The sequence below is a fragment of the Salvelinus fontinalis genome, unplaced genomic scaffold (genome assembly GCF_029448725.1).
Source record: "Salvelinus fontinalis isolate EN_2023a unplaced genomic scaffold, ASM2944872v1 scaffold_0171, whole genome shotgun sequence".
NCBI classification, from domain to species: Eukaryota; Metazoa; Chordata; class Actinopteri; order Salmoniformes; family Salmonidae; genus Salvelinus; species Salvelinus fontinalis.
The window spans coordinates 165993-309862 of record NW_026600380.1 but is presented as its reverse complement, the minus strand read 5'-3'; the positions used below and the strand labels follow the sequence as shown (position 1 = coordinate 309862).

Below are 143870 nucleotides of genomic sequence, written 5' to 3'. Positions count from 1 at the left end.
ATCCGTCTGGCCCTGCAGCCTTGTGAATGTTAACCTGTTTAAAGGTCTTACTCACATCGGCTACAGAGAGTGTGATCACACAGTCCGGAACAGCTGGTACACTCATGCATAGTTCAGTGTTGCTTGCCTCGAAGCGAGCATAGTTAGCTAGTCTGGTAGGCTTGCGTCACTGGGTTTCGTACTAGGATTCAAACTTATCCCGACCAGAAGCCATGGATTACAGTCAACATCTGCACTGAGCTAAAGGCTAGAGCTGCCGCTTTCAAGGAGCGGGACACTAATCATGACGCTTATAAGAAATCCCGCTACGCCATCCGATGAACCATCAAACAGGCAAGGCGTCAAAACAGGACTATGTACTTACGGTCACTGTGGGGAAAATGTTGTCGATGCACTCATTAATGAAGCCGGTGACTGATGTGGTAAACTCCTCAATGCCATCAAATGAATCTCGGGACATAATTCAGTATGTGCTAGCGAAACAGTCCTCTAGCTTAAACTGTCATCACCAGCGATTTGGGATACTACTGTGTCACTGCTCGTCTGCACAATGTCATGAGTTCAACTCAGCCTGGCTGGCAGAATGGCTGGATTTATGACTACTGAAGTCATCCCTTTTGCAAGACATTTTCCATTCAGTCCAGATAATATGGTTATGATAGTAGTTGACGATTGGGGATTTCTCTTCACATAAAATTCTATACACCTTGCATCTGTGGTGTGCATAAAGCGATTAGAAAATTCCCCACAGAGCCCAGTAGAGCCACAGAGGCCAGTAGAGCCACAGAGGCCAGTAGAGTCACAGAGGCCAGTAGAGTCACAGAGCCCAGTAGAGCCACAGAGCCCAGTAGAGCCACATAGCCCAGTAGAGCCACAGAGCCCAGTAGAGCCACAGAGCCCAGTAGAGCCACAGAGCCCAGTAGAGCCACATAGCCCAGTAGAGCCACAGAGGCCAGTAGAGTCACAGAGCCCAGTAGAGCCACATAGCCCAGTAGAGCCACAGAGCCCAGTAGAGCCACAGAGGCCAGTAGAGTCACAGAGGCCAGTAGAGCCACAGAGCCCAGTAGAGTCACAGAGCCCAGTAGAGCCACATAGCCCAGTAGAGTCACAGAGGCCAGTAGAGTCACAGAGCCCAGTAGAGTCACAAAGGACAGTAGAGTCACAGAGCCCAGTAGAGCCACATAGCCCAGTAGAGTCACAGAGCCCAGTAGAGTCACAGAGGCCAGTAGAGCCACAGAGCCCAGTAGAGTCACAGAGCCCAGTAGAGCCACATAGCCCAGTAGAGCCACAGAGCCCAGTAGAGCCATATAGCCCAGTAGAGCAAGAGAGCCTCGCCGGATTCAAGGGGTGTTTCTCAAAATGCATACTGCCATGCTCTGAGAACGTAAACTGGAGCACAGGAGGGTCGGCGTATGAGTCCAAATCCAAGTATGCGAAACGAAGCACAGAGGTCAATTCTCGAATACGTACTCTGTTTGTTCATCATTTGAAGTATGCATCGATGCAAGCTTCAATACAAAGTATGCACAGAAATATGATGCAACCACGTAAAAAATTATGCAACATTTCTTGAAATCAATGGCGGCCGTTATTTGAGCTATAAACGTGAACATTTTGTAATTATTTCATGGAGTAATTTTGGCCCAAATATATTTTGGCTGGTAGAAAAATTTGAGTGGCTGGTAGATTTTTCCATCTACGCCTGACCCTTTCCTACCACACCGACTGGACTTTCATGGCCGGCAGTGGCACATACAGGGCCTTCAGAAAGTATTCACAATCCTTGACTTTTTCCGCATTTTGTTGTGTTACAGCCTGAATTTAAAATGGATGGAATTGAGATTTTGTGTCACTGGCCTACACACAATACCCCATAATGTCAGAGTGGAATCATGTTCTTTGAAATTTTTAACAATTACTTAAAAATGAAAAGCTGAAATGTCTTGAGTCAATAAGTATTAAACCCCTTTGTTATGGCAAGCTTAAATAAGTTCAGGAGTAAAAATGTGCTTAACAAGTCACATAATAAGTTGCATGGACTCACTCTGTGTGCAAAAATAGTGTTTAACATGATTTTTGAATGATTACCTCATCTCTATACCCCACACACACAATTATCTCTAAGGTCCCTCAGTCGAGCAGTGAATTTCAAACATTGATTCAACCACAAGACCAGGGAGGTTTTACAATGCCTCGCAAAGAAGGGCAGCTATTGGTAGATGGGGAGAAAAAAAAGCAGACATTGAATAACCCTTTGAGCATGGTGAAGTTATTAATTACACTTTTGATGGTGTGTCAATACACACAGTCACTACATAGATACAGGCGTCCTTCCTAACTTAGTTGCTGAGAGGAAGAAAACCGCTCAGGGATTTCACCATGGGGCAAATGGTGATTTAAAAAAAGTTACAGAGTTTAATGGCTGTGACAGGTGTAAGCTGAGGATGGATCAACAACATTGTAGTTACTCTACAATACTAACCTAAATGACAGAGTGAAAAGAAGAAAGCCTGTACAGAATAAAAATATAACAAAACATGTATCCTTTTTGAAATAAGGCACTAAAGTAAAACTGCAAAGAAATTGGCAAAGAAATCAACTTTATGCCCTGAATACAAATAATTAGGTTTGGGACAAATCCAACACAACACATAACTGAGTAGCACTCTTCACATTTTCAAGCATGGTGGTGGCTGCATTATGTTATGGGAATGCTTGTCATCGGCAAGGACTAGGGAGTTCTGAAACGGAATAGAGTCCTCACGTGAACCATTTTAACTTTGAGCCTTTGAACCTAGGTATTTGGTTGGATGACAAGTTGTCCTTTCAAGTTCATGTGGATAATCTTGTGACAAAGCTTAAAATGAAATTGTGTTTTTATTTTCGTAAAAAATTGCTTCCCGCTTATGGCTAGAAAGAAGCTTGTTCACGCCACTTTTCTCTCTGTAATTGATTATGGTGACTTGTTGTATATGCATGCAACCTCCTCCGTCTTACAGAGACTGGCCCCTGTTATCATGCATCCTTGCGCTTTATTACAAATCCCAAGTCACTCATCCACCATTGCACATTGTACCAAATGCTTTTATTAAGCTGGATCATGTTGTATTGTATTGTTGTATGTTTTAATTCTGTAATGTATTGAATGTTGCTGCCTTCTTGGCCAGGTCTCCCTTGAAAAAGAGACTCTGGGTCTCAATGGGCTTTTCCTGGTTAAATAAAGGTTAAATAAAATTGAAAAAAGAGCTAAGCACAGGCAGAATCCTAAAGGAAAACCTGGTTCAGGTAAATTCACCTTTCAGATGGACAATAACCTAAAACACAAAGCCAAAAATACACTGGAGTTGCTTATTAAGACAACATTGAATGTTTGTGAGTGGCTTAGTTACAGTTTTGACTTAAATCGGCTTGAAAATCTATAGCAAATATTGTACAATCCAGGTGTGTAAAGCTCTTAGAGACTTACCCAGAAAGACTCACAGCTATAATCGCTGCCAAAGGTGATTCTAACATGCATTGATTCAGGGGTGTGTTTTTACTTTGTCATTATGGGGTATTGTATGTAGATATGTGAGAGAAAATAATCAATTTAATCTATTTTGAATTCAGGCTGTAACACAACAAAATAAGTCAAGGGGTATGAATACTTTCTGAAGGCACTGTAGGTGATAGTGCACTTGTGTAACGTCCGTCAGAAAAAGTGGACCAAGGCGCAGCGTGGAACGTGTTCATGATTCTTTATTTTCTCAGAACACCAAACAAAATAACAAAAGAATAACGACGATAGACAGCTGTCCCTGATTGAGAACCATACCCGGCCAAAACATAGAAATAAAGAACATAGAGTTTCCTACCGGAGTCACACCCTGACCAACCAAACATAGAGAATAAAAGGTCTCTACGGTCAGGGCGTAACAGTACCCCCCCCCCCAAAGGTGCGGACTCCGGCCACAAACCTGACACAATAGGGGAGGGTCCGGGTTGGCATCTATCCTGGTGGCGGCTCCGGTGCGGGACGCAGACCCCGCTCCACCTCTGGCTCCCCCCACTTTGGTGGCGCCTCTGGTGCGGGGACCCTCATCGCTGACCCCGGACTGGGGACCCTCTCCGCAGGCCCTGGACTGGGGACCGTCGCTGGAGGCTCCGGACTGGGGACCGTCGCTGGAGGCTCCGGACTGGAGACCGTCGCTGCAGGCTCCGGACTGACCCATGAAGCAGGCACAGGTCGAACCGGGCTGTGGGGGAGCACTGGAGATCTGGTGCTTAACACTTGCACCTCTCCTCTTGGCTGAATGCCCACTTTAGCCCGGCACGTGCGGAGTGTAGGCACAGGATGCACTGAACTGTCACAGCGCACCGGATACACAGTGCGCAGGGCCGGTGCAGGATACCCTGGGCCGAAACGGCGCACCGGAGACCAAGAGCGCTGAGCTGGCACAATCTGCCCTGGCTGGATGCCCACTCTAGCGTGGCACTTGCGGAGAGCTGGCGCTGAGCGTACCGGGCTGTGCACGTGCACTGGAGACGCCGTGCGCTTTACCGCATAACACGGTGCCTGTACAGTACCACGCTCCTTGCCGTGAGCACGAGGAGTTAGCTCCCCATGTGCCCCTTCCAAAAAATTGGGAGTGGCTTCTCGGGCTTCCGTCGATGACTTGCCTCCTCATATCGCCGCCGCTCCTCCTTCGCTGCCTTTATCTCCTCCTTTGGACGGCGATATTCTCCAGCCTGCCTCCAGGGTCCCTTAGCGTCCAGGATCTCCTTCCATGTCCATGAGTCCCTTTCTCCATGCTGCTTGGTCCTTTGGTGGTGGGATGTTCTGTAACGCCCATCGGAAAAAGTGGACCAAGGTGCAGCGTCCTACGTGTTCATGATTCTTTATTTTCTCAGAATACCAAACAAAACAACAAAAGAATAACGAACGTCACGTTCTGTAGGTTTCACAGAGCTAACAAAAAACAACATCCCACAAAACTAAGGTGGCAAAACGGGCTGCCTAAGTATGATTCCCAATCAGAGACACAGATAGCACACTTATATCTAATCAGTCATTTAGGTTGCATGAAGGAAATTAGCTAAGCAGATCACTCCACCACAGTCAGTAGTTTAGTTTAGCATCACTCCTTTCACATAGCATCATCCCTCCCCAGCCATGCAGCAGATTAGTTTAGCTTTATCTCCACACTCAAATAGTAGGCTAGTTTAGCTAAGCATCATCACCCACAGCTGTGCTTGTCCTTCAAATCTCCTCTGGGAGTTTTCAGACACCACAGGCAATATCCCTCTAGACCAGAATGTATTTGTCTGGGAATGCTTAAATAGACTTGCTCTGATTATATTTGTGTCATGGAGGGGGCCAATTCAAAGGCATACTTAAAGTTATACTTGTCATGTGTTATACAGACAGCTTCCATCAGCTACACTTAGAGTTACAATTCAAGCATTTATACCTAACAGAAAGTTGAAATGGTGAGGATAAGTGGCAGGATAAGTAGGATATTCTCATTTGAATTTCATGAGAATATGCAAATCCTCCCCGCTATCTCATTAACAATGTCGAGGATTTTGTGGATTCTTTAACTGCTTATTCATCGTGGATGTATTCATTAAAAATACAAGACGGACAAACTCAGAAAGAACCCCTTGATAGGCTTAGACAAGATTCTGAAAACGTTGCTGCCAAGATTGAGCAAATCCCTCCTTTCCGTGTGATGTATGTGTGTGTGTGTGTGTGTGTGTGTGTGTGTGTGTGTGTGTGTGTGTGTGTGTGTGTGTGTGTGTGTGTGTGTGTGTGTGTTGTAACGGTTTTGACTTGAGGTTATTTCTAGGGGTGCCAGGTAGGTTGAGCCTACCAGAGAAAGCATTGGTTTCTCCTTTTAGTTTGAGAGGGAATGAGTCCCATCTGGTCCGTCAAGTCACACCAATACAAAGGACTTATTAAAAGTAAGGATGGAAATATACTTTTCATAAACCCCTTAAAACATTGGAAAGAACTTCAAACAAGTGTATTCTTTTGCGTGGTTGTATTAACAACATAAATGATCACACACACCCACACTCAACAATATAACAAATCAATGCACTTATGATCATTTAGAAATGTCCTGTACCTCGGGCATAAAAAGAGTCCAGCCCGGTAAATAAGTTCAGTGACTCAAGTGACCTTAGTCACGCAACGTTTGTCTGTAGTGTAGAACCAGTATATTCATACACTCAAAATCACACTTATTTTGCAACACAAATATAAAGCGTATCAAAGATGAACCAAAGAATAATACGTCCTCACAACTACATAAATCACAGTATACATCACCCAAACAAATGAAATACCGTGTACAAAAAGTTGTAGTCAGTCGGTCAGTCAGACAATCCGCCAACAGATCTCCAGCGGAGAAAAGGCCACGAAAACCAACGGAGAGTGGTAGTCCACAGACGCACAGAGTGGATCCAATCCTGGGTAAACTCGCTTTAAGGCTACAAAACACACTGTAAGGCAACAAAACAAACGTAATGGCGAAGCTTCATGAACTGAAGGTAGTACACATCCTCATTCATGTCTCAATCACAACTTTACCTTTGCGCAGCTGATGCTGGCTATTTAATGGGAATTAAAGGGGAAGCGCCCTATTAGAAGAAGGAGAAGCACTGAGACGGTTCAGAAATATTCAGGGCCGTCACACACCCCCTCCCCTGGAAAAAGCCGACCATTGCCCGGGAAGGCACCTCTTGGTCGGGGAAACCGAGAAAGGTCTCCTCATCACTTTCCTCTACAAAAATATTCATTACTTTTTGGCGCTCACGCTCCTCAACTGAGGGGTCACAGGCATTAAGGCGTGAGACTTCTGGGTCTGGGAATCCGAGAAAAGTCTCCTCACTTTCCTCTTCAAAGATATCCAGGACCTTGCGGCACTCAATCTCCTCCAATTCCTCAGCCGAGGGGTAACAGGCCTTAAGGCGTGAGACATGGACAACGCGCATATCTTCACCTGTGTCCTCTTTCACCACTCGGTAGTTCAAAGGGCCCATCTGCTCCACAATCCTATATGGTCCTTGCCATTTAGGAGCGAGCTTGGCCGAGAAGAATTGTTCAGCTTTCGAGTAAGGATGAGAGCGAAGCCACACCCGATCACGAAGCTGGAACTGCATGTCCCGTCTGTTCTTATCATAATTTCTCTTCTGCTTGAGTCGAGCCTGGATCATGTTCTTCGAGACAAGAGCTCTCAAGTCGTGGAGATGGACTACCTGGTCATAGCAAGCAGCGTCTGGAGTAAGCTGCTGGGGCTGTAGCACCATATCCAAGGGTCCTCGGAGGGGACGACTTAGGTTCAGCTCGGCAGGTGTGACTCCAGTGGATTCTTGCACAGCAGAATTCAGGGCAAATCGAAACTCGTGAAGGTGCTTGTCCCAGTGTTTGTGCTGGGTCCCTACATAGGAAGCAACCATTGTCTTCAAGGTTCGATTTACTCTCTCAGTGAGGTTGGTCTGTGGGTGATAGGCCGTGGTCAACTTCTGTCTCAGGTTCCATCTTTGGCAGGTCTCCTCAAAGAGATCAGAGACAAATTGGGAACCTCGATCAGACAGGATGTAATCAGGCACTCCCCAGCGAGTCAGGATCTCTTTCGTAAGGATGTTAGAGACTGTCCTTGCTGTGGCCTGACGCAGGGCAAAGAGCTCCACCCACTTGGAATAGTAATCAACAAAAACAAGCATGTACACATTCTGATTGGAGCTTCTAGGAAATGGACCCATCAAGTCCACTCCTAACATTTCCCAAGGTCGGGTAACCACCGTTTGCTGCAACTTGCCAGCAGGTTTTCTACCTTCTGGTTTGTACATTTGACAAACCTGGCAGTTTCGGATATGTGACTTCACATCCATGCTCAAATGTGGCCAGTACAGTAATGCTTGCAAACGTTTGTAGGTTTTGAACCTGCCCAAATGACCAGCTAATGGGTCTTCATGGAAATGTTGAAGCAGTTGAAGGCGTAGAGTTTCAGGTATGTACAATTGGTAGAGTGTTCTGTGAGGTAGTTGTACAACTCGGTAGACTTTGTCTTCAATGATGGTCAGCTTTGTGGTAGGGTTGACCATCTTTTCTCCATCTTCCATGATAGTCTGGTACAAAGCCTGTACTTCTGGATCATCCTGTTGGGCTTTCCAAATGACCTCATCAGAGATGGGAAAGTCAGTTTTGGGTGAGTCTCGACTGCTAGACAGGACAGTAGCACATGTAAGATGAGGGCCACCATTACCACAAGCAGGAGCTCTGGATAAGGCATCTGGAACAGTGTTGTATTTTCCTTTCCTGTATTCTACTGCAAAGGTGAACTCTTGCAACCGTAGAGCCCATCTGATGAGCCTGGTGCTTGGTTTGTTGGTCTTGAACACCCACACAAGGGAGGAATGGTCAGTGACCACAGTGAAGTGTCTTCCCTCCAGGTAGTACCTCCACTTTTCCAAAGCCCAGACAACTGCAAGGCACTCTTGCTCGGTTGTTGAGTAGTTCCGTTCTGCTCCATTCAATGTCCGACTGGCGAACGCTAGCACTTCTTCAGTACCAAGTCCAGTCTGTTGGACTAGGACAGCACCAAGTCCAACATCACTTGCATCAGTGTAAACAACAAAAGGGCAATCAAAGTTGGGATGACCCAAAATGGGAGGTGTGACGAGGTGTCGTTTCAGGGTTTCAAAGGAGTTCTGGCACTCTGCCGTCCATCGGAATTTCGCTCCTTTTCGCTTCAACGCGTTGAGGGGTTCTGCCACCTGGGAGAAGTTCCACACAAACCGATGGTACCATCCAGCCATCCCAAGGAACCGTTGAAGGGCCTTGAGTGTGGTTGGCACAGGGAAGTCTTGTACAGCCTTGGTCTTTTCAGGATCCACATGAATGCCGTCAAAAGACACAATATGGCCAAGGAACTTCAGGGAGGTTTGGCAGAAGTTGCTCTTCTTCATATTCAATGTCAGACCAGCTTCTCTTAGCTTGTCCAACACTGCTTGAAGATCTTGAAAGTGTTGCTCTCTGTTCTGGGAGTAGATAATTATATCGTCCAGGTAGACGAAACAGATCTTCCCTTTGAGCTCCCCTAACACAATCTCCATGAGTCTTTGGAAAGTGGCAGGTGCATTCTTTAATCCAAAAGGCATCACCTTAAAGGAAAACAAGCCCTCAGCACAGACAAAAGCAGTCTTGTCCTTGCTTTCCTGGTCCATCTCAACCTGCCAATAGCCACTATTGAGGTCAAGGGTAGTGAACACAACAGCACCAGACAATGACTCCAGGATCTCGTGGATGGTGGGAAGAGGATAGGCATCAGTCTGGGAAACATTGTTGGTCTTCCTATAGTCCACACAAAATCTAAGACCACCGGTCTTTTTTGGAATGAGGACAACAGGAGCAGCCCAGGGAGAGGAGGAACGTTCTATTATATCTTGTGTCAACATATCATTAATGAGTCCCTTTTGGATTATTAGCGTCGCTGGGGACAAACGATATGGCTTTTGCTTGATCGGCATTTCCTGTGTAAGGAATATTTTGTGCTTCAGGAGTCCGGTGCGTCCTAGCTTTGAAGTACACACATCAGCATTATTCTGCAGCTGTTCCAACAGCCTTAACTCCTCTGGCTGTTCCAGCTGAGCTCTTCTTACAGCCTGTAAAAGGAGATCATCAGAAGGATTACCCAGGGTTAGTGGTACCGGAGCAACGGCAGAGAAGACTGCCACACATCTTTCCAGATCCATTAGCGGATCAGGACTGTCATCCTTTTTCCCAAAGGTGGGAAATTGCAATTTAATGGGCATCGCTCCCACATGACGTCTACTCAAATCACCATGAACAAAAGAGCTAGGAGGGATTGAGGAAGTAGAGGGTGAGGGAGTTATCGGACCATGAAAATGAACACCAGGATGCATGGTGGATTGCATCCTGCAAGGGGTGGCTGCATCATGGCCTTGTCTTGGCTGTTCTGAGGTGCCCGCTTGGCCCTCAGTGGTCTGAACAGAAGTGGACACAAGAGAAGCTCTGTGCAAGGAGTTGTGCCTAATGGAGGCCATGTCAACAGACACATCATCCAACATTTTAACACAATTAGAGAGCGCTGTCTGCAAGTGGTCTACAGTGTTAACCAGGGGAGAAAATACAGAATTGACGTCCTTGAGGACCTCAGTGTGATGATGTTGCAGGCGCCACTGGAGAGTGGCAGTGAGTTGGCTTTGTTGGTAGTCAAACTGCCTGTCCATGGCACCAGTAATTTCCTGTCTTCTGTTCTCACTGAGCTCTGTCAGAGTGTGGGTTAGACTACTCAGGGAGTTTCTGAATTCCATGGTGCTCTGTTGTTGCTCTTCACTCAGACATTTGAATTTATGGTGGATTAGAGTTTGGAGATGTTGTTGAGTCTGACGAATATCAAGGATGTCACCTTGAAGTTGTAAGACTACAACCTCTGGAGATAAACCAGACAATGGAGGAAGGTTTGGCGTCAGAGGGAGGGCTAGCTCAGTACTTCCACACAGATCCATGTCAATAAGTGAGTTACTAGTTAGACCTGTGGCCTGTGGTCCAGACCGAGCATTCAGATTCCCAGGGCTCTGGCCCAAATCAACTCCTTTATTTCCATTCACATTATGATTTGTATTGTTGGCTTGGTAGTCAGAATGACCCTGTGTATTCCCATTGACAGGTATGATATGGATGAGCACATTTTCTTGGAGTGAATCCATTGTTTTAATTACACACAAAAGATTTGCTTTGGTTAGTTCTCAATGTTGAGGTCCCATCTGGGGTGCCATTTTTTATGTAACGGTTTTGACTTGAGGTTATTTCTAGGGGTGCCAGGTAGGTTGAGCCTACCAGAGAAAGCATTGGTTTCTCCTTTTAGTTTGAGAGGGAATGAGTCCCATCTGGTCCGTCAAGTCACACCAATACAAAGGACTTATTAAAAGTAAGGATGGAAATATACTTTTCATAAACCCCTTAAAACATTGGAAAGAACTTCAAACAAGTGTATTCTTTTGCGTGGTTGTATTAACAACATAAATGATCACACACACCCACACTCAACAATATAACAAATCAATGCACTTATGATCATTTAGAAATGTCCTGTACCTCGGGCATAAAAAGAGTCCAGCCCGGTAAATAAGTTCAGTGACTCAAGTGACCTTAGTCACGCAACGTTTGTCTGTAGTGTAGAACCAGTATATTCATACACTCAAAATCACACTTATTTTGCAACACAAATATAAAGCGTATCAAAGATGAACCAAAGAATAATACGTCCTCACAACTACATAAATCACAGTATACATCACCCAAACAAATGAAATACCGTGTACAAAAAGTTGTAGTCAGTCGGTCAGTCAGACAATCCGCCAACAGATCTCCAGCGGAGAAAAGGCCACGAAAACCAACGGAGAGTGGTAGTCCACAGACGCACAGAGTGGATCCAATCCTGGGTAAACTCGCTTTAACGCTACAAAACACACTGTAAGGCAACAAAACAAACGTAATGGCGAAGCTTCATGAACTGAAGGTAGTACACATCCTCATTCATGTCTCAATCACAACTTTACCTTTGCGCAGCTGATGCTGGCTATTTAATGGGAATTAAAGGGGAAGCGCCCTATTAGAAGAAGGAGAAGCACTGAGACGGTTCAGAAATATTCAGGGCCGTCACAGTGTGTGTGTGTGTGTGTGTGTGTGTGTGTGTGTGTGTGTGTGTGTGTGTGTGTGTGTGTGTGTATTGGTCAAGTGCATTGGTTCAGGTCAGATTCCAGTAGCATGTGATTGTTACTGAAGATTAACTGGACACTGGGCACAGGAGTGAAGCGGATTATGGCGAGGTCAGAGTAGGGGTTCTCTCACTCTCGCTCTCTTGCTCTCTCTCTATACTATTCTCTCGCTCTTTCTCACTCTTGTTCTCACTCTATTTTCTCTTTCTCTCTCTCTCTTTCTTCCTTTCTTCCTCTCCTTGTTTGAGGAAGCACTAGAGAGGATGAATATAGAACAGTTCTGCTGATTGTTTTATGTTTGCAGGTTATGACCTTTGTTGTAATTTCTCACGCACTCCTTCCTGCTTCTTCCCTTCACTCCCTCCATTTACCTCTCACCCCCTCAAACTATCACCTTACCCTAAATCTCACCCCTGGCCCCAATCCACCCCACACCTTTTCACCTTGTCACATCCCCCTCAACCTCTCTCTCACCCCCTGTCCCCTGCACTGTTTGACCCTTCACCCCCTCCCTATCTGCTATTTTTACCCCTCCTCTCACCTCAATCCTACTCCTGCAGATAGTGCGTGAGAGTGACACCAACCATGATGGCTTGCTGGACTTTGAGGAGTTCTCTCAGTACCTGTGGGCCCACGAGAAGGAACTGCGGCTCATGTTCCACACACTGGACCACAACCATGACGGTCGGCATGGCCACCTCACTCACACACGCACATGCATACACATTTACATTTGACATTTTAGTCATTTAGCAGACATTCTTATCCAGAGCGACTTACAGTTAATGCATTCACACACACAGAAAATAAGTATTTAAATTACATTATTAACTGGGTGGTTCCGGGGCCTGAATGCTGATTGGCTGACAGCCGTGGTATATCAGACTGTATACCACGGGTATGACAAAACATATATTGTTACTGCTCTAATTAAGTTGGTAACCAGTTTAAAATAGCAGTAAGGCACCTCAGGGGTTTGTGGTATATGGCCAATATACCACGGCTAAGGGCTGTATCCAGGCACTCCACGTTGTGTTGTGAATAAGAACAGCCCTTAGCCGTGGTATGTTGGCTATATACCACACTTCCTTGGGCCTTATTGCTTAGATAATCATGTATTTGAACCCAAGTCTGATCTAAACACACATAAGTAGACACGTAGGAGGGCCATTTGGATACAATGTCACACACATCACTGTGCTCTAACTGTACTGTATGCCTGTAGGCACATATTACATATTGTGGGCACTGATGGGATTCACTGTTTATGCAGGGCGCATTGATGTCGGGGAGATTCAACAATCGCTGCACAACCTGGGACTGGAGGTGTCCACAGAACACGCCATCAAAATACTACAGAGGTGTCTGTGTGTGTGTGTGTGTGTGTGTGTGTGTGTGTGTGTGTGTGTGTGTGTGTGTGTGTGTGTGTGTGTGTGTGTGTGTGTGTGTGTGTGTGTGTGTGTGTGTGTGTGTGTGTGTGTGTGAGTGTGTGTTGACACTGCTCTGTGTGTTCTCTCAGTATGGACAGGGACGGCACCATGACTATCAACTGGAATGAGTGGCGAGATCACTTCCTGTTTAACCCTCTTCACAACATGGAGGGCATCGCTCACTACTGGAAACACTCTCTGGTCAGTTAGTACTGCCTATCTATGCCTTCTATCTCTACACTCTGGTTTAGATCTTTGCTTGACATGAAGTAGCACAGATAGCATTACATGGAATTTTCAAATATTGATGTAATAAAATGTAATTACATAGTAACTATAGAAACAAATAATTTAGCCAGTATCCTTTCATTACAACTGTGGCCATTTTCTCAATCTATGTTTCTATAGTTACTCTGTAAATACATTTTATGTTGTAGTTTACATAGTTTACATTGTTTCTGATGCTTTATCCAGGAATTTTAGTTTAGAAACCTTAGAGAAGGGATCATGTAATTTACATTTGGTGAATACAGATAGTTCTGGATGCCAATCAAGTTTATTTCACTGACCAGTGTTTCTCTGTGATTTCTCAGATGTTTGACATCGGAGAGCACATGACAATCCCGCCAGAGTTTTCCCAACAAGAGCGCCAGTCAGGGGTAGTGTGGAGGCAGCTGGTTGCCGGGGCGATGGCAGGGGCGGTGTCACGTACAGGAACCGCCCCCCTCGACCGTCTCAAGGTCTTCCTACAGGTGAAGGGTTACTGTTGTGTTTACTACAGGCTCAGAGTTTAGAGGTCAGTGCAGTGATGATTAGTAGAATTAGGTGTGCTAGAGCAAGGCTGGAACAAAAGCCTGCACATCCAGTAGCTCTCCAGGAGGAGGGTTAGCCACCCCTGATGTACAGAATGTTATTAGAGTAACTGAGCCTGCTGTCTCTCTAGGTGCATGGCTCCAGCTCTAGGGGGATCAAGCTGTGGACGAGGCTGAGGGGGATGGTCCAGGAGGGGGGTGTACGAGCCCTCTGGAGGGGCAATGGCATCAACGTCCTCAAAATAGCCCCAGAGTCTGCCATCAAGTTCATGGCCTACGAACAGGTGAGGGAAGAGGACTGTACACACCTGTATACAAATGTGGGTGTAAGAGGCCCCAGAGGTTGATTTGGATTTATTATGGACCAATGTAAGGAGAACACTGATACACACATCTGTAAATAAGTTCTGGTGTATGGGGTAGTCATTAGTGAAGCATAGGAATGAAGGAGTCACACACCCACACTGAGGTGTGAAATGTTGCTCACACACACACTCTGTTTCTCACCCTGTCAGACACACCCTGTGTCTCTACGTGTTGTGTCTCTGACTCTCCTCCTCCACCCCAGTGTGACTCACGTATTCCCCCCTCACCCCCATCTTCCCCAATCTATACCTCCTCCTCACTTTGTATCCCTGCCTCTCCCACCTCCCACAATCTATCCTCTCATGCCTTAATCCCTGTATATCCCTGCCTCTCTTCCACCTGCCTGTCTCTCCTCTCCCCCCTGTCTCCCCTGACTCCTCCATCTTAGATCAAGTGGTTGATCCGGGGCAGAAATGAAGCGGGTACTCTGCGGGTGCAGGAGAGGTTCATCGCTGGCTCTCTGGCTGGAGCCACCGCACAGACCATCATCTACCCTATGGAGGTGAGTGAGGGGAGACAGGCCGACAGAAAGATAGACAGACTTTTTATTGAACATAGAAACATAGGACTTTTCTCTCATTTTCCTTCTCTTCCTTGCACACCCACTCTCTTTCCCCTTTCTCCTCCCTCTCTCGCTCCCCAGGTGCTGAAGACTCGTCTTACCCTGAGGAAGACTGGCCAGTACTCTGGCATTGTAGACTGTGCCCATCAGATCCTGAGGAAGGAGGGGATGCGAGCCTTCTACAGGGGCTACCTGCCCAACACACTTGGCATCATACCGTATGCTGGCATAGACCTGGCCGTCTATGAGGTGTGTGTGAGAAAGTGTGTGTGTGTGAGAGAGAGAGAGAGTAGGGCTGTCCCTGAAAAAAAAAAAAATCTTGGTTGATCGTCGTCGAAATGTATAAACGTATATTTTTCCATATATAGACACACCTTTATAAGTTTTAATAAAATCAACTATATGCACTGAGCTTGTCTGATGCTTTAAGCGCACTGCTTGATGAAATAATTAAGACACACAAATGACTCAAGAGGGAGCCAGAGACCAAGATAACCAGAAGAAAATAATCTGTTCTCGACCCTCCTCCTCCCTCTGCTGCTAGCCTTAGTAGAATATGCCGGAACGCTCCTGAAGTTGCCGGGAATAGGATAGAGTGATGGACTGTGCCATCCCCATGACCTCCGCAATGTTTTAGTCCACTGAGGCAGGCACGAGTCAGACAAGTGTCTCGTCTGCCATAAAAAAATAAATGTTGACCAACAGCCTATCGACCAAGCAATCGACCAGTCAACTAAATGGGGTCAGCCCTGTGTGTGTGTGTGTGTCTACCTGCCAGCTGTGTTTGATGTTTTCTGGGAAAGCTAAATCTCATCACTGGCCCTGTCCCTTGTACTCAAGGAAATGCCAGTCAGTATGTATGCTGCTGTTACTTTTGCCCAGCTCTCTCGTAAAAATGACTTTTATGTGTTTAAGTGAACTTTGATTTTTACTTTTACTAGCAGTCAATGAGCTGTGGTTCTCTATACTATGTTCTCATTTTTTTAACACAATAACATATCTGTCAAATTAACAATGTAGCCTATCTATCCCTTCTCTCCTCTTTCTCCTCTCTCTTTTCTCTCTGTTTATTTTTTCCTTCTCTTTTCTTTCCCCTCCTCTTCTCTCTTCCCCTCCCCCTTTCTATCTCAGACTCTGAAGAATGCCTGGCTCCAGCGGTACAGTAAGGGCTCTGCTGACCCGGGGGTGTTGGTACTGCTGGGCTGTGGTACTGTGTCTAGTACCTGTGGACAACTGGCCTCCTACCCCCTGGCTCTCATTAGAACACGTATGCAGGCCCAGGGTGAGACTGGTGTACAACTGAACTGCAATTCTACCTTCTACCTTACTACATAACATAGATGATATTACATAGATAATATAGATTCTACTACATTCTATAACATAATCTATAATAAATGAATTACTACCTACTATGTCAACCTATTACCCTATATCTACAGTGCCTTCGGAAAGTATTCAGACCCCTTGACTTTATCCACATTTTGTTACGTTACAGCCTTATTCTAAAATGGATTTAATAAAAGATTATCTTCAGAAATCTACACACAGTACCCCATAATGACAAAACAAAAACAGGTTGTTAGACATTTTAGCACATTTATTAAAAATTTAAAACAGAAATACCTTATTGACATAAGTATTCAGGCCCTTTGCTATGAGAATCGATGTTGAGCTCAGGGGCATCATGTTTCCATTGATCATCCTTGAGATGTTTCTACAACTTGATTGGTCCACCTGTGGTAATTTCAATTGATTGGTCATGATTTGGAAAGGAACACACCTGTCTGTATAAGATCCAACAGTTGACAGTGCATGTCTGTGTAAAAACCAAGCCATGAGGTTGAAGAAATTGTACATAGAGCTCCGAGACAGGATTGTGTTGAGGCACAGATCTGGGGAAGGGTGCCTAAACATTCCTGCAGCATTGAAGGTCCCCAAGAACACAGTGGCCTCCATCATTCTTAAATGGAAGAAGTTTGGAACTACCAAGACGTTCCTAGAGCTGGCCGCCCGGCCAAACTGAGCAATCGGGGGAGAAGGGCCTTGGTCAGGGAGGTGATCAAGAATTCGATAGTCACTATGACAGAGCTCCAGAGTTCCTTTGTGGAGATGGGAGAACCTTTCAGAAGGACAACCATCTCTACAGCACTCCACAAATCAGGCCTTTATGGTAGATTGGCCAGATGGAAGCTACTCCTCAGTAAAAGGCACATGACAGCCCACTTGGAGTTTTCCAAAAGGCACCCAAAGACTCTCAGACCATAAGAAACAAGATTCTCTAGTCTGATGAAACCAAGATTGAACTCTTTGGCCTGAATGCCAAGCGTCATGTCTGGAGGAAACCTGGCACCATCTCTACGGTGAAGCATGGTGGTGGCAGCATCATGCTGTGGGGATGTTTTTCAGCAGCAGGGACAGGGAGACTAGTCAGGATTGAGGAAAAGATTAACAGAGCCACATACCGAGAGATCCTTGATGAAAACCTGCTGCAGAGCACTCAGGACCTCAGACTGCGACAAAGGTTTACCTTCTAACAGGACAACGACCCTAAGCACACAGCCAAGACAATGCAGGAGTGGCTTCGGGACAAGTCTCTGAATGTCCTTGAGTGGCCCAGCCAGAGCCCGGACTTGAACCCGATCTAACATCTCTGGAGATACCTGAAAATAGCTGTTTAGCAAAGCTCCCCATCCAGCCTGACAGAGCTTGAGAGCATCTGCAGAGAAGAATGAGAGAAACTCCCCAAATACAGGTTTACCAAACTTGTAGCGTCATACCCAAGAAGACATAATACTGTAATCACTGCCAAAGGTGCTTCAACAAAGTACTGAGTAAAGGGTCTGAATACTTATGTAAATGTGATATTTCAGGGGGGTTTTGTATAAATTGGCAACAATTTCTAAAAACCTGTTTTTGCTTTGTCATTATGGGGTATTGATGAGGGGGAAAACTATTGAATCAATTTGAGAATAAGGCTGTAACGTAACAAATGTGGAAAAAGTCAAGGGGTCTGAATACTTTCCGAAGGCACTGTATTACTGTTCGGGCTATCCAAACAAAGTTGAATGCATTCAGTTGTACAACTTACTAGGTATCCCCCTTTCCCCTATCTATTAATAGCTATCTAACAGATATAACTGAACTGAACAACAGACGTTTTCGCCCTCTTTCCCTCTTTCCACCAGCCTCCACTGAGGGGGGGCCCAAGCTGTCCATGGTCGGTCAGTTCAAGCACATCATATCACATGACGGGGTACCTGGGCTCTACCGCGGCATCGCCCCCAACTTCCTGAAGGTCATTCCTGCTGTCAGCATCTCGTACGTGGTATACGAACACATGAAGAAGGCTCTGGGTGTGAAATCGTAGAGAGAGGAAGTGAGAGACAGAAAAAAGAGAGGGATATAGAGTGCAGCTCTTGGATTTCAAGATGGAGAGGAAGACAGCAGAGGATTGAGGGATAGAAGACAGATAGTCCACCCTTTTCATACACATTCAGTAAGCTTCCCGTTTACACCTAGCTAGACAGATATACTCACTGTTTGAATCTCTCAGCCCCTCAATGACGCTGTACCGTCATTAAGAAAGACGGAAGAGTCTGCTATCAGGCTGAGCTGAAGTCTGTAAGAAACTGCTGTGTGTGAGACAGATTAGGAGGAGGAGGTGTGAGGGGAAGGAATGAGAGAGAGAGAGAGAGAGAGAGAGAGAGAGAGAGAGAGAGAGAGAGAGAGAGAGAGAGAGAGAGAGAGAGAGAGTCTCGACAGAATCTAGGCCATTCTTCCTCTTTGTTTATGAGCTGTAACCACCATTATAGTCACATCTCCACAATAAGTCTGTATGTTGCCCTCCAACCAAACACAGTGAAGCACATAGTACAGTTTGTATACCTATATGTAGGCACTTATCTAAGGTCTGTTTCATGGTTTGTGAATATAAAGTGATCTTCCTCCAATGACCTTGACATGTACTGTATATTCACTCTTTACTACACAGCAGAAAATGTGGGGTTGTTCCACAGTGTGCTGTTGCTAGAACACTACCAAGCCAAAGTACCCTACTCTTTATTTCAATATCTCAAAAGAGATTAGAATTGGATTACATGCACTGTGTTTGTCTTCAGTTGCTATTCTCAAAAAAGTACATTCTAATGGGGGAGTTTCTAAAGTTCTTAAACGAGGAAACTTTTTTGACGTTTACATGTTGTACTGCATATTGTTGCAGTATGTATTTTGTAAGGGAAAGATTCTGAACACATTTGCAAGAGATACTTATACAGGGTCTTATTCAGAGCTGTTCCTCCGACCTAGTCCATGAAGGGCTTTGCACTTTTCTCCCCTATTTGTTTAGGGGAATGTTTTTCCCCTATTTCAAGTGTCTCTTATATACATACAGTCAGGTCCAAAATTATTGGCACCCTTGATAAAGATGAGCACAAAATACTAAATATTACACATTTTGAGCTATATTGTCTGCTTCAAAGAAATTGAACATGATATCATTTTATACTAAGACAATTACTCAGAGAAAGAGATTTTGTTTAAATCTAGAAATCTTAAATAACAAAGCGGTCAACCAAACACTTTTTTGGTAAAAATCTGAGGGAAGGGCCTGGAGAAATGTAACCACTCTCAAATTCATAGACAGAGCTACGGATGCAAGAACTGACCATCAATGAGATGAAAATGATAGTTTTAACCATGTTTTGAGGCTCTACATTGACATTGTCTACAAACATTGGAGTAAAACAAGGTTATATTTTGGGTTCTGATGGGGTACGACAGTTGAACTAAGTGTAACAGTATAACTTTACGTCGTCCCCTCGCCCCGACACGGGCGCGAACCAGGGAACCTCTGCACACATCAACAACGGTTGCCCACGAAGCATCGTTACCCATCGCTCCACAAAGGCCGCGGCCCTTGCAGAGCAAGGGGCAACCCTACTTAAAGTCTCAGAGCAAGTGACGTAACTGATTGAAATGCTACTAGCGCGTACCCGCTAACTAGCTAGCCATTTCACATCCGTTACATAAGCTCTTGAGGCATTTATAAGTTATATTCTTCAATAATCAATGGGTATATATCATTCCTTTATGAGTCCAAAAATGGATGTAGCAACTAAGGATTCTTGCTTTAACAAGTAAAAAAAACATATTTTAAAAAGGGGTTAAATTTACTGCCACCCCTGTTTTCATTACCTTTCAATACCAAACCTTGTGAGGATAACGGCACTGAGCCTTTTTCTCAAATGTTTTATGTGATTGGAGAACACATTGGGAGGCATCTTAGACCATTCCTCCATACCACTGGTTTTCAAGTGGATTCATGTCTGGAGACTGAGATGGCCATTGCAATGTTTATTTTGTGGTCAATTAACCATTTCTGTAGCTTTTGATGTGTGCTTGGGGTTATCGTCTTGCTGGAAGATCCACTTGCAGCTAGGTTTCGGCCTCCTGGCAGAGGCAACCAGGTTTTTGACTAAAATGTCCTGGTACCGGGTAGAATTCATGATGTCGTTGACCTTAACAAGGGCCCCAGGACCATTGTTAGCAACATTTCCCCATAACATGAAATATCCACCACCATATTTTACAGTAGGTATGGGGTTATTTTCTGCATATGCATTCTTTCTTTCCACGCAAAATCCAGCACTGGTGTGCATGGCTAAAGAGTTATATTTTCATGTCGTCCAACAAATGGAAACTACTGGAGTTTTTTAACAGCTTTGGCACTTGGATTTGAATCAGTGCTATGGTCAGATGACGTGAAAATAAAGATCTTTGGCCACGCACACCAGTGGTGGGTTTTGCATTGAAATAAATATGCATATGCAGAAAATAACCCCATACCTACTTTAAAATGTGGTAGTGGGTCTTTCATGTTATGGGGCTATTTTGCTTCCGCTGGTCCTGGGGGATTCACACTTCCTGGCCTCAAAATCAGCATTATTGCCAGTTGTCTTGTCCTGGTAGTTAATAGATCAATTAATGTCAGTAATTGTCCAGAGAGCTCACTCCCCTGGTTTCCTAGGTCTGAATCAGTCCCTGATTAGCAGTGGTGGAAAAAGTACCCAATTTTCATACTTGAGTAAAAGTAAAGTGAAAGTCACCCAGTAAAATACTACTTGAGTAGTATTTGGTTTGAAATATACTTAAGTATCAAAAGTAAATGTAATTGCTAAATAATACTTAAGTATCAAAATTAAAGTATCAATAATTTTAAATTCCTTATATAAAGCAAATCAGACGACGTCATTTTCCTTTTTTTTATGGACAGCCAGGGGCATGCTCCAACACTCAGACATCATTTCCAAACAAAGCATGTGTTTAGTGAGTCCACCAGATCAGAGGCAGTAGGGATATTCTCTTGATAAGTGTGTAAATTAGACAATTTTCCTGTCCTGCTTCTGTGTTTCAGGGAAAATGTATGGAGTAAAAGTACATAATTTTCTTTAGGAATGTTGTGAAGTAAAATTAAAAGTTGTAAAAAATATAAATTGTAAAGTAAAGATACCCAAAAACACTACTTAAGTAGTATTTTCAAGTATTTTTACTTAATTACTTTACACCACTGCTGATTAGAAGGAAAGTTACCCATCTATGATGGGCTCCCGTGTGGGGCAGTGGTCTAAGGCACTGCATCTTAGTGCTAGAGGTGTTACTACAGACCATGGTTCGATTGGGCGGCGCACAATTGGCCCAGCGTCATCCGGGTTTGGCCGGGGTAGGCCGTCATTGTAAATAAGAATTTGTTCTTAACTGTCTTGCCTAGTTAAATAAATCAATGTGTGTCATAATCAGGAATTCCATGCTCTTGGTGGAAGGGAATGTGCTGTAGGTTATCTCCCAGTCTGGAGTGCATACTTAGTCCATGTTCTGTGTGTAATGGCTCCTGCATCATGTGAGGTAGTTAGATAAAGATCAGACCTGAAAGGATGGGCTCAGTTTGAGGCTTGGCCAAACCATTTTGTTGCAGATATTAAGAGACTATGTTTGTCCTCCATGACACCATTGTGTTGTGTATCTATTTAGTAGGTTTAGCACTACAGTACAGTTTGTTTCCTAACTAACTAACTAACTCCTCACTATAGTGTGGACCTCATAATAGCGTATACTGAAAGCAGCAGGATGAATCGTCCAGGAGGTATCTGACAGTGCCGCAAACCTTTCCATGACACCCTAATGCAAACATTGGGGAAACCAATTACTGTATAGGCTGGATGAATGCTCCACAGAGATCTTAAATCGGTTCTAGAATTATATGAATAGTAACCAATTTTATGGGATTCTACATGTAATTCTACGAAATGTACATCATCATCATTATAATTTCATAGCCCAGGCACAATTAACTTTTACTGTAGTTTAATTTAGGTTTAGAATGAGAAAGTAGTTACCTTTAATTCTATGATGTTATGTGATTAATATAATTGTTCTACCCATACTCTGCCCTCGTTGTATTGGGATACAGTAATGGTCTCTCTGATGGATGTCAATAGGTTTAAATTAAAGCAGTAAATTGAATAAGCTGCTTAGGTGTTGTTACATACTGATGAGCAAAGACCATAACATAGATTTTATCAAACATTGCTGCTGACATAGATTCATATTGATTCATATGTGATTCATATGTGATTCATATTGATTCATATTCATATGCGTGTTATTTGTAATTTGGAAGCCAATGACTTGCTTTCCCTGATGAGATTTCCACCATCATGTCCATCATGACTATTGAAAGCCATCTATTTGCCTAATTAACTTGTGATTCAATTTTAAATATCTTTCCTAATCCTTTATATCTTTGCTGGCTCTTTGGCCAGACTTGTATCACTTTTTAACAGGATGGGAAATACGTGAAAGGGAGGAGTTTTAGATAGTAGTTCCTTGAAATGAAATAGAAAGGGGAAAGGGGAATGAAAAGGGTAGATGAAAGAGAAGTTATTAAGAGATAACTGTAGACAGATGAGTGATGCATTTACTTGAAAAATACTGAAAGCAACTCCTGTACTAGTACTCCTGTACTCCTGTACTAGTAAACAATAATATTGTAAAAAAATATATACATTGTTAACATTGCAAGCTATGGTTGTGAATGCTTGCTTCATGGAGTATTTTAAGATCATATTTTCTTTCAAAATACTTTGAATGCTTGCTTGATTGCTTCTTAGTGTTGGGATGCCTTGAATTTGCAGAATATGTCATCGTAGAGCATGACTAGTGCATGCTAGTATATTTAAAAAAAACATTAGACTCAAACTGTATTTTATGTCTTTAGACTGCTCTGTCTTTCAGATTAATTATACTTATTAACACCCTTTATAAAACTGTGCAGTCTAACCCTCTTCTTTATAATATGATAATATATGCCATTTATAAAGGCTACTGGTGGAAAACCCTTTCCATTCACTGACTCGTCGACAGTCATTCGTGTTCAGTAACATCCATTTGTTCTCTCTCTGCACTTTATAAACAGCCATTAAGTAAAATTAGCCTTCACTCTGTTTTTATTGCATGAGTTGTAATTGCTTAATGACAGATAGTCTGTCATTGTTAATGTTCTCTGGAGCTCTTGCAGTGATTAAAACTGCTGCTCCGTCCACAAGTTTTGTGTTTACTTATCTTCCTAAATCTATATTATATTTACTTCATTTACAAACATATAAAATATTTGCTGGATATATGTTTTGAATATAGCTGCTACCACCCCCTACCTGCCTTTTTATTCTAAGTTATAATATTCACTATCTATTCGTCGTCTTCATAACAGACATCAATGCGGGCGTAGATTGTATCAAGAAGTAAAATATGGGAGACTAGAATGCACATTTTATTATTTTCATTGCTTGATATTTTGGAGCTACTGTATTGTATAGAATTCAGGGGGTTGTTGGTTCTGTCTGGTATGAAACCAGAAACTCCCATGCTGGGTATGTACACTACTGTAGCTGCAGTGCCAATAGGACTAGCCCTCTTGGCAGTGGCCGTAGTATGTGTATCACAGGGTTGCTACAATATGTTTATTGAACTCTGCGTTACATATACTCTGCAAGTATTATGATCAGTTTCTAAAATGATCTATTGTGTATGTGTAGAAAATGATACAGAACTGTAGTTATTGTCTATAGAAATGCATTGCCATGGCATGGTTGCTCGTATGGCACTTTTATTTTCAAGGAAATTGCTATTTACCTTGTCTGGTGAATGTGGTGGATTGGGTTGGCCCAAATTGGTAGATCTAAAAATAAATACAACATTTCAGGATTTTATTGCATGAGGTGATGCTTGTGCATCTCTGACTGTATATCTGCATTATATGTCAATAAGATGTACATACTCTTATAGGTACAGATTCTGAAATTGCTACAAATAAAGCTATTTTCAAGTCATTTTTCTTTGCAGTTTTCATTTTCCATTCACTGTCTGTCAAACCTTTCCCACGTATAGGCCTGTATTCTATTGACGTAATGAGAATGTTTAAACCTGCTGTATGAGTTCAGCCACTGGGCAAACCACTTAATTTTTTTATTTCACCTTTTGTAAGGAATGCGTGCTGGTGGCAGGGAAGTCAGGCGCAGGAGATCGAACTTGGTATAAACGGAGCAGTTTAATAAGTGCTCAAAAACTCTGAAAACCAAAATATACAAAATAATACAAGTGGGTACAATACCCGTCGCACACCGGAACATATCTTGCATATAGCTTACAAACAAACAATCACCGACAAGGACAATGAGGGGGAACAGAGGGTTAAATACACAACATGCAATGAATGGGATTGGAACCAGGTGTGATACAAGACAAGACAAAACCAAAGGAAAATGAAAAGAGGATCAGCGATGGCTAGAAGGTCGGCGACTTCGACCGCAGAACGCCGCCCGAACAAGGAGAGGAACCGACTTCGGCGGAAGTCGTGACACCTTTATTTAACCAGGTAGGCTAGTTGAGAACAAGTTGTCATTTACAACTGCGACCTGGCCAAGATAAAGCAAAGCAGTGTGACACAAACAACAACACAGAGTCATTTCAACGTGGAAAATGTGGGTCATTTTTGGATGAGATGTTGATAAGAGATATTTCTACCTTTATTGACCCACTCAAAAAGAGAGACAGAAGTTTGTTGAATTCCCAATGTGTTATCACTATGCATTCAACCATATTAAAGCACAACCAAATTCCAATGGAAAGAAAATGTTGGATTTTTTGTTTAGTTGTCATCTAAATGTGTTATCATTGCACTTTCAACCATTTAAAGGGACAACAAAGTTGAAATGGAAATACAATGTCAGATATTTTGTATTTATACAGCAATGTGATATCACTGTCCTTCATCTAATAGCACAACCAAATGACCTGAATTGCAGTTGAGGTTACATTAAAAGTACATAATGCAAGTGATCAATGCTGTTTGAGATTCTGTGCAGATATTTATATTGTGGATCTCCACCTCCGACCTTTGCCTGCCATCTTGAAATTCTATGATTACATAATAAGACTTTTATAGTTATAGTTCCCTCAAAATGTGGCCATGGATGAGTTACTCATTTTAAGGTTGTATTAAAACTGTTACATTAGTCTGTATTACAAAAGTCATATCGAATTGTGTTAGGTTGACAACGCACCCTAAATATCAACATTTAAAGGAGATGTATCTAATGCTTGGTCAGTTACATACTGTATGAGCCACTGCCGTAATTCTAGTCTTTAACTTACATTTTTTGTTAAGTTGGAGACGTGAGTCCAACATAATTTGTTAACTTATTGACAAGTTAATAGGCTATTTACTGTATTGAAAAAGTTATATTGCATTGTGTTTGGTTATCAACACAACCGAATATCAACATTTGAAGGAGAGGTATATTTTGTGCCACTGACTTAGTCTGACTTTAATTCCGTTTTGTCTAAAACTTTGTAATTGATATGTTGGATTCACGTCTCCATCTCAACCAAAGTTAAAGAATAGGACTAAATCAAATCAAACTTTAAATGTCCTATTATTTAACTTAGATATTTGGTAGAAATGGAGATGTGAATCCAACATATTCATTATTAACTTGAAGATTAAATTTGACATCAACCAAAGCATGAAACACATGTATTGTCTATTTTTTATTATAACCTGTATATAACTCTGGTTTGAATTGAAACAATAGCTGTTGATGACTTCACAAATTCTATATAGGCCTAAATAGTATCATTGATGACTTATAGAGTATGGTTATATTTCATTTGCGCTATTAAACCTACCCTTTGGATTGACATCAATAGCAACGGTGAATCTATTTAGTTATTAAGATATATCTCTGTAATCATTCTGATGATAGCACATTGGTAGTAGTCCATGACAAAGCTAAGCAGGGTTGAACTTGGTTAAAACCCTGGATGGGAGATCAAATTGATAGCTGTAGATAGATCAACTCTCCAGTAGGAGGTTGTGGATATAACATTGAAGATCTGACGCGTTTCAAAGGTACAAATCTAACATATGTTATGCCAGGTTTGTCTATGTTTAACATTGGTTACCATTAGGACAATTCTGTGGTTGAAATTTCATCCTCAAAACAAGTTTACATTGATGACTTTTTGTAAAAAAAAATATTTTCCACATAGATTCCACATCACAATATGTTGACAAATGACGCTGAAACAATGTTGATTGAACCAGTTTGTGACCAGTGGGCAGAATCAATACCTGATACATGTGAGGTTGAGAAAATGCTATACAATACAGCTTTATTGCCCATATGTTACAGCAAACAACAGAAATGTGTCTTCTGCTCTGTACAAGTATGTGTACATCACCACACAAACAATTGAGATGAGCACAGGGTAAAGCTGCAGTGCAGCATCCCTGGATGGAGAGTGGGGTTAAGGACCTTGCTCAAGGGCTCAACAGTATCTGAATAGCTTGAGGATGTGAACCCAGCAACCCTCCAGTTGCCGGATCAATTCTTCCCTTCTTCCAGCACCCGGCCCGGGACACCAACTGAACACTTTTCGGCTACAGGTCCAACTCCCACTGGGCTACCTATAACAGTTGAATGAACTTGCATGTTTTAACGGTGCAGCTATATACACTCCCCTACATATTATTTGGACAGTGAAGCTAAAACATTTAAATTTAGCTCTATCCTCTATACATTTTGGATTACGGATGAAATATCCTTTTATATGAGGGTATTTTCAAACATATGTGTTTTACGGTTTAGAAATGAATGCACTTTATGTATCTAGTCCTCTACATTTGAAGGTGTATTTGGACAAATTCACTTATATTGTAATCAATTTACTCACAAGTTTAATATTTGGTCCCATATTCCTAGGACGCAATGACTACATCAAACTTCTGACTCTACCAACTTGTTCGATGGATTTGTAATTTGTTTTGGTTGTGTTTCAGATTATGTTGTGCCCAATAGAAATGAATGGTAAATAATGTATTGTGTCATGTTGGAGTCACTTGTATTGTAAATAAGAATATTATATGTTTCTGAACACTTCTACATTAATGTGGATGCTGCCATGATTACAGATAATCGTGAACATTGCACACTCACTGGACACTACCCACACACTCACACATACTTCCACTGACACTCCAACACACATACACACACTAAATACACTCAAAGACACAAACCCCACACACACATGCATATTGACGCCCCATATACACACACTGCACATACACTGCTTCTACTCTGTTATTATCTATCTTGATTGCCTAGTCACTTTTACCCCAACCTAAATGTACATACACTATACAGTGCATTCAGAAAGTATTCAGACCCCTTGACTTTTTCCACATTTTGCTACGTTACAGCCTTATTCTAAAATAGACGTTTAAAACAAGTTTACCTCCTCAATCTACACACAATACTCCATAATGACAAAGCAAAAACAGTTTAGAATTTTTTGCAAATGTCTTACAAATAAAAAATTTAAATATCATATTTACATATGTATTCAGACCCTTTACTCAGTACTTTGTTGAAACACTTTTGGCAGCGATTTCAGCCTTAGAGATGGTTGTCCTTCTGGAAGGTTCTCCCATCTCCACAGAAGAACTCTGGAGCTCTGTCAGAGGGACCATCGGGTTCTTGGTCACCTCCCTGACCAAGGCCCTTCTCCCACGATTGCTCAGTTTTTCCGGGTGGCCAGCTCTAGGAACAGTCTTGGTGGTTCCAAACTTCTTCCGTTTAAGAATGATGGAGGCCACTGTGTTCTTTGGGACCTTCACTTCAATGCTTCATACATTTTTTGGTACCCTTCACCAGATCTGTGCCTCAACACAATCCTCTCTCGGAGCTCTACCTTCAACCTCATGGCTTGGTTTTTGCTCTGACATGCACTGTCAACTGTGGGATCTTATATAAATAGGTGTGTGCCTTTCTAAATCAAGTCCAATCAATTAAATTTACCACAGGTGTACTCCAATCAGGTTGTAGAAACATCTCAAGGATGATTAATGGAAACGCACCTGAGCTCAATTTCGAGTCTCATAGCAAAAGGTCTGAATACTTCTGTAAATAACGTATCTGTTTTTTATATGTAATACATTTTCTAACATTTCAAAAAATCTGTCATTATGGGGTATTGTGTGTAGATTCATGAAGAAAAAAATATTTGATCCGTTTTAGAATAAGGCTGTAACGTAGCAAAATGTGGAAAAAGGGAAGGGGTCTGAATACTTTCCGAATGCACTGTATATACAAATATATGTGGATGCTCCATCAAATTAGTGGATTTGGCTTTTTCAGCCACACAGCCACGCAATCTCCATAGACAATCATTGGCAGTAGAATGGCCTTACTGGTCAGTGACTTTCAACATGGCACAGTCATAAGATGCCACCTTTCCAACAAGTAAGTTCGTCAAATTTCTTCCCTGCTAGAGCTGCTAAGGTCAACTGTAAGAGCTGTTATTGTGAAGTGGAAACGTCTAGGAGCAACAACAGGTCAGCCGTGAAATGGTAGTCCACACAAGCTCACAGAACGGGACTGCCGAGTGCTGAAGCGCGTAGTGCATAAAAATCATCTGTCCTAAGTTGCAATGCTCACTACCAAGTTCCAAACTGCCTATGGAAGCAATGTCAGCACAATAACTGTTCGTCAGGAACTTCATGAACTGGGTTTCCATGGCCGACCAGCCACACACAAGCCTAAGATCACCATGTGCAATGCCAAGCGTTGGCTGGAATGGTGTAAAGCTCGCCACCATTGTACACTTGAGCAGTGGAGACGCGTTCTCTGGAGTGATGAATCACGCTTCACCATCTGGCAGTCCAACGGAAGAATCTGGGTTTGGCGGATGCCAGGAGAAGGCTACCCGCCCGGATGCATAGTGCCAACTGTAAGGTTTGGTGGAGGAGGAACAATGGTCAGGGGCTATTTTTCATGGTTCGGGCTACGCCCCTTAGTTCCAGTGAAGGGAAATCTTACCGCTACAGCATACAATGACATTCTAGACGATTCTGTGCTTCCAACTTTGTGACAACAGTTTGGGGAAGGCCCTTTCCTGTTTCAGCATGACAATGCCCCCATGCAGAAAGCGAGGTCCATACAGAAATGGTTTGTCGAGATCGGTGTGGAAGAACTTGACTGGCCTGCACAGAGCCCTGACCTCAACCCCATCGAACATCTTTGGGATGAATTGGAACGCCAACTGCGAGCCAGGCCTAATCGCCCAACATCAGTGCCCGACCTCACTAATGCTCTTGTGGCTGAATGGAAGCAAGTCCCCGCAGCAATGTTCCAACATCTAGTGGAAAGCCTTCCCAGAAGAATGGAGGCTGTTCTTCTGGGAAGCAGCAAAGGGGGGACCAACTCCATATTAATACCCATGATTTTGGAATGAAATGTTCAGCGAGCAGCTGTCCACATACTGTTGGTCATGTAGTGTACTTCTGGCACCTTCAAATGGGGGCACTTGATTCACAGTCCTTTCATTTCTAAACGGTAAAACAGATATTTATGAAAAAAAATCAAATAAATGATGACATTCTGTACTGTCTCATGTTCATTTGTTTCTCAAATTCAAAATGCTGCAGTATAGAGCCAAATTAAAAGTTTCAGCATTACTGTCCAAATAGTTACGTAGTAATATAATTACATACACACATCCATATTCATTATTAGTCATTGTCATCTATTCTAGGGTACTACCCCTGAGGTATAATAATAAGAACGTGTACTGCACTCTGGGAGAATCTCAATTGCATTTCTTTGATTCTTCACTTCCGCTCCCCTTTGACCTCATCCAATTGGGAGTGGTTTCCACTAGATAACACAAAGCTGCTTTTTGGTCTTAATTTAAGATTAGGCATAAGGTTTTCTGTGTGGTTTTTTAAATTATTTTTTAATTTAACTAGGCAAGTCAGTTAAGAACAAGTTCTTATTTACAATGACGGCCTACCAGGGAACAGTGGGTTAACCGGCTTGTTCAGGGCAGAACGACAGATTTTTGCCTTGTATCGAATCCCCGAGCTGACAACAATTTTTAAGTTATGGCCCAACACACTAGGCTACCTGCCATGTTTAAGGTTAGGTTTAAAATCAGATTTCAAGAAGATAAATGGTAAAATATATCAAATTTCGACTTTTTGGTTATTTTATTCTCCCTCTGTTTGAATACATCCTACCTTCACTGAAATAATCACTTATCTGTCTATGATGGACTGGTGCATTATGCACTAGAAGCCCTGCTCATCCAAATAGATCATTACTTCAATGAATGGAGGAATTAAACTAGGCTATTTCAAAGTAATACAGGGGCGCAATTTAAAAACCCTGCACTCCACTGCCTGCTAGTCAGCTAAACACCTATCAGCCAATCAAGATACACACAGCACCACATTGGTGGTGTAGCAAACGTAGCGATACGTCAGCTCTGCCAGCGTGGAATACGGAGCGCCAGTCCAGGAAGTTAACATTTACAGGTGTTAGCAGGATAACGAAGCTGTTCAGCCGTCAATATTATACTATTCCCCACGTCCATACAGAGTGGACAGGCGGCGTATCCTTTTCTCAAGCTTTCCAACTGTCTGAAGCCACCGCGTCACAAGGTAAGCACAAACGAGCTGTCAATCTTGGTGTGGTCCAAGCGGTAACGCTAGGCAAACTATGGCTAGCAATGCTAGTTAGGCTAGCAGCACCAACAGCGGTAAGCCAGCTGTCATTGCTAAGAATTACGCGGAACTAGCTTTATTTCCTTTATTCACGCAATGCAATGTGGCATTTAACCCTTGCATGTCCTTGTTTTTTCATGGCTTATGTCGTCAATTAAGAAGCTGCCACCTTCCATTCATAAAACAGCTTATCATCGTGATGACGATGCTGCTAATTTGTTATGGATGGTCACGGATAACAGACTGACTAGCGCAGGTGCCGCGTTCAAAACAACTGGGAACTCTGAAATCTCCGACTTCAGCGTCCCCAAGACAACTGAGAACGCGGGGGGGACGACGACGACGAGCTCTGACTGGGAAAATCGTTTTGAACTACATTTAAGTCATTTAGCAGACGCTCTTATCCAGAGCGACTTACAAATTGGAAAGTTCATACATATTCACCCTTCATCCGTGGGAATTGAACCCACAACCCTGGCGTTGCAAGCGCCATGCTCTACCAACTTAGCCACACGGGACCACAATTCTACAATTCCGATGCTGTGTTTTAACATTTAGAAAGGTCAATAATCACCCCTTTCAAACCGGTTTTCGAAACATGCTGATATGTCCCTTTTCATATCAGTAATAAATAAAATAAAAATATACACTTACTTTAGCAGTTTTGCACATAACCACAAGATGTGTGTGCTTCCAGTCGACGAACTACACTTTCCACAGTTACGATTACACACAGATATTTGGAGCATGCTAGATGGCTATTTAGCATAGGTGGCCACCTATGTCTTCCGTAAACAAGTAATGCAACTTGGAGATATGGCTGTGTATTATTTTAATTTGATATGGAAGATACGTTCCTTATGTTTCCAAAACCGTACGGCAAGCAATGCGTGTTATAGAGCAAGCGTCAGGGCTCTTAAACTCCTCTGGTCAGAACATACTTCAGTAGACAGCCAGAGTCATCATGATCAAGGATGTTATTTGTTGCTTAACAGACATTTTACTGAAAGACAAATATTTAGGCAGATCATAAATATATTGAGTGGCATGTTGTAGAAGCAGAAAATCCGGTTTGATGAAATCAGCCAGGTAATCCAACTCTATCACATAACAGGTGTATCCATAACCACACCCATTATCATTTCAGACAGAAATTAGGGCCTTGGCACCACAGGTAATGAATAGAAGTTATAATCAGACTGTATTTACTTTCAACTGCTTCTCCAGTCGCCTGGAATTGGCAATAACATGAGCTAGACTATGGTAGAGTCTGTTACATCATGCCAATGTCAATATTTGACTAATGTTAACAATTAGATTGACCTCTGTCTACTATACCTCTGATCCACCTCGATGTGCAGTCCAATAGGTGACAGAGGAGGGTAGATGGAGGATTAGTGTTAAATATAAATCTTTAGGGGGAGAGAGAACTGAAAGATGTGTTTTTAGCTAGCCTCTGGCAATGGCTCTGTCTAACCCTGAGATTGAATGAGGTATCCATCTGCTTAAGTGTCTTCTTGCTCAGTCTCTGACTTCTGACCGTAGATGATGGTCGACCCCACACTCGCTGAGATGGGCAAGAACCTCAATGAGGCCATGAAGATCTTGGAGGATGGCCGAAAGTAAGCTTTTATGAATTGGTGTTTGTTCATAAAGATGTATTGGCGAGTATTACACTGGCTGTTAATGACACACATCTCTTCACACATAATGTATGTTAACACAAGTCAGATGCACACACCTGAAGGACTATCTGACTTGTTGGTTTTGTTGTTTGTTTCTCTCCAGGGCATCAGATCTGGATGCAGATGGACGACAGTTCAGCAGGAGTAGTATCCCTGGACCCCTACAGGGAGAGTGAGTACAGCAGATACCCCTGTTTCTCACTTTCAATCTAGTATCTTTCTCTGTCTCTCTCTCTCTCTCACACACATACAAATGTGGATGGTATTTCACAGAAGCAATGAGTTCCCTCAAGCAACGCGTTGTGTGTTTTGTTCCAAACTTTTAGTGGGCAGGATGTGGCCAGTATACTCCAGCTGGTCCAGAATCTCATGCATGAAGATGAGGAGGAAGATAAGCCAAGCCATCGGTAGGTCTGACATTAAAACACCACTACTGAGAGCACTGTCAGTTGGAAGGCCGTCTTAGAATTTTCTTATCAGTATAATAAGAATTTCCAAGTGAAAAAAAATAAGTTGTTGATAATATCAATAAAAAATCTATCCGGTTTATTAAAGTTGCAACAGGGAGACGCCTCCAGATCACAGGCAGAGAAAATGTCTATCTGGCCTCTTGGAGACAGGCCCTTTATATTCTAATCAGACAGTACCAAGTGTTCTGTAAAAAACTGCCCAAGAGGCTTGTAGGAAGTCAAAACAAATTGCAGTGACATTGTCAGCTGCTACAGAATCACAACATGTTTCACAGAATACAGTAATAATCAGTGTCCTTGTACCTCCAGTCTGGCGTCAATCACTATCAACAGAACCTTGCACAAACAGAACGTGAAAACAAATAAATATGCTAAGCATTGTGTTAATCACTCTTCACTGTATATGAACTTTATTATTCCTAAATATTCCCAATACAATCAGTATAATGCAGTTTATCAACATCATGTCTTTGTGACCTCACTTCCTGTGCATGTCTTGTCCCCCCCCAGCAGGATGCAGAATGTCGGAGAGCAGGGTCACATGGCGTTGCTAGGACACAGCCTAGCAGCCTACATCTCAGTGCTGGACAGGGAGAGACTTAGGAAGCTGATCACACGCATCGCGTCTGACACAACACTCTGGCTCTGCAGACTCTTCAGGTGTGTGGGTCTGTCTGTCGAGTGCATGTGTGTGCTTGTTCCTGGTGCATTGCTAAGTGGATTTTGATGTCCTGCCAGGTATGAGAGTGGCTCAGCATACTACCATGAAGATGACAGAGAGGGCCTGCTGAAGGTGTGTCGCCTGGTCATCAACACCCGCTATGAGGACTACTCCACAGAGGGCTACACCGTGCTCAACTCCACACAGCCTGTCATTTACCAGAGCGCCACCTGCAGGCCTGGCCTGGGACAGCACCTTTGCAGCCAAGTAGGCGTAGAAGCAGGCATAGAAACGCATTGCGTGTTGTTACATGAAGACACAGACAGACCTTTTTGATGTTACTTTAGTATTATAAGAGCAGATATTTCAGAAGTTATTCAATGTAGATTGACTTTAACAGAAATCCTCTCTTCCTCAGCTGGGTCTGCCTCTGTCCAGCCTGTGCACCGTCCCCTGTAACACCATGTTTGGATCCCAGCACCAAATGGTAGATCAGCCTCATTTAGATAGGGCTCATACAATGTGCACTACCAAAGTATGTGGACACCTCATTACAAAATGATGGGCATTAATATGAAGTTGGTCCCCCCACTTTGCTACTATAACAGCCTCCACTCTTCTGGGAAGGCTTTCCATTAGATATTGGAACTTTGCTGTGGGGACTTGCTTCCATTCAGCCACAAGCGCATTAGTGAGGTTGGACTCTGATGTTGGGCGATTGTTGGAAAGGTGGCATCCCATGACGGTGCCACGTTGAATGTCACTGAGCTCGATTTTATACACCTGCCAGCAAAAATAGCCGAATCCACTAATTTTAAGGGGTGTCCACATTCTTTGTGTATGTATATATGTGTGTATATATATATATATATATATATATATATGACGTGTGTGTGTTTATTTTCAGCAAACTTAACATGTGTAAGTATTTGTATGAATATAACAAGATTCAACAACTGAGACATAAACTGAACAAGTTCCACAGACATGTGCCTAATAGAAATGGAATAATGTGTCCCTGAACAAAGGGGGGGTCAAAATCAAAAGTAACAGTCAGTATCTGGTGTGGCCACCAGCACCGCAGTACTTAATGCAGCATCTCCTCCTCGTGGACTGCACCAGATTTGCCAGTACTTGCTGTGAGATGTTACCCCACTCTTCAACCAAGGCACCTGCAAGTTCCGGGACATTTCTGGGGGGAATGGCCCCAGCCCTCACCCTCCGATCCAACAGGTTCCAGACTTGCTCAATAGGATTGAGATCCGGGCTCTTTGCTGGCCATGGCAGAACACTGACATTCCTTTCTTGCAGGAAATCACGCACAGAATGAGCAGTATGGCTGGTGGCATTGTCATGCTGGAGCGTCATGTCAGGATGAGCCTGCAGGAAGGGTAACACATGAGGGAGGAGGATGTCTTCCATGTAACGCACAGCTTTGAGTTTGCCTGCTATGACAACAAGCTCAGTCCGATGATAATGTGACACACCGCCTCAGACCATGACGGACCCTCCACCTTCAAATCGGTCCTGCTCCTGAGTACAGGCCTCGGTGTAACACTCATTCCTTTGACAATAAATACAAATCCGACCATCACCTCTGGTGAGACAAAACCGCGACTTGTCAGTCAGTGAAGAGCACTTTTTTCCAGTCCTGTCTGGTGCAACGACGGTGGGTTTGTGACCATAGCTGACGGTGATGTCTGGTGAGGACCTGCCTTACAACAGGCCTACAAGCCTTCAGTCCAGCCTCAGCCTATTGCGGACAGTCTGACCACCGATGGAGGTGTTGTGTATTCCTGGTGTAACTCGGGCAGTTGTTGTTGCCATCCTGTACCTGTCCCGCAGGTGTGATGTTTGGATGTACCGATCCTGTGCAGGTCTTGTTACATGTGGTCTGCCACTGCGAGAACAATCAGCTGTCCGTCCTGTCTTCTTGTAGCGCTGTCTTAGGCGTCTCACAGTACGGACAATTTATTTCCCTGGCCACATCTGCAGTCCTCATGCCTCCTTGCAGCATCCCTAAGGCACGTTCACGCAGATGAGCAGGGACCCTGGGCATCTTTCTTTTGGTGTTTTTCAGAGTCCGTAGAAAGGCCTCTTTAGTGTAATAAGTTTTCATAACTGTGACCTTAATTGCCTACCGTCTGTAAGCTGTTAGTGTCTTAATAACGACTGTTCCACAGGTGCATGTTCATTAATTGTTTACGGTTCATTGAACAAGCATGGGAAACAGTGTTTAAACCCTTTACAATGATCTGTGAAGTTATTTGGATTTTTATGATTTATCTTTGAAAGACAGGGTCCCAAAAAACGGACGTTTCTTTTTCTGCAGAGTTTATGTATTTAGGATACTGGGGTGCCTGTATGCGTACTACCTACCATACTACCCTGATTTTTAAATGGAAAACGTCTCCCTGGGTGTTTTGCTGATTGCAGGACATAGCGTTGCTGGACAAGCTGATTAGAGAGGATGTGGAGACTGGGAAGCTTCCATTGCTGCTGATTGCCAATGCTGGTCAGTGGGGAATTTTATCACCTTTTTAATACAAGAAATGGCTAAGAACACACTTCTACTCTTTAAAAGTGTTTTATTTTCTCCAAGGTTGTGTGCTTATTGAAAAACCTAGCATGGTGACAGTTTTTTTTATTTAAACTTGATTTAACTAGTCAAGTCAGTTAAGAACAAATGTGTTATCTACAATGACGGCCTACCAAAGGCCTCCTGCTGGGACGGGGGCTGGGATAAAAAAAAAAGTATGTGTGTGTACACACATCGCAACAATGACAACGCAACCCGGTGACCTAAGACAACACAGCATGACAACAACATGGTAGCAACACACATAGTATTACACTCTAAAGTGAAACAATGTTTACCCCTTCACCAACCAGGATGTTATTGTATGACTTACCTGGTCAAATAAAGGTTAAATCAACATGTCTATCACTGACTTATTGACCAAGACGTACAGCAGAGTGACTCCGAGCGTACTCACTGCCTGTCTTCCCAGGCACCCCTGGGGCGGGACACACAGACAAGCTGGGCCGTCTAAAGGAGCTGTGTGAACAGTATGGCATGTGGCTCCACATAGAAGGGTGAGTAACAACATTACACATACTTGTTATACTTCAAATATGTCTTTAAACAACCATATTGGAGGGGTTTGTAAATGCTTTATAACTGCTTGGTCTTTTCTGTCTCTCAGGGTCAACTTGGCCACCCTGGCTCTGGGGGAGGTCTCGTCCGCCGTGACGGTACGTATAGGATATGCTCTCCCATTCTGTGACCCTCAGAACTCTAAATGTATACACTAAGATGCCTGTATAGTACGGTAATGTAATATGTCTACTATGTGTCTTTGCCCCCTCCCCTGTCCCCAGGCGGCCACCAGGAGTGACAGTATGACCCTGACCCTGGGTCCGTGGCTGGGCCTGCCTGCTGTCCCAGCTGTCACCCTCTACAGACACGAGGACCCAGCCCTGGTATGCTTTCTCCTTCCTGTTCTCTCTTCTTTGGTATGCCCGTTTAACTCTCTCCTTGTCTGTAGCTGTAGGGCCTTTAAACTTGCATCCTTCCTTCCTTCCTGCCTCCCTTGAAGTTACTAGAGATCTGATATGACTGTATTGGTGAAAGCTATGTGGTAGAATCTTTGCTTTCACCTATCCACCTATTCACCTATCCACCTATCTCTCTATCTTAGTCTCTGGCAGCTGGGTTGACCTCCAGTCAGCCAGTAGAGAAGCTGCGTGCCCTGCCTCTCTGGCTCTCCCTGCAGTACCTGGGCCACGATGGGATAGTGGAGAAGATTAGACACGCTGTAGAGCTCGTAAGTACTTTGGAGTTAGTAATTACCATGTGGGTTAGCGATCTGTATTAATTTCTATCACCTTACTGCTAACAAACTGACCTGTGTTGTATCTCTTTTTGTCTGTAGAGCCAACAGCTTCTGGAGAAACTGAAGACTCTGGCTTCCATAAAGACTTCAGTAGGTCCACAACTTTCTGTTAAACTATCTACTACTATTAATGTGTGTGGAAAGCATTTATGCATTGAGGCTGTTCTAAGCAGTCATAAGCTGTTTATTGTATTTAGTAATGCACTATAAAGCCATTACACATAGGTGGGTCATATGATGAAGGCCCCCAATATATAAGCTTTTGCTTGAGTTTTAAGATACGATAACTTAAGAAAACAATCATAAGATCACACTTAACTCTAACACATAACATTTATAAGGATTCTGACGTCTGTTATGTCATCATCAGGATGAGCTTGACTCTAAGATCTCTTTCATCGATGCTTTGACTATGGTAAAGAAACAGCACTGAGCCTCGCTAACAGAGACCTCCATCATACTGTTGCAAAACAAAAACCTTGTTCACATGCATCAGCTCTGAGCAGATAGTGACCTTTATATAATCTGAAACTGAGTGTGAATATGATTTACACATGTAGACGATATAGAGATCATTGGAATGGTGCAGTAACTGCTGAAGCTGATCTGGTGAACAAGCAGAGTGTGTGGGTCTGGTTACTGTGTTGATGGTGGCTTTGAGTACCGTTTGTTGTAGTGAGTGTCGTGTGTAGGAAGTGTGTGTATACTGTAGATAGTGAGCTATTGGGTTGCCTTGGTTACAGGGTGTGGTGTCTCTCTCTCGGATCCCGCCGATCTCAGGGGGCTCTCTACGGGACTTGCTGGGCTCTCTCATTCTGTCTATTGTAGGTGGGACCAACCCTCTTTCCCCTGCCTGCTCCCACCTTTCTTTCTCTGTTTCACTCTGTACCTGACCATGTTTTTCCACCTGAATGCACTGAAAGGCACTGTATTTGAGACACCGCTCAAATCGAGGGCACTCATTTGCTAAAACTGCAATCAGTCCTCTTCCTGGTTCCTGTCCAATCATCACAACAGGCATGTTTTAGGCACAGCAGACAATGTCCTGTCCCCCCCACCACCACGTCTTCACAGAATCCTGATGACTCTAAAGTTGAACTTTGGCCCAGGCGTCATCAGATGGACCTCACTGTGTTTTGATAACTACCCTGTTAGGGTACAACAGTAACAATCCAACATGTCACTTCAACCAGTCAATCCTGCTATGGGTACTGGGTAGATGTACAAAGTATACACAGTACAAACAGTATAATGGTCAGTTGTGGATTTGTCGTAGGTTATAAGAGTTAGTCATGTATATAAAGTCCATGGAAAACACAGACATGTCCATTGAATGGAAGTCATAGGCATTGATTTTATTTTTAATTTTTTTTAAAAATATTTTTTATATCCCCTTTTCTCCCCAATTTTCGTGGTATCCAATCGCTAGTAATTACTATCTTGTCTCATCGCTACAACTCCCGTACGGGCTCGGGAGAGACGAAGGTCGAAAGCCACGCGTCCTCCGAAGCACAACCCAACCAAGCCGCACTGCTTCTTTAACACAGCGCGCCTCCAACCCGGAAGCCAGCCGCACCAATGTGTCGGAGGAAACACCGTGCACCCGCCCCCCTTGGTTAAAACGCACTGCGCCCGGCCTGCCACAGGAGTCGCTGGAGCTCGATGAGACAAGGATATCCCTACCGGCCAAACCCTCCCTAACCCGGACGACGCTAGCCCAATTGTGCGTCGCCCCACGGACCTCCCGGTCGCGGCCGGCTGCGACAGAGCCTTGGCGCGAACCCAGAGACTCTGGTGGCGCAGCTAGCACTGCGATGCAGTGCCCTAGACCACTGCGCCACCCGGGAGGCCTCAGGCATTGACATTTATGCCCAAACATTTACCTTTTTTTAAAGCTGCATGATTTAACAATCTCCATGCAGACCAGTTTGACTGCTCAAACAGAGGATGTGTGTCACAAACCCAGGCATCTCCATAGCATCACATCACACAGCTTCTCCGGCCCATTCTCACACATTACACCTGTTTGCATGTTAATGACAACAGAGTTTTTTAAAGATCAAAGGTTATGATCCTGGATGTGTGGAACCTCACCTGTGTGTCTCTCACTCTTCCTGTGCTGCAGGTGGAGGATGAGCTCAACTCTCCAGTAGTAGTGTTCAGGTTCTCCCAGGAGACCAGTGCAGGTGAGTGGTTAACACTACTCTTCCTGTTCTAACACATTTTCCTCAACTAACCAGGAACTCTTACTCAGCTGCATCCAACTTACTTTAGATGCAATGTGGGCATTCAAATGATGTAATAATGCATTCAAATGAGTATCATGTAAATGTACTATGTGTTTGAATTTGGCATGTTATATGTAATAGGTCATAATGCTATGCTCTCTTCCCTCTACTCAGAATCCAGTGGTGGTTCTGTGGAGGGCTACTTTGCTGGAGAGAGAGACGTGCTAGATTCCCTCAACAGATGGGTGAGCATTTGTTTACATGTGTAATGGGTGAGACAATGTTGGTTGCTTGGTTGGTTGGTTGATTGATTGTGTCTGCCTGTAGCTGTGTGAGCGGTTGGCACAGCTGGTGCCCGCCAGCGGGGTAGACATAGTGGAGTTGGAGGACGAGGGCACCTGTGTCCGCTTCACCCCTCTTATGACCGCCGCAGGTAACACTCACCTGTAGGACAGACACGCATCATAAAGAAAGGCACACATTCACCTATAAAATAAACATTCACATGTAAGACACACACTCACCTGTTAGACATACCATCCTTTGTATTACACACACTCACCTGTACAGTTAATGAAGAACACCTGATCATCATCAGTCAGGCACAACTCTCCTTTTGTTGACCCTGTAGCTGTTGACCTCTGAACTCTGCCCTCTGACCTGTTCCCTCCCAGCCCTGGGGACCCAGAGGTGTGACGTGGATCTGCTGGTGGAGCGGTTGACTGAGCTGGTTCCTGTGCTGAACTGTACGCTGCGTCTCAGACTGGACTTCAGAGAGGAGGTGTACCGCCACTCTGCCCTCAGTTACATAGAGGACCTCAGCTGGCCTGGCCTGGGAGCCGTCAGGTTGGAATATAATGTTATTCATTCCGTATTTGTATCATTAGTAGCTGTGTAATTACCATTTTACCATGCCATTTCATAGTAAAAACGTGGTCATTTCTGTACAGTAAAATAAAGTGTGTAATTTCTGTAAAGCAATGTGACTTGTCCACAAAATGATTGTGTGTATCCACTCAGGTATGAGCCGAGGATTGAGGAGCTGAACGACAGTAAGAGACAGTTGGAGGTGGAGAAGATCAACAGTGAGCTGCTGGTGAAACTAGGGGATCTGGATGCAGACCTCATCTTCTCCACCGGTCAGTACTGTGCCTATCCACAGCACAGAGCTTCTTTTATCACATCTGAAACTCAAGGTTTCATTCTTCCCCTCAATTCAAGGAATGATTCAGACCTGGTTCTGATTCTACCTGCTTTACCTCTTAACTTCTCTCCCTCAATCCTCAGGCCTGGAGTTCGGACCCGAGAAGGACTGCATATTTATTGGCATGGCAACGGAGGACCTAGACGTTGCAGAGCTAGTGGATACGATAGCCGCCCTCGGGAGGGACATAGAGGAAAACGGCAGGGTAACGCTATCTCTTTCTAATCTATTTACCTACAGTCTGTCACTTCCTCCAACATGGCTTGTACTTCCAGATTATATCGATTTTTGATGATAAAATGTAATAAAGAATCTATGCAATACTACAATCCTATTGCATTGATTGAGTTGTAAATGACTATTTTCTTCTGTCCCATCTTGTCACTAGCTATTAGAGAACATGACAGAGGTGGTGAGGAAAGGCATCCAGGAGGCAGAGCTCCAGCTCCAGAAAGACAACCAGGACAAACTCATGGAGGAGGTGTGTGCCTGTTTTTGTATGTGTATGACATTAATTTGTATACATGTACATTTTATGGACTGATTTGTATTTAAAAATTGCTCCATCTCTCTCTCTCTCTCTCTCTCTCTCTCAGGGTGTGTTGAGACAGATTCCTCTCGTCGGCTCCGTGTTGAACTGGTTCTCTCCGTTCCAGAGCACTGTGAAGGGCAGAACCTTTAACCTGGCTGCAGGTACACAACTGTGTGTGTGTGTGCCTGCTCCTAGGTTGCTCCTGTACATCTGCATTCCGATGGTATATTAAGTGACTGTTTCCCATAGGTTCCCTGGACTCCACAGAGCCCATCTACTCCATGAAGGCCCAGACAGGTGGGCTGGCGTCGCCAGAAACCCCTACCTCCTCTGCCAAGAGACTGCCAGGTATGGTCTCACAGAATCTATAGATGGGATATTCTTGTTCTTTCGCAGTCATTCTCTTTTAAAATCAAGGGACATTTTATTTATTAAAAATACTGGAAATCTTAGACTACTATTCTCTGATTCCTCCTCCACGTGCAGGACAGAGGCTGTTCCGGCGCGAGTGTGCAGGGGGCTCTGACTCCCACAGTGAGACAAGCTCCGTGGGCCAGGCTGAGGATCTCTCCAGGGAGAGGATCCCACAACCCACCACACCCAACCCACCTTCCCCTGTCCCAGACGAGACGGTTTCCATGGTCACTGGGAGTCCAGAGACCCCCCAGGTGCTGGCTGAACCCGAGCCCACGCAGGATAACGGCGAGGTGGGTACACAGGAAGGGGAAAAGGAGGAGAGATGGCCTGAGGGCCAGGAGGCACCAGTGGAGGAGACGGGCAGATAGGACAGCCCCCAAGGCAGGGTTATTTGAAACCAGCTCTGAAAGGTTCCAGGCCAGTCCAGCAGGTGTTGCAGAGCAGGGATTTATTCCATTCTCAAATAATTCTCCCTTGCATCTTTTCTTGACAACTGTCTCCTTATAGATCTAAAGGGACTGGAAACTGTGATGAGAGATAATTAGACAGCAAAGGCTTCACTTAGCCTACCAGAAGGGTAGGGAGTGCTTTTTTCATTTTATCTCTACTTTATTCTTTCTTTCCAGTCCCTTGATGACTGGGAGAGGTCAAGGACAACGGGAAGGAACCAGGATTTCGGAATGGAATCCAGCCTTAGTCTCTAGGGTTGTGTCTGAGGACTCAATCATTGTGGGTTAATAAATAACTATGTAGGAGTAGGACCTAAAAACTCTGGTCAAGCAGGAACTACACCTGAGGCAGGGAGTCAACGGTGAAGGGTTGTCTGAGGACTTCCTGGTTCATGGCCTCCACTCTACTTCAGTCGGTCTCGTCATGGCCCGGAGGTAAAACAGCTTATATGCAAGCCAAGTAACGTGTGACTAACACTGGAAATAAAACAATTTTAGTTTGTATGTAATGTATGCACACCTATTTCTATCCACTCAATCACCATCATGATCAGTAAAACCAGATCTATATAGAGGGAAATGTAGTAGAAAAATGAAAGCATACTGTGATATGAATTGAACGAGAGAATACTGACATCCACCCGCTTCTGATCTTTAAACACACCCACAGTATATGTGCACTACCCCAATAGACCGTCCATGGTTTGTCAAACACCCTCCTGTTAATTTTTGCACATACTTGGGTCTGATTAGTGTATTTTTTTTTTTTTTTTTACAATATAAATGTCTGTTTTTAATAATCTGACCAATGGGGCTAACATTTCCTTACAAGCAAAGTCTTGCTTAACATGCATTCTGAGGAAATTTCCTTTGCCAAAAAATATAGTGGCTGTAAGTTATGTTGATGTTTCCTGTGAGAAAGACATACTGTAGCCTAGTAGCTATTATAATGCCTAGACTGATGATAGCATATTTGCAGGTTAAAGGATTTGGTTTCGATGCAGGGTTGTTTAAAAAAATATATATATATATTCCATTTGTTCTGTCCATTATTACTGCACTACCTTATTTAATGTTGCACATAGTCATTTTATTTTTTTCATTCTCAAAATAAGTCTATAATTTGTTGCAATAACTACTTTGATGAATTATGATTCCGGACTTGAAATGACACAATAATATTTCTGTCCTGCTTCCAATACAATCTCTTTGATTTCACATACCTTTTCTCTCAGCCCTTTGTCAAGGATCCAGTTTTATGTTCCTTCCATACCATTAACTTCTCTCTCTTGAAGACTAGAGAATCTAGAGAATTTAACTATTCTTGACCTACAGCTCTAAGGGGGTTTACGACATGTTTTGTACACAGTTGTAATTATTGAAATGATAGGTGTTATATTCTCGTTGTCCAATCATATTTCTGCTATGTAGTCATAAAATTTGGGAGAACTTTAATGACCTAGGGTGTCAGTAGACTACTGACATTCCAATGACTTTCAAATGTGATGAATCATTTGCTTATAAAACTGCTTTTGTATCCACTGTGCCGTTAGACATTTTTATATCCAAAGCAGACAGAATGGAATGAGCTTATACTTTAAAGTTTTTCTTAACTTAGGATGTGCACTTAACTTGAAAATACAACTGTAATTGTTGTCTTCTGAATTGATACTATAAAGATGATCTTGGTTCACTGTACTCTGATATAATTTCCATTTGTTGTATATCTGTTTGTCGTAAGGCTTTGTTATTATGTCTTTATCACCTTACTTTATTGAGGACATAGTTTTCATATTCATTAAACATGTATGTACATGTTACTTTTTATTCTGCTCCTAATCAGCAATTCTGGTGCAATAATCTACTCACAGCATAGGAGAAAAATAACTGATATTTAATGTTGAACTGGGAGCATTATTTTTGATACACCATTAATTTAGTTTTCTGAAGTGAAAATATTTAATAGATTAATGTTTTAAGGACATAGGTGGTTGAAGTACATACTGCACTAATCTCATTGAAGTTAAATGCCTGTTTCTCAAAGATGTCTGAAAAAACACTGGTCAAATGTAATTTCATGGGATGGAAAGAGGGATGTATTGAAGAATCAAATCAGCTTTATTAAAACATGATATAAAACACTTTTGTGTCATCAATCATTTGCAGGGACTCTTAAATGTACAAGTCAAAGGTGTTAATCAAATTGTTAGTTAGCAAGTTGTTAGTTACCAAGTTATCAGTAATTCCACAGTCAACATCATTGAAATCCTGATTTAGTACCGGAATCGAGTTTCCCGTCAACCGGGGCCTCAACATCATCCTCTTGTTCCCAGGAATCAGGGGCAGCGTCTCTCGCGTCCATCGTGGGTCTTTGCTAGACATTTTGCTAGACATTGTCTCTCCCTAGTGGCAAAATTAGTACTTTGCACCAAGGCCTCAGCTGAACCTCAGCATTGTCCATACAGAACAAAATTATAAACGCAACATGTAGTGTTGGTCCCATGTTTCATGAGCTGAAATAAAATATTCCACAAATTATCCATATGCACAAAAAGCTTAACTCTCAAATTTTGTGCAAAATATTTATTTACATCCCTGTTAGTGTGCATTACTCATTTGCCAAGATAATCCAGTCACTTGACAGGTGTGGCATATCAAGAAGTAGGAGTATTTCTGTCTGTAATAAAGCCCTTTGTGAGGAAAAACTCATTCTGGTTGGCTGGGCCTGGCTCCCCAGTCACGTTAAATCCATATATTAGGGCCTAACGAATGTATTTCAATTGACTGATTTCCTTCTATGAACAGTAACTCAGTAAACACGTTGAAATTGTTGCATGTTGCGTTTATTTCAATGGGAATGAAAATGAACTAAACTTGCATATGTTTACTTATGTGAAATGGACTGCAATGCCATTAGATACCCACTGTCTGTCAATAGAGAAGGCCTATACTGTGGAAAGAACTCAAACTCACAGACAGGCCTATACAAAAACATCCAGTGATAGTTTGTTGCAGATGCAGTTCCTAGATTTTTCTGCGAGATGTTAATTTGAGGTAATGGAATTGAAGTTTAAACGGGATACGTGTGTTCTGTAAATAATTATTTTCACTGTTCAGACTGGCCTTTGAGCGTCTCATGCAACGTTTGCCGAATCGGAACCCAAAAATGTTGAACCTGCAAGATGGGTCAGCAACGTTGACGTAAAACGTGTGCTTTCCGTGTGTATGGAAATGTAGTTTTCTAACTTCCTCCACTACGTTCTACCGAATAACGGCGACACTTGCAATGCACAGCATCTCCCAGTATGCAACTGGTTGTCGCTCCCATCGGTTGGGGAGAGTCAGCAGCACACGAGGACTTGCTGGGAGTGCTGAGTCGAATCTTGCTTTCGCGTATCCCTTTACCGAGAGAAACCGGCTATTTTATTGCAAGTAAATCGAACACATATTAGACATTAGACAGGGGAAGTTTGATTAATTTTATCGGGTGACCTCAACAACTTGTTAATAATAGGGGCGAACACTAGCCATTTCAGCAACTGCGTAACGCAAGTATTTATCCACAGTAGTGAACATCTAGCAAAGACCCACGATGGACCCGAGAGACGCTGCCCCTGATTCCTGGGAACAAGAGGATGATGTTGAGGCCCCGGTTGACGGGAAACTCGATTCCGAATTCGCCGCCCTCAACGTGAATGCCAAACCGTTTGTCCCCAACATAAATGCCGTCGAATTTGTCCCGTCCTTCTTTCAGAAAGGCCCCTCGGAAGATCCTGATTCCGGTGGTAAGTTCGTGGTCACTCACGTTTGCGTTTGGCTAGATGGTTAGCTAGCTTGTTAGCAAGTTAACTTAGTTTGCTAGCTAACAAACTCCACAACACACATGCGTCTACACTTCAGAGACCGCATAAAGTAGCTAGTTAACGTTAAAGGCAAGCATTAGTTACCAAATTAACGGTATTTAGCTAGGCTAGTTAGTTAGCATCCGAACGTTAGTTTGTTAGTTAGCTAAGTTACTGTAACGTTAGCTGTATTCGGTTGTTAATGGCTTGTTTGTAGCTAATATTTTCGGTAGGTTTTAGCTAACTATAGTAACGTTATGTTTCTAACCACTATTTACTAGCTAGTTGCCGGTTAGCTAACTTAGCTTGCTTTTAGCCAACTGTCGCCGACAGTGTCTATAGTTACATACGTTAGCTAATATTAACCATATGTGAGGTTTTGGACATTCGAGGTTTTAGTTAACTAGGTAAAGTAGCAAACCTTATTTTACCAAATGTTAGTTACTGGAATAACCAAGTTTAACGTTAGTTAGCCTATCCTATGTCAGTCGTGTGACAATTGTGTACCTAACGTTGGTAAGACAAACGGTCCCACATTTTTTTTACTGTCTACGTGGGCTGTGTAGTCAGAAATGGCTAGCTAAGACAATTGTACTTTTTTTGTTGTCTATAATACCCTTCCCACAATGTAAGTTAGGAGTTCAAGATATGTACCCAACTAGCTACTGTAGATAAATAACTAGTAATTATTTGAACGGATACAACCTTGCCCCTTATAAAGGGCAAGACATGATAACTTTAGGAACTGGTAACTAGTGTTGACATTATTGGTGTGACGTGGACGATCTTGCTTTACATATGGTCCATAAGTGGAAGACAAACTTGTGAACAAAGTGTCCCATTTGAGCAGACCAAGAAAACCGAAATAACTAGTCAGAGCCATTCATAGAGGTTTCTCTCTTACTTTTTGATGTAATGAAAATGAGCAGAGGCATGTTTTGGTCAGTTATGGAGGGGAATATGTAAGGTGCTTCGTCTTGAAACATAAATTACCATCCTTTCTAGAAAAGCTCTTAGGTTGTGGTAGTTATGCATTCTCTATTAGGCAATACTAACTTGTAAGTCACGAGGGGATTCAAATCTAGCTATTTTCCCAGTCTGATATTTTTGACCTACGGCCGTTTTCTTATCCTTTAACATCAGCTTACCTGTTAACCTGCCGAACACGCCTGTACAGGCTTTCTGCTGTTGATGGACATCACCAATGTGTGTTTATACTAAAGATATTCAACTGCTCTTGACGAAAATGGCAGCCCAGTAAAAGTATACTAAACATCAAGCTGTTGGTGGGTTGTTGCGTATAGATGGGTTAGCTGACAATGTCTCAAGTGGTTGACGCTTCAATGGGGCAGAAGTCGGATGTTGTGATTCTAGATGGCCAGATGGCTACCAACAATGACAAGAAACTGCCATGTGGGGAATTGTGACTACTGTCATCCAGTTTCATCTTGTTCTTAAGACCATGTCTTGTGTTTAGGTGTTTTAACTGATTCCATGTTAACTGAAATTTTCTAGCTAACCAAGAACTGTAACAATGTATTTGAGATCACAGGTGCTGATTTTGCAAAAAATGTTTCAATGAAAGTTGAAGAAATATAGTTTACATGTTGTCAACAATCTAAGCCAACCCGTATGTTTTGCCCCATAGTTGCGCAGGCTTTGGTTGTTGCTAAACAACCAACCTGTCTATAGTACATATTGCGAACCAGTTAACTGGGGGAACTGGTGTTGCAGTTTGTTGGCCTCATAAGAAGTGTATTAGTTGTGACCATTGTGGTAGACTGGAAGTGCGCTGGTCGGTAGATTTCACACCAATCCCACCTTAAATTTTATTTGATGAAAGTGTCTGATGGAAGAAGTGTTAATGTGAATACGCTCTACCTCTTTTTTTATAGCGGACGTTGAACCAGTTGTTGCCACCATGGAGGTCGCAGAAACTGCAGGTATGTATTAGAGGTCGACCGATTATGATTTTTCAATACCGATACAGATTATTGGAGGACAAAAAAGCCGATACCGATTAATCGGCCGGTTTATATATTTAAAAAAATATATATAATAACATTGTATATATATATATCATACACACACACAAACACATTTTTGTAATAATGACAACTGCAACAATACTGAATGAACAATGAACACTTTTATTTTTGTAATTGGATAAGAGCGTCTGCTAAATGACTTAAATGTAATGTAAATGTACTTAATATAATACGTAAATACACACACACACACACACACAGCTCTGAAGTGACAATGATACTGAATAGTCTGCTTAGGAGACAAATACTCTCAACTGTTTGAATAAAAATAGAGATTAAGTTACCTGTGATGAATGTTGAAAACAAAAACTGTCATTTCTATATGCAGGAAATCCTATTTTAATAATGGGCATGGTAAGAATTGACGACCAAAGTGCGAGTCATAATTCCCATGACACCTTCTAGCAAAATCTGAAACGCGGTTCCTTCATTTATTCCATAGGATATTTTTAGATTCACTTAAAATAAGGTCTGTTTCGTGTAGGCTTACACCACCTTGCCAATTTTATAACTGTGTAGATATCCATAGGACAAGGTAACTCTGATCAATATTGGCTAAATATAAGCGAAGATCATTTTTTTTGTAGAGTGGATTTATGAAAATATGTTGATAAACGTTACCTTATCCTAGTGAGATTTACACGGGTATCAAAACGTAGAGGCGGTTTAAGCCTGCACAAAACACAGACCTTATTTGAAGTAGATCAAGACATTCTCTATGGAAGACATGAACGGTAAAATAACGAAGGAACCCCTGTCAAGTTCAGCCGCATGTTATTACAGGAATTACAACGCGTCGACTATTTCTCTCTAAACCATATACTTTTGACTAATCCGGAAACTATCACCTCAAACAAAACGTTTATTCCATTCCGTATTTTATCTAACGGGTGGCATCCATGAGTCTAAATATTCCTGTTACATTGCACAACCTTCAATGTTGTCATAATTACGTAAAATTCTGGCAAATTAGTTCGCAAAGAGCCAGCGGCCAAAGCTGTTGCATATACCCAGACTCTGCGTGCAATGAACGCAAGAGAAATGACACAATTTCACCTGGTTAATATTGCCTGCTAACCTGGGTTTCTTTTAGCTAAATATGCAGGTTTAAAAATACACTGCTCACAAAAATAAAGGGAACGCTTAAACAACACAATGTAACTCCAAGTCAATCACACTTCTGTGCAATCAAACTGTCCACTTAGGAAGTAACACTGATTGACAATACATTTCACATGCTGTTGTGCAAATGGAATAGACAAAGGGTGGAAATTATAGGCAATTAGCAAGACACACCCCAATGAAGTAGTGGTTCTGCAGGTGGTGAACACAGACCACTTCTCAGTTCCTATGCTTCCTGGCTGATGTTTTGGTCACTTTTGAATGCTGGCGGTGCTCTCACTCTAGTGGTAGCATGAGATGGAGTCTACAACCCACACAAGTGGCTCAGGTAGTGCAGCTCATCCAGGATGGCACATGAATGCGAGCTGTGGCAAGAAAGTTTGCTGTGTCTGTCAGCGTAGTGTCCAGAGCATGGAGGCGCTACCAGGAGACAGGCCAGTACATCAGGAGATGTGGAGGAGGCCGTAGGAGGGCAACAACCCAGCAGCAGGACCGCTACTTCCGGCTTTGTGCAAGGAGGAGCACTGCCAGAGCCCTGCAAAATGACTTCCAGCAGGCCACAAATGTGCATGTGTCAGCATATGGTCTCACAAGGGGTCTGAGGATCTCATCTCGGTACCTAATGGCAGTCAGGCTACCTCTGGCGAGCACATGGAGGGCTGTGCGGCCCCACAAAGAAATGCCACCCCACACCATGACTGACCCACCGCCAAACCGGTCATGCTGGAGGATGTTGCAGGCAGCAGAACGTTCTCCACGGCGTCTCCAGACTCTGTCACGTCTGTCACATGTGCTCAGTGTGAACCTGCTTTCATCTGTGAAGAGCACATGGCGCCAGTGGAGAATTTGCCAATCTTGGTGTTCTCTGGCAAATGCCAAACGTCCTGCACGGTGTTGGGCTGTAAGCACAACCCCCACCTGTGGACGTCGGGCCCTCATACCACCCTCATGGAGTCTGTTTCTGGCCGTTTGAGCAGACACATGCACATTTGTGGCCTGCTGGAGGTCATTTTGCGGGGCTCTGGCAGTGCTCCTCCTTGCACAAAGGCGGAGATAGCGGTCCTGTTGCTGGGTTGTTGCCCTGCTACGGCCTCCCCCATGTCTGCTGATGTACCGGCCTGTCTCCTGGTAGCGCCTCCATGCTCTTGACACTGCGCTGACAGACACAGCAAACCTTCTTGCCACAGCTCGCATTGATGTGCCATCCTGGATGAGCTGCACTACACTACCTGAGCCACTTGTGAGGGTTGTCTCATGCTAACACTAGAGTGAAAGCACACCCAGCATTCAAAAGTGACCAAAACATCAGCCAGGAAGCATAGGAACTGAGAAGTGGTCTGTGTTCACCACCTGCAGAACCACTACTTCATTGGGGTGTGTCTTGCTATTTGCCTATAATTTCCACCCTTTGTCTATTCCATTTGCACAACAGCATGTGAAATGTATTGTCAATCAGTGTTGCTTCCTAAGTGGACAGTTTGATTTCACAGAAGTGTGATTGACTTGGAGTTACATTGTGTTGTTTAAGTGTTCCCTTTATTTTTTTGAGCAGTGTATATACTTGTGTATTGATTTTAAGAAAGGCATTGATGTTTATGGTTAAGTACATATTGGAGCAATGACAGTCATTGATCGATTGTTTTTTATAAGATAAGTTTAATGCTAGCTAGCAATTTACCTTAGCTTACTGCATTCGCGGCACAGGCAGGCTCCTCGTGGAGTGCAATGTTATCAGTGTTAGAGCATTGGACTAGTTAACTGTAAGGTTGCAAGATTGGATCCCCCGCGCTGACATGGTAAAAAATCCGTCGTGGCCGTCATTGAAAATAAGAATGTGTTCTTAACTGACTTGCCTAGTTAAATAAAGATGAAATAAATCTGTAAAAAAGACAATGGCGCCCAAAAATACCGATTTCCGATTGTTATGAAAACTTGAAATCGGCCATTCCGATTAATCGGTCGACCTCTAGTATGTATACGTGTGTGTTTTACACCTGTGGTCATTTTGCTCTGTTCAGCATTATCCATGAATAGCTTAGCTAGCCTCACAATCTATGGCCCAGCCTCTGGCCTCTAACAAAGTCCTCCGTAAATCCAGTCAATCCACTGTTCAACGTCCACCAAAGCAACTGTCACTGGTATGAATCACTAATTGATGCTTGTGGGTCTCAGTCTTCTCAATTAGCAGTCACAAAGTTCTAACATGTATCTAGTACAGCTTCTAGAATACATTTTTTGTGCACATTCATTGTTGCCATGGAAGCGTTCTGTATGTCAGCTATTTTTGACCGCTGTGTGTCCCTTCTAGTCTATGTGTAGATGACTGCCAATTGACTAGCTAATGTCTTGTTACATTATATTTAGACAAGAACCCAACCTCTCTATTATAAGTACAAATTAAGGTGTGTTGTAATGCCAGTGAATTCTGTGAGGGTGCTGTACTGTGTCATAATAAACAGATTGATGCTGGCTCGTTTTGGTGCAGACAAAGACCAAACTTGATGTCTGGTGTGGCAACTTGGTGCCTTATTCCATTTAGTGGCTGCAGTTCCTAATTTTCTGCGAAACTGAAGTTTTGGACTAAAGAGAGATTTCTGCGCATGTGCAGGATACTCTGGGTGCTTTCCCCTCCGAGTCCTTTGAGCTACTGCTCAGTGCTTGCTCACTCCGTGACTCCGCTGCCACTTGTTCGAAGAAACACTGTTCTTTGTCTGTTGTAACAGTAATCAAAGCGAACATAAGCACGACGCAACGGGCAATTTCTTTTTCATGGGGGGGTTGTTATTTAGGCAAGCTGTATGTATACAGCCTATCAACAAAGCAAGACTCAGACAGGCAGTCAATAATACGGGTGTAACGGTACAAACATTCGTACTGAGCCGTTTGGTACAGGGACCTTGGTTCATTCCGCACTGTGAACCTGAATGAATACATAAATACTCAAATCAAAATGCTAGGCCTGCGCTGCGTTGTATGCCTCAAGTAAGTCAAAGTTGGGAAGGAAAAAATTGGGCTATCCCGTTAGCGTCCCACATATCCTAGAGAAGTTAACGTCCAACTTGGCCAAAATCCAGAAAAAAAGTAGCGCGCCAAATTCAAATGTATTACTATAAAAATAAATTTTTCATGAAAGACACCAAATTAAAGCTACACATGTTGTGAATCCTGCCAACATGTCTGTTTTCAAAAAGGATTTACGGGGAAAGCACACCAAACGATTGTTAGCTCAGTACATAGCCACAGAAAAACACAGCCATTTTCCCTGCAGAAGATTGTAGTCACACATAGCAGAAATAGAGATAATATTACTCACTAACCTTTGATAATCTTCATCGGATGACACTCGTAGGACATCATGTTATACAATACATTTATGTTTTTGTTTGATAATGTGTGTATATATATCCACAAATCTGGGGTTTACATTGGCGCCATGTTCAGAAATGCCTCCAAAATATCCGGAGTAATTGCAGAGAGCCATGTCAAATAACAGAAATACTCATAAACTGTGATGAAAGATACATGTTTTACACAGAATTAAAGATACACTTGTTCTTAATGCAACTGCTGTGTCAGATTTAAAATGTAAAAAAAACTTTACGTAAAAAGCACACCATGCAATAATCTGAGACGGCGCTCAGATTTAACAACATTTCTCCGCCATGTTGGAGTCAACAGAAATACGAAATTACATCATAAATATTCCCGTACCTTTGATTATCTTCATCAGAATGCAGTGCCAGGAATCCTAGTTCCACAATAAATCGTTGTTTTGTTCGATAATGTCCATTACTTATGTCCAATTAGCTACTTTTGCTAGCATGTGTAGTACACGTGTCCAAACGCTCGCGCAGATGCAGGCAAACGTCGGACGTAAACCTCAAAGTTATATTACAAGTCGAATAAACTGGTCAAACTTAGTAGAGAATCAATCTTCACTATGTTATCATTTATATCCAATAACGTTCCAACCGGAGCATTTCTTCATGTCTGTATAAGTAATGAAACGCATGGCGATATCATGAGGAATGCGCGTGACCAACAACTGGCAATCTGCCAGACCACTGACTCAAACACCTCCCATCTGGTCCCACAGCATAAGCTTCATTCCACGTTCTACAGACTGTTGACATCTAGTGGAAGGCGTATGAAGTGCAAACAGATCCATATATTACAGGGAATTGAATAGGCGATGACTTTAACAATGACCAGTCTCAGAATTCTCAGTTCCTGTTTGGATTTTTCTCATGTTTTTGCCTGCCATATGAGTTCTGTTATACTCAGACATCATTCAAACAGTTTTAGAAACTTCAGAGTGTTTTCTATCCAATACTAATAATAATATGCATATATTAGCATCTGGGACAGAGTAGGAGGCAGTTCACTAAGGGCACGCAATTCATCCAAAAGTGAAAATGCTGCCCCATATATCAAAGAAGTTAACAACTGGAGCTTATGCGCACATTGTAATCAAAACTCAAATCTTATTTGGCGCATTTCAATCTGTTCTTTTGTGAGGCGCAGCCGGGAACTAGTTCTGTAGAGTGGGGGTGGTGTGTTTGAAAAACCAGGACGATTCTCCGTTGTTTAAATCTCCAGTTTGGAAACCTTTTCGCTTCCCAGAAGATTACACCGGCAATGAACAGAGTATGTCACCACTGATCAACAAAAATGCATTTTCAACTGCCAACGCCTCGAACATGACACATTTAAGCCGACTTCACCTCAGTGGCGCAAGATGGAAATGCAATACAATAACTGTCTCCCCTCTGCATTCAAGCAACCCTTTCCAGCTGATTCTGCCACAGAAATTACAAGAGCGATAGCTATGTTTTATAGCTGCAGATATTTGCGCCCATTCTCGTTTGTTGAGAAGAATAGGGGGTTTCATCACCTCGAAAGTGCTCAAGCCACGTTATGAACTTTGCCCTCTCGCACCTGTTTCAGCAAACAGGTGTTAGTCCCCCCTCTATGCAAGCAAGCTAAAGAGGAAATTGTCAATTAATTGACCAATGCACCCTGTGTTGCACTTACTACAGATGGATGGACCACCAGGGCTACAGAGCTACTTCACTGTGACAGCCCATCACTTTACCCTGGAGTAGGTAATGAGAACTATTGTGCTACAGATGCGCCTCACTCGAGTCACACGTGTGCATATTTTTCTTTGTAAGAAAACATTATAGCATAGGCCTACACAATGTCTGAGTCATGTTTACATATTGATTTTACACACATATTGCACTTTTATTTTATTGTTGTTGATGGGTAATCGTATGTTTTCATTTAAGAAAATACAGTGTTGGTATTCCTGATTGTGCTCTCATCAGGTATTATGACTCATGATCATAAATGGAATTGGTAACTGTTGGCATTTCATTTTCCGCTTTACCGAACCATGACACAAAAACTGCCATACCCACCTAAATGGGTTTGGTGAACCGTTAGAACCCTTGTCAACAGCGTTGGCTACTGGGAGGCAGAGTTCTTTATCAGTAAATATGTCGGCATAAATCAAAAGATTTCATCACAAAACTAATTGTTTTTTGCCAATGCAAAATGCAGACTTACATCTTGCTTGTGCTACAGCAATATCTGTTAGAACAGACAGAGCCTTCATATATATTTTTTGAATGTTCGTTTCAATCAGCTTTCCAGAACTGAGGCAGCTAGACGGGCTACATGTCAATCAAATTGGTTGAGGGTTCAGTAAAGTGTGAGTAAAGCATAGTTTGTTTCACTTTTGTATATTATCCACTTCACTTGCTTTGGCAATGTAAACATGTTTCCCATGCCAATAAAGCCCATTGAATTGAGTAAAGAGAGACTTGTGTGTGTGAAATAACATGCGCAGAACATGATTCGTCTCATTCGTTTTGAGAAGTTAGCGGCGGGGCTGGAAACTCTGTATTTGTAGCCTCTGCCTATTCCATTTTCCACTTTACCCCAAAGTGTGCACTCAACCTCATGGTGAAGTATAATTAAAGTTTTACAGATGAAACGTCTGCATATACCAACCATTGGATCTCAATCAGTTTCATGGGGATTTTCATTTAGATCTTGAGTTCTACAGTTTGGAAGTAGCCTGCAGTTGTCTAAAATGATGAGCAGTAACCAGGTTTTCATCCATTTTTTTATGGGAGTAAAGTACGTTGGATAAAACATTGTGACAGGCCATGATGGGAGTGAAATGTGGGGAACTTTCAAAATGTCGACAAAACTAACTACGCTAGACAATATGGGATCTTTTTGTTGGTTTAACTGAATTATATTAAAGGTCTTGATATAATAACCATCATAAACTTGGAATCAGTCGATGGCATGTTTGGTCCTCCCACTACGACTCGTTGTGAAAGCATGCGGTTTAGGCCTATTAGGCTACAGATGAAATAAGTTGATGAACTTCACAGGGTGGTGAAAGTTCAAGGTGATGAGCTTGACGCTCCTTTCCTATAAATATTGAGGTTGAGGGTCTTATTCTGGTGACATGATGATCGATGCTTGGATGCCGTTTTGACACATTTAAAATGATCTCGCTTTTTTGTCTAAAATAATCATAATATCAGGTAGGTTATATGTGCTCTTTAGTCAAAATTATGCAGATAGCGCTGTTGGCTAGAGCGCGTGTGCCAATTCCAGAGTTGGCACACACTATATAACGCACATTTTTTGTGAGAAACCCATCAGTTGAAAATGTGCAGGAAACCCATTTAACTTGACACGCAAGGGGTATTTTTATGTGCACTGTCATCACGCACAGCCTTATATCTGCAACGGGTACCTTTGATGGAAACACATCTCTGGTGGGGAAATGCGCATGTTGGTTTTTATACAGATTTGAGAATGTTAGCGTGAACCTGTGGTCAATTGGATGGTAACCGAGCCAGTGAGTGAAGTTTAGAGCAGATGGTGTTAAGAAGCTGTAGCATAGCCTACCTGTGTGTTTAGTTTAAATCAAAGCACTTATTTTGAGTTTTGGACAAGAGTAACTAGGAACATTATACTAGTTATTATATTATGTAGAAGACTATCATTATGTGATCTAGCAGACATTGATTCAGCTTTGATCTAACTTTATTGAATGAGCACCATTCGTCTGAGTAGAGCAGAGACTGTGGGTAAAGTAGAGAATCCGACATGTGCAGAAGCTTTGGAACCTTTCGCTGTTGGGAAGAGGGGTCCAGAATGATCCCCGGCCACTCCATTCAATTAGTCTGACTTTTCCTGTGACTGGCAAAATGACTTCAGCCTTCCTTACTGTTGAGGTCTTACATAATTTACATTAGGCTAAAAGTTATGAATGTGCAGGATGGAAGAAAGGCTTGAAGTCCAGCCAAACGGGTCCGGGCCCAGGCTGCCTTGGAGCACTCACTGACCTCTAACCCATATTCTGCTGCAAGTGTTTCCTGGTCCTGGGGAACCAAAGGGGTAGACATGCTAGTTTTTCCCCCTAGCATTGCACACCTGATTTTGCTAATCAACTAATTTAACCTTTGATTAAGTGGAATCAGGTGTGTAGTACTAAGTTAACTAAATGTGCACCGCTTTGGGTCCTCAGGACCAGGATTAAACACTACGGATTTCACTGTCTCATAGTTGGAATGATGAGCCATGCTCTCCAAGTGTCCGCATGGTCTGTCTTCACTACTACGGTCTTTAAAGCCTATAGGGTGCTGAATGGTTACACTATTTCAGGTGTTAAATGGCCTTTTCTAGAAATCAGAAGGGAAATTGTATCAATGTTATTGGAATGAACTCTGACCTTAAGCTCTAATGTTCTGTAGATTTGGCATTCTGTAGCTTTAGCTGTAAAATCTTATGCCAGAAGTTTAGCTGTAGTAACCATTAACAAGCTTCGTAGAACAATACCCTCATGGCTAATTAATATGCTCTAACTGTACTGTATCAGTACTCTGCATCATTGCCAGCCTGTAGTGTAGCCCTAGTTAGGTTTTCCCCTTTGAATATTAAATATTATGGCAAACTAATTACATGTGTTTTATCTATCTAAACTAAAACATTTGTAGAGAAACTTAATTTACCAAATTCTTAGCTACGGTGGTAGGCTTTTTCACATCAAACCTGAGACCAGACGAATCTATTTTCAAACTTAAATCATGATTACTTATTCCACACCACTAATGCTCTGTTCGGTTTGTCACTGGTCAGCCCCGGTGGAGAACGGCGACTCTGAAATGACCACAGAGGAGACATGGGACCTGAAAGGGGTGGAGCCCAATGAGGAAGAACCAGGAGGAGGGCCTGGTGGCGACGGGGGACCAATAGTTGTTGAGGAGATTCTGGAGGAGGAAGTCCTAGAGGAGGAGGAAGACTTGCCAATCATGCCTAAAGTGGTCGCCCTCCCACCAGACGCGCCCAAGAAGGAACATGTGAACGTGGTGTTCATCGGTCATGTTGGTGAGTGGGGGCACATCTGTTTCTTTCTTCCTCTTTTTCATGGCTATTGCAGTGGTTTCACCTACTATCACTTAGGTGTGTGGGTCATCTCGGCGTTGCTCTGTTATTTCATGGGGTTTCATTTGATCCAATAAAACATGTTTATTGGCAGCCCTATAAAACATCCATGGTGTATAGTTGTCACTGTCACACCTGGATTGCTGATTGGGGGATCTGTCAAAGAAACAAATCTAGGGGAAACGATGCTATTGGCTTAATAGGAAACAGTGGAAAACCAGGCAATGTTTTGTATTTATTTTTCATTTAATCGGCCCTGTTACAAGGCTAGACAGCACAGGCCATTTTTATCTGCTCTCACCACTCCCTGTTGTCCCTCATCTCTCCCTAGATGCTGGCAAGTCTACCATCGGAGGTCAAATCATGTGAGTATCTCTCTTTCTGTTGTGGTTATGATTCATTCAGTCCAATGGGGCTTTTAACACCTGTTGCATTTCTCACCACCCCTCCACTCTTTGCTCCTTCCCCCTCTCTCTTCATCACGCCCTCTGGTTATCCCCTTCCTCACTGATAGGTATTTAACAGGCATGGTGGAGAAGAGAACTCTGGAGAAGTACGAAAGAGAAGCCAAGGAGAAGAACAGGGAAACCTGGTGAGTTAAACTCTGCTTTTTACCAGGGTCTACTGCAAAAGGTATATGGTATATGACTAAAGCCTTTCAGTATAACAAGGGTTTAACCCCCTCCCTTCCTCTGTCTGCCAGGTACCTTTCCTGGGCTCTGGACACTAACCAGGAGGAGCGAGACAAGGGGAAGACTGTGGAGGTGGGCAGAGCGTACTTTGAAACTGAGAAAAAGCACTTTACCATCCTGGATGCGCCAGGCCACAAAAGCTTTGTGCCCAATATGATCGGAGGAGCGTCGCAAGCTGACCTGGCTGTGCTGGTGAGTCCATAGTGTCATGCTGTTTTTCAAGGTGTGTATGTGGGTGGGGGGGCTGAAATAACTTGTGGCTGCAAATACCAAAATATCCAGTTGCGAGACAAAGATCTCTTGAAATGGTAAATATAAAGATTATAAAAATAACGATTTGAAATTAAGAAGGGACCATGATAAATATTTGTTTACCTGATCGTAAAATACATTATTTTGAAATCTACACACTAATGTCATGGTTCCTTGAATGATTTTCAATGTGTATTTCTCCTGCCTAGGTGATCTCAGCCAGGAAGGGAGAGTTTGAGACGGGCTTTGAGAAGGGTGGACAGACACGGGAGCACGCCATGTTGGCCAAAACGGCGGGGGTGAAGCATCTGATCATCCTCGTCAACAAAATGGACGACCCCACAGTGAACTGGAGCCTAGAGAGGTGCGCAGTTACCACTTAGAGCACAGAAATCACATCAGGCTACAGGAAACTGGTAGTCATGAGTGCTTGCTCCAGTTTCCATAAACATGATAACACCCATTACAGACAAGATGATATAGGGATGGTCAAAGCCTAGGGTGGAATCCTTTGTTGATGTAGTGTCTTTGTAGAACCTTAACGGAAATCATGCATACATTGACATCATTTCAAAATTTGCTCGAGAGTTTAACATTTATTCTCATGCATCTGAAATCCAGCTCAACCCACTTTTTTTTTTTTTTTTACCTGAAACCTCAGGTACGAAGAATGCAAGGAAAAACTAGTGCCATTTTTGAAGAAGGTTGGCTTCAACCCCAAGAAAGACATTCACTTCATGCCCTGCTCCGGCCTCACAGGAGCCAACCTCAAGGAGCCTGTTGAGTCGTGCACTTGGTATACGTGAGTATCACCAGCTTTTACACTGCTGTTCCTGGGCTGTGTTCACTAGGTACGAAACGGAAGAAAACAATCCAAAATGGAGAGGTACTATCTGTTTTTGTCCAGTAAGAAACGCTTCTTCCTTCTCTGTTAACGAAGCCACGCCAAAGGTACTATAACGTTCCAGTGTGAATGTATTGAATATTCTCCTGCCGCTACTGTCCTGACCTGTTTATCTCCTCTCTGTCTGTCTTCCAGGGGGTTACCATTCATTCCACATCTGGACAGTTTGCCAAACTTAAACAGAGTGAGCGACGGACCAGTCAGATTACCCATCGTAGACAAATACAAGGTGAAGACGACCACATTATGAAACCTTCATATTTTTATTCTATTGCCATAAATATGGCTACCAACTAATTTAAGTGTTTATTTAGGTATGGTTGTCCTTTACATGACAGTATTTTGATGGTTAACAACTGTAGTGAGCCATGTCATTCGTACTGCCCACATCAGCAGCTACACTGTACATGTAACATCCTATTTCCTGGTAATAAAAAGCCTATTAAACCACACTAGTTTTTAAGCCTCTCACACAACTGTAGAAGACCTTCTTCTGACTTGGGTTACTTAATCTGGCCTCTTTCTACTGTTGTTCCCCACCCTATAGGACATGGGTACTGTCATCCTGGGGAAACTGGAGTCAGGGTCCATCAGTAAAGCACAGCAGCTTGTCATGATGCCAAACAGGGTAAGACATTCTCCAGCAGCCTTCCATGGAACATCCAACGCCCATCAGAGCATTAGAGCTATAGCTAATCCTAGCTAATGTGGTGGCAAGTATCTTAAGCCAGAGTTGTTTAGTCATAGGTCTTTTCTTCTCCTATTTTCCATTTCACTCTGTGCCACACGGTATCTCCCTCTGTTGTTGTTTTTTACCATAAAGGTGTTCGCTCCATCTCTTATTATGAAAGTGTGTTAATGGCTGCGTATCCCTTCCATCCCTCCCTGTAGCACACAGTGGAGGTGTTGAGCCTGCTGAGTGATGATGTGGAGACAGACGATGCTTCTCCTGGAGAGAACCTGAAGCTAAGACTGAAGGGCATCGAGGAGGAGGAGATCCTGCCAGGCTTCATCCTCTGTAACGCTGAGAACCTCTGCCACTCTGGACGCACCTTTGACGCCCAGGTATGCCAGTCACCACAGATACTAAGGTGGTTGGAGTTGGACCGTAGTCCTGTCTGAATGTCGCCCTAATGGCAAACATATTGGATTTATTGGTGTTTGATTTTACTCAGTATTGTGTTGTGTGTTCTCACAGATTGTCATCATTGAACACAAGTCCATTATCTGCCCTGGTTACAATGCTGTCCTCCACATCCACACCTGCATCGAAGAAGTGCAAATTACGGTAAAGATACTGTCATAATGCCATAACCTACAGAAGGAACCATCTTCATTTTGAATCTGCAATGTATTCCCTTTGATCTGCACCTGACAAATAGTGTTTTAAAGACATGCCAGTATAGTTATTGTGATGGTTCCGCTCCATATCTAGGCCTTAATCTGTCTGGTAGACAAGAAGTCGGGAGAGAAAAGTAAGACGCGACCGCGCTTTGTGAAACAGGACCAGGTGTGCATTGCCCGTCTGCGCACCGCCGGAACCATCTGCCTTGAAACCTTCAAAGACTTCCCCCAGATGGGACGGTTCACCCTACGGGATGAAGGTACGGGCCTCTGCCATCACTGGGACTGTTAGTAGGCAGCAGGTAGCCTAGCATTGAGCCAGTAAAGGAAAGGTCTCTCGGTCGAATCCCCAAGCTGACTACTTGAAAAATGGCGATTTGCCCTTGAGCAAGGCACTTAACCCTGATTACTTATGTAAGTCGCTCTGGATAAGAGCGTCTGTTGAATGATGAAAGTGTATGTAAAATGTTAGTAGTCCCTAAATGGCCATGCTGGAAGGAACAATGGTTTAAATGTAGTCCAAACTGAAACCAAGGTTAAAGTAGGGCTGGGTGATATACTGTATTTTATGATATACTGGTATTGATGCAGGGATCAACCGGTTTGGGTTTTTACTTTACCTTCTATACCGGTATTTGAATGTTTGGTTTGTTAAATGTGATACGCCATGTGTAATGTCAATTTTTCTAGGTTACTTCGCTACTTGAGTCATCTCTCTCCGCTCTTTCTCTTCGTGCCACTTTCCACACAGACCTATCCACGCCCCCTGTCACTCAATGAGTGCATTTAATGTTCCTCAACCAGGAGACACTTGCGTTGAGTCTGCATGGTCAATGCAGCACATGTAACAATGTTGATGACAACAATGCTGTTTTCACTTTGCTTCTTAATATAAATCCACTATTAGTGTGTTTCTTACTTCAGCAAACGGCTAGTTTGACTTTTCTTAGCAAGTTGTCCTAAATATTGTGAGACGCTAATTGTTAGCCACTAATGCTAATAGCTAGCTAGCTAATAAATGTACTGAGTAAGAGCAAACATAGCTAGCTAATACAGCCTGATAATACCAGTGGTGGTGTAGACTTAAATCAGCATGTTTGTGCAACAGTATCTTCTAAATATGCACTATTGTAAAGTGGCTGTTCCACTGGATATCATAAGGTGAATGCACCAATTTGTAAGTCGCTCTGGATAAGAGCGTCTGCTAAATGACTTAAATGTAAATGTAAATGTAAATAAAAGAGGAATATGCAAAGCAAGAATGTTAGCTACATGAAGTAGTTACGAGAGAACATGCAATGTAGCCAAAGCTTATAGGGTTCCCGAGGAAACACGTATCAACACTTTAGTTCTTTCCCTGTCACAATAACTCCTCCCTGGTATTTTAATTCGTTGTCATCTCAAACACTATATTCAAAGTGCCCACTATTATATTCTAACTATAGAATTAGAATAGTCATTTTTCCATGATTCAAACAGTTTTACTCTAATTCGCAGGTCATTGCAACATTTGGTTAAAAATAAGTCCTTGATTATTTTCCCATATCGTGCAGCCCTACATGGCAGTATGGAAATTCTCAATTGAGCAGTGGTTAAAAATACTTTCACATACTACTTAACTAAAAAATACTTTCAAGTACTACTTAACAAAAAATACTTTCAAGTACTATTTAACTAAAAATACTTTCACGTACTACTTAACTAAAAATACTTTCATGTACTACTTAACTAAAAATACTTTCACGTGCTACTTAACTAAAAATACTTTCACGTGCTACTTAACTAAAAATACTTTCACGTGCTACTTAACTAAAAATACTTTCACGTGCTACTTAACTAAAAATACTTTCACGTGCTACTTAACTAAAAATACTTTCACGTGCTACTTAACTAAAAATACTTTCACGTGCTACTTAACTAAAAATACTTTCACGTGCTACTTAACTAAAAATACTTTCACGTGCTACTTAACTAAAAATACTTTCACGTGCTACTTAACTAAAAATACTTTCACGTGCTACTTAACTAAAAATACTTTCACGTGCTACTTAACTAAAAATACTTTCACGTGCTACTTAACTAAAAATACTTTCACGTGCTACTTAACTAAAAATACTTTCACGTGCTACTTAACTAAAAATACTTTCACGTGCTACTTAACTAAAAATACTTTCACGTGCTACTTAACTAAAAATACTTTCACGTGCTACTTAACTAAAAATACTTTCACGTGCTACTTAACTAAAAATACTTTCACGTGCTACTTAACTAAAAATACTTTCACGCGCTACTTAACTAAAAAACTTTCACGCGCTACTTAACTAAAAAACTTTCACGTGCTACTTAACTAAAAAAACTTTCACGTGCTACTTAACTAAAAATACTTTCACGTGCTACTTAACTAAAAATACTTTCACGTGCTACTTAACTAAAAATACTTTCACGTGCTACTTAACTAAAAATACTTTCACGTGCTACTTAACTAAAAATACTTTCACGTGCTACTTAACTAAAAATACTTTCACGCGCTACTTAACTAAAAAACTTTCACGTGCTACTTAACTAAAAATACTTTCACGTGCTACTTAACTAAAAATACTTTCACGTGCTACTTAACTAAAAATACTTTCACGTGCTACTTAACTAAAAATACTTTCACGTGCTACTTAACTAAAAATACTTTCACGTGCTACTTAACTAAAAATACTTTCACGTGCTACTTAACTAAAAATACTTTCACGTGCTACTTAACTAAAAATACTTTCACGTGCTACTTAACTAAAAATACTTTCACGTGCTACTTAACTAAAAATACTTTCACGTGCTACTTAACTAAAAATACTTTCACGTGCTACTTAACTAAAAATACTTTCACGTGCTACTTAACTAAAAATACTTTCACGTGCTACTTAACTAAAAATACTTTCACGCGCTACTTAACTAAAAAACTTTCACGCGCTACTTAACTAAAAAAACTTTCACGTGCTACTTAACTAAAAATACTTTCACGTGCTACTTAACTAAAAATACTTTCACGTGCTACTTAACTAAAAATACTTTCACGTGCTACTTAACTAAAAATACTTTCACGTGCTACTTAACTAAAAATACTTTCACGTGCTACTTAACTAAAAATACTTTCACGCGCTACTTAACTAAAAAACTTTCACGTGCTACTTAACTAAAAATACTTTCACGTGCTACTTAACTAAAAATACTTTCACGTGCTACTTAACTAAAAATACTTTCACGTGCTACTTAACTAAAAATACTTTCACGTGCTACTTAAGTTTTTTTGTTTTTTTTTGTATCTGTACTTTACTAATTTTTTTGACAATTTTACCTCACTACATTCCTAAAGAAAATAATTTACTTTTTACTCCATACATTTTCCCTGACACGTTAAAGTACTCGTTACATTTTGAATGCTTAGCAGGACAGGACAATGGTCCAATTCACGCACTTGTCAAGAGAACATCCCTGGTCATGTACTGCCTCTGACCTGGAGGACTCACTAAACACAAATGCTTTGTTTGTAAATTATTGGTGATTTGTTGGAGTGTGCCCCTGGCTATCCGTAAGCAAGAAAATGGTGCCGTCTGATTTGCTTAAAATAAGGAATTTTAAATTATTTTTTACTTTTTATACTTACGTACATTTAAGCAATTACATTTACTTTTTATACTTAAGTATATTTAAAACCAAATACTTTTACTCCAGTATTTTACTGGGTGATTTTCACTTTTGAGTAATTTTCTATTAACCTTTCTAGGGTATGTGGGACGGTAGCGTCCCACCTCGTCAACAGCCAGTGAAACTGCAGGGCGCCAAATTCAAAACAGAAATCCCATTTAAATTCCTCAAGCATACAAGTATTTTACACCATTTTAAAGCTACACTTGTTGTAAATCCAGCCAAAGTGTCCGATTTCAAAAAGGTTTTACGACGAAAGCACACCAAACGATTATATTAGGTATGAGCCAAGTCACAGAAAACGACAGCCATTTTTCCAGATAAAGAGAGCAGTAACAAAAAGCAGAAATAGAGAAAATTAATCACTACCTTTTGATAATCCTCATCAGATGACACTCATAGGACTTCATGTTACGCAATACATGTATTTTTTGTACAGGAAAGTTCATATTTATATCCAAAAATCTGAGTTTAGGCAAGACGCTACTGTATCACTTGGCAAAAAGCCTGAGAAAATGCAGAGCGCTAAATTACTATAAAATCTAACTTTCATTAAATCACACATGAAAGATACCAAATTAAACTACACTGGTTGTGAATCCAGCCAACGAGTCAGAATTCAAATAGGCTTTTCGGCGAAAGCATACGATGCTTTTATCTGAGGATAGCACAATAGTAAACAGAGGGAGAAGCATATTTCAAGCCTGTAGGCACGATACAAAACGCAGAAATAAAAATATAATTCATGCCTTTGACGCGCTTCAGTTGTTGGCACTCATATATGTCCCATAAACATAAGAAATTGTCCTTTTGTTCAATTAATTCCGTCGATATATATCCAAAATGTTCATTTATTTGGCGCGTTTGATCCAGTAAAACACAGGTTACAACTTGCTCAAACGTGATGACAAAATATTTCAAAGGTTACCTGTAAACTTTGCCCAAAAATTTCAAACTACTTTTGTAATATAACTTTAGGTATTTTTTTAACGTTAATAATCAATCAAATTGAAGGCGGGATGATCTGTGTTCAATACAGGATTAAAATGAAATGTAGCATGCCTTTTGCACATGCACTTCAATCAAACACGACACCTGGAGTGACTCGACTTCAAGATGGCCGTATTTCTTCATTACACAAAGGAATAACCTCAACCTATTTCTCAAGACTGTTGACATCCAGTGGAAGCCATAGGAACTGCAAGAAATTTGCTTAGAAATCTGGTTTTCCAATAAACTCATTGAAAAGACAGTGACCTAAAAACAGTTTTAGAAACTTCAGTGTTGTCTATCCAAATTTACTAATACTATGCATATCTTATCTACTGGGGATGAGTAGCTGGCAGTTGAATTTGGGTATGCTTTTCATCCAAATGTGAAAATGCTGCCCCCTACCCTAGAGAAGTTAACGTATCTTTACTTTTGCTCAAGTTTGACAATTGGGTAATTTTTCCCACCACTGCAATTGAGTGCAGGAGATGCAGAAATGATAACGGCTAACATTTGTTTTGGTTGAATCGAACAGTATAAAACAATCAGAATGGGGAAAGATTCATTGAAATCACTTAGAATGTATGCGTTGCCACCCTAGGATCACTCATTACTCATAAAGCAAATGTACAAATGTTATTATTCAAAGACTAAAAAGTCATAACATCATTTATTTTATTTTCTTCTCCGTGATAGAATATTTTGGTCATATTGCCCAGCCCTAGATTAAAGTCTGTTAGTGGTTGAGTTGCATTCGTGGTGAAAAAGTACTGTTGGTTGGGGAGTGGGGTAGAGGGGATGGGACCCAAAAGAGGAGAAAGTCTGTAGGAGGGGGTCGGAGAGTGGAGGGGCTCCACTTATGACGTTTTGATTTTCATTTAAAACTAGCCCATTTGGACATGAGTAGACAGGGGCTTTGCTGTTAACCTACATCTCTGTGTCCTCTCCCCAGGTAAGACCATTGCCATTGGTAAGGTGCTGAAGCTCGTTGCTGAGAGGGACTGAAGCGGTTGCATGGGAGTCCCCGGTCACAGTCCGGCACCATGGTGGGGTGGTGGTGAAGAGGTGGGGTCAGGGGTCATTGATGGGAACACAGGCGGCGGTGACGGCAACTCTGCTCGCGGCCCTCTCTTCTCTCCCCCCTTGACCTGTCGATGATCAGCTTAAAAAACTTCTCTGAAAAAGAAACCTGTTTTTAAGCAAATGAAAAACGAGATCAAGTACACACGAGTCAGCTTTCTCATATTGAGAGCTCAGCTATGCCATATTTGGGTTGGGCCCTGCCCCCAAACCATTCCCTCACACCCCTACTCTGGTCAACTCATGACCATAAAACACAATTGTTTTCTCTTCCAGTTTTTTTTATTTTCATTTTTTCTTCCATTGAAAATGTAAAATGGCAGCAGTTATATCTGTAACCAGACGAGGACCAGGATTTGTTTGTAATACATAAAAATATATTATTTACAAAAAAAGATGTTTGAGAATTTAACAAGTTGAAACCAAACTGTTATTATCTTGGTTGTACAAAGGGTTGCAAATATCCACTAACTTCACAAAATTCACAATCAAGGGGGAATAGGCAGGGAATCCGGAATCCTCCAGCCAGGATTTCTGGAAAACCTGGGAATTTTGTGAAAATTAACGGATTTTTGCAACCCTACTTGTACATGTCTCCCATTGCTTTTACCCACTTTTGGTTTCTCTTATATGGCGTTCTGGCGGTGTGCTTGAGCGCCTTCACATGTTATTAAAGCAAACTACTATGACAATAAAATATAAAAATTGGAGAAGTGCTCGTTCTTTATTTGGGCTGTTTCACAGAAGTGTTTAACGTTAGAGGAAAAATATAATTAAGTTGACATGACATTTGTCATTTAATCTTTATCATGCATACCAAAAAAATGTGTCTTTACCCTGTGAGAAAGATGGAATTTAGTAGAGCTGTTTCATGGCACAAGTGTGTTCAGGCAGTCCTTTTCTCTAAGCCTAAAATACTTTTTCAACCCATACAGAATGTGCCCTACAGCTGATATTTGCCTGTGTGTAATGATGACCACTTGTGTACCTTTTATACTCTACTAAATTACATGACCAGCAGGTGGCGCCTCTTCTCTCCCTTTCAAGTTTTACTCTAATGGATATTGTTTTAATCACAGATCAATTTAATAAATCAAACATGACTTGTATTTACGCTAACCTAATTATCCATACACAACTGACATCTGGACCCAATTAGAATGTCTATAATACTCTCCCATACCATAAATTACGCATTCTCCATAAGCATCATGCCTTTTCAAACTTAAATTATATCAATTTGTAGCATTCAAATGTACAATATTCAATTGATATTATTTGTAGAATTTGGCCATCCGGCCCCATCAAAAACAGTCATGGTGGCCATAGCCCTTCCAACTGACATCTTCGAAAGAATAATGTACTGTTCCATTTTCCCATAATACATAGCCTAAAATGCCATGTGGGGAGAATATACTGTATGTCAACTGGAGCAAAGCAGAGATTGTCATGACATGGAGGGACACAGAGCGGGATAGGGAACTACAGGGTGGGGTCACTGTTCTGTGTGGGCGTGGCTTTGGCCATAGTAGTGGTTTTGACAGTAGTCATCAGAGGAGCAGCCAGCCAGCCTCTGACCAACACTGGGCAAAGAGCGAGGCAACACAGGCGAAACGCCTAATGGTAAGTGAGGACATCGTTTTTTTTTAATGGTTTTGAATTAAATTGGAGACTACAGGATTTGATTGAATGTAAAAATGGGATGGAATTTCTTTTTACATGTAGTTTTATTGCAATTTTATTAAGTCAAATAAGATCTGAAATGGTGAGCTCTGCAATGACAGATTGGTTGATAAAATAGTAAACCGTACATCTCTGAATGTATATCTGTGAAGTATCAGTGATTGAAAAAGTCCTATACTTTTAAGTGGTGTCTGTTCTGATTTGTTATCCCTTCCTCAGCACAACCCAAGGATGCAATCCACAGTGGTCAGGGTGTCAGACATGGATCGTAAAACCAGCCGCACCAACCATGAGACCCAGGACTCTGAAGCAACGACCCCACTGAACCATGTCCCTGACGGGGTCACCCTGGGCACTGACGTCCCCTGCTGGTACTACTTCACCAGGCCCATCCTGGCCATCCTTATCGGCGGAGTGCTGTTCGGCTTGGGCACGGCCCTCTCCCTGCTCTACTTCACCCAGGTGGGGAACGTGCCCTACCTGCTGGGTCCTGTGTTCCTTTCTGTGGGGCTCATGTTCCTGGTCACGGGGCTGGTGTGGGTGCCCGTGGTGAAACAGAGACTAGAGCACAAGGCTCTGACCAAGGTCAATGGCAAGGCGCTTCAGGTGCACGAACAGCACTGAAGAGCCATGGACTCTTCAAGCTAAAACTATGTTCTGTTTTGTAGAGTAGATCAACCGTGTTAGTGGGGTTTTCTCCCAACATAATTCTGAAAAGCACACTTCCTAAAAGATGTATAAATGTGTGAGGCAGGTATAACATAGATGGATTTGTATTTATTAAACCTTTATTTATGCAGGTTAGTCTTCATATAGATTCCATTTTGCAAGAGAGACCTCTGTGAAATGCACTGTTTATCTGCTGTATGTAGCTGTCCTCTATCTAGGCCCTAATACAAATATGGGATTGAATGACTTCGTCCTGTAAAAGGGAACATCATGTGAGTGCTCTGTTGGAGGGTTTTAACATGATCAGAACATGGCCATGCTGCTGCGTCCCAGGCTATCCCATCTGTCTGTCTGATTGTGATCTGTAATAGTTGTTGTTTTTCCACCATAAGCTGCTGTTTTCCTTGTAGCTGCTGTTGTAGTGGATTGCTAAATCCTTTAGAAACAGGATTACAGAGTCAGAAAATTATACCGGACATTATTATAGCTGATTGTTGAACTCATGATGGACAGTTGGACACTGATTGGTAGTGGGTGCACCCTCCCTCTGTCCCTCAATACTGCTGCTGGATTAAATAATCTAACCTTTTATGTTTCTGGGTCAAAAAGGCTGTGTCCATCTGGTCAAAAGCAAAAAAATGTTTAAAGGAGGTGGGGCCAGTGGGATTTGAATTCGGTCTAAGTTAGCCAAAATGTTTACATTTTTACCTAAACTTGAGATGTTAGTTTTACATTGCATTGTGCATTTGTTCATTCAATCATTCATGTAGGCTACTCTGATTCCATGTAATATCCAACATTGTGAGAGCAGCAAGTCTTCAGGTACCCTTTATCTTCTTTCTAAATGTGTAATTTTATTTATGAACATAATGCAGCAATTGTGTAATGAATAATAAATTATATTTGATATATTAGTCTTTTATTTTCAATGGACAGTAATAAATTGTATGGGGGCACATGTTTTTCTGTACAAAAGACCACAAGGTGGCAATAGGCCTACATGCCATTATTTAGCAGTCAGGTGAGAGGTTGGGTGTATAACATTATACTAAGGCTGCAGACAGGCAGTCCAAATCATATTTTTTCCCACTAATTGGCCAATCAGATCAGCTCTGATAAGGATCTGTGAAAAGATCTGCTGGGATTGGTCAAACGAGAAATTAGTGGGAAAAATATCAGAATATGGCTGCCTGTGTAAACACAGCCTTAGAGGCTTTTGTGTCTGTCATTACTGTTTTAATTTATAGAAACAATCTGGCTGTGAATAGATTTCTGCCATTATGTTCTTTAGAAATGAGGGAGAGAAACACGTAATGAGTCAAATGTTGTCCAGAATGTCATTCCACAGGTGAAAGGAATATCATGATGCTTGTGAACAGACCTTAGTGTGCCATGTTCGGGGTCTCTGCATATTGGACTGATGACCAATATCTAGAAAATCAGAACCATCATGGCTCCTTTCTAAAATGTATGTCTCATATGTCCTACCTCCTTTACAGTATTAATATGGCTGGTGTCATGCCAGTATCCCGTCTACCCAGCCCTCCCTCACCTGTCTACGGCTACCACGCCCCACCTCTCTCTGTGCTGTGCCCTGTGCTGTGACACAGGAAAACCTGAATAGGGGCGAGCTTCCTCACCTGTCTCACCTTACCTGTTCAAACAAACGGCTCCGTTTGAAACTCTACCCCAACCGAATTCACCGAATTCCACCAGGAAACCAACCGCAAATGATAGTTAGAAAAGGTGGTCTAAACAAAGTATTTGTTGGGCCTATCTCCAAGCCAATTTAGAGACATGGAGCCGACGTACCGCGGTCTAGGGCGCTGTTCCTGCGCCTTTTGGTTGGCAGTGTCCTTCGACATATTCGGACTGCTCGTTCTTTTGATCGGTGTTTTTGCGGATATATTCTTCTATGACTTTTTAATCTACGCCGGGGCCATCATCATCTTCCTCAGCCTCGTCTGGTGGGTGTTCTGGTACACGGGCAACATCGAGGTCCCCCCGGAGGAGCTGGAGGATGACGTCGGGCTCTTGAAGAAGGAGCGGGGCATCGCAGGTGCGGTGAGGCGGTTATCCAGCCGTCTCTCCAACAGTGTCAGGAACTCTCTGCGGCGGAATGGAGCCCCCCCCCGCGGGGTCGCGAGAAGGGCAGGGACCGGGCTGTCTACGACGCACATGAGGGATGCCCAACAGCAACCGAAGCCCTCGCCTGTCGTATTGACGATGGGGCCGCTTTATGAGGACATGCACACGGTGTCTGCATCCGTGGACACTGTCATACCTGTCCCGCACACAGCTACAGAGACCTCGGCCATATGATGCGCAATGCGCACAAGGTTAGCCTAATATTTCCAATCGGTCATTAAGCCATTTAGGCTATAGCCTAGGGATACATTTTGTTATTGGATAGGCCTAATTTTCATTAAACATGTGCATAGTTTATAGGTTTTATAGGCCAACTTCATTCTAGGCTATTGTTTTTGCTTGATAATAGCCCACAACTTTGATCCACAATTCAGTAGGCTATAATGTTCCTTATAATACAATTAAATGACAATGTGTTTCAGTGAAAGAAACTGTGTGATCTAATGGAAACAGACTTCCTTTATCTTTCTGTTAACCATTAACGTCATTGAATGGCAGTGCACGCCTAAAGACAAGCCCTGTTCAAACAATAAAACTGTTTCTGAGAGGGCGAAATAGAGCTGCTGCTACATGAAACAATGAAACGTAGGTTGACCAGGAATTGTCTATCTTAGGAGTTAGGACACATTTTTGACATCGATCTAAACTGATGTAAGCTACAGTATGACTGTAGGAGCGGGGCATGTTGCAACTATGTTGCAACTATGACATGAGGTGACCATATATTTTGTCCAACAGAAGTTAGAGGCTTGGCAGCACTGAACCCCATAAGGACATTTCACTTGTCCATCTCACAATGTTTACAAGCACATTTCGTTTTTAATATTGTCCTATGGGATTTTTTCTTTGAAACATTTTGTTTTTAAACTCAAATTATGCTCCTCAGTGAGGACTTTTTGTTTGTTTTATGTTAATTTTGTGAATACTTTGTGGATAATTGATGCAATACTTTGATAATACAGAGATTTTTTCTAGCAAATATGTCAGATTTTCATTTTTAGGTCTAAGTGCTACTGAGAAGGTGCTTGTGAACTTGACCTGGCACCTGTATTCTACATCCCCATCCACAGTGGTGATAAGCAATATAGCACATTAACGACCTTTGTACCCTATGGATTTCCCTACCTTTATTTATACAGACATTACTTTTATATGTCCATATGGCTGCCTCATCATGCTTTATGATTCCGAAGGTGAAAACAAAACCTTTTACCTGTTTGTATTTCCAACTGACAATTCTCAGATTTTTGCCAAACACAGTACCTACACATTGGCTAGAATAACATACAGTGGGGCAAAAAAGTATTTAGTCAGCCACCAATTGTGCAAGTTCTCCCACTTAAAAAGAGTTTCATCATAGGTACACTTCAACTATGACAGACAAAATTAGAAAAAAAAATCCAGAAAATCACATTGTAGGATTTTTAATGAATTTATTTGCAAATTATGGTAGAAAATAAGTATTTGGTCAATAACAAAAGTTTATCTCAATACTTTGTTATATACCCTTTGTTGGCAATGACAGAGGTCAAACGTTTTCTGTAAGTCTTCACAAGGTTTTCAATTGGTGGCTGACTAAATACTTTTTGCCCCACTGTATGAGTGTTACTGTGTGGAATGACAACACTTTGATTATCTACAATAGGCTAGCTTAGACCTTGACACCTTGTTACTCCACACAATAAAGTATGGGAGCGGTGTACTGTACTATGTTTTTGAGCTTCAGTCAGGGTCCTTTTATCACATTGACAGTGATTATATGAGGAACTGCAAAGTTTTTTTTAATGGCTGAGCAATACTACAGATGTAGGATCTTAATTTGATCACCTGGTTGCAGGAGAACCTTCCTGGTTTAAGAAGGCTTCTGAAGTTTGTAATTTCCACTTCCACTAATGAAACTTGTCCATTAATTATAATCCACATAACAATTCACATTTCTTGTTGCTGCAGGATTATTTTCCTGCTGTAGCAAATTGGCTCAAAAATCAAAAAGATCCTACATCTGTAGGCTACCCTGCCAAATTTCAGGTGACTGAAATTTTGGACATTTTACATATACTACATGATAGACTTTTGTATGAAGAAATAATCCCACAGATCTCAAATCAGTAGTCACCAAACAAATGATCAATCACAAACAAACGCTTTGTCAGTCAGCAACAGTGGCGACCTGTCGTTCAGGGCAGGTGGTGCTTTTGAGCCCCACATTTATAGCAAAAAAAAGCCGTTTTTTGGGGGGGTTGCCTATTTTGGTATTAATACGTGTCACATATCAGTTTGCAAACAATGTAAAAATATAAATAAAAAAAAATCATAATAATCATTTAGTTAATAAAGCTGCATACAAACATGGTCTAGTTTTTGCTCTCTTGAGTAATGCAGCTCCAAAATGCAGGTGTTTCAGCCTAGCTCAGTGCTTTCTGTGGTGGTGGTGCAGCCAGCGGAAAATACGGAGCATAGGGGTTGGCAGTGTTCTCAAGTTGCGCCTTAATTTGCTCAGTTTTCTGTCACTCATGGGGACACTACGTCACCGCCAACTCTAAGCCCCATGGGTGCTGCCATAGAGTTACATTAGAAGTGCCCATCAAAGAAGGCTCAAGGCCATTGGCCACAGATAAAATGTCAAATCACGTTATATCTACAGTAGCTTTGAATGGACTGATCATGTCAATGTCATACTTTCAAAATCTTAGCTAGCAGTCATCATCATTAATCAAGTCGACAATCTACAGGGAAATCCTTTTTAATCCTTGTCATATGAAGATAAATAATAGATAAAAACGTATCGGTACTCATCGGCCATTGGACATAAACACTACACAAATTGCAAATTCAACAATGGTTTGGAAGTGGTTTGGAAGGAATCAGTGGCTAACTGCAAGCATTGCAAAGCAATCACTAGCCTGCTCTTCAGTGGAGTGGCTGTGTGGTCCCAAGTCTGGGTTTAAGGTTCTATTTTCCAAGCTTAAAATGATAAACATTCAACATTGGCCATGCTGTCAATCCAGCATGATTTCTGCCGCGCTCAAAACAACTGTTAACTCGGAACTGAGAAATCTGACTTCAGTGAGTTCAAGACAACTGGAAACTCGGGGAAAAAACAAGCTCCGACTGGGAAAATGCGTTTTGAACGGTCATCCAACTCAGAATTGTTAGTCGGGAACTTGGGCCTCTTTCTAGAGCTACGACCTGAAGATCCCTGACGCGTTCATGATTCAACCTTGTTTTTTTCTGAGTTCCCAGTTGTCTTGAGAGCACCATAAATCCAGAGAATGCCAGACTTTGATGACAAAATTTGCCCACAAATGACCACTGCGCCTCCTTCCTGTTCAAGTGAGCACAGCACAATAACGTGAGTCCAAAAATGTCTTGTATGCTGCTGCATAAATTATGTAATATGACAGGGAGATATGTATACTGTTGCTAAGAAAGTAATACTAAGTGTATGTTGTGCAGTAAGCTGTTAGTAACACATGTGCCTCACCCTAATAACTTGGTCCATTTTCCCCTCTTAATTTTGCCTACTGTTCTGACTTGGTGGTACACATGTAGCCCATAACCTGTTTTAGAGAAATGTAATCATCGAATATTGGAAGAGCTTTCATTGTCTGCTTATATGCCCCCTTTATTTATTCTATGGTTCTGACTTGTTGTACAGGGAGAACACTGTAAGAACAGCCCATGTTCGGAATTCTGACACTGTACATTTCAAAAGTTATCAACAAATAGTTATATTGACTTCGTCTGTCCTAGCTCGCTCATTAATGTCTTAATCGAAATTACGGATTGCCTCTTATCCGCTTGTCGTCCCCTTATGCTATAGTTTGTACATCTCAATTGTCAATAGAAACCACATTTGTTTAAGCAAGTCAGCCATATCAGCTATGTTTTTTTAAAAGGCAGTAAATGAGGCTGAATTAAATGTTTAGCTGCCAGACAAGGCTCCGCTGATAGCCAGGTGTAGCAGTGGTAAGGTGTTGGGACTGCTGTTGGGACAGATTTATGTAGATCCTAACAGTTTGTGGGCTCAACAAGATGCAATGGGTTCAACAAGAGGCAATTATGCTAAGCTTTGGTATGGAATTCCCCTTCCTGTAACTATATCTGGCCTGCCGGTCATGTACATACCGTACATACAGTGTCTTCGGAAAGTATTCAGACCCCTTGACTTTTTCCCCATTTTGTTGCGTTACAGCCTTATTCTAAAATTGATTGAATAGTTTTTTTCCCTCATCAATCTACACAAAATACCTCATAATGACAAAGCAAAAACAGGTTTTTAGAAATTGTTGCACATTTATATTGTCAGGCGTGTGCGTACTTGTGCTGAAGTCAGGTGCAGGAGAGCAGAGAATTGTGAACAGGCGCACACTTTACTTCAGCAGGAGAGATATACAGACTGACGCAACCTCGTCCAAAAAACCTCCAGCCAACAAGGCAAAGTGTATAATGCGCAAAACAGTCACAACACATCAAATGTATATAAAACAGGCTTTGTGAAAATAACACGGGAAAACACACACAAGCCTAGTGCGTTCAAAAACACATAACAAACAAACAATCTTCCACAAAGACATGAGAGGGAACAGAGGAATAAATACACATAGTGTAATTGGGGAATGAAAACCAGGTGTGCAAGGAACAAGACAAACAAATGGATACATGAAAAATGGAGCGGTGATGGCTAGAAAGCCGGTGACCTCGACCACCAAACGCCGCCCGAACAAGTAGAGGAGCCGACTTCGGTGGAAGTCGTGACATATACAATGCTCAAAAAAATAAAGGGAACACTTAAACAACACAATGTAACTCCAAGTCAATCACACTTCTGTGAAATCAAACTGTCCACTTAGGAAGCAACACTGATTGACAATACATTTCACATGCTGTTGTGCAAATGGAATAGACAAAAGGTGGAAATTATAGGCAATTAGCAAGACACCCCCAATAAAGGAGTGGTTCGGCAGGTGGTGACCACAGACCACTTCTCAGTTCCTATGCTTCCTGGCTGATGTTTTGGTCACTTTTGAATGCCGGCGGTGCTTTCACTCTAGTGGTAGCATGAGACGGAGTCTACAAGCCACACAAGTGGCTCAGGTAGTGCAGCTCATCCAGGATGGCACATCAATGTGAGCTCTGGCAAGAAGGTTTGCTGTGTCTGTCAGCGTAGTGTCCAGAGCATGGAGGTGCTACCAGGAGACAGGCCAGTACATCAGAAGACGTGGAGGAGGCCGTAGGAGGGCAACAACCCAGCAGCAGGACCGCTACCTCTGCCTTTGTGCAAGGAGGAGCACTGCCAGAGCCCTGCAAAATGACCTCCAGCAGGCCACAAATGTGCATGTGTCAGCATATGGTCTCACAAGGGGTCTGAGGATCTCATCTCGGTACCTAATGGCAGTCAGGCTACCTCTGGCGAGCACATGGAGGGCTGTGCGGCCCCACAAAGAAATGCCACCCCACACCATGACTGAACCACCGCCAAACCGGTCATGCTGGAGGATGTTGCAGGCAGCAGAACGTTCTCCACGGCGTCTCCAGACTCTGTCACGTCTGTCACATGTGCTCATGTGCTCAGTGTGAACCTGCTTTCATCTGTGAAGAGCACAGGGCGCCAGTGGCGAATTTGCCAATCTTGGTGTTCTCTGGCAAATGCCAAACGTCCTGCACGGTGTTGGGCTGTAAGCGCAACCCCCACCTGTGGACGCCGGGCCCTCATACCACCCTCATGGAGTCTGTTTCTGACCGTTTGAGCAGACACATGCACATTTGTGGCCTGCTGGAGGTCATTTTGCAGGGCTCTGGCAGTGCACCTCCTTGCACAAAGGCGGAGGTAGCGGTCCTGCTGCTGGGTTGTTGCCCTCCTACGGCCTCCTCCACGTCTCCTGATGTACTGGCCTGTCTCCTGGTAGCGCCTCCATGCTCTGGACACTACGCTGACAGACACAGCAAACCTTCTTGCCACAGCTCACATTGATGTGCCATCCTGGATGAACTGCACTACCTGAGCCACTTGTGTGGGTTGTAGACTCCGTCTCATGCTACCACTAGAGTGAAAGCACCACCAGCATTCAAAAGTGACCAAAACATCAGCCAGGAAGCATAGGAACTGAGAAGTGGTCTGTGGTCACCACCTGCAGAACCACTCCTTTATTGGGGGGTGTCTTGCTAATTGCCTATAATTTCCACCTTTTGTCTATTCCATTTGCACAACAGCATGTGAAATTTATTGTCAATCAGTGTTGCTTCCTAAGTGGACAGTTTGATTTCACAGAAGTGTGATTGACTTGGAGTTACATTGTGTTGTTTAAGTGTTCCCTTTATTTTTTTGAGCAGTGTATATATATATTGTGGAAGGACCACCAGAGGGCAGGCTGGACTCACGGATAGTAGCCCAACTAGGCATGTGAGTCAAGGGGACCTGAGTCAATTAAGCACAGCTGATGGTACTAATGACCTATTATCTTTTCCCTACAAGAGAGAGGAGGGAACCAGCAAGAGGGAGGAAAAACCTATCTCTGGAAGGTGGCTACCAAGAGAGAAAAGCTAACCACGAAGAACCATTAAGACGGTGACAAACCCGTGACTTTTGTTGTAGTTTAAAGGTAATTGTGTTCCTGTTTCATCTGAAGAAGATGTATGTTTTTCCTTGGGAGATTTTCATTGATTATGTTGGAGTGTTTGTATTGACCAAAATCCCTCAGTAGAGAACTGTGTTCAATCAAGAAACCAACTCCTGACTCGTTTATTCCACCTTTCCGCTTTAGAGTGACGCATATTACATTTACATAAGTATTCAGACCCTTTACTCAGTACTTTGTTGAAGCACCTTTGGCAGCGATTACAGCCTTGAGTCTTCTGTATTTGGGGAGTTTCTCCCATTCTTCTCTGCAGATCCTCTCAAGCTCTGTCAGGTTGGATGGGGAGCGTCACTGCATAGCTATTTTCAGGTCTCTCCAGAGATGTTCGATCGGGTTCAAGTCTGGGCTCTGGCCTGGCCACTCAAGGACATTCAGAGACTTGTCCCGAAGCCACTCCTGCGTTGTCTTGGCTGTGTGGTTAGGGTCGTTGTCCTGTTGGAAGGTAAACCTTCGCCCCAGTCTGAGGTCCTGAGTGCTCTGGAGCAGGTTTTCATCAAGGATCTCTGTGCTTTGCTCCGTTCATCTTTCCCTCGATCCTGACTAGTCTCCCAGTTCCTGCCGCTGAAAAACATTCCCACAGCATGATGCTGCCACCATCATGCTTCACCGTAGGGATGGTGCCAGGTTTCGTCCAGACATTACGCTTGGCATTCAGGCCAGAGTGTTCAATCTGTTTTGTCTGATGAAACCAAATCTCGTTTCTCATTGTCTGAGAGTCTTTTGCTGCCTTTTGGCAAACTCCAAGTGGGCTGTCATGTGCCTTTTACTGAGAAGTGGCTTCCGTCTGGCCACTCTACCATAAAGTCCTGATTATTGGAGTGCTGCAGAGATGGTTGTCCTTCTGGAAGGTTCTCCCATCTCCACAGAGGCACTCTGGAGCTCTGTCAGAGTAACCATTGGGTTCTTGGTCACCTCGCTGACCAAGGCCCTTCTCCAATTGATCAGTTTGGCCAGGCAGTCAGCTCTAGGAAGAGTCTTGGTGGTTCCAAACTTCTTCCGTTTAAGAGTGATGGAGGCCACTGTTCTTGGGAACCTTCAATGCTGCAGAAATTGTTTGGTACCCTTCCCCAGATCTGTGCCTCGACAAAATCCTGTCTCGGAGCTCTACGGACAATTCCTTTGACCTCATGGTTTGGTTTTTGCTCTGACATGCACTTTCAAGGGTGGGACCCTATATAGACATGTGTGTACCTTACCAAATCATGTCCAATCAATTGAATTTACCACAGGTGGACTCCAATCAAGTTGTAAAAACATCTCAATGATGATCAATGGAAACAGGATGCACCTGTTCTTCTGTAAATAAGGTATTTCAGTTTTTTATTTGTGTTATGAGAATTATGTTCTCAATGTTCATAAACTGAACTTCAATTAAACTACTCGGTCTGTTACCAAGAATTTGTAAGGTTCTTGTTAAAATGAAACAGAGGCCAGTCTACAACAGTCAGCAACGTTTATTTATGAGAGCTCTCCTTATCTATTCCTGTACATTGGTTTATATACCTCTCATTTCGTCATAAATGTCCCTCCTCCTCTCAGACAATATAGTTCACAAGTCTTCTCCTACTCATATATTGCCTGCCACCTGTTATACAATCTACTATAAGGCCAAGGTTTCTCCCCTCCCTGGGTGGGGAGACTTCCTTCCCTGTTATCAGTTCCACAGTGGTCACAAGATGTCTGCCACAGTTCCTCTTCTCTTATGGACAAACATTCTCCATCATTATACAGAGACAGGGTAGAATTCTGTTAGTTATAGTTCTACGTTAAATGTATACATCATTTAGTCATTATTCATAAAATTCATAACAATTTGTAATAGATTTGCAAACTTTTCTGAACTATTTAATCCATTTTAGCTGTAACGTAACAAAAAGTAACAAAAAGTGGAAAAAGTCAAGGGTTTTGAATACTTTCCCGAATGCACGGTACAGCTGCAATATCAGTGTCTGTAGTTTCTGCAAACCCTGTCTGGAGGAGTTCTGGGAGCAGCATGGCTCTGAAAAAGGTCCTTCCCACTTTAAAAAAATACTATACTACACACTGTAGTATCCCTTGATCATGTGTAGGACTTTGTATATAATTTTGTAGTATACTGTAGTAAATACTACAGAAATAGTAAATACTACAATATTTCATTTGTATAGACCCTGCACATTCCCCTCACCCATATCCCAATATGTGGAACCCGTAAGTGAAAAGCCTACATGCCAAGTATAGACTTTCTATCTATCCTTTCGTTATGGAAAATTTGCTCTTTTAGTGTTCCTCAAGGAGAAGCCTCCACTTCTGTGTCAAAGATAATAAAACAAACACTTTAGCACTACTATCACACCCTGATCTGTTTCACCTGTCCTTGTGCTTGTCTCCACCCCCCTCCAGGTGTCCCCCATCTTCCCCATTATCCCCTGTGTATTTATACCTGTGTTTTCTGTCTGTCTGTGCCAGTTTGTCTTGTTTGCCAAGTCAACCAGTGTTTTTCTCCTAGTGCCTGGTTTTTCCCTCATCCTCCTGGTTCTGATCCTTGTCTGTCCTGACTCTGAGCCTGCCTGCCTGACCATTCTGCCTGCCCCTGACCTCCAGCCTGCCTGACCATTCTGCCTGCCCCTGACCTCCAGCCTGCCTGACCATTCTGCCTGCCCCTGACCTCGAGCCTGCCTGCCTCCCTGTACCGTTTTGGACTGACCTGGTTATGAACTCTTGTCTGTCCCCGACCTGCCTTTTGCCTACTCCTTGGACTATAAAAGATATCAGGGCTCAAACCATCTGCCTCCTGTGCCTGCATCTGGGTCTCGCCTTGTATCGTTATAACTACAGTAAATAATATAGTATATACTCTTTTTTTACTACAGAATTTATACTATCATAAACTGTAAATACTACATGAAAGTCTGCAAAAACACTACAGTGAATAATATAGTATTCCTAACATAGTATATACTGTAGTATTTTTTTCAGGCAAAGTGTGCTGTATTTTACTACTTAATGTAGATGTCTGAAAGAATTCTATGGGCTAGGAGAAAGTGTAATCTATGGTTTGGTTTTCTTTAAATAGACACCTCAAACAAGCCTCTGCTAGCTAAAAATCAATGGGACTGATACGGGCAACCATGCAATTTTCTAAAATGTATGGCTTAATCAAGTGAAATCAACTCAATTATTTTGTTTGACATTAGTTAGGGGATTTGTCAATAATACAAAAATAATGTTGCATGGTTGCCCCTATCACTTCCATAGATTTTTAGCTAGCTGTGGTGGATAATGTTAGCTGAAGTTTAAAGAAAACCTAATCATGAATTGCCGTTTCTTCTGCCCCATAGACTACTTTAACAATACATATTTTTTGGCAAGTATCATACCAAAACAAGCAACCTACTGTACAACGGTCTCTTTCTTTGTTGGTGGCCCACTCTTTGATGGTATGCACGTCTTACAGAGTGTGACTTTAAAGTTGGTCTCTTCAGTCAGCTATATTGTGGTTTGGGTGAACAGCCATAAGTTGGGTCAGTTGAATGTCTGTTATTGGATGGCTGTGTGTGTGTGTGTGGGGGGTGGGGGGTCTGTGTGTAGGTCTGTCTGTGTGTGAGAGAGATCTAGAGATATGGAGAGAGAGCTGGAGAGAGAGAATCAGTATCTGGGAATCAGTACCTGGGAATCAGAAGGGATGTGCATGCTACTCTTCAGAGGGGTCATCCTATGTAAAATTGTTCTCAGTTGATTTATACTTTTTCTGTGAAGTGAAAATGTTCTGTTCATGTGTAGATAAAAAAATTGTTGCGCAAATTAACTGTTCACTTGTGGATTCCCCCTTCTCCCATTCAATGCTACATTCAATAACACTGGATTTACAAATATTTGGAGAAAAATGTGTCAGAAGGGCGAAACCTTACCTTACAGGTTCAGGTCACTGTAACCATGTCTGACGCAACTGCAGCCTGTTATAGACACATGCATCCAGTAAAGAGCTGTACATTCAACTCCAGCTCTGAGGTAGAATGGAGGCTAAAACTCTCCAGGAACACGTGTTCTCCTGCTGTGCTGTATGTACTGAGGTCTTCACTGTCCCATTGGACCTCAGCTGCCAGACCTGTGGCTGTAGCTTCTGCATACCCTGTCTGGATGAGTTCTGGGAGCAGCAGGGCTTTGAAGTATGTCCTATGTGCAATATCGACTACCCTGGAGGTCCTCAGAGAACGTGTGAGGAACACGGGGACAAACTGAAGATCTTCTGTGTCACAGACCTGCAGCCTATCTGTGATTATCATTGGTCAGTTGACCATAAGGATCACAAAGTGTACCCAATAGCTGAGGCAGTGGTGGACTGCAAGGTAAGCTGCGACAGCAAATCTATTTAGTGTTTAAATCTATTCCCAGTGCAGGAGTTAATCCTTGTGGGCTAACTCCCACTACCCAAACTATTAGGTTACTATAATAATAGTTTCGGCAACCAGAATGCACATTCAGCTAAATGCCACTAAACTTTAATGACTTCGTCCCCAATAAATAGTCCCTAAGTGCGCCCAAAAGTGTTGCTGTTTTGATGTTCCTCTTATAAAACCCATGATTCTGATTTGAATGAGAGCATCAGGCACCGGAAAGCTGGACAGAACAACAAAATGAATACATTAAAGGGATAGTTAGCTTTTTTTTAAGTTTGGCTTATTTTCAACTTCCCTAGGGTGTTGTTTCCACCAAACCGTTTTTAAATGAGCTTGCTGGTTATTTAGTAACATCCAGAAACAACAACACCCTAGGTTGAAAATGAGCTAAACTTTTTAAAAAGCAAACTATCCTTTTAAGACATTATATGTCTTACAAATGCATTACAACCACATCATAATGCATTATACCTGTAGGCTTCGGGTAAACTGTTACCAACAAATGCAGGATAGTAATTTACAGTGACTTAAATGGACTTTCTTGGGTCAAAATAGAAAAAAAGAGTAGATTATGGCCCGTTTGTACAACAATTTAGTTTTTTAAGACATCTTGGACCTTGGGCTGTTTTTAGGACAGGGATTTGTCAAATGTTAGACCCAGCACTTAGTCAAGGCTAAGTTGGACTGTGGAAAACTTTGCAGGTGTCAGTGGAGGGGTATTTTCTTACCCTCCTCCCTCCCACCTTAGACATTCTCTCCGTCTATTAATACTCACCGTCTTCCCATTATTTCTTGGTTATTGTGTTTCTTTCCAGATGGACCGTATCATTCTTATGGAATACACTGGCCCCACCAGTCTTGTGACTTATTAAATGATTATTGCATCACCCTCATCAAAATGTTTTTGGCTGTATAAGGCAGACCCCCTTGCATCATCACTCTGACGTGCCAATCTCCCCCCTTTCCAACAGCACTGATCTCAGAATACTGCATCAATTAAATGGGACTATCACTCGCTCTCTGGTCTTCCTTCAAAGATATCTGGTGGATAGCTGTGATTTATCATGCAGTGGGAGGTGTTTATTTGCATATCCACTACTCAAGCAGATGGAAGCCCTATGGACGTATTCATTTCCTTTAAGCATTCAAGTTTAATTGAGGTAGACCCCAGAGAACCCCGGCAACAGCTGTGGGAGGAGCATAGTAACCTTATCTGACCCTGCTGCTTCTCCAGCCCTGTTTTAAAAACCTGACAGGCAGAATGGCATCCAGGCACTGCGAAGAAAATCTCTCCTGCCCCCTCTGTGGAATTATCTTCAACCAGCCCGTTGTGCTCTCCTGCCCACTCTGTGGAATTATCTTCAACCAGCCCGTTGTGCTCTCCTGCCCACTCTGTGGAATTATCTTCAACCAGCCCGTTGTGCTCTCCTGCCCACTCTGTGGAATTATCTTCAACCAGCCCGTTGTGCTGGAGACGTTCCTCCATGAATGAGATTGTGGTAAACAACCATTCTGGAGAAGACCTGCGAGTCCTTCAGGAAGGAGATGAGCAGCAGGAATAACCCTATGGGGTGTAAGGAACACGGAGAGACACTCTCACTCTTCTGTCTGGACGATCTGCAGCCCATCTGTGCTGCGTGCCAGACGTTGGCGGTACATAAGGGGCACAGGCTCTACCCCATTGGGGAAGGTGCACACGACTGTAAGGTAGGCGAACACAACCTTGGTTGTCTTCACTGTGCCATCAGTGTCACTGTCACTGAATGTGTCTCATCAGCCATACCCTCGCTCTTAACTTTGCTTGTCAGAGGGAAACTAACTTTCATCTGTACGTTCAGTCTCTTCTAACCTCCGGCTGCCATCCTTTACCGCCCGCATTGTCAAATAACTTGCCCAAAACTTTCACAAGTCGCTAAACCAGCAGCACTTCTTTCATCATGAACAGGAATATATTACTTTTTAAGTTTTTAGTTTGACACTTTTGTTTTGTAAAAACGTGTGTGTTATAGAAACCATATTTGACACAGTGGGATGGTTAACAGGGGGGTTTGGAAAAGTTGATCATTCTATTAATAGATTCATATGTTGGGTTGGTCGATGCTTGGGCCCCTGGGAGGAATGAAACCAGATCCCAGGTCTCTCAAGTGTACCCATCTACATTCCCCTCCTCTCCTGGCCCACCAGCTGTCTTTGACCCTGTTCTAGGAACAAGAAACATTTTAACGTTAGAATTTAATACTCAGACAACATCAACAGAGCATGGATCATGAGCTTGAGTGTGCCTCAATGCAGAAAACTCAATGTCCAAACTTTCCACATTGCTTTGGCACGTTGACTTTCTGAATCTGTGTGTAGTCTCTTGTTTCATCATCGTCTCCACCCTCTCTGTCACTCAGTCACATGATCCAGACTCTATTAATGTTGCAGTGGCATTAGCTAGGTCCAGCTATCAATTGATCTGGATCTTCCAGTTAAGGGGGTATTGGGAACTTTTACACATGCAGCTGAATGCTGTGATGGTGCTGCGATGCAGCAGTACCTGACAGATGAAACCAACACATTGTGCTGTTGACATTCTGGCTTATGGCCAGCCTGACCCTGTAGTATGTGTTAAAGTGTAAATATCTTGCCATTACATTCCAGGAGGAACTCAAGACTGCATTGACCCCATTGAAGGAGAAGCTGCAGCTGTTCAAGAAGGCCATGGTTGTCTGTGATCAAACGGCAGAGCACATCAAGGTGGGGTATTGCATTTCTAGCACTTTAAACAGATTTTGATGGCGTCCTTTCTGGATCAATACATCTTCTAACGCTCATGGAACCCATCATCAGTAATGTAACCTGGGTTCATTGAGTGTTTCAGGTCTTTCATGTCTAAACATGTCTAATTCCAGAACCAGGTTGAACATACTGAAAGGCAGATAAAGGATGAGTTTGAAACCCTTCGCCAGTTCCTGAGAGATGAGGAGGCAGCCAGATTGAATGTTCTGAAGGCAGAGGAGGATCAGAAGAGTCTGCTTCTAAAGGAGAAGATTGAGGAGATGTCCAACGAACTGACGTCCCTCTCAAACACCATCAGAACCGTAGAGCAAGAGATGAGGTCGCAGGACATCCCATTCTTACAGGTATACATAGTATGAAGTTAAACCCTACTTACAGTACAAAGGGAATTCCCAAAGCAAAATAAAGACAAAAAATATAGAAACATAACATGCATGTGGAATATTGTAGCTGTCCATCTAAAAGTGATACATTTACTTGCTTTTCAGAACTACAAGGATATCATCAAGAGGTAAGTGGAGTCAGGAATAGCCATTCGTTTGACTGTGAATGTGGCAGACACATCTAAGGCTAATGTGTGTTTCCAGATTCAATTATTATCTTGACTTAGGCCTAGAATCAATCAGATCAATCTTTAACCAGCGATAGCCAACACCTGCATTGCTGATGTTTTGGCGGTGTCGAAGGTGTAACTGTGTTGGAGCTGTCAACTGATTGAATAGAGCCTTTAAAGGTAGACTCAGCGATATGACGCAGGTGCACAAAGTAAACAGCATACAACAACTAAGAGCGTTGAAGCGCGAGGCTATACTTCTTAGCTGTTTTGGCCCCTACCATGCTCTAACAGCATGAAGCGAACTCATGCACACATAGATACTGTGTATGACTGTGTGAAAGTCTTGCATCTCACTTATCGCAATATCTGCGGTGCTGCTCATGGCAATGTCATTTCACTGAGTCTACCTTTAACAAAAACAGATCATCCTGTTAAAATGAACTTTACTTTGACACAAAATAGCAATAAATATGATACAATCCATCATACATCAATTTCATGGTAAAAGAAGATATATTTCCGCTGGAATAATAGACAGGATATGACTCATCACTGAATGTCGTCATTCCAGAACCTGGCATATGCCGCTGGATCCAAAGATGATTCCTGGAACTCTGATTGATGTGGCAAAGCACCTGGGTTCTGTAAAGTTCAACATCTGGGACAAGATGAAGAGCATCATTCAATATAGTGAGTATTAATCAAACATGAGTGGGTAGAAGTGACTGTGTCACAATGGCGTGTATAAGTGGCAGAGGAAGTCAGGCGCAGGAGAGTCAAAATAGAGTGTAGCATGGAGTACTTTAATAAAAGTTCCAGTAATAAGCTCCATAACACTCACTAAAAAATATAATACAAAATCTGGGTATGAAGACCCATCGCACACTTATACACAAAACACACAACACTTGACAACGAACAATCTCTGACAAACACATGAAGGGAAACAGAGGGTTAAATACACAACAGGTAATGAAATGGGATTGACAACAGGTGTGTGGGAAGACAAGACAAAACCAATGGAAAATGAAAAATGGATCGATGATGACTAGAAGACCGGTGAAGTCGACCGCCGAACACCGCCCGGACAAGGAGAGGCAACGACTTCGGCAGAAGTCGTGACATTACCCCCCCCTGACGCGCGGCTCCAGCAGCGCGTCGACACCGGCCTCGGGGACGACCCGGAGGGCGAGGTGCAGGGCGATCCGGATGGAGGCGGTGGAATTCTTTTAACATAGAAGGATCTAAAACGTCCTCCACCGGAACCCAGCATCTCTCCTCCGGCCCGTACCCCTCCCAGTCCACGAGGTACTGAAGGCCCCTCGCCCGACGTCTCGAATCCAAAATGGATCGAATAGCGTACGCCGGGGCCCCCTCGATGTCTAGAGGAGGCGGAGGAACTTCACGCACTTCAGCCTCCTGGAGCGGGCCAGCCACCACCGGCCTGAGGAGAGACACATGGAACGAGGGGTTAATACGGTAATTAATGGGCAGTTGTAATCTATAACATACCTCGTTCACTCTCCTCAGGACTTTAAACGGCCCCACAAACCGCGGACACAGCTTCCGGCAGAGCAGGCGGAGGGGCAGGTTTCGGGTCGAGAGCCAGACCCTGTCCCCTGGTACAAACACCGGGGCCTCACTGCGGCGACGGTCTGCGCCAATTTTCTGGCGCCTTATGGCACGCTGAAGGTGGACGTGGGCTGCCTCCCAAGTTTCCTCAGCGTGCCGAAACCAATTGTCCACCGCAGGAGCTTCGGTCTGACTCTGATGCCAAGGAGCCAGAACCGGCTGATACCCTAATACACATTGAAAAGGGGTAAGGTTAGTAGAGGAGTGACGTAGCGAGTTCTGGGCTATCTCTGCCCAGGGCACGAACTTCGCCCACTCCCCTGGCCGGTCCTGGCAATAGGACCGCAGAAACCTGCCCACATCCTGGTTAACTCTCTCCACCTGCCCATTACTCTCGGGGTGAAAACCTGAGGTAAGACTAACCGAGATCCCCAGACGTTCCATGAACGCCTTCCAGACCCTTGACGTGAACTGGGGACCCCGATCAGACACTATATCCTCAGGCACCCCATAATGCCGGAAAACATGTGTAAACAGAGCCTCCGCAGTTTGTAAGGCCGTAGGGAGACCGGGCAAAGGGAGAAGACGACAGGACTTAGAAAACCGATCCACAACGACCAGGATCGTGGTGTAACCCTGTGAAGGTGGAAGATCAGTCACAAAATCCACTGACAGGTGCGACCACGGCCGTTGAGGAACGGGTAAAGGTAAAAGCTTACCTCTAGGCAGGTGTCTAGGAGCCTTGCACTGGGCGCACACCGAACAGGAGGAAACATAAATCCTCACGTCCTTAGCTAAAGTGGGCCACCAGTACCTCCCATCAAGACAGCGCATCGTCCGACCTATCCCAGGATGACCAGAGGAGGGTGATGTGTGAGCCCAATAGATCAATCGGTCGCGGACAGCAGACGGAACGTACAAACGACCAGCTGGACATTCAGGAGGAGAGGGCTCTGCACGTGACGCCCGCTCAATGTCCGCGTCCAGCTCCCACACTACTGGCGCCACCAAACACGACTCTGGGAGTATGGGAGTGGGATCCATGGGTCGCTCCTCTGTGTCATACAGCCGAGACAATGCGTCTGCCTTGACGTTCTGGGAGCCTGGTCTGTAAGTAAGCGTAAACACAAAACGAGTGAAAAACATGGCCCACCTTGCCTGGCGAGGATTTAGTCTCTTCGCCTGCCGGATGTACTCCAGATTGCGGTGGTCAGTCCAGATGAGAAAAGGGTGATTAGCCCCCTCAAGCCAATGCCTCCACACCTTCAAGGCTTTTACGACAGCTAACAGCTCTCGGTCCCCCACATCATAGTTACGCTCCGCCGGGCTGAGCTTCTTCGAAAAGAAAGCACAGGGGCGAAGCTTCGGTGGCACACCCGAACGCTGAGAGAGCACTGCTCCTATCCCAGCTTCGGATGCGTCCACCTCTACTATGAATGGCAAAGAGGGATCCGGATGAGCCAACACAGGCGCCGAGGTAAACAGAGCCTTCAGTTTACCAAAAGCCCTATTCGCCTCGGCCGACCACTGCAAGCGCACCGGTCCCCCCTTTAGCAGTGAGGTAATGGGAGCTGCAACCTGACCAAAACCCCGGATAAATCTCCGGTAGTAATTGGCAAACCCTAAAAAACGCTGCACCTCCTTTACCGTGGTTGGAGTCGGCCAATTACGCACGGCTGTAATGCGGTCGCTCTCCATTTCCACTCCTGAAGTGGAAATCTGATGCCCTAGGAAGGAGATGGATTGTTGGAAGAACAAGCATTTCTCAGCCTTGACATATAAATCATGCTCCAACAGGCGACCAAGCACCCTGCGCACCAAGGACACATGCTCAGCGCGTGTAGCAGAGTATATCAAAATATCATCGATATACACCACTACACCCTGCCCGTTCAGGTCCCTGAAGATCTCATCTACAAACGATTGGAAGACTGATGGAGCATTCATCAACCCATATGGCATGACCAGGTACTCATAATGACCTGAGGTGGTGCTAAATGCCGTCTTCCACTCATCACCCCTCCTAATACGCACCAGATTGTACGCACTCCTGAGATCCAATTTTGTGAAGAAGCGGGCCCCGCGCATTGACTCCATTACTGTATTAATCAAAGGTAGCGGGTAACTATATTTTACCGTGATTTTATTAAGGTCTCGATAATCAATGCACGGGCGTAAACCGCCATCCTTCTTCTTCACAAAAAAGAAACTCGAAGAGGCGGGTGAAATGGATGGCTGAATGAACCCCTGACGCAGGGATTCAGAGATATAATTATCCATAGCCACTGTCTCCGCTTGCGACAGAGGATACACGTGACTCCTGGGATATGCAGCGTCTACCAGGAGATCTATCGCACAATCCCCCTGTCGATGGGGTGGTAATTGAGTCGTCTTCTTTTTACAGAAGGCGAGTGCCAAATCGGCATATTCTGGGGGAATGCGCACGGTGGAAACCTGGTCTGGACTTTCCACCGTAGTAGCACCAACGGAAACCCCTACACACCTACCTGAGCACTCTCGCGACCACCCCGTGAGAGCCCTCTGTGGCCAAGAAACAGTGGGGTTATGAGTAGTTAGCCAGGGTAGGCCTAACACCACAGAATACGCAGGGGAATCAATAAGGAAAAGACTAATCTTCTCCTTGTGACCCTCCTGCGTTATCATAGACAAAGGTGCGGTGACCTCCCTGATAAACCCTGACCCTATTGGTCGACTATCTAAGGCATGAATAGGGAAAGGCATATCCACAGAAACAATAGGAATCCCTAAACTATAAGCTAAATTTTTATTAATGAAATTCCCAGCCGCGCCTGAATCTACTAGCGCCTTATACTGGGAATGCAGGGAAAAATCCGGAAAGGTGACAGAGACAAACATAAGTGCAGCAGAGGGCTCTGGATGAGTATGGTGCCTACTCACCTGGGGTGATGCCAGAGTGCCCTGCCTGCCTTCTCTATTCCCAGAGGAACCAACCCGGCACCGATCAGCAGTGTGATCTCTGCGATCATAGATGGTGCTCGAGCGGGTACCCCCTCCAGTCTCCCTGCGCACCATCCCTCCCAAATCCATAGGTTCGGGAGAGAGAGTGCGAGAGGATGGAACAACCAGACCCCGATCTAGACGTCCCCGAGTAGCCAGCATGTTGTCCAGCCTGATGGACATATCCACCAGTTGGTCGAAGTTGAGGGTGGTGTCTCTACAGGCCAGCTCCCGACGGACGTCCTCGCGTAGACTACAACGGTAGTGGTCGATCAGGGCCCTGTCGCTCCATCCAGCGCCGGCAGCCAAAGTCCTAAACTCCAACGCGAACTCCTGAGCACTCCTCTTCCCCTGCCTCAGATGATAGAGGAGCTCACCTGCTGCTCTGCCTTCGGATAGGTGGTCGAATACCTTCCGGAAATGGCAGATGAGCTCCTCAAAATGGTCCAACGCCTTATCCTCTCCACACACAGCGTTGGCCCACTCCAGGGCTTTCCCGGTAAGGCAGGAGATGAGGGCGAAGCTTTTCTCACGGTCTGTTGGTACTGGAGAGACCGTGGCCAGATACAAGTTCAGTTTTAGGAGAAAACCCTGGCAGCTGGCAGTATCTCCATTGTATCCCGTGGGTAGGGACAACTGGATCCTGTTCTGTTCCGGCGGGGAAAAAACGTTCGAAGGAATTCCAGGGGGTGGTGGAGGTACTGGACACGCTCCCTGTCTCTCCCAGCGGTCCATACTCTGGACAATGCGATCCATGACAGCGCACAGACTGTCAATCTCCGCCGCGTGTTCCAGGACGCGTTCCTCAACCTCCATTAGTGAAGTGCCTCCTCCTGCTGACTTCATTTTTTTAGGGTCAGAGATTCTGTCACAATGGCGTGTATAAGTGGCAGAGGAAGTCAGGCGCAGGAGAGTCAAAATAGAGTGTAGCATGGAGTACTTTAATAAAAGTTCCAGTAATAAGCTCCATAACACTCACTAAAAAATATAATACAAAATCTGGGTATGAAGACCCATCGCACACTTATACACAAAACACACAACACTTGACAACGAACAATCTCTGACAAACACATGAAGGGAAACAGAGGGTTAAATACACAACAGGTAATGAAATGGGATTGACAACAGGTGTGTGGGAAGACAAGACAAAACCAATGGAAAATGAAAAATGGATCGATGATGACTAGAAGACCGGTGAAGTCGACCGCCGAACACCGCCCGGACAAGGAGAGGCAACGACTTCGGCAGAAGTCGTGACAGACTGTACTTTTTCCTCACAGGAAATAAAGTTATTCTATATATTTAATTTAATCTCAGTTCTGCCCTTTCTATCATCTGTCTTCCATTTGAGGCTTATCTCTTCTCCTCTCCCCCCAGCTCCTGTGACTCTGGACCCCAACACAGCCGCTAGCTGCTTCATCCTGTCTGAGGATCTGACCGTGGTCCAGTGCTGCTCCCAGGTCTTCAAGCTCCCAAACAACCCCGAGAGGTTTGACATCAGTGCTGAGTTACTGGGCTCTGAGGGGTTCTGCTCTGGCCGCCACAGCTGGGAGGTAGAGGTAAAGGCTAACACATACTGGGTGGTAGGCGTGGCCAGCGAGTCCATCAACAGGAAGGGCAAGCACGTGCTGACGCCAGCCGAGGGCTTCTGGACTATACGCTTCCGCAACGGCGAGCACAAGGCGTGCACGGCACCGTGGGCGCCCTTGACCATGATGAGGAAGGAGCCCCAAGTCATCAGGGTAGTGTTGGATATGGACAGGGGCAAGGTGACCTTCTTTGACCCCCGGGAGAGGACGCCCCTCTATACGTTTACAGACCTCATCTCACCCCGGGTGTTTCCTTACTTCTGCACTGCCTGTAAGGAACACCCTCTGAGACTGCTGCCTGTCAGGCTGTCTGCTGCTGTGGTGCTCTAGAGGGCTCCATGGGGGTTCATTACTAACAAGCAGCGGAGGCTCAGTTACTTGCAGATAGATCCAGTTGAGTTTACCACCTAGTCCTAGATGATGAAGGCTGATCACTTGGAAAAGACAGTCTGGAATAAAGCATGTAATGGTCTTATGTTTGTGAGTATTGTGTCTACAGATGATATACACCGAGTATAACAAACATTAGGAACAACTTCCTAATATTGAGTTGCACCCCTTTTGTCCTCAGAACAGCCTCAATTTGTCAGGGCATGGACTCTACAAAGTGTAGAAAGCATTCCACAGGGATGTTGGCTCATGTTGACTCCAATGCTTCCCACAGCTGTCAGGTTGGCTGGATATCCTTTGGGTGATGGATTGAGGATCATTCTTTATATACACAGGAAACTGTTGAGTGTGAAACACCCAGCAGCGTTGCAGTTCTCAACACACTCAAATCGGTGCCACTGGCACCTACTACCATTTATCTGGCCCATTCACTCTCTGAATAGCACATATACACATTTGTCTGAAGGCATAAAAGTATTTCTTTAACCTGTCTCCTCCCCTTCATCTACACTGATTGAAGTGGATTTAACAAGTGATATAACTAAGGCATCATAGCTTTCACCTGGTCAGTCTGTGTCATGGAAAGAGTAGGTGTTCCTAATGTTTTGGTCAGTGTACATGTTGACTTGAAAAGTAGCAAGTATTGAAATAGGTAGACCTGAAACGAGTTAGCAGCCCTAAAAAGATACAAGTTTGTCCTAGAATGTCAGAGCCCTTATAACTCTGTTCTGAATCAAAGTAAAACAACACTGGTGTCTTTTACAAACCTTTATTTTGAGTTACACCTAAACAAATGTATGAAAATGGAGAGCTAGAATAATGTTCCCAATCAATTCTATCTACAATATTACTCTGAGAAATTGCTTTATTACATAATAATAGGGCAACCATGATCGCTGACTAATTGACAGATTTTCAAGATATTGTTTAAATAATGTTCTTTCTTATGTATTGGAGTTCCTTAGTCAGGTTAAGCATAAACCCCCAATAGTTCCAGGACACACAGGGTTCCCACAAGGGTTCCACAGGGTTCCACAGGGTTCCCACAAGGCACATAATATCAATGTGTGTGAACCTGAGTGGTCAGTCAGTGCATATCATCCATTACTTCAAACATGTTACGTAATCAGGTTTAGTTTTACATATAAAAAAAATAAAATAAATAATAATCTTGCAATCAAAACTCCTACAGTTAGTGTTTGGAATAAGAGGCATGTTCAGCTGTGACATGTTCTATCATACTACTAGCACACAGGTAGCAACACCTCATCCAACATGGACACGCAACTATTGCTAAAAACCTGTTCACTATTCTGTTCTTTACATGGTGGCACACTACTATTACAAGGTTGGGAGCAAATAGCCTGGAACACCATCTTCTTCCAGAGACTGGTATCTCAACGACTGTGGTATATTCAGTCCCAGCTCTCATCTCTTTTACACCCTCATTGTAACAAACAGACAAATGCTGTCATTGTAACAGACATCCTGGTTTCATGTAAAAACTTGCTCTACTCTATGTGCATTGTAGTGTTGAATGCTGGAACGTTTTAATTTGGCTAAACTAAGAAACAAGACATAAAGGGGGAAAAAGCCCTCATCCAACCTTGTCCTTGGACGTTATTGATAAAACATGGTTTTGTAACAGTTCTAAGGTTTCCCTATTGATTGATCAGTAGCCCTTCGGGCCCCTGATCTAGACTAGATCCAGGGGGCTGGTGTAGGGAGAAACACTAATACATGGAGACTTCAGCAATAACACAACTTAAAGCCTGCAGGTGTAATGCTTTATAACGTGTTCTAAGCACAGATTAGCCTTTATAATACTATGTTATTTTCCACAACGTATGAAAATATCAACTGACAAAATTGCCGGATGTTTAGACAGGATCATTATGAGTTGATAAGACATCATAAGGGGTCATGCATGCTTATGACAAGTCTTACAATGTATTATAACGGCATGATAAGGCTTCTCCACTCCAGCATATCACAGTCTCCAGTATCTGACACCTCGACAGTCACTTTCCTAAAGTCGGGTGTGCACTACATGACTTTCAAGATCATAACATGGCTGAGCCTCTTGCACTAAACCACCGTCTTCCCTGTAGTATTTTGTTGTCTTGCCAACGTAGTGGTGCCATCCTAACAATGTGGCACAGACAGGGGTCACACACACTACAAGATTCCTCACTTGGTCGTGAGGATTGTCCATACCACCGTGTCTCGCGAAAACAGTTATGTGATTAGATTTAACGTAGCTACAACAAGCTGTGGCTCAAAGCAGCCTCATAAACGTGTTGTGTAAACCCAGCTTAAAGTAGTCCATCTCATAGAGCCATTCTACCCTCCACTATAGCACTGTGTAGCTCCTCATTCACAGCCTCATAACGCCCTGCTCTGGAGTTCAAAAAGTAGATCTGGTCGGTTGATAAGCGCGGATCGTATCCCTCCCTCTGCAACCGGATCTTCTGGATTTTAAAGGTACCTAGGAGGAGGGAAACAAAGAAAATAGGTCATTAATGTATTTTATTATTTCTTGGAATGAGCATTAGACACTTCATGCAAGGCATTATAAAAAATACAATTGATCGATATTTCACATTAGAATTAGCCTTGTGTCCAGTCCACTCACCTGTGGTGTCTACTTGTGGGGAGATGCGTAGGAACACGGGGCGGGCGTAAGGAGGCAGGGCCTGTTGGACCTCTCGCAGGAACGCATCACAGTCAAATGTCCCTGTTGGGTCTGCGATGGCAGCCATCCCTGCCTTCCCTTCCACATCTACGGGGAGACAAACATACACGTCAGGCTTTTCACAACACCATGCTGCAAAGGGCCAAAGACAAGTCTTCCTAATCACTCAACCTCACTGTTGACTGGCCGATTTTAACATTTAACAGGAACAATGCTGTCAAATCAACATTTAAAAGGCCCAATTCAGCTGTTTTTACATCAATATCAAATAATTTCTGGGTAACAATTAAGTACAATAGTGATATTTTTCCATTAAAATTAAAAATAAACAAATTGCTTTTTTTTTTTAGCAAAAAACTATTTCTCAAGCAAGAATTTTGCCTGGGAGTGGTTTGATTGGAGAGGAGACAACTGGAAACTAGCTGTTACTGGCAGAGAGGTTTGGAACTCTTATTGGTTGATTAATTAACTATAATTACCACCTGGTGATGTCACCAGGCATGCCGAAACTCCACCCATGCAAAACCTGCTGATTAGAAGTTCCTGTGTAGATTATATTTTCAACCAGCAACTATCAGGAAATAGCACTGGTCAATTTTGTTAACACTTTTACAGTTTGTTTCATCAGCTGTACAATGATACAAAACACGGGAAAACAGAATTTTAACTGCACTGGGCCTTTAAGTGGAGAGTACCTCCTGGTTTCACCTCCTGGTTTCACCTCCTGTCACTATCATACATGTAACATGTTGCACATAATGTGAACGTCATCTCACCTGGTACAGCTACCCCATACACAGCCACATCGGCCTGGCCCAGCAGACCACTCAGTGTTCCCTCCACCTCGGTGGTGGAGACGTTCTCTCCTCTCCAGCGGAACGTGTCCCCACTGCGGTCCCGGAAGTACATGTAGCCCAGCTCATCCATCACCAACACATCCCCTGGGAGGAGGTAGAGAAAGGTGAGTAATGACACATTACATTGTGGTAAAGATAAGGACTGATGTAATAGCATTAATTCCAAGTATGATAATCAAAGTAAACAATAATTATGGAGTTAATGTTTAATCACACTAAGGTCCTGTGGGTTTACCTGACAGATATGCCGAGTCATTTCTCTTGAAGACGTTGTTGGCGATCTTCTTCCTGGTGGCGTCCTGGTTGGCGTAGCCATCAAACCTCCTTAGCGGGTCCTGTTGGTTGATCTTTCCCACCAGCAGCCCTGGCTCCCCTGAAGAGAGGAGTCGTACATGGAGAGGTCAATCTATCCAAGTGTAGTTATGAATCCCTTTTTACATACATTTTTCACAACATGCTTTACAGTTACCCAGGTTAACATTCACACAGTTGGTTTTGTAAAAGTCCTTTATTTATCGATATCGTGTCTAAAAATTTAGATTTTCGATATCGGTGCCCATTTACTTACCAGGAAGGCAGGGCACACACAAGCCGTGCCTGTCCCTCACCAGCTCCGTGGTCTCCTCATCCACTTTCATGAGGCGGATTGGGTACACATTGGGCAGGATGCGGCTGTTGAACCCACAAGCTCCCACCTTGTCAGTGGAGAAGACATAAAAAGTATTTTATACCACAGGAAGATCCTTTTATGTTAATAAGAAATAATAATGGCCCAAGAATAGGTCCTTGAGGTATACCACATTGTATTGTGGCTCTATAAAAGTTTCAGTCATTAGCAAAAATATATTGCTCTCTATTATTTACATACTTGTTGATTGAGGCAGTTGACAACATTGCCCATGACCCCTACCTTGCCGTCCATGTTGGCGATGCTACAGTTGCATTCGGTGGCTCCGTAGAACTCCCCAACCTGGGCCACCCCAAAGCGCTCGGTGAAGGCCTCCCAGACGCTAGGGCGCAGCCCATTCCCCACCGCCAGGCGAACCCGGTGACCCTTCTCAGATGGCCGCACCGGCTGGGACAGCAGGTAGCGACAGATCTCCCCTATGTACTGCACCACCTAGTGGACGGATGGGGAACAGCATAGACATCAGATTTAAATTCAATGCGGGTTTCAATCAAATCTTATAGCTGCACATCAACCACTCAAGAGTCAGGATGTTCTTCCTATGCTCATAGAAAAGGATACATAAGCTTTTTTCTACTTACAGTGCAGTTGTGCTTGATGCAATCTTCCCAGAAGCGACTGGCAGAGAATTTCTTCTTCACCACCACAGTGAGTCCATTGATGAGGCACTGGCCTACACCCATGATATTACCTGTAAAGGAGAGGAACATTGGACAGCCAGTGAGGGTGTAGGGTGGGGAGGAGAATCAGGACCACACTGTCAGAACAAACGACTCCTGAAAGATGGTGGAAGGTGATGAGACAGAAGCAAAAGACAGAGAGATGGATGATGAGAAGACACACACACCTGCAGAGTGGTAGAGGGGAAGGCAGTCGTAGATGATGTCATCCTGGCGCATGCGGAAAGCATGGTAGCCAAAAGCAGCGATACGGTAATACCTGAAGGTAGAACAACACAAAAAGGATTCAATAATCAAATACATGAATGCAGTGGGTGCTAAGCTATGCTATAGCATTGGGAATTAACATACGCAGAAACACACCAGACAAGTGTATCGCTGCTGGATATTAGGATGCTGAGACTGAGAGACTCACCGACTGTGCACCACTATGGCAGCTTTAGGGAGTCCTGTGGTGCCTGAGGTGTATATATAGAACAGACGATCTGTTGGGGTTGGTGGTTGTGGGGGATGATGGAGAGAGGAGAGAGAGTTAAGGGTAAAGAGAAGGAGAGGGTGAAGAGAAGGACGGGGGGGGAAATGGGAGGGTGGAGGAAGGATAAAAGGAAGGGAGGGAAGAGGGAAGCAGGGGAGGATGGAGAGAGGAAGGGAAGGTTAAATAACATGACTGAAACACATTCTATTTACAACAGTGAGACTGACACTCACAACTAGAGGTCGACCGATTATGATTTTTCAACGCCGATACCAATACCGATTATTGAAGGACCAAAAAAAGCCGATACCGATTAAATCGGCCGACTTTTTTTATTTATTTGTAATAATAACAATTACAACAATACTGAATGAACACTTATTTTAATATAATACATCAATAAATCAATTTAGCCTCAAATAAATAATGAAACATGTTCAATTTGGTTTAAATAATGCAAAAACAAAGTGTTGGAGAAGAAAGTAAAAGTGCAATATGTGCCATGTAAAAAAGCTAACGTTTAAGTTCGTTGCTCAGAACATATGAAAGCTGGTGGTTCCTTTTATCTTGGAATATTGAAGTCTCATGTTAAGAGGTTTTAGGTTGTAGTTAATATAGTATTCATAGGACTATTTCTCTCTATACCATTTGTATTCCATATACCTTTGACTATTGGATGTTCTTATAGGCACTTTAGTATTGCCAGTGTAACAGTATAGCTTCCTTCCCTCTCCTCGCTCCTACCTAGGCTCGAACACATCGACAACAGCCACCCTCGAAGCAGCGTTACCCACGCAGAGCAAGGGGAACAACTACTCCAAGTCTCAGAGCGAGTGACGTTTGAAACGCTATTAGCGCGCACCCCGCTAACTAGCTAGCCATTTCACATTGGTTACACCAGCCTAATCTCGGGAGTTGATAGGCTTGAAGCATTGAGAAGAGCTGCTGGCAAAACGCACGAAAGTGCTGTTTGAATGAATGCATACGAGCCTGCTGCTGCCTACCATCGCTCAGTCAGACTGCTCTATCAAAATCATAGACTTAATTATAACATAACACACAGAAATACGAGCCTTTGGTCATTAATATGGTCAAATCCGGAAACTATAATTTCGAAAACAAAACGTTTATCATTATCGCATATACCCTGACTCTGCGTGCAATGAACGCAAGAGAAGTGACACAATTTCACCTGGTTAATATTGCCTGCTAACCTGGATTTCTATTAGCTAAATATACAGGTTTAAAAATAGATACTTCTGTGTATTGATTTTAATAAAGGCATGGATGTTTATGGTTAGGTACACGTTGGAGCAACGACAGTCCTTTTACCGCGAATGCGCACTGCATCCATTATATGCAACGCAGGACACGCTAGATAAACTAGTAATATCATCAACCATGTGTAGTTAACTAGTGATTATGATTGATTGTTTTTTATAAAATAAGTTTAATGCTAGCTAGCAACTTACCGTGGCTTCTTACTGCATTCGCGTAACAGGCAGGCTCCTCGTGGAGTGCAATGAGAGGCAGGTGGTTAGAGCGTTGGACTAGTTAACCGTAAGGTTGCAAGATTGAATCCCCGAGCAGACAAGGTAAAAATCTGTCGTTCTGCCCAAGAAACAAGGCAGTTAACCCACCGTTCCTAGGCCGTCATTGAAAATAAGAATGTGTTCTTAACTGACTTGCCTAGTTAAATGAAGGTGTAAAAAAATATGGAAAAAAATTGGCCAAATCGGTTTCCAAAAATACCGATTTCCGATTGTTATGAAAACTTGAAATCGGCCCCCATTCCGATGAAATCGGTCGACCTCTACTCACAACCACAGAGAGACAAGTGGTAACTGGTACCCACGCAAACCAAGATCCGGACACCCACTCACACTGTCCTAAATGAGAGCACAGAGACCCCAGATAGCCCATTTAGCAAAACCCCATCATCTCCATAATACTCTCCGGGATGGCCAGTTGACTGACTGGGCTGCCCACTGATACGTTAGAGACTGACTAAGCAATACCCCAGAGAAAGTTTCCCAAACCTCTCCTCAAGTACTCCCAGCCTGTTCCACTTATCAATCTATTCCCATTCTAGTACATCTGATAAAAATAAATAAATATATACAGTTGAAGTCGGAAGTTTACATACACTTAGGTTGGAGTCATTAAAACTCGTTTTTCAACCACTCCACAAATGTCTTGTTAACAAACTATAGTTTTGGAAAGTCAGGACATTTACTTTGTGCATTACAAGTTATTTTTCCAAGAATTGTTTACAGACAGATTATTTCACTGTATCACAATTCCAGTGGGTCAGAAGTTTACATACTGTGACTGTGCCTTTAAACAGCTTGGAAAATTCCAGAAAGTGATGTCATGGCTTTAGAAGCTTCTGACAGGCTTATTGACATACCGTAATTTCCGGACTATAAGCCGCTACTTTTTTCCCACGCTATGAACCTCGCGGTTTATACAATGACGCGGCTAATTTATGTTTTTTTTTTGTGTTTGTTTCACAAGATTCCTGCCGCCAAAAAACTGAGCACCGTCACATGTGACGTAAATCGAGCGCGCTCAAACTTGCCATCATTCTGAATGCATATGATGCAGCTTTCAAGTTGAAGGCGATCGATCTGGCTGTTGGAAAAGGAAATAGAGCTGCTGCACGGGAGCTTGGCCTTAATGAGTCGATGATAAGACGTTGGAACTGTGCAGATCCGACTGAAAGCCATAACAATCGCCACCGCAATGAAGTTTGACTTTCTTGGTAGGCTACTGTTTACTGCTATTTATTTTTTGACTTTTGTTACAAGCCGTGTTTCGTTAAAGCCTATTTATTTTCGTTACAAGCCGTGTTTCGTTTAAAAGCCTATTTATTTTTGTTACAAGCCATGTTTCGTTTAAAAGCCTATTTATTTTTGTTACAAGCCATGTTTCGTTTAAAAGCTGTGTAAAGTTAATTTGTTTCAATGTACCGGTAGGCACTTGCGGCTTATAGACATGTGCGGTTTATTTATGTACAAAATACATATTTGGAAAAAATTCAGTGGGTACGGCTTATATTCAGGTGCGCTTAATAGTCTAGCAATTACGGTAATTTGAGTCAATTGGAGGTGTACCTGTGGGTGTATTTCAAGGCCTACCTTCAAACTCAGTGCCTGTTTGCTTGACATCATGGGAAAATCAAAAGAAATCAGCCAAGATATCAGAAAAAAAATTGTAGACCTCCACAAGTCTGGTTCATCCTTGGGAGCAATTTCCAAACGCCTGAAGGTACCACGTTCATCTGTACAAACAATAGTACGCAAGTATAAACATCATGGGACCACGCAGCCGTCATACTGCTCAGGAAAAAGACGCGTTCTGTCTCCTAGAGATGAATGTAATTTGGTGCGAAAAGTGCAAATCAATCCCAGAACAACAGCAAAGGACCTTGTGAAGATGCTGGAGGAAACAGGTACAAAAGTATCTATATCCACTGTAAAACGAGTCCTATATCAACATAACCTGAAAGGCCGCTCAGCAAGGAAGAAGCTACTGCTCCAAAACCGCCATAAAAAAAGCCTCTGGTCTGTCCTCTGGTCTGATGAAACAAAAGTATAACTTTTTATCCATAATGACCATCGTTATGTTTGGAGGAAAAAGCGGGACTCTTGCAAGCCGAAGAACACCATCCCAACCGTGAAGCACGGGGGTGGCAGCATCATGTTGTGTTGGTGCTTTGCTGCAGGAGGGACTAGTGCACTTCACAAAATAGATGGCATCATGCGGTAGGAAAATTATGTGGATATATTGAAGACATCAGTCAGGAAGTTAAAGCTTGGTCGCAAATGGGTCTTCCAAATGGACAATGACCGCAAGCATACTTCCTAAGTTGTGGCAAACTGGCTTAAGGACAACAAAGTCAAGGTATTGGAGTGGCCATCACAAAGCCCTGACCCCAATCCTATAGAAGATTTGTGGGCAGAACTGAAAAAGCATGTGCAAGCAAGGAGGCCTACAAACCTGACTCAGTTACACCAGCTAAGTCAGGAGAAATGGGACAAAATTCAGTCCCTTAGACAGCTGCGCCACTCAGGAGGCCTGATACATCTAATCAAGGGCTTGATGTTTAGTTGACAGGTTAAATCAGGTACGCTAGTACTGGAATAAATAAAATACATGGAATTGGCTGAGGGTATGTGAGGAGAAGTTAATTTGCCCTGGAGATAAGTTTATACTAAAAACACATTATTTACTCAAAGCTCAGCTGACACCTGGAGCTGTCAATCAAAGCCACATCTGCCCTAAATTGAATCTGTGACATGCATACCAAAAAATAACCAGGACTGAGTAGAATACAAAATCACCAGGAAATTGGGATGGATCAATCATCTTAGGGAAAGAGCTTACAATTTAGTCTTGGTAATTACAGCTCTTTGTCTGAGCGAGACAGTGAGTGACAAGGAAAAGTGACTGAACTGTTTTATTTCACTTGAAAAAGTTAGGATGACAGTGGAATATTCACATGGAAAACACTCCATGCATACAGATCCATATTTTTTCATGTGGGCTCATTTTACCCGTCAGCTCTGACCTACTAAGCTGTCAATGTGAGATGGGTATTAGCAGATAGTTGTGGACTCTAGCTAAACTGTTTTACATATGGCGAGATACATTTTATCTTGTTGGAGACTGGCCAGAGATTGTGAGATATATGTTACCTTGGCAGCAAGAGAGCATAGTAGTGTGTAGTATTATGATGTTATACACAATATTACATTCTGAAATGCTTCAAAATAAGTGTCCAGCCACAGGTAAGTTATAGGGGACTGGATGAACAATAAGATGTGAGGGAAAGGAGGACACTCACCATTGAAGCTCTTGGGTGGGATGCAGGGAGGAGGGGGCAGTGTAGGGGCCGAGGCCAGGATATAGTCCAGATTCTGGGCAGCCAGGGAGGCCAGACAGTCTACACTGAGCTCTCCTGTACAAAACCGCACCATCGACGGGCTCAGGGATGAGCTCACCTCCAACATGGCTGAGGAGGACAAAGAGATAGAGGAGTGTGAGAAATAGAGGCAGAGATGAGGCAGAGAGAAAGGGGGAGAAAGAGAATAGGAAGAGGGATAGGGAGAGTAGAGAGAGAGTAGAGGGATAGAAGAGGGATAGAAGAGTTGAGGGAGAGAAGACAGAGAAGGATAGAAGACGGAGAAGGATAGAAGAGGCAGAATAGAGGAGTGAGCCACAGGATATTTCAGTAGAGGACTTTCACTGGGAGAGAGAACACAGAATTGAAAGGTAGTTATCGATTAACTACCTGGTCAAGAGAAGAGACAAATCATAATTACAAGAAAGATAGTGTACTGATGCATTATGCATAAAATGTTGACAATAAAAGTGCAACAAAACAAATGAGCAGACAGAACATCACTGTTGACCCAGACATGACCCAGACAGAATACTGACATAAGCAGACGGAACACTGCTGCCAGACAGAATGTCGACCCACCCAGACAGAATCAACAGACAGAATTCTGAGATGGAATATTGCAACAGACCATCAGGAAAAAATTGTTGGAACGCTTTATAATGATAGTTAGATATCTGAAATAAGCAGACGTAAGACTGTTGCCAGACAGTTGACCCACCCAGATGTACAGAGACAGAATTCTGAGATGGAATATTGCAACAGGCCATCAGAACATTGGAAATTATCTTTGGAATGCTTGCAATAAGAAGCCTGCATTGACTGATTTAGGACCCGTTTTGCCTTTTAAATCATAATGAATAAGAGGGGTGACCCAATCCTTGATCAGCACTCGTACTCTGAGACACTTTGTGAATACAGACCCCAAACCCCACATTTCCCCATCTCTGAATCCCACCTACCACCAGCCAGCTCGGCTCCGAATACGATCCCTCTGGACGCAGACACTCCAACACAGTGCAGGAGAGCGTCCCTCTGCAGGTTGAAGTTGATGAGTGCTGCCTCCACCCCCACCTTGGCCAGGCCTAGCCAGAGGGCCACCTGCAAGGGCCGGCTCTCCATGAAGAGGGCCACCACATTCCCCGGGGTCCAGCCCTGGGCCAGAGCCCATTGGGCCACAGCGTTAGACAGCAGGTCCAGCTGGGTGAAGGTCCACGTCTCTCCTGTGGCATCGTAGATGAGGGCGGGTTTATTTGGGTGCTGCTTAACCGTCTGGGCAAAGATGGAGGGGATATTGCTGTTGCGCCGTAGGTGGTGCCACAAGGCTATCTTGACTCGTAACAACACGTAAAGGCCACTGGAAGGAGTACAGAGGGGAAGATTAGGGAGGGAATGTTACTATTTTACCATTACCTATAGTGATGATGACTAACTAGTAAAATGTACATTTCCTGAAGAAAATGTGTGTGCCTGCTTCAGCAGTCTAAATGTGTTTTTTATGGTAGTAGAAGTTGACGCAAGCACACTACATATTCTTAAGAAATTAAAGGCACTCACTTTAGGTCTCTTTTGGCAGTACGGACTACGATGTAGAGGTACTTCCAACCACCTGTGCCCAGAAAGACCCCGAAGCCTGCTGCTAAGCTCCAGGACCAGGGGACCCCGAAGAGACGCAGCAGACCCAGCGATCCCAGACACAAAGAGGCACTCACCGCATTGCGCATCCTAGCAGTGGAGGAGAGGAGTTTCAAAGGGTTATAAGGGTGGGATAAGTGAGCGACAGGCCTACAGCATGGTGTTAAAATGTAATGGCAGAGGGGTAAGGATAGAGGGTGTACAACACGTGGCAGTGGATGACAGAGAGGTAAGAGTGCTTTTGGACCAGTCTCTCTTATAAAAATGACTAACCAAAATGTACATTTCCTGAAGAAAATGTGTGTGCCTGTAAATGACTACCTAACATGACTAATTTCAACAGTGAAATGCGAGGTAGCCTCGACCTTATAGCGTGGCTTATATGATTACATACTGTATAGTTGGTGTTAGAACCGTGATTTATTTGTTGTTTTAGGCGGGCTAGTTAAAATGCACCGTGCAAAAATGTTATCATATAATGCAGCGCTGCCTACAGAGCGTAGGCCTAGTCTCTTACCTATGATCATACACGACCCGACAACGAACTATTTGAGAGCGATGTCCCTAACCTTTCACCTAGTAAGTTAACCGAGTATTCTACAAAACGTTCAATAGCGCTTTAGCCACTACCAGGCTTGTATACAAATTATAATCGCCACCACACGCTGTTGAGTTCGTTGCAAGGATAACATTTATCATTTGAAATATTGCTACATTAATACATATCTAAATGTTACAACAGTTTAACTGTCAACGCACAAAATTGCTATCAGAACAACGCCTCTCATGTAACAATGCATCAAATACATAGCCTACGCGCTCTAAAGAATTCCGAAACAGATTCACTAAATGATGGAATGACTAGACAGTTAATGGATACTTATCTATTTGTAGTAGCCGAAATATAAGAATCACAGTACTATGTACACCATATTGAATGTTATTGCATTGCGACGACCACCAACAGCACCGCCCAAATAGTATCGTCCTTTCTCTGTGAACTCAGCCATTGGCTCCTCATCGAATTACCGACTCAATCCCATTGGCCGATGTTATGATGACGAAGGGGAATCCGCCTCTTGACACGCCTGTTTCAGGTTCACTTCATCCAGTTGACCAATGATTGCAGGTGCTGCTACAAATTGAGAATATTAAATCACATTCAGACAAATACTGTGTACTGTATACAGATATCCTACTGAAACGATATATGTGTGTGATGAAAAAAATCCCTGATCTTTTTCTCTACTTTGTCATACAGAGGCACTCAGGTAGGCTATACTTTCCTTATGAGTCAAATAGTTTTGACCTATACAGTAGCCTAATTCGTTCTACAAATGTTGAAATGAAACTTTGTGAAGGAGCACCTGTTTATTTTGAATCACAGTGAAGCAATTCCATGCGGACATTTAAAGTAAACATAAACATTACAGTCTGGTGGGTTACAACAAAGATGATCCATTATATTGACAAGATAGTCAAGTGGCCGATCTAACAATGGAAATACATGTCCTCAAAGATGGAAAGCAGGTGTGGGAGGCGAGATCAGGTGGGACCATTCTAGCCAATGAGAGGGCAGAAAAAGCATGTGAACTCTGATTTAAATTACTTTTTTTCAAAGTTGCCGAAATGCCACGTGTAATAACCTAACCATTACAAAACGTATATTCGATCAAATAAGCCTCACTTAGCAAATTAGCAATAAAAAAATTGTTGACCAAATTTGACACTCTCTCATTGACCATTCAAAAGTTCCTCGCTTCGTGGTCTTATTTTCATGGAAAGATTTTGGGTGGAGTAAACCCTCTCGCTTCGCCTCTTCTTCTCTGTTTACAAGCTTTTCAACACAAATACAGTAGTACAAATTAGAGACTGAAAAGCTTGCAGGTGTTTACAGGTCACCAAACTAAGTGAAACATCTCTAATGTGTTTATGAGTTGACTATCCCATGATTGCCAACTGCTCTTCTGCTATGAGTATATGTCCACATTCTTGTACTGTAGGCCTATGCATCGATGTGCAGCATCTCAAACCTGTTTCACATGGTGTTTATTAGTTCTCTCTTCACTCAGTTCATCACAGAGAGTGTATCCACAAATGGGAATATCTTTACACACATTCATGGGTCAGTGTAGTCCGATCCCCTGTCTGCGTGAGGCTGTAGTGCAGGAGCTGCTCTGTGTCAGGGTGGACCTGGAGTCTGGTTGGAGGACACGGAAGACCCTGCGTAGCACAGCCCGTCTGAGCAGGATGTAGACCCAGGGGTCCAGGATCTGGTTCCAGGTGGCCATGCGGAGGCCCAACAGAACCAGCTTCTCTGACTGACGTACCGTGTGGCTGGAGCCTCGCCTGCCGCGACAGAACTGACCCACCAGCAGAGAGATGGAGATCTGGTGATGGTGGACAGAAAAGCCACTATGTTAGGGACATAAAAGCCACTGTGGGTCACTGAAAGGCACACTGTATATGAGGTGGGCCTGAATCCATGAGGTGAATATGTTGTAATCTACTATTCATTTTAGAAACACTTATGTGTCTGTGTTTAAACAAGCAAAAGCCTTGTCTACGATAAGCAAGCTACCAAGGTTAAACCATCTACAGTATAAACAAGGTCAAATGTTAGTGGAGGCGCTAGCTACTCACTAGAAAGGGGCTCCAGCACACACAGGACACCATCGTGATCACTGTCAACTGGGCCATCATCTCTACATCCAGCGAGCGTAGGGGAGAGGAGGAGGTTCTTCCATATCGTCCTGGTGCTGCTGTAGTGTTTGTCCTGATGCCCTGGGAGCTGAGCCTGGCCTGCAGCAGAGCCAGCCCGCTCAGGGTGTTACAAATCAGGGAGAGGCTGAGCGCCGTGAGCCCCAGGCCGGAGAAGGTGAGGGCCAGGCTGGCGTCAGCCGTGGAGAGCGGCCCGTGGACTGTCAGAAAGCACCAGGTACCAGGGAATTGGGTTGTGTAACTACCCACGTCCACCAGCGGGAGCCCGGCCAGCAGCAGGGCCAGGGAGGACAGCAGGAGGACAGCCAGACGCATGTGGGCCACCGTGATCAGGGCAGAGTGGAGAAGGGGCTGGGTAATGCCCATACAACGCTCCACGGCCATGGCACTGCCCAGTAATAGAGGACACAGGCCGAAGAACACCAAGCTGGCACCGAACAGTTGGCAGAACATCCCGGCAGGCTCGGTGGTGTCACGCATTCCTGCAGCCACCCTGTGCCTCCGACTCTTACCCAGGTGCAGATGGAGGGCAAAGGCACCAGGGATCAAATTACCAGCCAGGTCGGTTAGCAGTAGAGCCCCCACTAACAGCAGGAACGGAGCTTTGGCCCGATGTCTGAAGCGTACATAGGACTTGGCCAGGATGCCCAGGGCGCTTAGGTTGGAGAGGCCACCCAGGGTCATGGTGAAACAGGACAATCCAAAGGAGGGAGGGTTGATGGGGGGTGGCAGGGTGGTGGCATTCAGGGTCTGGATGGATGGACAGGGGCAGGAGGAGAAGTTGAGATCAAGGAGGTGGTGGAGGACAGAGGGAGAGGAGGGGGCAGAGACTGTAGCCATGATGTCATAGAGGAGCAAGGAGTATTCAGCTTCAATGCCATCTGCAAAGAATGAGAGATATTAAGTTGAAGACTGGTTCAAACGTTTGTAAGCAAACAGTACTTGCGTATTAGATCTATGTAATCCAGCCTGGTCTCATAGACTAGACGAAACATAGTACATTTAAATCCAGGGCACACAAATTTGTATCATACGTTACGTTTGGTATGGGTACATAAGACAGATGATTACTTAAGTTGGGGTGGATGGGTGCGTGTATAACGCAAATGTCTAGCAACCCAAAGGTTGCTAGTTTGAATCTCATCACGGACAACTTTAGCATTTTAGCTAATTAGTAACTTTTCAACGACTTACTACTTTTTAGCTACTTTGCAACTACTTAGCATGCCCCTAACCATAGCCCCTTTAGCTAACCCTTCCCCTAACCCTAACCTTAACCCTTTAACCTAACTCCTAAACTTAACCCTACCCCTAACCCCTAACCTAGGTAACGTTAGCCATCTAGCTAGAATTCATAACATATCATACTTTTAGCAAATTCATAACATATTGTATGTTTTGCACATTTGTAACATTGTCCTTTTTGCAAATTTGTGACATAATACGAATTGTAATTCGTAACATATCATACGAAATGGGTGATGGACATCAACAAATGAATGCATACCATACGAAACTAAACATATACTAAATGGAGTGTCATGGATTTACGTGCAGAATTATTCGACATGCTCTGAGACCAGATTGTGTAATCAGTTGTAATAGGACAGGGATGAATACTGGCGTGACTTTAATAGAGACAATTTGAGAATCTGAGAGTCATACTTACATAAGGCCATTGAACAGTTAAAAATAAATTATGTTGAATTGTCAAAATGAAATGTCTCTAAGGGAAATTCATTTTCTGCATGACTACAACTTAGTACTAACTCCTAGATATCTCAAGTGCACCTGTGTGATTACGAGCATTGTATGCTTCACTTTGAGGAGGCACTTTGAGTGATTATAATAGTGACAGGTGGTCTGTGTAGGACTCTTGAGGATTTTAACTTTGCGTTAGAACAGACCCTGATTGCACTGAAAAGTCTGTAATGAGACACTAATGGGAACTTGCCTGGAGCTTTCTTTGCCTCTATGCCCTTTCAGGAACCATATCCAAACACTTACAGATCCTTTCGGAAAGTACTCAGACCCCTTGACTTTTTCCACAATTTGTTACTTTACAGCCTTATTCTAAAATTGATGACATTTTCCCCCCTCATCAATCTACACACATTACCCCAAAATGACAAAGCAAGGACAGGTTTTTAGAATGTTTTACTAATTTATTATATATAAAAAACTGAAATATCATATTTACATAAGAATTCAAACCCTTTACTCAGTACTTTGTTGAAGCACCTTTGGCAGTAATTACAGCCTCAAGTCTTCTTGGGTATGACGCTACAAGCTTAGCACACCTGTATTTTGAGAATTTCTCTCATTCTTTTCTGCAGATGCTCTCAAGCTCTGTCAGGTTGGATGGGGAACATCGCTGCACAGTTATTTTCACGTCTCTCCAGAGATGTTTGATCGGGTTCAAGTCTTCGGGCTCTGTGTCACGCCCTGGCCTTAGTATTCTTTGTTTTCTTTATTATTTTAGTTAGGTCAGGGTGTGACATGGGGAATGTTTGTGTTTTGTTGGTTTTGGGTGTTTTTATGGTAAAGGGGTTGTTGGGTATAGTATATGGGTTTGTGTGGAGTACATGTGTCTAGTGTTGTCTATGTATGTTTAGTTGTCTAGGAGAGTCTATGGTTACCTGAATGAGTTCCCAATTAGAGACAGCTGATTTCGGTTGTCTCTGATTGGGAGCCTTATTTAGGGTAGCCATAGGCTCTCATTGGTTGTGAGTAATTGTCTATGTAGAACGTTTGTAGCCTGTTGTATGTGCACGACGTTTATTAGCTTCACGATCGTTTGTTGTTTTGTTAGTTTGTATTAAGTGTTTCGTGTTTATTTTTTCGTCATCTTTTAAAAAAATAAAAGAAGATGGCTTATTTTCCTAAAGCTGCGTTTTGGTCCATCAATCCTCCACACGATCGTGACACTCTGTCTAGAGACTTGTCTCGAAGCCCCTCTCTCCCGATTGCTCAGTTTGTCCAGGTGGCCAGCTCTAGGAAAAGTCTTGGTGGTTCCAAACTTCTTCCATTTAAGAATGATGGAGGTCACAGTTCCTTCGACCTCGTGGCTTGGTTTTTGCTCTAACATGCACTGTCAACCGTGGGACCTTATATAGACAGGTGTGTGCCTTTCCAAATAATGTCCAATCAATTGAATTTACCACAGGTGGACTCCAATGAAGTTGTAGAAACATCTCATAGATGATCAATGGAAACAGGATGTAACTGAGCTCAATTTTGAGTCTCATAGTAGAGGGTCTGAATACTTATGTAAATAAGGTGTTTAGGTTATTTTTATTTATTTTTGCAAAAAAATCAATAAACCTGTTTTCGTTTTGTCATTATGGGGTATTGTGTGTAGATTGATGAGGAAAAAATATAATTTTAGGATAAGGCTGTAACTTAACAAAATGTGGAAAAAGTTGATGGGTCTAAGAGGGGTCTGAATACACCTCTCTGGGAAGAGGTCATGATTAATGACTCATGGTGTATTCATAACAACATACAGGAACTCAAGTCCTTCTGCTCACCCGAGCTATAATTCCTTACAATCAACTGCCAGCCATTTTACCTACCAAGAGAATTCTCGTCAGTTATAGTCACAGCTGTGTACATTCCCCCTCAAGCAGACACCAAGACTGCCATCAAGGAACTTCATATGCAAACTGGAAACCATATATCCTGAGGCTGCATTTATTGTAGCTGGGGATATTAACAAAGCAAATTTGAGAAAAAGGCTACCTAAATTCTACCAGCATATTGATTGCACTATACGCGCATGGGCAAAATCCTTGATCACTGCTACTCTAACTTCCGCGATGCATACAAAGCCCTCCCCTGCACTCCCTTCGGCAAATCCGACCACGACGCCAATATGCTCCTACCATCTTATAGGCAGAAACTCAAACAGGATGAACCAGTGACGTGAACCATTCAACGCTGGTCCGACCAGTCGGAAGCCACGCTTCAAGATTATTTTGATCACACGGACTGGAATACGTTCTGGTCAGCCTCAGAGAACAACATCGACCTATACGCTGACTCGGTGAGTGCATTTATAAAGAAGTGCATTGGAGATGTTGTGCCCACTGTGACTATTAAAACCTACCCTAACCAGAAACTGTGGATGGATGGCGGCATTCACGCAAAACTGAAAGCCCGATCCACCGCATTTAACCATGGAAAGAGGTCTGGGAATTTGACTGAATATAAACAGTGTAGTTATTCCCTCCGCAAGGCAATCAAACAAGTGAAATGCCAGTATAGGGACAGCAATTAATTGGCTCAGACACGAGACATATGTGGCAGGGTCTACATGAAATCCCGGACTACAATAAGAAACCCAGCCACGTTTCGGACACCGACGTCACGCTTCCAGACAAACTAAACACCTTCTTTGCCCGCTTTTAGGATAATACAGTGCCACCGTCGCGGCCCACTAGGACTGCACCCCCCCCCCCCCCTCCTTCTCCATGTTAACCCTCTCAAGGCTGTCTCTTATTCACCCCTTTACATTTGTGTGTATAATGTAGTCTTTGTGAATTTGTTAGATTACTTGTTACATATTACTGCACTGTCGGAACTAGAAGCACAAGCATTTCGCTATACTCGCATTAACATCTGCTAACCATGTGTATGTGACCGATAAAATTTGATTTGATTTGGCCCAGACGGCATCCCTAGCCTCGTCCTCAGCGCATGCGCAGACCAGCTGGCTGGTGTGTTTACGGACATATTCAATCGCTCCCTATCCCAGTCTGTTGTCCTCACATGCTTCAAGATGGCTACCATTGTTCCTGTACCCAAGAAGGTACAGATAACTGAACTAAATGACTACCGCCCAGTAGCACTCACTTCTGTTATCATGAGGTGCTTTGAGAGACTAGTCAAGGATCATATCACCTCCACATTACCGGCCACCCTAGACCTACTTCAGTATGCATACAGCCCCAACAGGTCCACAGACGACACAATCGCCATCACACTGCACACTGCCCTATCCCATCTGGACAAAAGGAATACCTATGTAAGAATAATGTTCATTGACTATAGCTCAGCATTCAACACTGTAGAACCCTCCAAGCTTCTCATCAAGCTGGAGGCCCTGGGTCTCAACCCAGCCCTGTGCAACTGGGTCCTGGACTTTCTGACGGGCCGCCCCCCCAGGTGGTGAAGGTAGGAAACAACATCTCCACTTTGCTGACCCTCAACACTGGGGCCCCACAAGGATGCGTGTTCAGCCCCCTCCTGTACTCCCTGTTCACCCACGACTGCATGGCCATACACACCTCCAAGTCAATCATCAAGTTGGCACACGACACAACAGTAGTGGGCTTGATTACCAACAACGACGAGACAGCTTACAGGCAGGAAGTGAGGGCACTCGGAGGGTGGTGTCAGGAAAACAACCTCTCACTCAACGTCAACAAAACAAAGAAGATGATCATGGACTTCAGGAAACAGCAGAGGGAGCACCACACTATCCACATCGAAGGGACAGCAGTGGAGACGGTGTAAAGTTTTAAGTTCCTCAGACAGTGTGGTGAAGAAGGCACAACTGCGCATCTTCAACCTCAGGAGGCTGAAGAAATTTGGCTTGTCACCCAAAACCCTGACAAACTTTTACAGATGCACAATCAAGAGCATCCTGTCGGGCTGTATCACAGCCTGGTACGGCAACTGCACCGCCCTCAACCGCAAGGCTCTCCAGAGGGTGGTGCGGTCTGCATAACGCATCACCAGGGGCAAACTATCTGCCTTCCAGGACATCTACAGCACCCGATGTCACAGGAAGGCCAAAAGATCATCATGGACATCAACCACCCGAGCCACGGCCTGTTCACACCGCTATCATCCAGAAAGCGAGGTCAGTACAGGTGCATCAAAGCTGGGACGAGAGACTGAAAAACAACTTCTATCTCAAGGCCATCAGACTGCTAAACAGCCATCACTAACTCAGAGAGGCTGCTGCCTACATTGAGACTCAATCTTTGGCCACTTTAATAAATGGATCACTAGTCACTTTATACAATGCCACTAAATAATGCCACTTTAATAATGTTTACATATCTTACATTACTCATATCACATGTATATACTGTATTTTATACCATCTTTTGCACCTTGCCTATGCCTCTCGGCCATTGCTCATCCATATACTTACATGTACATATTCTCATTCACCCCTTTTAGATTTGTGTGTATTAGGTAGTTGTTGGGGAATTGTTAGATTACTTGTTAGATATTACTGCACTGTCGGAACTAGAAGCACAAGCACTTCGCTACACTCACATTAACATCTGTTAACCATGTGTATGTGACAAATAAAAATTGATTTGATTTGAATGCACTATGTATGCATGGTTACACACACTAGACATGCACGCACACACATCGAACCCGATAACTTCAAGCCTTCCCTCAAATCTCTGCCTTAGTGTCACTGCACTCTCCAGGCATACATATCCCTTTTCCAAGGTCCTCTAAGAGCACAGCTTCTGTATTTGTCGTGACAGAAATGACACATAACAAGACCCATGGGGCACCCAGGGAGCAGATAGCTGTGCGAATGGGTGATGATTACTCATCATCACAGAACTGAGTACTAGTTACGTAGTTTGGCTGATAAAAAAGAAAGACAGAAAGTCGCACACTCTAAATACTGTATGCTCCCAACAATTGAATGGGTAAACCTAATAACCAAGGATGATTTTTTGGGGCAGATTTTAGTGACAGCTTATTTACAATGATGGCCTAGGAACAGTGGGTTAACTGCCTTGTTCAGGGGCAGAACGACAGATTTTTACCTTGTCAGCTCGGGGATTCGATCCAGCAACCTTTAGGTGTTTGTTTCCAGAAAATTGTTTGTGTTTGTTTCCAGAATGTTTCCAGAAAATTGTTTGTGTTTGTTTCCAGAATGTTTCCAGAAAATTGTTTGTGTTTGTTTCCAGAATGTTTCCAGAAAATTGTTCTACAAACTTGAAATTAAAAAAAAGACTTATTTTCATAGAGGCCTATTAAAAGTATTTCTGAAGGGCAATAATTTGCATATATCATTTCTAATTTGGATATATGCTTAGGTCTCAATTGGTTAAAGAAAGAGAGTGAAAAACAGATTGCTTAGAGGGTACTTCTGAGCAGCTCAGAACAGAAAATTGATGCAGGGTTATTGCTCTGTGAGCGTAGTCCACACTTGAATGAGATGATTACTGATCTCATCACTGAACATGGCCAGCACTCAAGTCTTCATTCATTTCCTCTACAGTCTGCTAGTATAGCTGCCCAATCCACATCAGCCATGCCCGCCTGACAGAGGATAATGATGTTTCACACTCATGAGCCAGCTCTTTTCAAACAGAAAATTACAAATGACATCCTTCCTTTCCTTCCTTCCTTCCTTCTGCTGGGGTAAAATTACACCTGGCACAAAACAGCAAAATGACATCTCCAGGCGGGCCATGGGAATAATCAGTAGCTTTGTAAACTTGCTGGATAGCTTTTTTTTCACTGTACTCCTTTATCCCTCTTTCTTTCTTTCTGCTGCAGTTTTTATATAAAGAATATAAAGCTGCACATTTCAACTTGAGAGAGTAAGTAAAACTGACAAAGAACCTCCCTGATTATAAGACCACAGGCTTCATGTTAGTAGAGGCAGGGCAGTGACATTGACCTAAGACGAGCCATTAGTCGTCATGTGATCTGAAGTGAATACATTGCGTTTCCCCTTGATTCTCCTTACTGTGTTGTGCTCCTGTTTGAATCACAGAACACAAGTGCTCCCTATCAAACCTAACTGCAGATGCAACCATGCTATAACAACTGCAAACACATCTCCTCCTCTCACAAACTTGAGAAGAGCTATAGTAGCTAAAATACATATGAAACAGATGGGGGTTCAAATATTATTTAGGATATTTCACTTACTTTCAAAGACATTTTGAAGTAACTATTTTGATAGTTTTTCTTTGAAAATAGAAGTAGTTGAATATTGGAATGTATTTAGAAATACATTATTTAATTAACATTTAATTAACATTTAATTACAAAAATCCACATAAAAACCCTTAAATTTAAGGTAGAGATATCTGTTATTTTCCATGTCTCAATCCAACACATCCGCCTATGTTGTCCTTCCGCATCTGCAGTGGAAAGTGGCAGAGCTACAGTGCTGTTTGTCAGACCAGGAGACATCCCTAAAAGGGGTCTTCTCACGAAACCATCTGTAGCTTCTGAACCATTTGGGCTACAAACTAATATGACGCCACTGTGGAAAGGGAACTCTTCTGAAGGTAACCCATATAAATTCATGGAAGTATGGAGGTAGTTTTGTGCCAACAAAAATAAGGGGTTAAATATGTGTCCAAAAAAATAGATATCCCCTAGATTTAGGACAGACACTTCAAAACCGTATTTCTTATGATTTCATTTTTTACTCTCTTTTCTTTCATTTTTGAATGTGTTATTCAATGCGTTTCTATGAGCTATAGTAGTAAAGGCCAAATTCAATATTTTATCAAATCATTTTTTATATATATTTTATATATACTTTCTACAATTCTAGATCAAATAGCTAAATGATCCATAGTATGACCATCTTAAAACAATTCCATATGTTAGCTTAGTAACCCCCCCCCCCCCCCATTTTGATTGATGAGATGACATAGTCAATTAGAACCTAATTGTGGCATAGCGAATTAAAATAATTGAACCAATGTAAGTAATTGAACCAATGTTTTGAATATTTTATTAAGCAATTGCATACCTAGTGCCAACATGACTATTCCTGAGTTAATCACACTTACCTTACACAATCAATCGGGCATGGTTCTTCATATGAATGTCACTTTGTGGAATGATACAGAATGCAGGATTGATGGATGAGGTGTGAAGGTCTTACCCATCCGATACCCAAATCAGCCTGTCTTGTCTGCAGCTGTGCCAGCATGAGTCTGTCAAACTCAATTCTGCAGGCAGAGGAGCACCGTCTCTTCTCTCATTACCATAGTCCAGTCACTGAGACACTCATTGTGACACTCGTTTCCTCTCTTTCTCTCTGAGTCTATATCTCCTCTCTCTCTCTCCACTCTCTCTCCCCCTTCCCACCCCCCTCTCTGACTCTTCTGTGGCGTTTATCTGATCTTCGCCCGCAGGAGCTGCATAATCTTCTCTCTTAGCCCCTCTCTGGGTGTCTGAACCCTCCTACTGTCCATCTATTTAGAATTCTCACATATTTTCTCATGTTTTATCTTTATCACAGACATCATCAACAGGATGTTCTGAATAATAAAGTCTCTAGTCTGTCTGTGATAACGATTATAAATAACAGTTGGGCTGCAGGGGGTCAGATGTGTGGCTGTGTGGTCCTGTCACCTTTTTGCCTCCACTAATAATTCTAATTGGTTTCACTATTAAAAGGCTGTCAAGTAACATATTAGATACATTTTTCATTCCAGTCTCTTATTAGCTGCTCAGGCAATTTTCTAAGATACAATATCATTTAGGGAAGAATACAGATTTGTTTTAATGGTAATATTTTTGTTGTTTCACAGCTTTGTGAGGAGAAAAGTTCAAAGATAAAATAGCTTCTTCATGGAACTTAGAAAATTTGATTGGTAGATATTAGATCATTGGTAGACAATTACATTTGAAAAGGAACTGTAGAGCTGTAACGTTCGTCTATTTCTTCCTCCTCCTCGGATGAGGAGAGGCGAGAAGGATCAGACCAAAATGCAGCGTAGGTGGAATACATGATGAATTTAATAACAAGACGAAACAAGACGAAACACGAAAAACACTTGAATAGATTACAAAACAATAAACGAAGTCAACAGACCTGAACAAACGAACTTACAAAATAACAGCAGCTCATGACTGGAGGGCAGCTCCTGACTGGAGGGCAGCTCCTGACTGGAGGGCAGCTCATGACTGGAGGGGTAGCTCAGGACAGAGAGGTAGCTTAGGACAGAGGGGCAACTCTGGACTACTGGCAGCTCCGGGCTGAGGGACAGCTCCGGGCAGAAGGCCAGCTCCGAACTGAGGGACAGCACCGGACTGGCTGGCGGATCCTGGCTGGCTGGCTCTGGCGGATCCTGGCTGGCTGGCTCTGGCGGATCCTAGCTGGCTGGCTCTGGCGGATCCTGGCTGGCGGCTCTGGCTGCTCATGGCTGGCTGGCGGCTCTGGCTGCTCATGGCTGGCTGGCGGCTCTGGCTGCTCATGGCTGGCTGGCGGCTCTGGCTGCTCATGGCTGGCTGGCGGCTCTTGCTGCTCATTGCTGGCTGGCGGCTCTTGCTGCTCATGGCTGGCTGGCGGCTCTGGCTGCTCATGGCTGGCTGGCGGCTCTGGCTGCTCATGGCTGGCTGGCGGCTCTTGCTTCTCATGGGTGGCTGGCGGCTCTTGCTTCTCATGGCTGGCTGGCGGCTCTTGCTGCTCATGGCTGGCTGGCGGCTCTGGCTGCTCATGGCTGGCTGGCGGCTCTGGCTGCTCATGGCTGGTTGGCGGCTCTGGCTGCTCATGGCTGGCTGGCGGCTCTGGCTGCTCATGGCTGGCTGGCGGCTCTGGCTGCTCATGGCTGGCTGGCGGCTCTGGCTGCTCATGGCTGGCTGGCGGCTCTGGCTGCTCATGGCTGGCTGGCGGCTCTGGCTGCTCATGGCTGGCTGGCGGCTCTGGCTGCTCATGGCTGGCTGGCGGCTCTGGCTGCTCATGGCTGGCTGGCGGTTCTGGCTGCTCATGGCTGGCTGGCGGCTCTGGCTGCTCATGGCTGGCTGGCGGCTCTGGCTGCTCCTGTCTGGCAGAAGGCTCTGGCTGCTCCTGTCTGGCGGAAGGCTCTGGCTGCTCCTGTCTGGCGGAAGGCTCTGGCTGCTCCTGTCTGGCGGAAGGCTCTGGCTGCTCCTGTCTGGCGGAAGGCTTTGGCTGCCCCTGTCTGGCGGAAGGCTTTGGCTGCTCCTGTCTGGCGGACGGCTCTAGCGGCTCCTGTCTGGCGGACGGCTCTAGCGGCTCCTGTCTGGCAGATGGCTCTGAAGGCTCATGACAGACGGGCGGCTTTGAAGGCTCAGTACAGACGGGCGGCTTTGCAGTCTCAGTACAGACGGACGGCTTTGCAGTCTCAGTACAGACGGGCGGCTTTGCAGGCTCAGTACAGACGGGCAGTTCATGCGGCGCTTGGCAGACGGACAGATCAGATGGCGTTGGGCAGACGGGCAGTTCAGGCGCCGTTGGGCAGACGGGCAGTTCAGGCGCCGTTGGGCAGACGTGCAGTTCAGGCGCCGTTGGGCAGACGGGCAGTTCAGGCGCCGTTGGGCAGACGGGCAGTTCAGGCGCCGCTGGGCAGACGGCAGACTCTGGCCGGCTGAGGCGCACTGTAGGCCTGGTGCGTGGTGCCGGAACTGGAGGTACCGGGCTAAGGACACGCACCATCAGGCTAGTGCGGGAAGCAGCAACAGGACGCACAGGACTCTGGGGGTGCACAGGAGGCTTAGTGCGTGGTGTAGGCACTGTCTTAACCAGACGGCTAGCACGCACCTCAGGACGAGTATGGAGAGCTGTTCCCGGTGACATCAACTCACCAACACGTTCAGTCGGACGGATGTCGTGCCTCAGGCACCAAACCAGTACATCCCTCATAACTCTCTCCTCCAATTTCCCCATTAACTCCTTCACTGTCTCTGCGTCACTCACCTCCAATTCCGCCCTCACCGGCTCCTTACGGTAAGCAGGAAGAGTTGGCTCAAGTCTCCTGACTGACCCAACTACACTCCCCGAGAGCCCCCCCCAAGAAATGTTTGGGTTTGACTCGCGGGCTTCCAGCCTCGTTTCCGTGCTGCCTCCTCATATCGCCGCCTCTCAGCTTTAGCTGCCTCCAGCTCTTCTTTGGGGCGGCGATATTCTCCTGGCTGTGCCCATGGACCTTTTCCGTCCAATATCTCCTCCCATGTCCATGAATCCTGCGGTCGCTGTTGCTTACTCCCACGACGCTTGGTCCTTTGTTGGTGGGTGATTCTGTAACGTTCGTCTATTTCTTCCTCCTCCTCGGATGAGGAGAGGCGAGAAGGATCAGACCAAAATGCAGCGTAGGTGGAATACATGATGAATTTAATAACAAGACGAAACACGAAAAACACTTGAATAGATTACAAAACAATAAACGAAGTCAACAGACCTGAACAAACGAACTTACAAAATAACACGAAGAACGCACGAACAGGAACAGACTACATACACGAACGAAAACGAAACAGTCCCGTGTGGTGCGACATACACAGACACGGAAGACAATCATCCACAAACAAACAGTGAGAACAGCCTACCTTAATATGGTTCTCAATCAGAGGAAATGTCAAACACCTGCCTCTAATTGAGAACCATATCAGGCAACACATTAAACCCAACATAGAAACACAACACATAGAATGCCCACCCCAACTCACGCCCTGACCAACTAAACACATACAAAAACAATGGAAAACAGGTCAGGAACGTGACAAGAGCACCCATAATTAAACGTTTTCATAAAGTATAAAGTATCAGATAAAACAATTTGCAAACATTCAAAACCACCTTCAGACCATTTACTAGACAGAACAGATTTATTTGTATTTATTTTTTCCACATAAAATCTTTAAATGTTTTGTTAATTTCTTTACAGGTCTGGTAGGTAACACAAAGATAAGGCAAGGTAAACTAAACGGGACAGTCCCTCTACATTCCAGCTGAATCTCTTGGTGATAAAGCCATTTAATTTCTCAGTGTTTTCTGTCCCTGAGTAGCAGTCTAACCTCAGAGGAACGTGATTCTGTCTCCTCCTGCATGCACTTCAATTGGTTGTGCCTGAGAGGATTTTGGGTGAGACGCAGCGGTTCCATATTCTCCATCAGTCTCCAAGGCACCTGTGGGGAATCCTGAGAAAGAACAGCAGAGCAGAGAGAGCCACTCGCTTCAGTCAACTCCTGACTGGGGTTCTCATTTGAGTTTACATTTAATTATCCTACCTCCTTCTGTGAAGTTTAGAAATAAGCAGTCACCTTGAATGTGCTGTAAATGAACAAACCGCTTTGTTAATGTTTTAAAACCTCATAAGGATCCAACTTTATTTTAAAATTTTCGCCTTAAATGACATACCCAAATCTAACTGCCTGTAGCTCAGGACCTGAAACAAGTATATGCATATTCTTGATACCATTTGAAAAGAAACACTTTGAAGTTTGTGGAAATGTGAAATGAATGTAGGAGAATATCACACATTAGATCTGGTAAGAGATTATACAAAGGAAAAAAACAATGCATTTTTTTGTATTTCTTTTGTACCATCATCTTTGAAATGCAAGAGAAAAGGCCATAATGTATTATTCCAGCCCAGGCGTAATTTAGATTTTGTCCACTAGATAACAACAGTGTACGTGCAAAGTTTTAGATTGATCCAATGAACCATTGCATATCTGTTCAAAATGTTCTATCAAGACAACCCAAATGTGCCTAATCGGTTTATTAATACATTTTCAAGTTCATAACTGTCCACTCTCCTCAAACAATAGCATGGTATTCTTTCACTGTAATAGCTACTGTAAATTGGACAGTGCAGTTAGATTAACAAGAATTAAAGCTTTCTCCCCATATCAGATATGTCTATGTCCTGGGAAATGTTCATGTTACTTACAACATCATGCTATTCATATTAGTCTACGTTAGATTAACCGTCCCGTGTCGGTGTGGGACACACACACACACACCAATCCTGTAGAGGTTAACTAAGGATTGCCCTGCGGTTTGGGGTATATAAATCAAATAGGTGTATCCAATTTCTGCTGGCTTTATGACTGGCTTAAAAAGCACCCATCTATTTTCTGCACACTGACGCTTTTTTAATGGAAATGTGATTCTATCTTGTTGGTGCCCTGTGGTTGTTGTTGCTGGCGCTGCTGAAATCCTTGATGCAAGGAGTCACTTGCCCAAATCTCTGGCAGTATTCATCCAGAAACTTGTAGTGTATAAGAGACATCCATTCCATTCAGTCCTGCCCTTGAGCTGTTCACCCACAATACAGCACAATGACTTTTTGAAAAGGTCTGTCCCACTGGGCACCAACTGGTTGAATCAGCGTTGTTTCACTGTCATTTGTCAACGTATTGTGTCAATCAAACAAGATATAACAGTCACATGATTTGCACAGCAAAACAACATGAGCAAGTAGGGAGGGATTGAAACAGCAGTTCAAGATACAACAATTGAAAGATAATATTACTACCTAACAAAGGTCTTTGATGGTGGAGATGCACTACACTTTATGTAGCTTAGCTGTGGACTTCTCTAGAATAAGAATGTCAAAAAAGTATACTTTCCAGGAACATTGAAAATAAGTATTTGGATCAAACCACTTTTTTTGAATTGCATTTTTGGCAGCAGTTTTGGCACACATGAACAATTTCATCGAATCCAATAGAATGTCAAAATGATTTCCTAGTAAGACAGACCAGGCGACGTATATACATTTACTTCTATCAAGGTTTGAAGAAGGTATTTAATGTATGTCCAGAGGTCAGAGACCACTGAGCATTCCCAAAAACACATGTACAGTATCTCAGTTTTCAAACCCTTCTTTTTTTCCACATTTAGTTGTGTTAGAGCTTGAATTAAAAATATATTTTTTGTCACTGGCCTACACATAGTATCCCATATTGTCAAAGTGGAATTATGTTTTCAATTTTTTTAAACAAATTAATTAAAAATGAAAAGCTGAGAAGTATTGAGTCAATATGTATTTAACCCCTTTGTTATGGCAAGCCTAAATAAGTACAGGAGTAAAAATCTGCTTAACAAGTCACACAATAAGTTGCATGGATTCACTCTGTGTGCAATAATAGTGTTAAACATGATTTTTTGAATGACTACCTCATCTCTGTACCCCACACATACAATTATCTCTAAGGTCCCTCAGTCGAGCAGTGCATTTCAAACACATATTCAACCACAAAGACCAGGGAAGTTTTCCAATGCCTCGCAAAGAAGGGACTTATTGTTCATGGGTTAAAAAAAGCAGACATTGAATATCCCTTTCAACATGGTGAAGTTATTAATTACACTTTGGATGGTGTATTAAAACACCCAGTCACTACAAATATACAGGCGTCCTTCCTAACTCAGTTGCCGGACAGGAGGGAAAGCGTTCAGGGATTTCACCATGAGGCTGATGTTGACTTTAGAACAGTTACAGAATTTAACGGCTGTGATAGAAAACTTAGGATGGATCAACGATATTGTAGTTAGTGACAGAGTGAAAAGAAAAAAGCCTGTACAGAATAAAAAATTATTCAAAAATGAATCCTGTTTGTAACATGGCACTAAAGTAATATTGCAAAAAAAATGGCAAAGCAATTCACCTTTTGTCCTGAATACAAATTGTTATGTTTGGGGCAAATCCAATAAAACATATTTTCAAGCATAGTGGTGGCTGCATCATGTTATGGGTGTTTCAGGATAAAAAAGGAATGGAATGGCACAGGGAAAATCCTAGAGGAAAACCTGGTTCATTCTGCTTTCCACCAGACACTGGGAGATGAATTCACCTTTCAGCAGGACAATAGCCGTTTGATTAGATGTTCAGGAGTCTTATGGCTTGGGGGTAGAAGCTGTTTAGAAGCCTCTTGGACCAAGGCTTGACGGTCCAGTACCGCTTACCTTGCGGTAGCAGAGAGAACAGTCTGTGACTAGGGTTGCTGGAGTCTTTGACGATTTTTAGGGCCTTCCTCTGACACCGTCCTGGATGGCAGGAAGCTTGGCCCTGGTGATGTACTGGGCCGTACGCATTACCCTCTGTAGTGCCTTGCGGTTGGAGGCCGAGCAGTTGCCGTACCAGGCAGTGATGCAACCCGTCAGGATGCTCTCGATGGTGCAGTTGTAGAACCTTTTGAGGATCTGAGGACCCATGCCAAATCTTTTCAGTTTCCTGAGGGGGAATAGGTTTTGTCGTGCCCTCTTCACAACTCTCTTGTTGTGCTTGGACCATGTTAGTTTGTTGTTGATGTGGACGCCAAGGAACTCTCAACCTGCTCTACTACAGCCCAGTCGATGAGAATGGAGGCATGCTCGGTCCTCCTTTTCCTGTAGTCCACAATTATCTCCTTTGTCTTGATCACGTTGAAGGAGAGGTTGTTGTCCTTGCACCACACGGCCAGGTCTCTGACCTCCTCTCTATAGGCTGTCTTGTCACTGGGCAGCTCTCGGCTGTGCTTCCCTTTGTAGTCTGTAATAGTTTGCAAGCCCTGCCACATCCGGCGAGCGTCGGAGCCGGTGTAGTACGATTCAATCTTAGTCCTGTATTGACGCTTTAACTGTTTGATGGTTTGTCGGAGGGCATAGAGGGATTTCTTATAAGCTTCCGGGTTAGAGTCCCGCTCCTTGAAAGCGGCAGCTCTACCCTTTAGCTCAGTGCGGATGTTGCCTGTAATCCATGGCTTCTGTTTGGGGTATGACCCCATGTTGTAAGTGTAATGCCATTTCCCTATTATTCATGTACATGTGTATATTGCATAGTTATAACACTTAACTAATACTGTTTACATGTGTGCATATATTTCCCTTATAGAACCACAACAGTAAGATTTGAAGTCATTTGGATTACCACACATAAAGAACTTTGAGGGTATCAGCTGTGTCTGTGTGATTGTGTTGATGACCAAGTGTTCAGTATGGGCCTCAACATCATGTTCTGACTGGACAGCACTATAGTGGGCCAAACCAAACCAATCAGTTAAGTACATAGCGGGTAAGGGCATTCACAGCCAACCGCTCAGACGGGTGAGGAAATACCAGCCAACCGTTTTTACTCAATCCTTGTATAAAATATGTTGAATTTCTACTTTTGAAACAACGTCAGATCTTCAATGTTATATCTAATATCAGAAAAAAATAGTCTGGAAAGCACCACCTACTGGACATTTCTACAGCTATCCCTTTGGTCTCCTTTCCAGAGTTTTAACAGAGCCCTGCTTAGATTTTATATTTGTCACTGACTACCACCAATGTGCTATCATGAGAATGATTACTGAGAGATCTCTTAATAACTAAATAGATTCACTGTTGCGATCAAAGTCATTCCAAAGGGTGGGTTTAACAGAGCAAATTACATGTAACCATACTTCTGAAAGCATAATCATCAATGATACTATTTAGGCCTATAGCATTTGTGAAGTCATCAACAACTATTGTTTGAATTCAAACCAGGGTTCAACTAAAACTATACAATACAAATAGGCATAAGGTTTCAAGCAGTGGTTGATTTCAAATTTAATCTACGAGTTAATAATAAACATGTTGGATTCATGTCTTCATCTCAACAAAAAATCTAAGGTAGCCCTTTCCTGCAGCCAAACGACCAAATCACCCTCTAGTGGCCTCATGGCTGGAATGTTATTGATATGTTAATCAACATAAACCATTTTTAAAGTCCGAAAATCCGGAGTTTCTTTGTCGAACCATTTTGTTATATTTCAGTCTTCTGTGATGTACAGTTGAAGTTGGAAGTTTACATACACTTAGGTTGGAGTCATTAAGACTCGTTTTTCACTTATAATTTACTGTATCACAATTCCAGTGGGTCAGAAGTTTACATACGCTAAGTTGACTGTGCCTATAAACAGCTTGGAAAATTCCAGAAAATTATGTCATGGCTTTAGAAGCTTCTGATAGGCTAAATGACAGTCGTTTTAGTCAATTGGAGGTGTGCCTGTGGATGTATTTCAAGGCCTACCTTCAAACTCAGTGCCTCTTTGCTAGACGTCGTGGGAAAATCAAAAGAAATCAGCCAAGACCCCCGAAAAAATTTGTAGACCTCCACAAGTCTTGTCCATCCTTGGGAGCAATTTCCAAACGCCTGAAGGTACCACGTTCATCTGTACAAACAATAGTACGCAAGTATAAACACCATGGAACCACGCAGCTGTCATACTGCTCAGGAAGGAAACGCGTTCTGTCTCCTAGAGGTGAACGTACTTTGGTGCGAAAAATACCAATCAATCCCAGAACAACAGTTAAGGACCTTGTGAAGATGCTGGAGGATTCAGGTACAAAGGTACCTATATCCACAGTAAAACGAGTCCTATATCGACATAACCTGAAAGGCCGCTCAGCAAGGAAGAAGCCACTGCTCCAAAACCGCCATAAAAAAGCCAGACTACCGTTTGCAACTTTACATGGGGACAAACATCGTACTTTTTGGAGAAATGTCCTCTGGTCTGATGAAACAAAAATTGAACTCTTTAGCCATAATGCCCATCGTTATGTTTGGAGTAAAAAGGTGGAGGCTTGCAAGCTGAAGATCACCATCCCAACCGTGAAGCACGGGGGTTGCAGCATCATGTTGTGTGGGTGCTTTGCTGCAGGAGGGACTGGTGCACTTCACAAAATAAATGGCATCATGAGAAAATTAGTTGGATATATTACAGCAACATCTCAAGACATCATTCAGGAAGTTAAAGCTTGGTCGCAAATGGGTCTTCCAAATGGACAATGACCCCAAGCATACTTCCAAGGTTTTGGCCAAATGGCTTATGGACAACAAAGTCAAGGTATTGGAGTGGCCATCACAAAGCCCTGACCCCAATCCCATAGAAAATTTGTGGGCAGAACTGAAAAAGCGTGTGCGAGCAAGGCCTACAAACCTGTCAGGAGGAATGGGCCGAAATTACCCCAACTTATTGTGGGAAGCTTGTGGAAGGCTACCCGAAACATTTGACCCAAGTTAAACAATTTAATGGCAATCTACCAAATACTAACTGAGTGTATGTAAACTTCTGACCCACTGGGAATGTGATGTAAGAAATAAAAGATGAAATAAATCAGTGATAACAGTGATAACAATGATAACACGTTGTTTTAGAAATAGAAAATATCTGACATTGTATTCCAATTTGAACTTTGTTGTTATTTAAATGGTTGAAACCACATTAATAACAGATTTTGATGACTACACCAAAAATCAAACATTGTTTTTCAATTGGAATTTTGTTGTGCTTTTAGATGGTTTTAGATGGTTGATAACACATTGGGAATTCCACACACTTCTGGCTGTCTTTTTGAGTGCGTGAATAAAGGTTGAAATCTCATGGAGCAACGTTTCAACCAAATATTACACACATTTCCACGTTGAAATTATGAAGGTATGCCCAGTGGGGGGATTGTGTTCCATCTGAGCAGATGAAGAAAATTAACAGCAGAGAGAGGGAAGGAAGTGCTTCTGTATTCCTATCCATCTTCTGCTCTGTATGGGACCCCTGGCCAGGTGAATAGCACTAACACAAAGGGCAGTTGGAGTTGGAGAGAGGGATAGAGGAGGATTGGAGAGAAGGGTAAATACAGGGAGAGGAGAAGAGAGAAAGTTGGGGTTGCAGGCTTTGATAATGACCTTCATTCAATGATTTATATATACACTCTAGATGACTGACAGGGGGTGCTGTTTTGAGCCTACATGCCTCCATCTTTGCACTCCCCCACCATTGTTACAAATATTTTGTAAGCTAAAGAAATGCATGTATTTATGTCTAAAGAATGTATTTATTTATGTCTTGTTTTTGCCATGTTTATTATATTAATGCATCATTTTAAATTATATTTTGTGAGCTAAACATAAACATTTAAAATTGTAAAATATGATAATGCATTTTCCTTACAGTATCCTTTTTAGAAAGTACTGTACTTACTGTCCCCACTACAACAACACAAATACTTAAAATCTTTTCCTGCAGTCAATGACCAAAAGCGCCCTCTAGTGGCCTTGTGGGTGGAAAGTTATTCATATTTTTCATGATTTAATAATGAATAAACATTATTTTAAAAGTCCCGCCTGAAAATCCGGTGTTTCTATGTCATTGTTTTAACATTTTGCAAATATTCTGCGCAGAACATATGCACGCACATTCAGTTTCTACAGCCTTTGACCTTTACAACAATGTACAGCATGTTCTATTCGGTTGAAGTATTACGACATAACAGACATAGCATGTATGTGTATCCCTCCCTATGCAGTGATTTAGCATGTGCCCCTCACACAACACAATATTGCACAAGGCTTGTACGCTGTGCTTTTGTATCTATCTGGTAAACAATTGGATAGGTCTTTGTCATTCAACAGCGGCATATTCTGTTGTGTTACATGGCCTGTACTGCCCATCCCCCACCAAAATGATTTGACCCTGCCAGTTGCTGTTCAGCATGGAGGCTTGTTTTGGTGGAAGACGCATTCAAACAAGGGATGGCCTTATTCTGCTGGGTAGACACTTGTAAGTAGCAACATTGGATATGTTTATTGATTATTGGTGTTATTGTTATAGCTACAATGTGTAGTTATTGCTCTAAATGTTAGTTACATAGTGCATTCAGGATTCATAGAACGCCATTGTAGCCATAGGCGGAAATCCCAGGGGGGACGGGGGGGACACGACCCCCCCATCTTGGGAAAAAGATGATTTGTCCCCCCCAATATATCACTGTAAACATAACTATGTAATTTCAATAATATTAATAATACGCAATGAAAGCACTTGTGCTGATTATAGACACTTAATAGCGCATTTAAATTTCAAAAGATTGCGACCCCCCCCGCCCTTTGCCTCACAATGGTTTGATCCACTGCCAGTTCTTTAGCTGGCAAGGTAAAAAAGGGTTCGTATCTACTGTCCGAAAGGGACATGTACGTAACTGACGTGAGGTTAATTCAGTCAATCCATAGCAGGTACATAGCAATGTTATTTATTTATTTTTATGTTGGCAGGGTTCACACACTAGTTGAATTTGCAGAGCTAGCGCACAAACTAAAGCAAACATTAACTATCAAGCTAGCTAGTACCTATTCCATTTATGTGGCGTCGTCAAAGATGGAATCTTTGCTATCGTCAGTTTATTCCAAGATCAGCATGCAGCTGTAGTGCTTCGACGTCCCTGTGATAAGGTTAGCAATAAACTGAAGTCCAAACTGAACAGAACAGAACTACACTCTCTTCTACCATTGTCTTAAATATATATAATGGTCTCGTTGCAAAAGATAAATTGTCGCTAGTGAACTTTTTTTATTTTATTTTATTTCACTTTTATTTAACCAGGCAGCAAAGATTATAGCAAACACACAGAAACGGAATTGGTGCTCGCTAGCTTTACAAATTCAGCTATTGTTGGAAGCCAGCCAATATGAAACAAACTATTTAAATTACAAAAGGTTGCAGCATGTGTTGTGTAAATGTGTGTGTGTGCAGCTAGGCCAGCCAGCCAGCCAGGTAGAAAAATGGCAGAAAAAAGTAAGAAGACGGACATCAGAGTATTTGTCAGTACACCAAAACGCATAGTAAGAACTCTAGTATCCTAATATCTCAAAGACTAGTTGATAAAATGTTCATAAGAAAGAAGTAAAATGCTAATGGAAATGTTTCACAATGATGTCATTAGGCAGAGCAGGCAACAGATGGCACACAGACAGCAGAGCTGGGGACAGATATGCAGGGACAGATTGGCAGACAGGGAGTCTCAGGTAAGTTTGTTGAGTCTTTGTTTGGCAACATTATGAAAGGTTCTCAATTTTTTTGACTTGTAAAATAGGGACATAATTGGAAAATGCCATGGATACCCCCACTCTCAACTTAAACTGGTGACTAAACTAAGATTTGTTTACGGCAATGGTATTGCTGTTGTGATTAATTGTGTAGTTTTGGGTACCGGTAGTTAGGAGTATGGCAAACACCTTATTTATTTTCTAGGAGACAGACTGAGTCAGTTAGGGTGGTGAAAGGGAAAGAGCCAGGGAGAGAGACTTCAGAGGACAGTGTCACAGCCACGGCAGGACCAAGTGTCACCCTTGTTGCCAGCAGCACCAGTATAGGGGACAGTGGCACAGCATTGTCCAGTTACCACAGTGATGGCACAAAACCATATCAGCCACACCCACAATTTATAGAACCGCAAACTCTTGCCAACAGAGTGTTGACGTTTCAAGAGAGATGGTTTCCATCAATAAAAGGAGTGTTGTGTTTTCACTGTAGCCAAGGGTTTTCAAGCCAGCCATCTTTTGGCCAAAGAGCTGATGCTGCCTTCGTTAGTGCAGGATTTAGGAACTGGAGAAAAGGCATTGAAAAATTCACAGCACATCAAAATTGCCAAACCCACCGCCACTTTGTAATTGTAACAGCACACCAGCTAAATCCAATCAGTGTCCAGTTATGTCCAGCGCGTGGGGTAAACAGCAGGATGACGCAAGGCATTGCTTGATGAAAATTGTTAGTTCGGTGCGGCATGTAGTAAGTCAGGGACAAGCCTTTAGAGGCCACACGGATGACAGTGGGAATTTATACCAGATTTTGAAACTTAGGGCAGAAGAGGATGATCCCATTTTACTGAAGTGGTTAACAGAGCGTACCACAATGTACACAGGCCCCAAAGCACAGAATGAAATTCTGAACATCATGGCCAATAGTCATTCGAGGCATTGCAGCTGAGATTAGGTCTCTTCCGATTGTACAATTTTCATTAATTGTTGATGGTACTCAAGATGTCTCTGGTGCTGAACAGGAGAATGTCTGTCTGCGTTATGTTGACCAGGACCTTGTCCCTCACAAGGAGTTTATTGGGCTATACAGGGTGTCGGAGACAACAGGCGAGGGCATTGCGAAAGTGCCAACTGATGTGTTGTTGAGGAAACCCGCAAACATATGCTCGGTTCTTTTGTTCAGTAGTGTGTATAGCAGTGGTTCTCAACCTTTTTGGGGTACTGGAACCCCTGCATATTTTGAGGCAAGGCAGGCAAGGTTTTGAGCGGTCCTCAGGGACCTCCACCCCCTTTATATTATATGTAAACTTACGGGAAACCTTGTGGTACTGACTACATTCATTACACTTTTTTATTTCACGGACCCCTTGCAATTAGTCCATGGACCCCTATTTGAGAACCCATGGTGTAATTGATAGTTGTTCTTTTGTTTAGTAGTTTTTAGTACACTTACAAATGATTTATTTCATGTTATTTTATTTAAAATTGCATACTTTGTGCGACATACTTGTCCATAGTTGCTGTTTGAAGAGTTGAGACACTGACTGAAGGATATTTTGGTTGATTTATTTGGGTTTTTCATTGAAGTAGTTATTTTGCTTTTAGAACTGTACTTATTTTAAGCTTTTTGTTCTTGCAAAGATATTGTAGACTCAGGCCAGGTGGACATATTTAATGACTATATAAATGTATCAGAAAAAGTCAAATTAAAAGGTCAATTCAATACGGAGACCAACTTTGTGATGGTTCTCAAATGGAGATTCTTTTAGATGTGATCACACCATGTTCATTGTATTTATGAAAACTACACCCATACAGTGTACAGTACCATTGTCACCTACTGACCTTTCTTGATATTGCTGGTTGTAAGTACGAATACCTGCATACATACTGGACTGGTAAGGAGCACTGCTATAACTATTATTAGTAGTAGAATTATAATGATTTAAACATTTGAACAAGTTGGGAAAACCCTTCAGTTAACTACTGTACCTATCAATTATCCAGTTGTAGGAATTATGGTTCCTCAATATACATTTAACAACGTATGCTATGTGTTGCAGCACTAATTTTGGTGTCCCCCTCAGGAATTGCTCTTGAGAAAATTTAATGTAATTGTCCCCTCCAAGGTTGATCTCAGATTTTCGCCCCTGATTGTAGCCACATAAGACACATTATAATGCGAACACAAAGTTCAGATCGAAATATATTATATAACAAAATGCGTCTGACATGTAAATATGGTATTCTGTCAGCTCTGTTTATGACATTTATTTTGGTCACAGAAAATGTATAACTTTATCGCCGGAGAAAATTGAGATGCTAGAGATGCTAATCTGCCAAGAGACTCAACTAGCAATTCCATCACTTCCTGTAAATTGCTCTTGTGCAATGAAGATTCAGGCAGAAGTCACTGGAAGTAATCTTATTTTGAGTAAAAGTTGAGTATCATGATTTTCTATTTAGTCTAGCTCGCACAAGTCGGAGAATCTTCTATCGACTACTTTCCATTCCCTGTCCACTGTCATAAAAACAAAAACCATGTTTATTTGGGCCTGTTCAATGTGAATTGTTCAATAGCATAAGCAGTTTGAAGCATATTGTTGTCAACGTCGTGTGTATAGGTGGCAGGGAAGTCAGGCGCAGGAGAGTAAACGAAGTGTAGATGGAGACTTTTAATAAATGTTCATGACATGCTCCAAACACGAGAAATATACATACATCAAAATAAAAATGGGTACGAGGACCCGTCGCGCACCTATACACCAATAAAACAACACTTGACATAAAACAATCTCTGACAAACACATGAAGGGAAACAGAGGGTTAAATACACAACAGGTAATGAATGGGATTGACAACAGGTGTGTGGGAAGACAAGACAAAACGAATGGAAAATGAAAAATGGATCGATGATGGCTAGAAGGCCGGTGAAGTCGACCGCCGAACACCGCCCGGACAAGGAGAGGCAACGACTTCGGCAGAAGTTGTGACATTACCCCCCCCCCTGACGCGTGGCTCCAGCAGCGCGTCGACACCGGCCTCGGGGACGACCCGGAGGGCGAGGTGCAGGGCGATCCGGATGGAGGCGGTGGAATTCTTTTAACATGGAAGGATCTAAAACGTCCTCCACCGGCACCCAGCATCTCTCCTCCGGCCCGTACCCCTCCCAGTCCACGAGGTACTGAAGGCCCCTCGCCCGACGTCTTGAATCCAAAATGGATCGAACAGAGTACGCCGGGACCCCCTCGATGTCTAGAGGAGGCGGAGGAACTTCACGCACTTCAGCCTCCTGGAGCGGGCCAGCCACCACCGGCCTGAGGAGAGACACATGGAACGAGGGGTTAATACGGTAATTAGTGGGCAGTTGTAACCTATAACATACCTCGTTCACTCTCCTCAGGACTTTAAACGGCCCCACAAACCGCGGACACAGCTTCCGGCAGAGCAGGCGGAGGGGCAGGTTTCGGGTCGAGAGCCAGACCCTGTCCCCTGGTACGAACACCGGGGCCTCACTGCGGCGACGGTCTGCGCCAATTTTCTGGCGCCTTATGGCACGCTGAAGGTGGATGTGGGCTGCCTCCCAGGTTTCCTCAGCGTGCCGAAACCAATTGTCCACCGCAGGAGCTTCGGTCTGACTCTGATGCCAAGGAGCCAGAACCGGCTGATACCCTAATACACATTGAAAAGGGGTAAGGTTAGTGGAGGAGTGACGTAGCGAGTTCTGGGCCATCTCTGCCCAGGGCACGAACTTCGCCCACTCCCCCGGCCGGTCCTGGCAATAGGACCGCAGAAACCTGCCCACATCCTGGTTAACTCTCTCCACCTGCCCATTACTCTCGGGGTGAAAACCTGAGGTAAGGCTGAACGAGATCCCCAGACGTTCCATGAACGCCTTCCAGACCCTTGACGTGAACTGGGGACCCCGATCAGACACTATATCCTCAGGCACCCCATAGTGCCGGAAAACATGTGTAAACAGGGCCTCCGCAGTTTGTAAGGCCGTAGGGAGACCGGGCAAAGGGAGAAGACGACAGGACTTAGAGAACCGATCCACAACGACCAGGATCGTGGTGTAACCCTGTGAAGGTGGAAGATCAGTCAAAAAATCCACTGAAAGGTGCGACCACGGCCGTTGAGGAACGGGTAAAGGTAGAAGCTTACCTCTAGGCAGGTGTCTAGGAGCCTTGCACTGGGCGCACACCGAACAGGAGGAAACATAAATCCTCACGTCCTTAGCTAAAGTGGGCCACCAGTACCTCCCATCAAGACAGCGCATCGTCCGACCTATCCCAGGATGACCAGAGGAGGGTGATGTGTGAGCCCAATAAATCAATCGGTTGCGGACAGCAGACGGAACGTACAGACGACCAGCTGGACACTCAGGAGGAGAGGGCTCTGCACGTGACGCCCGCTCAATGTCCGCGTCCAGCTCCCACACTACTGGCGCCACCAAACACGACTCTGGGAGTATGGGAGTGGGATCCATGGGCCGCTCCTCTGTGTCATACAGCCGAGACAATGCGTCTGCCTTGACGTTCTGGGAGCCTGGTCTGTAAGTAAGCGTAAACACAAAACGAGTGAAAAACATGGCCCACCTTGCCTGGCGAGGATTTAGTCTCTTCGCCTGCCGGATGTACTCCAGATTGCGGTGGTCAGTCCAGATGAGAAAAGGGTGATTAGCCCCCTCAAGCCAATGCCTCCACACCTTCAAGGCTTTTACGACAGCTAACAGCTCTCGGTCCCCCACATCATAGTTTCGCTCCGCCGGGCTGAGCTTCTTCGAAAAGAAAGCACAGGGGCGAAGCTTCGGTGGCACACCCGAACGCTGAGAGAGCACTGCTCCTATCCCAGCTTCGGATGCGTCCACCTCTACTATGAATGGCAAAGAGGGATCCGGATGAGCCAACACAGGCGCAGAGGTAAACAGAGCCTTCAGTTGTCCAAAAGCCCTATTCGCCTCGGCCGACCACCGCAAGCGCACCGGTCCCCCCTTTAGCAGTGAGGTAATGGGAGCTGCAACCTGACCAAAACCCCGGATAAATCTCCGGTAGTAATTGGCAAATCCTAAAAAATGCTGCGCCTCCTTTACCGTGGTTGGAGTCGGCCAATTACGCACGGCTGTAATGCGGTCGCTCTCCATTTCCACTCCTGAAGTGGAAATCTGATGCCCTAGGAAGGAGATGGATTGTTGGAAGAACAAGCATTTCTCAGCCTTGACATATAGATCATGCTATAACAGGCGACCAAGCACCCTGCGCGCCAGGGACACATGCTCGGCGCGTGTAGCAGAGTATATCAAAATATCATCGATATACACCACTACACCCTGCCCGTGCAGGTCCCTGAAGATCTCATCTACAAATGATTGGAAGACTGATGGAGCATTCATCAACCCATATGGCATGACCAGGTACTCATAATGACCTGAGGTGGTGCTAAATGCCGTCTTCCACTCATCACCCCTCCTAATACGCACCAGATTGTACGCACTCCTGAGACCCAATTTTGTGAAGAAGCGGGCCCCGCGCATTGACTCCATTACTGTATTGATTAAAGGTAGCGGGTAACTATATTTTACCGTGATTTTATTGAGATCTCGATAATCAATGCACGGGCGTAAACCGCCATCCTTCTTCTTCACAAAAAAGAAACTCGAAGAGGCGGGTGAAATGGATGGCTGAATGAACCCCTGACGCAGGGATTCAGAGATATAATTATCCATAGCCACTGTCTCCGCTTGCGACAGAGGATACACGTGACTCCTGGGATATGCAGCGTCTACCAGGAGATCTATCGCACAATCCCCCTGTCGATGGGGTGGTAATTGAGTCGCCTTCTTTTTACAGAAGGCGAGTGCCAAATCTGCATATTCTGGGGGAATGCGCACGGTGGAAACCTGGTCTGGACTTTCCACCGTAGTAGCACCAACGGAAACCCCTACACACCTACCTGAGCACTCTCGCGACCACCCCGTGAGAGCCCTCTGTGGCCAAGAAACAGTGGGGTTATGAGTAGTTAACCAGGGTAGGCCTAGCACCACAGAATACGCAGGGGAATCAATAAGGAAAAGACTAATCTTCTCCTTGTGACCCTCCTGCGTTATCATAGACAAAGGTGCGGTGACCTCCCTGATAAACCCTGACCCTATTGGTCGACTATCTAAGGCATGAATAGGGAAAGGCATATCCAAAGAAACAATAGGAATCCCTAAACTATGACCTAAATTTTTATTAATGAAATTCCCAGCCGCGCCTGAATCTACTAGCGCCTTATACTGGGAATGCAGGGAAAAATCCGGAAAAGTGACAGAGACAAACATAAGTGCAGCAGAGGGCTCTGGATGAGTATGGTGCCTACTCACCTGGGGTGATGCCAGAGTGCCCTGCCTGCCTTCTCTATTCCCAGAGGAACCAACCCGGCACCGATCAGCAGTGTGATCTCTGCGATCATAGATGGTGCTCGAGCGGGTACCCCCTCCGGTCTCCCTGCGCACCATCCCTCCCAATTCCATAGGTTCGGGAGAGAGAGTGCGGGAGGATGGAACAACCAGACCCCGATCTAGACGTCCCCGAGTAGCCAGCATGTTGTCCAGCCTGATGGACATATCCACCAGCTGGTTGAAGTTGAGGGTGGTGTCTCTACAGGCCAGCTCCCGACGGACGTCCTCGCGTAGACTACAACGGTAGTGGTCGATCAGGGCCCTGTCGCTCCATCCAGCGCCGGCAGCCAAAGTCCTAAACTCCAAAGCGAACCCCTGAGCACTCCTCGTCCCCTGCCTCAGATGATAGAGGAGCTCACCTGCTGCTCTGCCTTCGGATGGGTGGTCGAATACCTTCCGGAAATGGCAGATGAACTCCTCAAAATGGTCCAACGCCTTATCCTCTCCACACACAGCGTTGGCCCACTCCAGGGCTTTCCCGGTAAGGCATGAGACGAGGGCGGAGCTTTTCTCATGGTCTGATGGTACTGGAGAGACCGTGGCCAGATACAAGTTCAGTTTTAGGAGAAAACCCTGGCAGCTGGCAGTATCTCCATTGTATCCCGTGGGTAGGGATAACTGGATCCTGTTCTGTTCCGGAGGAGAAAAAGCGTTCGAAGGAATTCCAGGTGGTGGTGGAGGTGCTGGAAAAGCTCCCTGTCTCTCCCAGCGGTCCATATTCTGGACAATGCGATCCATGGCAGCGCTCAGACTGTCAATCTCCTCCGCTTGTTCCATGACGCGTTCCTCTACCTCCATTAGCGAAGTGCCTCCTCCTGCTGACTTCATTTTTAAGGTCAGAGATTCTGTCAACGTCGTGTGTATAGGTGGCAGGGAAGTCAGGCGCAGGAGAGTAAACGAAGTGTAGATGGAGACTTTTAATAAATGTTCATGACATGATCCAAACACGAGAAATATACATACATCAAAATAAAAATGGGTACGAGGACCCGTCGCGCACCTATACACCAATAAAACAACACTTGACATAAAACAATCTCTGACAAACACATGAAGGGAAACAGAGGGTTAAATACACAACAGGTAATGAATGGGATTGACAACAGGTGTGTGGGAAGACAAGACAAAACCAATGGAAAATGAAAAATGGATCGATGATGGCTAGAAGGCCGGTGAAGTCGACCGCCGAACACCGCCCGGACAAGGAGAGGCAACGACTTCGGTAGAAGTCGTGACAATTGTATTGGAGACAAGTTGCTGTGATAATGTTAGGCCTATCTGTCCTAGGGCTAGCGGAACTCCTCCTATCTGTCCTAGGGCTAGCGGAACTCCTCCTATCTGTCCTAGGGCTAGCGGAACTCCTCCTATCTGTCCCAGGGCTAGCGGAACTCCTCCTATCTGTCTTAGGGCTGGTTAAGGCTACCACACATTTTGGGGCTTTTTCATCCGCTGGTCCTGGGGCCCTTGTTAAGGTCAACGGCATCATGAACTCTACAAGTACCAGGACATTCAAGTCAAAAACCTAGTTGCCTCTGCCAGCAGGCTGAAACTTGGCAGCAAGTTGATCTTCCAGCAAGACGATGACCCCAAGCACACATCAAAATCTACAAAGAAATTGGCCACAAAATCAACATTTTGCAATGGCCATCTCAGTCTCCGGACTTGAACCACAATGAACCTGTGTTTTGAATAGAAGAGGGCAGTCCATAAGTGCAGACCGAAGGATATCAAGGATCTGGAAAGATTCTGTATGGAGGAATGGTCTAAGATCGCTCCCAATGTGTTCTCCAATCTCATAAAACATTATAGAAAAAGGCTAAGTGTCAATATCCTCGCAAGGGGATTTTTAAAAATGTATTTCACCTTTATTTAACCAGGTAGGCCAGTTGAGAACAAGTTCTCATTTACAACTGCGACCTGGCCAAGATAAAGGAAAGCAGTGTGACACAAACAACACAGAGTTACACATGGGATAAACAAACATACAGTCAATAACACAATAGAAAAATCTATATACAGTGTGTGCAAATGTAGTAAGATTAGGGAGGTAAGGCAATATATAGGCCATAGTGGCAAATAATTACAATTTAGCATTAACACTGGAGTGATAGATGTGCAGAAGATGATGTGCAAGTAGAGACACTGGGGTGCAAAGGAGCAAAAATAAATAACAATATGGGGATAAGATAGTTGGGTTGGCTATTTACAGATGGGCTGTGTACAGGTGCAATGATCGGTAAGCTGCTCTGACAGCTGGTGCGTAACGTTAGTCACCAATTTGTTCCAGTCATTGGTAGCAGAGAACTGGAAGGAAAGGCGGCGAAAGGAGGAGTTGGCTTTGGGGATGACTAGTGAAATATACCTGCTGGAGCGCGTGCTACGGGCGGTGCTGCTATGGTGATCAGTGAGCTGAGATAAGGCGGGGCATTACCTAGCAAAGACTTATAGATGACCTGGAGCCAGTGGGTTTGGCGACGAATATGAAATGAGGGCCAGCCAACGAGAGCATACAGGTCGCAGTTGTGGGTAGTATATGGGGCTTTGGTGACAAAACAGATGGCACTGTGATAGACTGCATCCAATTTGCTGAGTAGAGTGTTGGAGGCTATTTTGTAAATGACATCGCCTAAGTCAAGGATCGGTAGGATAGTCAGTTTTACGAGGGTATGTTTGGCAGCATGAGTGAAGGATGCTTTGTTGTAAAATAGGAAGCCGATTCTAGATTTAATTTGTCTAGAGGTTTGTTAACACAGTGTCCAAAGAAGGGCCAGAAGTATACAGAATGGTGTTGTCTGCGTAGAGGTGGATCAGAGAATCACCAGCAACAAGAGCAACATCATTGATATATACAGAGAAAAGAGTCGGCCCAAGAATTGAACCCTGTGGCACCGCCATAGAGACTGCCAGAGGTCCGGACAACAGACCCTCCGATTTGACACACTGAACTCTAGTAGTTGGTGAACCAGGCAAGGCAGTAATTTGAGAAACCAAGACTGTTGAGTCTGCCGATAAGAATGCAGTGATTGACAGAGTCAAAAGCCTTGGCCAGGTTGATGAAGACGGCTGCACAGTATTGTCTTTTATCTATGGCGGTTATGATATCGTTTAGGACCTTGAGCGTGGCTGAGGTGCACCCATGACCTGCTCGGAAATCAGATTGCATAGCGGAGAAGGTACGGTGGGATTCGAAATGGTCGGTAATCTGTTTGACCCATCCCGGTTCCGGGATCCTCCTCATCAAAAAAGCTGACTAGCATAGCCTAGCCTAACGGGACAGGGATATCATATAATATAATTTTCATGAAATCACAAGTCCAATACAGCAAATGAAAGATAAACATCTTGTGAATCCAGCCATCATTTCCGATTTTTAAAATGTTTTACAGCAAAAACACAATATGTATTTCTATTAGCTAACCACAATAGCCAAACACACAACTGCATATTTTCACCATGTTTCCACCGCATAGGTAGCTTTCACAAAACCGACAAAATAGAGATAAAATTAGTCACTAACCAAGAAACAACTTCATCAGATGACAGTCTTATAACATGTTATACAATACATTTATGTTTTGTTCGAAATTTTGTACTGTGGAAAGTCTAAACGTCAGAGGTATCGGATTCACATGGAATTGTTGTTTAATTCAAATGTTTGAATATGAAATTATTTGTGAAGAGATTAAATGTAATTTTAGCTTCCAAATGAGAGATTTGGATTTTCATAAATTTGGGCTTCTGCTCAACTAGGCGCCCGCCCCTGTGAAGAGACATGGGTTATAAACTTTTCAGAAACACCCCTCTCCCTCCACTATAAAAGCCATTGACAAAAATATAACTTCCTGTTCCGGGTACATTTAGGATGACGATCCGATGTCAGAATGGGTCAGATAATAACTACAGAACTAAGCCAACATCAGCATGGACTTTGGTTGCAAATGGTATGAACTTTGAACTCGTATTCACTACAGAAGTGATACCTCCTAGCCGTTGAGTTAGCAACAGCTGCTACAAACTCAGGTTAGGAAGGACAGTCAGAGTATCCCGTCTACTACACATCGACGCTACTCCAACATATCCAGTGACCACCAGAGACATTCTTCAAAGGACAGAGGACTCGGGTTGGCGATACAGTCTTCCATCTACCACCAACCTACTGAAGCGCAGCTCAGAGTAAATATTTATTGCATTTTCCTTCTTCAAATGGGCGGTAATTTAGAATGCATAAGATACTGTATTTACGATAACACAGCTTCGCCTATGTTCCAGTCTCCCGCTCTTTCACTAAAATCCTGCCCCTTTTCTTTGTGTAACAAGCTGTCATATCTATTCCGCCCGCTAGGGACGTTTTTCTTTATGACGGCACTTTGTAATCAAGTTATGATTTAATTGTGTATGTGTGATTCTGTGTGATTAGTTAGGTATTTAGTAAATAAATAATTAAACCCAATTTTGTATTGCTGATTCAACTTGTTAGCCAGGATTCTTGCAGATAACCAAGGATTTACCATTTTCAGATGAGACTGAAGAAAATGACGATTAATGTGACTGCTATGGATGTAAAATATTACTAAATCTTTAAGAGTTTATTCAGAAGATAACAGCTCTATAAATATTCTTTCGTGGTGTCCCTCTCTAGTTAATTAACATTTACATGATTAGTTCAATCAGCTAATATTAATTACGGAGAAATTATTTTATAGAATAGCATGTCATAGCAATTAATCCTGCATAGCCAAAGACACGACAAAACCGACAAAATAGAGATAAAATGAATCACTAACCTTGAACAAATTCATCAGATGACGGTCTTATAACATCATGTTATACAATACAATTATGTTTTGTTCGAAAATGTGCATATTTAGAGCTACAAATCCTGTAGCATCGATTCACCACAATCTCCGGAAATATTTTGGACAATCACCTAATCTGACCAAAGAACTCATCATAAACTTTACATAAAAATTCTTGTTGTATGGCAAATGAAAGATACACTGGTTCTTAATGCAACCGCTGTGTTAGATTTTTAAAAATAACTTTACCATAACATACAGCTTGTGTTATTGCGAGACAGCGCTCCCCAAAACGGCGGAGAATAGGACTCAACATTTTACACATAAATACGAAATAACATCATAAATGTTTTCTTACTTTTGATGTTCTTCCATCAGAATGTTGTACAAGGACTCCTTGGTCCAGAATAAATCGTTGTTTGGTTTTAGAATGTCCATTTCTTCTGTCGAATTCGCGCCACAATGCTAGCCAAGGTTGCTAACATTCCCATCCTCTCTTCACGCAAAGAACGGAAAACTCCAAAAGTCCCAATAAATGTTGAATAAACTGATAAAACTCGGTTGAAAAAACCTACTTTATGATGTTATTATCATATGTATCAAATAAAATCAGAGCCGGAGATATTCGCCGTGTAAACCGTACACTTTTCAGAACACAATTTCGAACTCCGCCGCGCGCCTGAGAAGAGAAAGAAATTCCGGACCTGTCACTCCAAAAACTCTTGTTCGACCTCAGATCAAGCTAGACACCCCATTCCACCTTCCACTGCCTGTTGACATCTAGTGGAAGGCGTATGAAGTGCATGCATATCGATTAAAAAAAAGCCAGTTGAATAGGCAGGCCCTGAAACAGAGCCTCGTTTTCAGATTTTTCACTTCCTGTATGGAAGTTTGCTGCAAAATGAGTTCTGTTTTACTCACAGATATAATTCAAACAGTTTTAGAAACTTGAGAGTGTTTTCTATCCAATAGTAATAATACTATGCATATTGTATGATCTAGAAAAGAGTACGAGGCCGTTTCATTTGGGCACGATTTTTTACAAAGTGAAAACAGTGCCCCCCTATTGACGAGAAGTTAACTTCGCTTTCGAAGACTTTAGAAAGGCAGGGTAGGATAGATATAGGTCTGTAACAGTTTGGGTCTAGAGTGTCCACAGAGGGGGATGACTGTGGCAGCTTTCCAATCTTTAGGGATCTCAGACGATGCGAAAGAGAGGTTGAACAGGCTAGTAATAGGGGTTGCACCAATTGCGGCGGATAATTTTAGAAAGAGAGGGTCCAGATTGTCTAGCCCAGCTGATTTGTAGGTGTACAGATTTTGCAGATTTTTAATTTCTTGTTTTCATACCGTGTGACTCTGACTCGCAAACCCATTGAGGCCCTAAATAACCGGCTGAAATTAATCTCTTTCAGAACATCAGCTATCTGGATTTGGGTGAAGGAGAAATGGGGGAGGCTTTTGACAGTTGCTGTGGGGGGTGCAGAGCTGTTGGCTGGGGTAGCCAGGTGGAAAGCAAGGCCAGCTGTGGAAAAATGCTTATTGAAATTCTCGATTATTGTAGATTTATCGGTGGTGACAGTGTTTCCTAGCCTCAGTGCAGTGGGCAGCTGGGAGGAGGTGCTTTTATTCTCCATGGACTTTACAGTGTCCCAGAACCTTTTGGAGTTTGTGCTACAGAATGCAAATTTCTGTTAGAAAAAGCTAGCCTTTGCTTTCCTAACTGCATGTGTATATTGGTTCCTAACTTCCCTGAAAAGTTGCATATCACAGGGGCTATTTGATGCTAATGCAGTACACCACAGGATGTTTTTGTGCTGGTCAAGGGCAGACAGATCTGGAGTGAACCAAGGGCTATATCTGTTCTAGTTAATTTTTTTGAATGGGGCATGCTTATTTAAGATGGTGAGGAAAGCACTTTTAAAGAATAACCAGGCATCCTCTACTAACGGAATGAGGAAGGTGCAAAGTGCACAAAGTATTTAACAATTATTTCTTTAACATATTTTTCTCTGAGCAATTTATTTTTATGAAACAATATAATTTTGTATTTTTTTAGCATACATTATAGCTCATTATTTGTATTATTTATTTTATGCAGTCTGTTTTACTCATCTTTATCAAGGGTTCCAATCATTTTGGAGGTGACTGTTTATAAGCAATTATAATATATCAAGATGTCACGCCCTGGCCTTAGTTATCTTTGTTTTCTTTATTATTTTAGTCAGGGTGTGACATGGGGGATGTATGTGTTTGTATTGTCTAGTTTTTTTTATATGTTTATGGGGTAGTGTTTAGTCTAGGTGTATGTATGTCTATGGTTGCCTAGATTGGTTCTCAATTAGAGACAGCTGTCTATCGTTGTCTCTGATTGGGAGCCATATTTAGGCAGCCATAGTCATTAGGTAGTTTGTGGGTGATTGTCTATGTCTATGTGTAAGTTGCCAGTGTCTGCACTTATTGTTTGTATAGCTTCACGTTCGTCTGTTTGTTGTTTTGATTAGTTTATATAGTGTTCGTTTCGCTTTCATCATTAAAGAAGAATGTATTGTTATCACGCTGCGCCTTGGTCCTCCTCACTTAAATGTTACGACGAACGTGACAGAATCACCCACCAACCTAGGACCAAGCAGCGTGGGAAAAAGCAGCAGCAGCGATCGCAGGACTCATGGAATTGGGAGGAAATTCTGGACAGCGGAGGACCCTGGGCACAACCTGGAGAATATCGCCGCCCTCGTGAAGAGCTGGAGGCAGCTAAAGCCGAGAGGCGGTGATATGAGGAGGCAGCACGGAAGCGAGGTTGGAAGCCTGAGAGGAGGGGAGTGTGGCGAAGTCAGGTAGGAGACCTGCTCCAACTTCCCGGGCTTACCGTGGAGAGCGAGAGTACGAGCAGACACCGTGTTATGCAGAAGAGCGCACGGTGTCTCCTGTACGTGTGCATAGCCCGGTGCGGTACATCCCAGCTCCTCGTATCGTCCGGGCTAGAGTGGGCATTGAGCCAGGTGCCATGAAGCCGGCTCAACGCATCTGGTCTCCAGTGCGTCTCCTCGGGCCGGTGTACACTGCACCAGCCTTACGCATGGTGTCCCCGGTTCGCCAGCACAGCCCAGTGCGGGTTATTCCACCTACCCGCACTGGTCGGGCTACGGGGAGCATTCAACCAGATAAGGTTGGGCAGGCTCGGTGCTCAAGGGAGCCAGTACGCCTTCACGGTCCGGTATATCCGGCGCCACCTCCTCGCCCCAGCCCAGTACCACCAGTGCCTACACCACGCACCAGGCTTCCAGTGCATCTCCAGAGCCCTGTTCCTCCTCCACGCACTCACCCTGTGGTGCCTGTCTCCAGCCCGGTACCACCAGTTCCGGCACCATGCACCAAGACTCCTGTGCGTTTCCAGAGCCCTGTGCGCCCTGTTGCTGCTCCCCGCACTAGCCTTGAGGTGCACGTCCTTAGCCCGGTACCACCAGTTCCAGCACCACGCACCAGGCCTACTGTGCGCCTCAGCCGGCTAGAGTCTGCCGTCTGCCCAGCGCCGTCTGCGCTGTCCGTCTGCCCAGCGCCGTCTGAGCTACCCGTCTGCCCATTGCCACCTGCGATGCCCGTCTGCCAAGCGCCATCTGAGCTGTCCGTCTGCCCAGCGTCGTCTGAGCCGCCCGTCTGTCCTGAGCCGTCAAAGCCGCCCATCTGTCCTGAGCCGCTAGAGCCGTACGTCAGTCAGGAGCCGCCAGAGCCGTCCGTCAGTCAGGAGCCGCCAGAGCCGCCCGCCAGTCAGGAGCCGCCAGTGCCGCCCGCCAGTCAGGACCTGCCAGAGCTGCCAGTCAGCCAGGAGCTGCCAGCGCCGCCAGTCAGCCAGGAGCTGCCAGAGCCGCCAGTCAGCCAGGACCTGCCAGAGTCGTCAGTCAGCCAGGACCTGCCAGAGTCGTCAGTCAGCCAGGACCTGCCAGAGCCGCCAGTCAGCCAGGACCTGCCAGAGTCGTCAGTCAGCCAGGACCTGCCAGAGTCGTCAGTCAGCCAGGACCTGCCAGAGTCGTCAGTCAGCCAGGACCTGCCAGAGTCATCAGTC

General features: G+C 43.5%; 7 protein-coding genes and 1 pseudogene across 13 annotated transcripts in view; 6 read left to right on the top strand and 2 right to left on the bottom strand.

Annotated features, from left to right (window-relative positions):
• The window catches only part of LOC129844085 (calcium-binding mitochondrial carrier protein SCaMC-3-like), a 37744-nt gene extending 13458 nt beyond the window's left edge, over positions 1-24286 (top strand). Inside the window, exons 2-10 of one of the 2 annotated variants that reach the window (XM_055912460.1) lie at positions 12291-12414; positions 13004-13091; positions 13250-13361; positions 13754-13912; positions 14104-14256; positions 14727-14840; positions 14982-15149; positions 16032-16167; positions 18089-24286. In XM_055912460.1, coding sequence (XP_055768435.1) covers positions 12291-12414; positions 13004-13091; positions 13250-13361; positions 13754-13912; positions 14104-14256; positions 14727-14840; positions 14982-15149; positions 16032-16167; positions 18089-18270 — 1236 coding nt within the window. In that variant the 3' untranslated portion in view covers positions 18271-24286. Of the gene's footprint in view, positions 1-12290; positions 12415-13003; positions 13092-13249; positions 13362-13753; positions 13913-14103; positions 14257-14726; positions 14841-14981; positions 15150-16031; positions 16183-18088 lie in introns of both variants that reach the window. The other variant, XM_055912459.1, reaches the window with a different exon arrangement.
• Positions 24287-30784: 6498 nt separating this feature from the next.
• On the top strand, positions 30785-44706 carry LOC129844084 (pyridoxal-dependent decarboxylase domain-containing protein 1-like). 4 transcript variants are annotated; one of them, XM_055912455.1, is made up of 25 exons: positions 30785-30960; positions 32569-32645; positions 32812-32880; positions 33035-33115; positions 33689-33838; positions 33917-34106; positions 34258-34326; positions 36276-36354; positions 36851-36935; positions 37046-37094; positions 37221-37322; positions 37541-37666; positions 37775-37825; positions 38479-38559; positions 39861-39921; positions 40138-40208; positions 40291-40396; positions 40638-40809; positions 40984-41102; positions 41251-41372; positions 41556-41648; positions 41764-41860; positions 41949-42047; positions 42186-42406; positions 42743-44706. In XM_055912455.1, the coding sequence occupies exons 2-25, from the start codon at positions 32569-32571 to the stop codon at positions 42818-42820; spliced, it is 2448 nt and encodes an 815-aa protein (XP_055768430.1). In that variant the 5' UTR covers positions 30785-30960; the 3' UTR covers positions 42821-44706. The 4 variants fall into 4 exon arrangements, with proteins under 4 accessions (XP_055768430.1, XP_055768431.1, XP_055768433.1 ...); XM_055912456.1 differs by having other exon boundaries at positions 33692-33838; positions 42186-44706; XM_055912458.1 differs by lacking the exon at positions 38479-38559 and having other exon boundaries at positions 33692-33838; positions 42186-44706.
• A 1171-nt stretch (positions 44707-45877) lies between these two features.
• On the top strand, positions 45878-67720 carry LOC129844083 (eukaryotic peptide chain release factor GTP-binding subunit ERF3A-like). 2 transcript variants are annotated; one of them, XM_055912452.1, is made up of 14 exons: positions 45879-46350; positions 48303-48350; positions 57747-57995; positions 58384-58417; positions 58567-58644; positions 58756-58936; positions 59206-59360; positions 59658-59798; positions 60036-60129; positions 60448-60528; positions 60792-60965; positions 61099-61188; positions 61336-61504; positions 66880-67720. In XM_055912452.1, exons 1-14 carry the CDS (start codon positions 46158-46160, stop codon positions 66930-66932), a joined length of 1740 nt encoding a protein of 579 aa, XP_055768427.1. In that variant the 5' UTR covers positions 45879-46157; the 3' UTR covers positions 66933-67720. The 2 variants fall into 2 exon arrangements, with proteins under 2 accessions (XP_055768429.1, XP_055768427.1); XM_055912454.1 differs by lacking the exon at positions 48303-48350 and having other exon boundaries at positions 45878-46350.
• A 736-nt stretch (positions 67721-68456) lies between these two features.
• Positions 68457-69314, top strand: LOC129844089 (phosphoinositide-interacting protein-like). Its single transcript, XM_055912463.1, has 2 exons — positions 68457-68630; positions 68910-69314. Exons 1-2 carry the CDS (start codon positions 68457-68459, stop codon positions 69312-69314), a joined length of 579 nt encoding a protein of 192 aa, XP_055768438.1.
• Positions 69315-70941: 1627 nt separating this feature from the next.
• LOC129844090 (transmembrane protein 238-like) lies at positions 70942-82477 on the top strand. The gene is made up of 2 exons (XM_055912464.1): positions 70942-71698; positions 80634-82477. The coding sequence occupies exon 1, from the start codon at positions 71157-71159 to the stop codon at positions 71679-71681; it is 525 nt and encodes a 174-aa protein (XP_055768439.1). The 5' UTR covers positions 70942-71156; the 3' UTR covers positions 71682-71698; positions 80634-82477.
• A 1323-nt stretch (positions 82478-83800) lies between these two features.
• On the top strand, positions 83801-92476 carry LOC129844082 (zinc-binding protein A33-like; annotated as a pseudogene).
• Positions 92477-93147: 671 nt separating this feature from the next.
• LOC129844080 (long-chain fatty acid transport protein 1-like) lies at positions 93148-105317 on the bottom strand. 2 transcript variants are annotated; one of them, XM_055912450.1, is made up of 13 exons: positions 105215-105317; positions 104253-104426; positions 103658-104052; positions 102639-102806; positions 97730-97799; positions 97482-97573; positions 97216-97325; positions 96857-97066; positions 96515-96641; positions 96182-96319; positions 95866-96030; positions 95030-95176; positions 93148-94882 (listed from the first exon to the last, which is right to left on the bottom strand). In XM_055912450.1, the coding sequence occupies exons 2-13, from the start codon at positions 104417-104419 to the stop codon at positions 94725-94727; spliced, it is 1947 nt and encodes a 648-aa protein (XP_055768425.1). In that variant the 5' UTR covers positions 104420-104426; positions 105215-105317; the 3' UTR covers positions 93148-94724. The 2 variants fall into 2 exon arrangements, with proteins under 2 accessions (XP_055768425.1, XP_055768424.1); XM_055912449.1 differs by having other exon boundaries at positions 104253-104420; positions 104848-105315.
• Positions 105318-105700: 383 nt separating this feature from the next.
• Positions 105701-108033, bottom strand: LOC129844081 (prostaglandin E2 receptor EP1 subtype-like). Its single transcript, XM_055912451.1, has 2 exons — positions 106974-108033; positions 105701-106720 (listed from the first exon to the last, which is right to left on the bottom strand). Exons 1-2 carry the CDS (start codon positions 107889-107891, stop codon positions 106457-106459), a joined length of 1182 nt encoding a protein of 393 aa, XP_055768426.1. The 5' UTR covers positions 107892-108033; the 3' UTR covers positions 105701-106456.
• Positions 108034-143870: the final 35837 nt, after the last annotated feature.

Excerpts from the sequence above, each read along its gene's own strand:
- LOC129844081 (XM_055912451.1), bottom strand. The coding sequence starts at position 107,891 with ATGGCTACAGTCTCTGCCCCCTCCTCTCCCTCTGTCCTCCACCACCTC. Across the intron at positions 106,721-106,973 it reads TGTGCTGGAGCCCCTTTCTA|ATCTCCATCTCTCTGCTGGT; the intron begins GTGAGTAGCTAG and ends CACCATCACCAG.
- LOC129844090 (XM_055912464.1), top strand. The coding sequence starts at position 71,157 with ATGGAGCCGACGTACCGCGGTCTAGGGCGCTGTTCCTGCGCCTTTTGG.
- LOC129844080 (XM_055912450.1), bottom strand. The coding sequence starts at position 104,419 with ATGCGCAATGCGGTGAGTGCCTCTTTGTGTCTGGGATCGCTGGGTCTG. Across the intron at positions 97,067-97,215 it reads GCATCAAGCACAACTGCACT|GTGGTGCAGTACATAGGGGA; the intron begins GTAAGTAGAAAA and ends TCCGTCCACTAG. Across the intron at positions 95,177-95,865 it reads GTATGGGGTAGCTGTACCAG|ATGTGGAAGGGAAGGCAGGG; the intron begins GTGAGATGACGT and ends GTCTCCCCGTAG.
- LOC129844084 (XM_055912455.1), top strand. The coding sequence starts at position 32,569 with ATGATGGTCGACCCCACACTCGCTGAGATGGGCAAGAACCTCAATGAG. Across the intron at positions 40,810-40,983 it reads CCTGGCCTGGGAGCCGTCAG|GTATGAGCCGAGGATTGAGG; the intron begins GTTGGAATATAA and ends GTATCCACTCAG. Across the intron at positions 42,407-42,742 it reads CCACGCAGGATAACGGCGAG|TCCCTTGATGACTGGGAGAG; the intron begins GTGGGTACACAG and ends CTTTCTTTCCAG.
- LOC129844083 (XM_055912452.1), top strand. The coding sequence starts at position 46,158 with ATGGACCCGAGAGACGCTGCCCCTGATTCCTGGGAACAAGAGGATGAT. Across the intron at positions 59,361-59,657 it reads GTGAACTGGAGCCTAGAGAG|GTACGAAGAATGCAAGGAAA; the intron begins GTGCGCAGTTAC and ends CTGAAACCTCAG. Across the intron at positions 61,505-66,879 it reads GTTCACCCTACGGGATGAAG|GTAAGACCATTGCCATTGGT; the intron begins GTACGGGCCTCT and ends TCCTCTCCCCAG.
- LOC129844089 (XM_055912463.1), top strand. The coding sequence starts at position 68,457 with ATGACATGGAGGGACACAGAGCGGGATAGGGAACTACAGGGTGGGGTC. Across the intron at positions 68,631-68,909 it reads CACAGGCGAAACGCCTAATG|CACAACCCAAGGATGCAATC; the intron begins GTAAGTGAGGAC and ends TCCCTTCCTCAG.